The sequence below is a fragment of the Oncorhynchus mykiss genome, chromosome 17 (assembly GCF_013265735.2).
Source record: "Oncorhynchus mykiss isolate Arlee chromosome 17, USDA_OmykA_1.1, whole genome shotgun sequence".
Classification (NCBI taxonomy): Eukaryota; Metazoa; Chordata; class Actinopteri; order Salmoniformes; family Salmonidae; genus Oncorhynchus; species Oncorhynchus mykiss.
In genome coordinates, this window is record NC_048581.1 from 45,078,812 (window position 1) to 45,222,990 (window position 144,179).

The following is a 144,179-nucleotide window of genomic DNA, read 5'->3' on the forward strand; positions in this document are numbered from 1 at the left end:
AATCACAGTGGTGTTTTTTTTAAGCTTGTGTGAGCTGTCTTGGTGAAATGTCTATTTAGGTATTTTTGTAAACAGAAACGCAAGATCACTGTTTGTGAAAATCCGTCTAAAGATATTAATCCACATGTTATTTTCCCCGACTGGCACTGAGGAGTGACCCTTGGCTCGAGGGATGTGTTTTTATAGTATCATGTGATAGATATTAACTATGGCACACAAATATTAGGGAGATCACTTTGACACACTTAATAAATAATAAACACTTAATCCTATATCTTTATATAGAAAACTGTGGTCCTTGAGATATCATGCATTAAATGTTTTCAGTGTAAACTTAGTTTTAGGTATTACATCGACTTAATCTTCACATACCAAAGCATTCACATGTCAGCATATTCATGCAGTACTAACACAATGGCTTTTATCATCCCCCTTAATCAACAAAGAAAATGTTTCATGTCTTAGAAGTTGAAGTGCATCACAGACCTATGAGTCTCAAAGCATGTAATTAATTGATGAGAAGAGAGACAAGGGACAAACAGACAAGCGGGTGCAGGAGAAAGCCAGGAGTGCTCCAGACGCAGAAATCTGGAACCTATAAAGACGTGGACAACTTCAGCAGCTTTTAACAAGGCCTCTCGCAATTGGCTGAGAAGGCTACTTACCCCCTTTTAAGCCATCCACCAACCTCAAGCTCACTTCCTGCTTCCAAACCACACCCAAAGAAGCCGGTGCTGTCCAATCGCAGCTGCCCGCAGGCCCAGAGTATGCGGGCGAGTATAAAGGGACAGGAGTTAGCCCAGCAAAGCAGATGGTTTGTTGTTGTTCTGCATGCAGGTTGAGGAGATGGGAAACTGTAGGTGAGGAATTCAGCAAAGAGACACAGGGAGAGACAGAAGTTTTGACTGGGAGTAAAGCCAAAACCTATGGATCTTCAACAGATTGCAGATTAGAAGCGTGAAGTGTATCGGCCTCATTCTTCTTGGTTTCACTGGAGGAAGAAGACTTCTAGGCCTTTGACTCTCTATCAGAACTTCCTGGGATAACGGTTGTCCCACACGGCTATCTGAAGAAGAGAAAAGACAGGGAAAGAGAGAAATAAAGTGCAAAAACCACCCTGCCTCGGAAGGGGAAGAAGGACGGTGGTCCTAAGAGGGAGGAGGAGATGCGCGAGGAGGTGTCCTGCACCAACTCCCCCGAGGGGGGGCTGGGGGCCAGCGAGGAGGAGCTGGAGAGGGGCTCCAAGAAGAGCGGGCAAACAGGGGGCCGAAAGCGGGTGCCGTACCACAAGAAAGACAATCTGGGTCGGGCCGAGGAGAGGGCCATTGTCAGCGGGAGCCCCAACAGCCTGGTTCCGTCGGGGCCCAAGCGGCAGAAGAAGCAACAGAACTCCCCCATGGCGGTGGTATGTGTGGCCCCTTCCTCGCTGGGCTCCAGCGGCCTCGGCTTAGGTTCGGGCGGCGAGCCCTTCGAGGACCTGCACACGCAGCGAGTGATCGCCAACGTGCGCGAGCGCCAGCGTACGCAGTCGCTGAACGACGCCTTCGCCTCGCTGCGTAAGATCATTCCCACGCTGCCATCGGACAAGCTGAGCAAGATTCAGATCCTGAAGCTAGCGTCGCGCTACATCGACTTCCTCTACCAGGTACTGCAGAGTGATGAGATGGACGCCAAGCTGGCCAGCTGCAACTACTTGGCCCACGAACGGCTCAGCTATGCCTTTTCCGTCTGGAGGATGGAGGGCGCCTGGGCCATGTCAGCCAGCCACTAGTGTCCCCTATCTGTCCTGCTCTACCCGTCCTGTTCTGTCCTAACCCCACTATCTCTGTCCTCCACCTAAGCCACTATCTCTGCCCCCTCTTGTAACCCCTAACCCACTATCAATGTAACCCCTAAAGCCACCATCTCTGTCCTCCTTTAAGCCATTATTTCTGCCCCTCCTTCTAACCACAACCCAGAGTCACTGTTCACTCCCCAACCTTTTTACCCATTCTGTCCCAATGTGTCACTCACCTATCCACTGCCCCATCACTCCCACCATACCCGTTCACCATTCGACCTTGCCCCTCCCCTTCCGGCTCAAATGCCCCCTGACAATGTAGCCCCTAACTCCACAAGCGTCTACGGTGCACCCCTGCAGGTATGTATAAAAACACACACACACACACACACACACACACACACACACACACACACACACACACACACACACACACACACACACACACACACACACACACACACACACACACACACACACACACACACACAGTGTCACATATGGCCAAACAGCCAGGTCTGTGGTTTCCCAAAAGTATCTTAAGTATATTGTTAAAACCTTGGCAGGAGCATCGTTGAATCTGTACGCTGTTATTCTTTTCAGATTTACCATGAGGTTATACCTTGATGTTTTTTTTTTAATGAACATGAATGACAGCAATGATGAGAGCATGTGTTATCATTCAATACACAGGTTAGAAAAGTGGACACATCTGACATATTTGTGCATCGAAGTAATGTAAATATGCCTTTTCTAATTACATTTAACCAACCAAGTGGCCCTTGGGGTGATTCACAATGCAGGATCGTTAGCAAGCTAACCTTAGTAAACATTGCCAAACAAATGAGGATTTCCGACTCCAGCATGTTTAGAAAAGCGAGTTTTCTGTAATGTTCAGGTATTGATTTGCATCTTCCTCTAAGGAAGGCTGTTTTTATGTGTTTTGATTCAAGTTTAGTTACATTAAGTGGTAAGTGGGAATGAGTAGGAAATAGTGCATGTTGTTTTTAATTTAATATGGCAAAATGTGCGCAATAGGTAAAAAGGTACAGCCTAATCCTAATCGATCAGTGGGTAAATGTATTTGATAAATGTCACATGTCCACTGCAGTTGTGCGTGAGTGCATGCACATCTCTGTGTGTTGGTAACTATTGTATAACTTTTACAAAATGTATACATTTTTTTAACATCATAAAAATTAACATCATAGTTGTTAAACAAAATGACAAATTATGAAATAAGAGTATTTGCATACTAGTCTAAATGACAAATTATAACACCTAGTAATGTGGGATCACAATTACAATATAGAATATTACATTTGCGTTCTAATTTTTATTTCAACATATGGTGTGCAGTTTGACAATTTTGACAAGATGACAAACATTTTAAAAATAACTATTTTATCAAATGATCAAATATCAAATTATTTATATACAGTAATTATAGTATAATAATTGTCTCCTTTTATCATTGATAATACATTCTATCAAATTGGCTAAACATTAAAACAATAATATTTAAGTTACACAAATATTGTTGCTACGAAATGTCGTATTTCATGAAAAAAGCATTTTAATGAAAGATGTTACTGTAATATGCAACAGATTAGCATAACACTGAATCATTTTACACTTTTGACATAAATATTTAGCTATCTGTCTTGGTGTACTCTTAAGATAAGAAAAGAGAATGCCTGACTATAATTTTCTGTTTTACATAATAAATACCAGTAGCCCACTAACTGAAAATCAAATTATTGTTATAGTGACAATATAACACTTTAATTGCGCAAATATATATATATATATATAATATCATATAACATTTTCAACTACGAAAAATGGTTAAGTACATCAATGATCATTGAATGTGTTCATTTTTTTTTTTTTTTACCATGGACTCAGTCTTAACAAAATTGTTGTACTTTTTAAGTATTTCTATCCAGAGCCTTATCTAACATACCTCAGGCAGACTAGACCAGAGGAAACAGAAACCGGGATCCTGCACAGGTATATCAGGCGAAATAAAGAGAGGGAAAGGGAAGGAAAGAGAAAAAGCAGATCTCCCTCCCTCTCTCTCTCTCCTTTTCTCCCCTGCAGCCTTGCCCTTTCTCCTCCAGGATCTTGTATCCAGTGTCGTGCAATCAGGCCCTGCCGGGTCCCAGACAAGCAGGAACCTTTAGATTGGAAACAGTTGTGAGGCATTAGGAAGGTGTATGTGCCAAGGGAGAGTTTGATGGTGTGTGTGCGCGCGAGCCAATGTATATATGGTGTATGTGTGTGTGTGTGCGCGCGTGTGTGCTTGTTTACGATGAGTTTTGGTGTGTTTGTGTATCACTGTGTGTAGCCTATACACTGGTATGTGTGTACTTGTGTGTTTACATGTGCATGTGTGTGTGTGTGTGTGTGTATACATACATACATGTGCGTGAGTGCATGCCATTTCTTCGATATTATCTGACTTTGTTATCTGCCTTTCCTCTCAGTCTCTTGAAAAATCACAAAGTAAACTTTGCGGAATTGGCGGACACTCACTCTTCTGAACGGAGATAAGAAGCTACAAGATAAGCGTTAATTAAAAGATAAAAGATGAGTGTGGGCTAACTGAAAAGCATATCAGATAACCAGGAAGACAGGATGAAAAGGGAGAGGTAGGAAAGAATGGCGAGCCAAAGAAAGGATGATGCGGTGCAGAGAGCAGAGGTAATCCATCAGAAGCCAAACTGTTGGTAATCCGTCAAAAACCAAACTCATGTAAACCTGGACTAGGCTGTCAAGGGAGAGCAGCACAGGAAAGGCAAAGATTTAGAGCAAGAACCCTAAATGTAACCCCTAACCCTAACCCAGCGTTTCCCAAACTTGGTCCTGGGGACCCTAAGGGGTGCATGCTTTGGTTGTTGCCCTCACACTACACAGCTGATTCACATAATCCAAGCTTGATGATGAGTTCATTATTTGAATCAGTTGTGTAATAGTGCCCTAACTCCTAACCCTAACCTTAATTAATTATAACTCTAACCTTAATTGTAACCCTAACCCCCAACCCTAAAATAGCCGTTTTCCTTGTGGGGACCAGCGAAATGTCCCCACTTTTCAGAATTGTCCTTGTTTTACTATCCTTGTGAGGACTTCTGGTCCATGTGCAGTCTCCAGGTGTTCCCCTTACATTACTATAAAATCCTCAACGGCCTCAAACGCCAGACTTTGAGAGTTCAACCACTGTGGTTGGAACCCCGAACCCGACACGTGGATGAGAATGTCCTTGAAGAGAAGCATAGTCATTACCTACTGTTCTGCATTCTAACATTATCCACTCACCTGTGGACAGTTAAATGAACTGAAATGGACAGCGTCAGTATAAGGAAGACCTAAAATGGTTGTAATTGATTCTGCTTTTAACATATCGGGGAAAAAAATAGAAATTCCTTCCTAAACGAAACGTGCGTGTGCGTATTTGTGTACGTTCACAGTATGCTCCCAGTGTGTGCACGAAGCATATTTTTTTTGTGTGCAACAAGTGTTCGGATAAGCTGTGTGTTTATGTGAGTGGTGCATCTTGGGTGCATTTGTGTGGCTGTTTTATGAGGATGTGCGTGTTGTTGGTTGCATGTGTGTGTAGCATGTGGTGTGTATTTAAGCGGATATGCGTGTTACTGGCTGTATGCATGTGTGTATATGTGTGTAAAAATGTGGATCTGTGTTTTTCTGGGTGTGTGTGTGTGCGTGTGTGTGTGTGTGTGTGTGTGTAGCTGTGATTTAGAATAGACTGCTGTGTTTAACCTGGCAACAACACGCAGTGCTCCACTCTGTTTATCCTCCAATTAAAGGGCTGTCACTGTTCTTCCCTCTGCCAGAACCTCTGGCTCTGCATGTGTTTGAGTTGGTTGCAGTTCCTTTGGACTGATCTTGGACCAGTCCAAAGTAACATGTGCATGTGTTTTGGGGTTTCCATTTTCACGTTGGATCTGATCTCAAACCAGCTGTTATAGGTCCTCTGCGGCACATCTGCTTTTTTTAAAGAGCTTCAGAGCCTTGCAAACAGGCCGGTGGTTCCAAGAGTTGTGGGCTTCTGATACTCATCTTTATTTTTAGGGGTTTGAACTTTGAGCTGATGCTAGAGCAGGTGCTGTGTGGATGGATGGATGTGTGTGCATGGGCTGGGCTGTTCCAACTGTAGCTGTAGTGCTTATGTAGTGTACGTAGTGCGCCCCTGAGTTATACACTTTGGGTTTGACACGTATGCAGGAGCAGAGCACAAACCAAGTGGGAGTGTGTAGAAACAACAGGCCGTGTTAAGATATTGGTCTAATGCAAAGGGAGGTATGATATAGCGCTCAATCTATTATCAATACAGTGTTACAGTCCGTGTCAGGCAATAGGCAACAAAACAATATACATCATCCATGTGTTAAAGGTATAGCTCAGCGAAATTGCTTATTTAGATAGGAAACACATATCTAAATGATGCAATATCACCCAACTATCCCTTTTAAGTTGTTGTACACTCAGGTTTAACATGAGTAGGCCTCTGCCTTAGAGGCGTTGCAGATGAGGTCAATGCGTCGTAGGAAGACTAAAATGCTCCCATGCAAAGTGTGTGTGCATGTTGGTGCCTAAAACTGCATCAGTTGCTCCTTTGTAAATCAGCCGCACTTAACTTTTCATTTTGGGAGAACGGGAGATACACAAATGCCAAGGAGGCTCGACAGGATAGCTATTGTTACTCTGCCCAAATGCAGGCAGACGAATGGGATCTACTGTACCTTTGTTCAAAGTGACGCTAAGATCACACAACTTGTTGTTTGCTGCTGTAGCGTACCCCCATTTGGTATACCGAGAAAACAAGTCATTCCTGGCAATTAGTGCATTAGGACGTAAGCACAGCCATCTGAAAGAGGACACCCACAAACACACATGCTTACTGGACAGCTTTCTCTCTCTTGTCTTTGTCCCCCTTCCCTTTCTCTCTTATCTTTCTCTCTCAGCATGAAAATAAACACTGTAATTACAGACAATTGGGAACACTCCAGATGGAATATTTGCTTGTTAAACAAGAGAAATAGCAGAAGTTTAGCGATGTTGGCTTTTTTTTTACACTATGTGAGAAGAATTAGCTTTGTTTGCCGGTTTATGTGTTTGTTTGGGACAACGACTTGCACGCACGACACATTAACGACTTCTCTGCGGATTTTCGCTCTCAGATATTATTTTCCTATACTGACAAAATGTACACATCCATGTCGGTTTCTTCAGTAAAACATTTTTTTTTTTTAAAGAAGCTTTTTACATCAGGTTGTGTGGTTGAATTAGGCTGAAATATGAGGTATAAAACTCTAAAACCAAGATAGAAACTGTTGCTGACGCAGTCTATTTTTCTTTCCCTTTTTTTTTAGGAAGGACGCCAAATGGATGGACTCATCTCCCTCTCTTTAAAAGGTCTGTTCCTGTCGAACCAGTAGTTCCCCCCGCTATACCCTTATCTCCCGTTCTTTGGAAGCCCTGCCCCACAGACATGGGCATTGGACCGGACACATGCTTCGGTTTAAGGACAGATATCCAGTCGACTCTCCTTGTGCAGCCTGACAGACAGTATGATAATGCCAACATACAGTATGTGACAAACTTCGGAACTGAAGTGAGGAGGATACTTAAGGGTCACATGATGAACTTTCTGGACGTTAAAAACGTCCAACGCATCGGCCCTGTCCCTGTCCCTTTATGCCACTTCAAAAGACTCTTTAAAAGAGGAAGATTCTTTGACCACTGAGATGACTTATGATCGTGATAATTGCAGTGATGATCGTCATAAGGATGCCAGAGTAATCGATAGCTGGTGGTCCCAGCCCAACGAATGTTTACAGCAAAGATGCTTATAAGCTTTAGGCTTTTCAACCTCAGATGTATAGGTAGGAAAAGCCAAAGAAGCCTGACGCACATTTTCAGCAGTTGTATAAACTAAATCGGCTTGATTTCTGTTGCCTTGTACATGTTTTTCTCTGTGTTGCATTATTTCCCTTCACAGCGAATGGATTTAGCATGTGCATATGCATATTACATTATAATGACTTTATATTAGAGTAATTAAGCAATAATCTATGCAGGCAACCTGTAATACATGAGTAATGCACACAGTTTTGTAGCATGCACAGATTATGGATAGATTAGACATAGACATAGTGGATAGATTCCACTAATGTCTTTCTGATATATATATACTTGTCTGTAGGATTTAAGTATGAAAAACATAATATGCAAAACAACAATGAAATAGTACATTACATAAAGAGTAACAGATAACATTTTGTTGTACTTTGTGCAAGTGACGGTCTAGTAGTTTTAAATGCAAGTTTAGTAATTCCTCAGGATTTCTCTTTAACATAGTACTATGCACATACTGCAATACCCTATCAGTAAATGTATTAAGAATGGAAAATAGTGCCATGTACTTTTTAAAAACATTTGATAAATTCACATTTTGTGCTACTGGGTATTGTTAGGTCACGGCAATGTTATCTGATATACTGTCGCCAGAAAATGTAGTTTGTCAATATTTTTTCATCCTAATGCTCAGCTGTGGTTCTCTTAGATTTTTTTTGTCTCCAGCTTTTCATTACATGAGCTCCTGTGGAAAATAATAATAAATGCTGTTTTAATAAAAATACCACTGAAATAGTCTGGAAAAAGCCCATTTTCAAAAACACGTTGCATCTTTCTGTCTCATAGAAACTTGTCTAACACCTGTGCACATATTGAGAGTGTAGTATGCATAACAAAGAGTACATGGATAGACAAGACAATGTCTTATATGTTATATCTTATAAAACAAGATACAAAATAAGTGGATAGCAATAGCCTTTGTATTTGGACACAGCAAGGCAGGATCCAAGATTTTTGTCAAAATGTGTTACATTACAAAGTCATGTGTTTTTACATTACCGAAATAGCTGAGTGCTTGGTGCAAGTAAAATATTGCCCAATATTTCAAACATTATTGAAAGGATACAAAATATACACTTCAGAAAAAAACTATGTTGAGAACTTTAATTACCCTTTTATTGAGGAAAACAGTTTATAGAAAAAAATATAGAAAAAAAAACAAAACAACATTATTTTTTACAAAGTACAAACCAATAAAGACAAACAGTGAGAAACAAATACATATCTAATCTCTACTTGGCTTGTTTTCTAAATTAAGATTCAGTTCAATAAAGCTTCCTTTCTATAGGTTTGTCAGTATAATTCAAAGCACAGGATGTCTGTATTTTGGTCTCAGTAGCTATCGACAACATCAATAACCAACCACTCAGAGGAAGAGCAATAATTCATGTTTAGACAATTAAAGGGATTGTTGATTCTCAAAAAATAGATTTACATTTACAGAACACAAATATTCTCAGAAGAATTGAATTAAACCGGAAATAAACCACAATAAAATATGAAATAGGACCTTTCTGAAAAAAGATATCAAGAATGTATTTGTGGTGGCCATTTTGTTCTACTTGATCATAGGTAAATGTATTATTTCATTCTCAATGATGTCATTTTCACATTGTCAATGTCATTAATATCATACATATATTGCAGGGTCTTGTCAAGTACACTCTTTAAAAAAAGGTCCTATCTAGAACCTAAAAGGCTGTCCCCATAGGAGAAGTCTTTGAAGAAACCTTTTTGGTTTCAGGTAGAACCTTTCTGGGTTCCATGTAGAACCATTTCCACAGAGGGTCCTACATTGAACCCAAAAGGGTTCTACCTGGAACCAAAAAGGGTTCTATCTGGAATCCAAAATAGTTATCCTATGGGGACAACATAATAACCCTTTTGGAACCCTTTTTCTAAGAGTGTAAGGTCTTGGTTGTATAATGTATATTATACAGCACCATTATAAACTATAACATGATAGTTCAAATTAACCTGTAGCACCATCAGATTTTCAAAAACACAATACATAAGCACAGCACTGCAAAGGAATTAAAAGGACAACATGGAAATCTATTACATCATTATCTCATGGAAAGGGCCAACAAGAAATGTAAGCAGTTTTTAATCCTTCTTTGGTGATATTTAGCTGCAAAATCTCTGTTTAGATACAATTACTATCAGGGATTCACAAGAATCTTTGAAGTTATGCTCAGAGGCCCTACCAGTCCACGACTGGCATATTGTTCCCATAAGACTTTTAGGCTTTTATTTCTCTCAACCTGTGTCCAATTGTTCTACATGGAAAGTCAACTAGCTCAACAAGCTAACTCCGACGGCTAAATGCTAACTGTCCAACAGCACTTTGGTCCAGGAACAAAAATCATTGACTGTTTTTGTAAATAGAGTGGTTTCAGATGTGAACAAATCCTAGTTCACCTGTCTTTTAGATTTGTAGAAAAGCAAGTATCAAGAAATACAGCCTATAGATCTATAAAATAGAGCAGGCATGTCAATCAATCCACATGTTAAAATACTGGTCTTTGTGAAATCCAACAGAACAACAATATAAAAAAAACAATCAATCAACATGTTAAAACACTGGTCTTTGTGAAATCACAACAGAACAACAATAAAAAAAGGCCTCGCCAGAGTGGAATACACGTAAAAAATAGGCCATTTTACTAAAGCACAATTCCAATACTTAAGACATCGTAAGTGCATTTCTTTTTTGTGAGTCCGGTGTTGTCTACATACAACTTTTAAGTGCCATCCATAGTTAAACAACTAATTCATAGTAACTGATCTGAAGTCCATTCAACTGTTTTAATAATCTGCGTTAAACCCAGCACCATTATTATAATATATATTTTAAAACTTTATGTTAACCCTCGCAAGCTGCCAGCCCAGACAGCATACCAATCTGTGTCCTCAGTGCATGCACAGACCAGCTGGCTGGAGTGTTTACAGACATATTCAGCCACTCGCTATCCAAGTCTGTTGTCCCCACTTGCTTCAAGATGTCCACCATTGTTCCTGTACCCAAGCAAGCTAGGATAACTGAACTAAATGACTATCGCCCCATAGCTCTCACCTCTGTCATCAAGAAGTATTTTGAGAGTCTCGTCAAGGACCATATCACTTCCACCTTATCCGACACCCGAGACCAATTAGAATTTGCATACCACCCTAAAAAGATCCACGGATGATGCGATCGCCGTTGCACTGCACACCGCCCTATCCCACGTGAACAAGAGGAATACATATGTGAGAATGTTGTTTATCGACTACAGCTCTGCTTTCAACACCATAGTGCCCTCCAAGCTTGTCACTAAGCTCATTGCCCTGGGTCTGAACTCCTCCCTGTGCAACTGGGTCCTAGACTTCCTGACGGGCCGACCCCAGATGGAGAGGGTAGGCAACAACACCACTGCCACGTTGATCCTCAACAGGGGCCCCCCAGGGATGTGTGCTCAGCCCCCTCCTGTATTCTCTGTTCACCTATGACTGTGTCTATACACAACTCCAACAATCATCGAGTTTCCTGAAAACACGACAGTGGTAGGACTGATTACCAACAATGACAAGACAGCCTACAGAAAAGAGGTTAGAGTCCTGGTGGAGTGGTGCCAGGAAAATAACCTCTCTCTCAATGTAAAAAAACAAAGGAGCTGATTGTGGACTATAAGAGACAGAAGAGGGAGCACAGCTCCATCCACATCGACGGGGCTGCATTTGAGAGGGTCAAAAGCTTTGAGAGGGTCAAACGTTTTTTGGCATGCACATCACTGAGGACCTGAAATGGTCCCTCCACACCGACAAAATAGTGAAGAAGGCGCAACTGCGCCTCTTCAATCTCAGGCGGCTGAAGAAAATCAGCACTTCTACAGATACACCATTGAGAGCATTCTGTCGGGCTGCATAACCGCCTGGTATGGCACCTGCACCGCCCTCAACTCCATGGCTCTCCAGAGGTTGATGCAGTCAGCTCAACGCATAACCAGAGCCTGTACTCCAGGACATTTACAACACTCAGTATCAAAGGAAGGCCAAAGAGATCATCAAGGACTTCAGCCACCTGAGTCACAGTCTGTTCACTCTGCTACCATCTAACAGACAGAGACAGTACCGAGAGTCTGAAAAACAGCTTCTCTCACCAGGCCATCAGACTGTTGAACAGCCATCACTAGCCGGCTACCTGCCCGGTACTCTACCCTGCACCTTGAGACTAATGCCCCATGTACAGTGCATTCGGAAACTATTTAGACCCCTCGACTTTTTCCACATTTTATTGTGTTACAGCCTTATCCTAAAATGGATTAAATAAAACATTTTCCTCATCAATCTACACACAATACCCCATTATGACAAAGCGGGAAAAAAAGTTGTTTATCATTTTTTGCAAATGTATTAAAACAACAACAAAAAATACCTTATTTACATAATTATTCAGACCCTTTGCTATGAGACTCGAAATTGAGCCCTGTTTCCATTGATCATCCTTGATGTTTCTACTTGTTCGGGTTCCACCTGTGGTAAATTCAATTGGAGCTCTGACAGAGCTCCAGAGTTCCTCTGTGGAGATGGGAGAACCTTCCAGAAAGACAACCATCTCTGCAACACTCCACCAATCAGGCCTTTATGGTAGATTGGCCAGACGAAAGCTACTCCTCAGTAAAAGGCACATGACAGCCTGCTTGGAGTTTGCCAAAAGGCACCTAAAGGACTCTCAGACCATGAGAAACAAGATCCTCTGGTCTGACTAAACAAAGATTGAACTCTTTGACCTGAATGCCAATTGTCAAGTCTGGAGGAAACCTGGCATCATCCCTACAGTAAAGAATGGTGGTGGCAGTATCATGCTGGGGGGGGGGGGGTGCTCAGGACCTCAGACTGGGGTGAAGGTTCACCTTCTAACAGGACAGCGACCCTAAGCACACAGCCAAGACAACGAAGCAGTGGCTTCGTGACAAGTCTCTGAATGTCTTTGAGTGGCCGGACTTGAACCCAATCGAACATCTCTGGAGAGACCTGAAGATAGCTGTGCAGTGACGCTTTCCATCCAACTTGACAGAGCTTGAGAGGATCTGCAGAGAAGAATGGGAGAAACTCCCAAAATACAGGTGTGGCAAGCTTGTAGTGTCATACCCAAGAAGACTCAAGGATTTAATCACTGCCAAATGTGCTTCAACAAAGTACTGAGTAAAGGGTCTGAAAACGAATTTAAATGTGATATTTCAGTTCGTTTTTTTTTTATACATTTGCAAAAATGTATAAATAACTGTTTTTGCTTCGTCATTATGGGATATTGTGTGTTCTCGTTCTGTCATTTCTTTATTTCTCGTTTTGATTATTTGTATATTTGTATTGTATTTGTATGACATTCTACTGCACTGTTGGAGCTAGTCAAATCAAATGTTATTGGTCACATACACATATTTAGAAGATGTTATTGTGGCTGTAGTGAATAAGCATTTCGCTGCACCTGTCATAACACCTGCAAATCTGTGTACGTGACCAATACATTTTGATTTGATTTTGACTTGACATTCATAAACATTTCTTTTGTGTGTGGTCAAGCATTGAGTAGGACTTCTCCGTACAGTATGGCGGTGTGTGTAATTGGCTGAAACAGCTTTGGAACGTTTGAGCCGACTGTCTGTGTTTCCTGATTGAATTGTCCCACTGATCATATGATTCATTCCTAATAACTTTTATCACTCGAATGATAAAGAATGTGAAGATGCCCTCAACTGCTGTCTGAAAGGGAGTGTTAAAAAAGTCTTACCTTCACTTTGCACGTTTTTTTCTCCTATAGAAGGAAAACAACTATAAAAACCTATCAGGGCCATGCTCAGACCTTTCAGGGGGGGCAGGTGCTCCCCCCTCCCAAAAATGGCACCCCCCCACCCAAAAAAATACTAATAATTCATATCTTGAAATTCCTAACATATCAAATGCCTCTGTTGTGAAAACGTTTACATTTTTGAGCATAGTAGGGCCAGAAGTATTGTTAAATCTCTGTACATGGCAGACTGGGAAACTGGCACAACCGGGCGTGTGGGTTGACACAACCAATGGACGGGCGTGTGGGTTGACACAACCAATGGACGGGCGTGTGGGTTGACACAACCAATGGACGGGCGTGTGGGTTGATACAACCAATGGACGGGCGTGTGGGTTGACACAACCAATGGACGGGGGTGTGGGTTGACACAACCAATGGACGGGCGTGTGGGTTGACACAACCAATGGACTGGGGTGTGGGTTGACACAACCAATGGACGGGGGTGTGGGTTGACACAACCAATGGACGGGCGCGTGGGTTGACACAACCAATGGACGGGCGCGTGGGTTGACACAACCAATGGACGGGCGTGTGGGTTGACACAACCAATGGACGGGGGTGTGGGTTGACACAACCAATGGACGGGGGTGTGGGTTGACACAACCAATGGACGGGGGTGTGGGGTGGCGAACTTGACATCGTCACGAAGGTTCTGAACCACAATGTTTTTTTTTTTTTTTTTTTGGGGGGGGGGGGGGGGGGGGGGGGGGATTATACCACCACCCAAAAGGCCACTTTGGAGACTGGAAGGGAAAAGGGGCATATGCTTTGCACAGGTATCCGTGCACGTGAATCATAGGGTTCGTTATGTGATGATAAAAAATATGACCATTATCTATTGACATTTGCCATACAATATGCAATCGATAAAACTTACAATAATTCAATCAGCTTAAAAAACACAAGTATGATCATTCATATGTTTTTATCACCAATCCCAGGAGAGCTTCAATGGGGTCTATACTGTCATTCTCTCCTTGGTTCACATGACAAAATGCACAGTGCAAAAAAAGTCTGAACAAAATTCTCAGTCTCTTTTTCTTCATTTTGTTGGCGACGCATAAATACGAATGACATCATCGGAACGAGATGCGTTTTAGGTGTCCCCTGGTGAGTGTCCAATGTCTGTTTTCCTTCATAGGGACTTCCTGTGGGGACGTGGGACAACTTCCTACTTCCTTTTGTAATTCGGCCTGGCGATGCTCCGCGGTAACCTGTGACCAAGGCAACAAAAAGTTGTCCTCTTCCCCAGAGAGACTCTGTTTACAGCCAGCTGTCTAGCTGGTCTTTGTCAAGTCACTTCATGATACAAGTCAAGTCGTAACCTCCCCAGTGGTGTTTGAAAGCGGTTTGGAGTAAGGGTGTATATATATAAATATACACCCTTCCAGTTTCTGCTCAGGTCTGGTGCTCCTCTCCTTCTGTGTCCTCACAATTCGCAATGTTACATGGTAATGGAGGAGTAACACACCCGGAAAGGCACGAAGTGGCATGCCAAGAACACAAGTGTTCCTTGTCCTTCCTCTTGGTCCTCCTTCACCCTGTTAATGGGATGTCTTCTCAGTGTGTGGTTAAGTTGCGGTCGAAGCAGGCGAGTGGTCTTAGTAAGGCCAGTAGTACTGTGTTCCGATGAGGTGTAGGAGTGTGTGAGGTGTACACTAGTCACTTTGACTATTGAGGTCAGAATGTGGCCTGTATAGTGACAACTGGAGGCAGTGGATTGTGCGCCGAGTGAAGCAGCGCCGAGTGGATGACAGTGGATGACAGTGGATGACAGTGGATGACAGTGGATGACAGTGGATGACAGTGTGTTTGTCTGTGTGATAGGTTTATCAGAAAGTGCACTTGTCTACATGGAGTCACAGTCCCCCTCCATGAGTTCATCTCTGTGTGTCCTGAATAGCAGGGAGAGAGGAGAGAATAGATTTATATAGCATGCTGGTGTATAGCCTGTTGCAGTAGTACAGCGTTAATGTTGTATATTTCCACAGGATACAGACGTGGCAAATAGTTCTAGAGAATACAGATGCAAGTACCTTTAAGCAAATAGATGTGATGCATATGTTTGAAGACAACACCTGTTTGAATCGGGTTTTAAAAAAGGGAGAGAGGTGGCGGTGTCAATGTTGTGTCTTTTGTCAGGGCGTGGTATAGCTCGTGGGCAAACGGAATGCTATACCTTGAGAAATATGAATGTGTTTTTGTTTTCTCACACTCTCTTCCATGGAAATTAGAACACTAATTGATTTATCTTCTGGTTCAAAAGCCATAGGGATTAGTGTTGGAAAATAGCACTAATCAAAAGCAGTATGGTGATATGCAGCTGACAGCTGAGGGCCTAATATTTGAAATGTAGTAAGGCGATGTTTTAATTGAATACATATTTTTAAAAAAAGGGGTGGTTCACTGATGATTTTCCTTTCAGTCCAGGAAAGACAATGCTAGGCAGAGGCTGCTGAGGCTGCTGAAAGTAACTAAATAACCTACATTTGCACTTAGGTCGAAAAAACAAGCCCACATTTGAATTTGGATTGAACCATCCCTTTAACTATAATTTCATGTATCAATATTTCATGATATTATATTGATATCATATGTGACTACAGTGTGTCAGTGATGTTACCTGTCTGTTTGGACGTCTTGAGTGAACCATCCCTTTTAATATAATTTCACGTTATCACTTCACATGATATTATATTATCTTGAAATTATATGAGATGACATTGTGTCAGTGCTGTTACTACATGGTGTCAGTGCTGTTACTACATGGTGTCAGTGCTGTTACTACATGGTGTCAGTGCTGTTACTACATGGTGTCAGTGCTGTTACTACATGGTGTCAGTGCTGTTACTACATGGTGTCAGTGCTGTTACTACATGGTGTCAGTGCTTTTGTTGGCATGGTCTTGTTTGATGTTTTTAGAATGCAGAGTTTTTAAAAACACCATTATGATTATTATTTTGGTGAGATCGATGCGCAGTTTCTCTAGTGATAAATCAGAACAAAACCGAACTGTGTGATGTAGTAGGGAGTTCTAGTTTCTAAGAGGCCAATATTCTACAGCATTTCGAAAGTGTGGCAAGTAACTACAATGACCATAATCCATTGCGCACCTACTTGTCCGGTCTGTGTGGCACACGGAGAAGGAGAGAAGAACGCGCGACCGAGAGGGATAGAAAGCATTTGCCTCACAAGGTATCTCTACCTAAAACGACATGATCTAAGTGACTTATAGTTGGTATTCAGCAGTCATTAAAGTATGCCTTATTAACCTTGAAGAACTACTAAAATAGTGATTTTGTCAGACAGCATAGGCAGCAGCTCGATGGAGATGAGATGATGACTTGGAATTAAATAGTAAAGTCCTCAAATAAAACAAATGTAATTTTACACAACAACTGAAATATTTGACTCCAGTAAAGTCATATGAATAAAGGATGGTTAATAAGCGGTAACGAGCAGTCACTGTCATCATCGGACTGTTATTGTTTTATTCTGTGTTCAGAACCACATAATGCACAGTGCATTTAATGTCCACTTTAATTAATGTTTTTTATTTTTTACAAAATCGACAACCCTGACTATTTCAAATAAATGATCAAACTGAAGACAAACCGAGCTCAAAAAAAAAAAGCACAAATCGCTCAGCACTAGTACTGTTACCTGTCTGTGGTGAGGCTAGCCATGGAGAGGGAGGCCATGGCGGACACAGTGTTGTTGTGGTCCTCTGAGTTCCGTCTCAGACTCTGTCCCTGGGCTTGCAGGTAGGACTGATCCACTGTGTGGGCCACTGCCCTCAATGACCGCCAGTACTCACCTGGATAGAGAGGGAGAGAAATAGAGAGCAAGAGTGAGAGAAATGGAGAGAGAGAGAGGGCAAGAGAGAGTGAGAGACATTTTTTTGGGGGGGGGGGGGGGGTTCATGTTGCCTCCGTGGCGAGTACTGTCTTTGAAATGTGTGAACTGTATTCTATTAAGCAATATTGCAGCTACAGTAATACTTGTCTGTGTGTGGTTGGAATAAAGGATCAATACGGCCATTTTAATTCAGCATGTCACAAAAACACACATTATGCCACATTCACATGCCATCAATCCCATCTTCAGAACAAGCTTGATTTATACAATATTTTGAGTTGCATGTGTGATTCTGACATTAGCATAAATCAATATGGGTTCATACTTCTCATCTTCTCAAGCTCTTTTCGTTTAGGACATGCGTGTGTCTCTTGACACATGGCGGAAGGAAAATAAATCATTGGATACTTGTGTGTTGAAGAGCCTTGGTGTGTGTGATGTGTGTGTAAGAGAGAGAGAGGGGGCCATAGTGTGTTTGTGTGTGTGCACGCATGTGTGTGTTCCCAGTATTCACCACACATATATTTCACCCTCTGCCTAAATGAAGGGGCTTAACATTCTTGTGGCTTTGCAAATATTTTGTATTAATCTAATTGGATTGGGATAACATTTGTGCGCAATCAAGAGGGGATGTTGTGAAGGTCGTGTGCCAAAGAAGTGTTTGAAGTTAATTGGAGCCAGGAAGGCTCTCTCTCTGTGTGTGTGTGTGTGTGTGTGTGTGTGTGTGTGTGTGTGTGTGTGTGTGTGTGTGTGTGTGTCTGAGAGAGAGAGAGAGAGAGAGAGAAGAGAGAGAGAGACAGAGAGAAGAGAAGAGAAGAGAAGAGAGGGAAGGAAAGAATGAGAAGGAAGGAGGGATGAAGGCAGGAGAAAGGGATGGATGGAGAGTGAGGTGGTCAGAGAGAGAAATGACAGCAAGATAGATGGGGAGAGGAGGTACTACAGATAGAGGGATAAAATAAATAGAATGACCGAGGCTGGAGTGGCAGAGATGGAAGAGATGTGGGAAAGAGTGGACGGAACAAGAGAGGTGTACAGGGAGGGCTTGAAGAAAAACAACGAGAGAGAGGGACGTGCAGAGTAAGAGAAGTAAAGGAAGACAGCGAGAAAAGAAGATGGGGAGAGAGGGAGAGAAAGAGAAGTGAAAATAAAAAGACAGCAAGCGAGAGACTGAGATGGTGTAAGAAAGAGAGAGAGACTGAGATAGAGGGAAGATACTCTAGAGTGAAAGACAGATTGGTAGAGGGAAGAGTGATGAAGACAGTAAGACAATGATCATGAGAGAGAAAGTAGATAGTGTTTATCATCAGATGTTTACCCTGGGCCTGTATGACTCGCTGTAGAGAGAGGACAGCGTTGCGACAGGGTCTCCTCTCCAGAACAGCTTGAGACAGGGGCTCCACCTGGAAGGGAACACACACAGAGGAAGACAGGGGGGACGTCAAACATTGGAGTAAAACATCACACACACAGAGACAGGCACTCAAACACACATACGCGTTGCACGCACAAACATAGCACGCGACACGCACACACATACACACACACACAAAAGCGGTGGGTGTGATGTACTAAAGTGAAAGACCTTATATCCCTCTAAGGACACATTATGCCTCCCCTGCCAACAGGTGTGTTCCTGGCACTGCATGGCTAGAGCAAAAGCCTGAACCCACAACAGGGTAAGACTACCCAACACTCCCCTAGACAACAATATAAGGTCAGCAGTGTTCTGTTTCCCCTAATGGTTATGGTTAGGATTTAGGGAGGGGTAAGATCTGCCTAAGGGGCAACATCCTCCCGCAGGGTAAAGGCATCAGCACCTTTCAGTTCAGCTGGCAGCTAGCCAAAGTTGGCTAGACGAACCGAAAGAGTGTGCTCGCATACTGCCCTTAATTGACATTCGCTTGAAAAACAAGAAAAAAATGGCAATTAGTACTCTTTGGCCATTTTGAGAAGCTGTAGCCACTTTCTCAAAATAGTCAGAACTAATCTACGATAACTCAAGGTATCTATTATTAATATTGATGATTTTTGCAGACGAGATCTTAGTCGCACGATTTTACATCTGACTAAGATTGGTGCAGCATTTCTCAATGAAAACGTGCATAAAAACGAGTCGAATAAAAACTTTGAATGAAAACAAAGACTTTATTGAAGAATCCCTACTGTTGACCAATCACAGACGAAAGGGCGTACACTTCGACTCTTGAACTTTAGCTGGCCTCGAGAAAAAATGTGGTGTCCCCGAACAGCCAAAAACAACCTTACTACCCGAAGTCCAAAACTAACAGAAACGTCACAAAATGTCATCACAATGTATGCACAAACTCTTCTGAACTGTTTCGGCTGGGAAGCACATGAATGCCTCAAGACTACCCATCACTGTCCTAGATGCTGATCGAAGGTCAGCATTGTGTTTTCCCCCCTTATGGCTCGGGTTAGAATTTACAGAGGGTTAAGCTGGTCTTAGATCTGTGTCTACTGACCTGAGTGCCCAGCAGGATGCGGACGCAGGCCTCCGACGCATCGCAGATGGCCGTGAGGTCGTGACCCCCCTCCAGGGCCATGACAACCCGGCCCCCCGCCAGCCCCATCAGCTGATGTGTCAGGAAGCCAAAACCTGAGGGAGAGATACATTTATACACTTTATTAGAATTCACACATTAAAATGAAAAGGATTAAAACATTCCAAAGGTCACAGATGCATGGATAAAATTGTTGATACAAAAAGCCCCTTCTCCATTTTGCCAAGCACACACACAGGATGTGTGAGAACCCTGAGGAAAAAAGCTGTAATGCTGAAATGTGCTATTTTTTTTTTAAAGGTACAGTGCCTTCAGAAAGTTCTGTATTCACACCCCTTGACTTTTTCCACATTTTGTTGTGTTACAGCCTGAATTTAAAATGTATTCCATTGAGATTGTATGTCACTGGCCTACACACAATACCACATAAGTGGAGTTATGTTTTTACACATTTTTACGAATTAATAAAAAATGAAAAGCTGAAATGTCTTGAGTCAATAAGCATTCAACCCCTTTGCTATGTCAAGCCTAAATAAGTTATGGAGTAAAAAGGTGCTTAACAAGTCACATAATAAGTTGCATGGACTCTGTGCAACAATAGTGTTTAACATGATTTTTTGAATAACTAGGTCATCTACAGTATGTACCCCACACATACAATTATCTGTACGGTCCCTCGGTCGAGCAGTGAATTTCAAACACAGATTCAACCACAAAGACCAGGGCAGTTTTCCAATGCCTCTCAAAGAAGGGCACCTATTGGTAGATGGGTAAAAAAAAAAAAAAAAGAGAAATGTAATAGTCCTTTGAGCATGGTGAAGTTATTGATTACACTTTGATGGTGTATCAATACAACCAGTCACTACAAAGTAACAGGGGTCCTTCCTAACGCCTTTGCCGGAAAAGAAAGGAAACCGCTCAGTGATTTCATCAAAACAGTTACAGTATAAAGGCTGTGATAGGAGAAAACTGAGGATGGATCAACAACATTGTAGTTACTCCACAATACTAACCTAATTGACAGAGTGAAACGAAGGATGCCTGAACACAATAAAAAGTATTCTTAAACATGTGTCCTGTTTCCGACAAGGCACTAAAGTAATATTGCAAAAAATGTGGCAAAGCAAATTAACTTTTTGTCCTGAATACAAAGTGTTATGTTTGGGGCAAATCCAATACAACACATTACTGAGTACCACTCTCCATATTTTCAAGCATTGTGGTGGCTGCATCAAGTTATGGATAGGCTTGTAATCATTAAGGACTGGGGAGTTTTTCAGGATAAAAAAGAAACGGAATGAAGATAAGCACAGGCAAATTCCTAAAGGAAAACCTGGTTCATTCTGCTTTCCACCATACACTGGGAAATTAATTCAATTTTCAGCAGGACAATAACCTAAAACACAAGGCCAAATCTACACTGGAGTTGCTTACCAAGAAGCGTGAATGTTTCTGAGTGGCCTAGTTACAGTTTTGACTTAAATCTGATTAAAAATCTATGGCAAGACTTTAAAATGGCTGTCTAGCAATGATTAACAATCAATTTGACAGAACTTTAAGAATTTTGAAAAGAATGGGCAAAAATTGTACAATCCAGGTGTGCAAAGCTTTTCAGTGACTTACCCATAAAGATGCACAGCTGTAATTGCTGCCAAAGGTGATTCTAACATGTATTGACTCAGAGGTGTGAATAATTATGTAAATTAGATATTTCTGTATTTCATTTTCTATAAATTTGCTCAAATTTCTAAAGCAAGTTTTCACTTTGTCATTAAGGGGTATTGTGTGAGAAAAAAACTATTTTATACATGTTTTATTCATTTTGAACGTGGAATAAGTCAAGGGGTATGAATACTTTCTGAAGACACTCTATACCACTTGATTTATTCCACCTTTTGTGTTAGAGCTTGAATTCAAAATGGATAAAATATATATATTTTTCCCACCCATCTACACACAATGCCCCATAATGACAAAGTGAAAACTTGTTTTTACAAAGTAGACTCAACGATATGACATCATCATACACAGTGGGGTGGCTTCCTGCTCACAGACATAAACATCAAATCAGCCAAGACTGACACTGTTTGCTCTTTGTCAGGAACAAATACAGACGAAACTAATGAATAAACCCTGTGAAATAAAGAACTGTCTGATCGACGAAGTAGAACTCTTAAGATAGTGAGGATGAGGTAGAAATAGGTTGCTCTTAGAACAGTTTAGAAGGTTAATTTCAACCTGTAAGATCCATAGAAGGTAAAGTAAGGTATTAATTTACCTTCACAATCACATTTTAACTGTATTTTATATCTATTTGAATCAAGCCGTTTTGGATTGGCTGAGCTAAAACCAATGGTGAACCAGTAAAGCCAGCTAGCTTGATTCTTATTGTGCCAGCTAAAAGGGAAAAGTTTGAAAATAAACCATCTGAATGATTGGTATTTAAATTCCCACAGGTGATAAAACTCATTTGAATAAAAGCAATAATAGAGAACAATTTGAGTACTTTGCTACATCAATCCTTTTGATTTGCTTTGACATGGGAAAACACCAAGGAATCAAAGGTGGCTGCCAACATGTGATTATTGAACACTACTTTAAACAAACTGTAGCATAGGCTACTCAATTTGGGCAAGTTTATTTTACCACGGTTACATTTCTGACTCCCCTAACTCTCTAGCTATAAATATACTGTATGTACTGTAAAAAAATAAATAAAGCATTGTTATAAAGTAGTTAGATATTAGGAGAGGATTAGTATTTACAAAAACACTTCCATTAAGTCTCAACTATGCTTGTCAACTACAAGAAAAATGTCATAATGTGTGATCGCATGAACTTTTGAATGTGTGTGTGCGTACGCTCCAACGTCTATTTGCATGCGTGTCCCTGCATGTGATTCAGTGAGGAACTGACGAGGTGTTTCGTGAGCTTACACTTGGCCGACACTTTGTAGCCCCCCAGCGGCGCCGGATGTCCCTTGACGGCATCGAAACCAGATGAGACCAGCACCATGTCAGGAGAGAACTCGTGGGCAATCGGCATCACCACAGTCCTGGAGACATACAGGAGAGAGAAATCAGACCATTAAACCCCATTGACAAGAAAGAGTCGTTCAAGTCTTCAACGCTGTTGTAGGTCAAGCACTCAAAACTAGTACGTTTTCCTAAATCGTCTCAAAATCATTTAAAACAGGAGGGAGGGGTAAGATCTGCCTAAGGGGCAACATCCTCCCGCAGGGTAAAGGCATCAGCACCTTTCAGTTCAGCTGGCAAAGTAGACTCAACGATATGACATCATCATACACAGTGGGGTGGCTTCCTGCTCACAGACATAAACATCAAATCAGCCAAGACTGACACTGTTTGCTCTTTGTCAGGAACAAATACAGACGAAACTAATGAATAAACCCTGTGAAATAAAGAACTGTCTGATCGACGAAGTAGAACTCTTAAGATAGTGAGGATGAGGTAGAAATAGGTTGCTCTTAGAACAGTTTAGAAGGTTAATTTCAACCTGTAAGATCCATAGAAGGTAAAGTAAGGTATTAATTTACCTTCACAATCACATTTTAACTGTATTTTATATCTATTTGAATCAAGCCGTTTTGGATTGGCTGAGCTAAAACCAATGGTGAACCAGTAAAGCCAGCTAGCTTGATTCTTATTGTGCCAGCTAAAAGGGAAAAGTTTTGTTTAGGCGTAGTAAATTCATTAGGCGTAGTAAATTCCTAGAAAGTGTCACACAAATAGTAGTTAGATATTAGGAGAGGATGTATCCACGTGAGAAAGTAATTTCTGAGCCTGTGTGACAGACGAATGTAGTTGCTAGCAAGAGCTTAACACGATTCTTCAGGGTCACAAGAGAATAGCATACTATATGTGACTTTGACCCTTTAACTGACTGTACATTTCACACCAGGCTTGGGCGGTATACAGTTGAAGTCGGAAGTTTACATACACTTAGGTTGGAGTCACTAAAGCTAATTTTTCAACCACAATTTTCAAAACTATAGTTTTGGCAAGTCGGTTAGGGCATCTACTTTGTGCAGGACACAAGTAATTTTCCAAAAAGTGTTAACAGACATTATTTAATCACAATTCCAGTGGGTCAGAAGTTTACATGCACTAAGTTGAATGTGCCTTTAAACAGCTTGGAAAATTCCAGAACATTATGGCATGGCTTTAGAAGCTTCTGATAGGCTAATTGATATAATTTGAGTCAATTGGAGGTGTATCTGTGCATGTACTTCAAGGCCTACCTTCAAACTCAGTGCCTCTATGCTTGACATCATAGGAAAATCAAAAGAAATCAGCCAAGACATAAGAAAAAAAATTGTAGACCTCCACAAGTCTGAAGGTACCACGTTCATCTGTACAAACAATAGTACGCAAGTATAAACACCATGGGACCACGCAGCCGTCATACCGCTCAGAATGGAGACGTGATCTGTCTCCTAGAGATGAACATACTTTGGAGTGAAAAGTGTAAATCAATCACAGAACAACAGTAAACGACCTTGTGAAGATGCTGGAGGAAACAGGTACAAAATTATCTATATCCACAGTGGTCTGTCTTCTGGTCTGATGAAACAAAAATAGAACTGTTTGGCCATAATGACCATCGTTCTGTTTGGAGGAAAAAGGGGGAGGCTTGCAAGCAGAAGAACACCATCCCAACCGTGAAGCACGGGGGCGGCAGCATCATGTTGTGGGGGTGCTTTACTGCAGGAGGGACTGGTGCACTTCACAAAATAGATGGCTTCATGAGGAAGGAAAAGTATGTGGATATATTGAAGCAACATAAAGACATCAGTCAGGAAGTTAAAGCTTGGTCGCAAATGGGTCTTCCAAATGGACAATGACCCCAAGCAGACTTCCAAAGTTGTTTGACCCAAATTAAACAATTTATAAAGGCAATGCTACCAAATACTAATTGAGTTTATGTAAACTTCTGACCCACTGTGAATGTGATGAAAGAAAGAAAAGCTGAAATAAATCATTTTCTCTACTATTATTTTGATACTTCACATTCTTAAAATAAAGTGGTAATCCTAACTGACCGAAAACAGAGAATTTTTACTAGGATTAAATGTCAGGAATTATGAAAAACTGAGTTTAACCGTATTTGGCTAAGGTGTATGCAAACGTCCGACTTCAACTGTACCATATATACTCTATACCGGGGTATTTGGAAATAGCCACGGGACAGTTTTTCAATATCGTCAATACCGTTGTAACTATTTCTTTGAAGTTTTTCAATATATTTGAATATTTGTAGCTATTTTTTAAGTAAATACCTGCAGTCAACTTGTGCAATTCATTAGGAGATGAAGCAGATCGCGTTCTTATTTCTCCTGTCACATTATTATTAGTATTATTCATTTACGTTATGAAGCGTACTTAGTTCCCCAGAACAGTTGAGCCAGTCACGTGTTTGTTTGTAAATAGCACAATGGGAGAAAGCGGGAGCAGATGAGTAAAGCTGTGTCACATGGGGTCATGTTTTAAATTGAAAGTCAATCGTGTTTTTCTGCTTCAATAGAGTGATCAGGGACGTGCGACTATAGTCTATAGTTTTACTTCACAGAAAATATGTTACATAATATATCTTCATTTTCATCAGCTGACAAAAGAAGTGCAATGCTATTTGGCTGGCAACCACACAAGTAGATGAGCTTACAATGAAAAAGCAAGGTCTTTTTTTTTGTCAAAAACTATGCATGGCCTTCATATGTCTAATGTTTAAGCTTTTCATAGAAATAATGTAGCCAGCTACATTTCCTAATGTTTTGCGTACATTTTATTTAGCATTTTACCAGAGAAAAATAGGCTGGCTACACTGAGAAAAGTACAGGAGAAAAGTAGCTACACATCAGTCTGAGCTCTGTCTGCTGATAGAAAGCCAGTTGTGAATTCTCATCCGAGTTTAGAAGTGCAGCTGAAGCACAAAATGAGTCTGATGCCGAGCAGAAATGACAATAAGAAGCATTTTAGATCTGTGTTTACAAAACACAGCAAACTATTTCTTATGCGTTTTATATATTTTTCTGGCGTGAAAAACGCAGAACGTGTTATGTGTTAACATGACCCCTAGTTTCACTTGCTATCTAGGTACATAGCTGAGTTAATACGGTGACGGGGCATCCTATTGTGTTAGTTTCTGACGTGTTTGAGAAGGCAAAGTTGCTATCTTGATTGCCTTGACTTTTATCCTCCTCTCCGTTCTCTGCCTGTCTGTTCGTTTCTCTGGTGCCCCCTTGTGTACTAAACCGGTAATACCATAAATCCCGAGATGAAAGAAGGACGGTATGACGATATGAAAATCTGGATACCGCCCAACCCTATTTCACACCCTAGCCTCTCATGACACACAAAAACACGCTGTGCTTTATTGCTTACTGTATATGACATGCTCTTGAAGAGTAAAGCGGGATGTAAAATTTTTTGGTTGGGAGAGATGTACAGTATGTGTATGACCACATGACAAGGCAATTCACAAATAAATCACTGACTACCAAGTCACATTTGGGTAACATTTTGAAGAGACATGGTCAAATTAAACCCCATGTTCCACAGATCTAACTAAGTTTGTGCGGTCTTGCCAACACCTATGGTCATTGAGAAACAGCACAAATAAATCCAGAACCAGGCTACCATTGATCATTCCAACTGTCTGAACCGTTTCAACAAACTCCTAGGTAACATACCCATTGTGACACAATGTCCCGAGTGGTGCAGCGGTCTAAAGCACTGCATCTCAGTGCTAGAGGCGTCCCTACCGATACCCTGGTTTGAATCCAGGCTGTGTCCAAACTGGCTATGATTGGGAGTCCCCTAGGGCAGCGCACAATTGGCCCAGCGTCGGCAGGGGTAGGCTGTCATTGTTTTAAAGAATTTGTTCTTAACTGATTTGCGTAGTTAAATAAAGTTTAATATATATATATTAAATTTTTTTATTAAAAGTAGATGAAATTTGAAATGCTAACCACATGGTGCTCTAACTCCAGCCTCACATAATAGATGTACAAACATTACATCAAGTTGCACAGATACCATGTAGCCCAACGATCGTTACACATCATTTACATATCTCTGTTTGATAACATTTCGTGTGAAAACACAGTCACTAAACTTCATTAAAAAGAACATTTGGCCTCTTCCTTGAAATGTAATAATTGTTTTATGTATCTTATATGCAGTTGCAAGTAATACTTGAGTACCTACTAGGATACATTCTGGTTACCGTGGTTACCAAAGTAGTTTGCCCTTGCTGGCATGTAGTTTATGTAAAGTGCTACCAAACAGATGAAAACCATCAGGACCAAGAGAGAGTGATGTCCAGAGGGGAGTATTTGTTGATGATGCCAGCACAGACTCTCTATTTTCATCTTCTGGGACCGCTTCCCTTGTTCTTCTCCTCCTCCTCCTCTTCCCTTCTTCCTTTTCCTCCCATTGCTGCTGCCGCTAGTGATTTAAGCTAGCACACACGGCCCATGCTGTGATTCCTCTCGCTACCTCTTTCTCTCCCCCGCCATCTCCTTCTCTCTTTCTCTCTCCATCCCCCCCTCTGTCAACCCCTCTGTCCCTGCCTCCTCCTCTCTCCTTCCACCTTCTCTCTTCCTCTCTCTTTCTGTCCCTCCCCTCCTCCCCCCCTCTCTCTTTCCCTCCCTCCTTCTCTCTCCTCTCTCTTTCCCTCTCTCTCCGGCCGCCAGTTCAAAGCGTTTCGGCGGGCGGCTGGTTCCCATTAGGGGCTCGTCCCTCTTCTCACGTCACTGACAGCCAGCCATCTGGTATCCATTGGGCTTAATTACGCCGTCTTTGGATTCCCTAACAATGCACCCCTCCCACGCCACCCCCCCCCCCCCCCCCCCTCCATTTTTCCCCGCCATGCACTACCAGACCCTGCAGCCCGTGTTGTGGGGGTGCACCTCCTCATACACACACATGAATGTACATGCACGTGTACACGCACAAATACATACAGACGTGCACGCACACATATACACGCAGATACACATGGTTGTGCACACCCGCACACAACCACACCAACAAACACACACACTTCCTCTTCAATGCACACTCACAAGTACGACCCCCCTCCCACCAAGCTTAACAAAAAATCCACCAGGCTATATCAACCTCCACCCATAAAAAAACACTACCTCATCAGATTCTAACCCCTGCCACTGACCCCCTACGCCCCCACATACAGCCCCTTTACCTGACCCTCCTGCCTAGTACCACATACACACAGCACGTTTTACCCCCAACTCCAAAGGAATCCACCAGATTATACCGAAATCCCCCCAAACCACTTCAAATCCTTTTCAACCAGAATCTACCCCTTCCCCTTTGACACACGCTATTTACCCCACCCCCCTCACACACACACACACACACACACACACACACACACACACACACACACACACACACACACACACACACACACACACACACACACACACACACACACACACACACACACACACACACACACACACACACACACACACACAATATACAGAAGAGGTTGCCATTTTGGAGGCAACCCAAGATCCCTCAGCCTCTGAATGGCAAGATGTGAAATAAACAGAACCGGTCCATGTCTATGCACCAATACATATGCTTATAACTGGGAGATTGAAATCTCAATCATGAATATGAATCAAATTAGAAAGATGGCAGGAAGAATGGAACCAGTCACTGTACTTATTACATTTACGGCCATTGCAGAAACTCTTCAAATTGGGTGCATCTTGTCTGGCTGTACAGGAAGTCTAGTTGAAAAGTGGCTCAGTCACAGAGATCTTTCTTGCACCGAGTCGACAATATATTGCTTTACAGTGTTTGTTGGTGGATTACGGTGGGGGGAACGCTGTGAAATCATTTTCACATGTAAATACGTGTTTTAAAGGTGAACTCCTGGGATTTTACATTAGGATTTTCCAATTCCACACCAGGATATAGCCTATAGGCATAGAAGAAACAGTTGCTAGGTAACATCTACATGTAGGCTACTGGAAACTACGTGATAGTTGCTAGGTAACATCTACATGTATTGAGAGATACTGTTAAAAAAAGAAAAAAAAAGAAGGTTGTTGGTAACATACACCTGTACTGAGAGCTAAGAAAACATTACAGTCGAAAAAGTTACTAAGTTAAGAGGTAACATCTGTCGTAGGTAACATCTAGGTAACAAACACCTGTATTGATAACTACGTGAGATATGCTAGATTACTGGGAACTACCTGTACACAAAACGAAGGTAGAGTTGCTAGTTAACATACACTTGAACTAAGGAACATTTTCCAGTTTAATTTTTCCTTTTATACATCCAGTGAACCAACACAGACTATACTGCCTAAGTGGTTCTCAGATAGTTAGCAAATAGCATAGTATGCTAAGGGCAAACATTGGGCCTAGCGTCTGCCTGTTGAAACCGATAGCTTGTAACCGTACAGCACGGCTTTACCCGTTAGCATCGTGAGTTTGACGAGCTTGGCCCACCCACGGTGTGTGTATGCACCATACAGACCTCACATACTGTTTAACGGCCTGGTGGCGAGCCAACACCGCTGACAGGAACGCTCAAAGTTCATTATGCTGCAAACCGAGCAGCTATTCATTCAGGGGCTGTGGCTTGAATGAAGTGGAAAGTGCGGTGCACAGAAAAAAAGACATTGGGACGCACTTCCATACAGTGGCATGGATTTACACCATGGGCTCTATTTCCGGCAGCCGTTAAGCCAGCGCCATTGTCCAACACAAAATGCGAGCGGACAAATTATTTTAGCCAGATACTGTTATTATTTTGGATATGCGCAAAACCCCACATGTAGGCTACATGTCCATAAGCCCATCATGGTATGAAAGATGACTGATACCGCTGACCCTATTTAGAAACATTTAAGTTGTTTTTCTGTTACAATTGCTTGTTTTCTGTTTAATGTGATTAAAAAACACGTTGTCAGTAGGCTACCCGTGCCCTAGGCCTATTACAGCGAAAGCTGTTTCAACAGCAACAAGTTGCGTGCATTTCTTAACCTGGCCATGCATTAGCCAAGGAGCCTATCTATAAAATATTTCTAGGTCACACTTTATTTGGATAGTCCGGATAGTTTGTTGATAGTATGACTATCCGTTAATAAGAAACTGCTTGCTAAGGTTAGGGTTAGGTTTAGAATAAGGGTTAATGTTAGGGCTAGGGTTGAATTTAGGATTAGGATAAGGGTTCAGGTTAGGGCTAGGGTTAGTAGATAGTTAGCTGAAATGTTACTGATAGTCTGTAGAGCATCTACAGATGGACTATTTAAACAAAGTGTTACCGGTTTCTAAATGGTCTACTCGTGAGGATTTTGCCATCATTCTTTGGCATTATTCATAATGAAAATAGGCCTACCTGCAGTACATACTCCATTCGGCTCGTATCCATCCCTATTTCCAAAAAGTGTCTCTTGTCCATTTACCTAAGAAACATTCAATTGAAAATATCGAAATGATTCAGTCCTACTGTATAAGGCCATATCAACTGTAGGACTAGGCTATATCATGCTAATTGAGAATGTGCCTCACACATGCAATACAATTTAGTATCCTAGGCTCCTGTCAACAATGTTGACTGTCAACACTCCACCGCTTACTGCTCGTTACTGTAGCCTGTGCTATTAAATAAACTGTAGCATCAATTCACAATGGACTAGGACGAGAATATTCTGTGCCCCCCCTTACAGAAAATAACTATGGTATTCCTATAGGATATTATAGGCTTATAGCGTCCTATAATATCTCTCTCCCTATATAATATTCTTACAAGATTTCCTGCCAGATGTTTTCTGTAATAATACTCAATAGTACTTGTATAGTATTATCATTAATCAAAATCTCTATAGTATTCATATAGTGAGTTTTTAGTAGCTCTCTTGCATACCTAGCATAAATGTGCTTTTTTCAATGAAGAACAATGTGGTTCACTGTCATCATTGCTGTTCAGCTTCTTTGCCTTTTTCTGCTTATTATACAGCATCTGTTATTTAAATATTTCCTAAATTAAATAAATTGCATAACATTGCCCGTGTCTCAAAACATGTGTAGATCCAACATGTCTCAACTCAAATTGAATGGATTGAAGAGCTACTTTTTATATGACTTATTTTGAAGTTACGCAAATCCTTAAAAAAATGTACTCATACACTACATGACCAAAAGTATATGGACACCTGTTCGTCAAACATCTCGTTCCAGAATCATGGGCATTAATATGGAGTTGTTCTCCCCTTTGCTGCTATAACAGCCTCCCCTTTTCTGGGAAGGATTTCCCCCTAGGACCAAAAGGCTCCTCAACAGCTTCTACCCACAAGTAATTTGACTGCTGAACAATTCATCAATATCGCCACCGGACAATTTACATTGAGCCCCTCCCTCCCTCTTGTACACTGCTGCTACTCTCTGTTTGTGTGTGACCTATGCATAGTCACTTCGCCCCAACCTACATGTACAGATTACCTCAACAAGCATGTACCCCTGCACACTGACTCAGTACCGGCACCCCCTGTATAAAGCCTATTTATTGTTATTCTTATTGTGTTACTTTTATTATTACTTTTTTTATTTTAGCTTAGTTGGTAAATATTTTCTTCTTCTTGAACTGCACCGTTGGTTAAGGGCTTGTAAGTAAGCATTTCACGGTAAAGTCTACACTTGTTGTATTCGGAGCATGTGGCAAATAAGTTTGATTTGATTTAGATCTTGTCATTTGCTTCCATTCAGCCACGAGCATCAGTGAGGTCAGGCAATGATGTTGGGCTATTACAACTGGCTCACAGTCGGCGTTCCAATTTATCCCAAAGGTGTTCAGGGCTCTGTTCAGACAAGTCAAGTTCTTCCACACTGACCTCGAAAAAAACATGTCTGTATGGACCTCGCTTTATGCACGGGGGCATTGTCACGCTAAAACAGAAAAGGGCCTTCTCTAAACTGTTGCCACAAAGTTGGAAGCACAGAATCACCTAGAATGCCATTGTATGCTGTAGTGTTAAGATTTCCCTTCACTGGAACTAAGGGACCATTATTCCTCCTCCACCAAACTTTACAGTTGACGCTATGCATTGGGGCAGTTCTCCCGGCATCCGCCAAACCCAGATTAGTCCGTCGGACTTCCAAATGTTGAAGCGTGATTCATCACTCCAGAGAACGCGTTTCCACTGCTCCAGAGTCCAATGGCGGCGAGCTTCACACCACTCCAGCCGATGCTAGGTATTGCGCATGGTGATCTTAGGCTTGTGTGCGGCTGCTCGGCCATGGAAACCCATTTTATAGTAATACGTGTACACACTCCCTTACATAAATAGACCCACTGAGGTCAAAAGAGGTTGGCTGGTATTGATGTGTTTATATACATCTGTGAGCAAGTTTCTGATAAAGTCAGGCCTCTATTGTTAGGCTACTATTGTTGGTCCAAGTTTGTCTGTAACATCAGAGAAAAAGGGAAATAGTTGCTGTGAAAAATGGTAATACCGTTTCTTGCTCATGTTTGGGTCCCCTGTGTTGCCAACCAGACATATGGGAGAATGTGAGACTCAGAAAGTATTCACACCCCTTGACGTTTCCCACATTTTGTGTTACAGCCTGAATTTAAAATTGATTAAATGTATATACTTTTTGTCACTAGCCTACACACAATATCCCATAATGTCAAAGTGGAATTATGTTTTTCAAATTTCTTTTAACAAATTAATTAAAAATGAAAAGCTGAAATGTCTTCAGTCAATACGTATTCAACCCTTTTTTAATGGCATGCCTAAATAAGTTCAGGAGTAAACGTTTGCTTAACAAGTCACATAATTAGTTGTATGGACTGACTCGGTGTGCAATAATAGTGTTTAATATGATTTTTGAATGACTACCTCATCTCTGGACCCCTTGCTCTTGTGCTTAGTTGAGCAGTGCATATCAAACACAGATTCAACCACAAAGACTAGGGAGGTTTTCCAATGCCTCACAAATATGGGCACCTATTGAGCAGACATGGAATATCCCTTTGAGCATTGTGAAGTTCTTAATACACCTTGTCACTACAAAGATGCAGGCGTCTTTCCTGACTCAGTTGCCGGAGAGGAAGGACAATGGTGACTTTAAAAGTTACAGTTTAAAAGCTGTGATAGGAACAATCTGAGGATGAATCAACAACATTCTAGTTGCTCCACAATATTAACCTAATTGTGAGAGTGAAAAGAAGAAAGCCTGTACAGAATTTAAAAAACTCCCAAACATGCATCCTGTTTGCAAAAGTAGTATTGCAAAAAATGTGGCAAAGCAATTCACTTTTTGACCTGAATACAAAGTGTTACGTTTGGGGGAAGTCCAATATAACGCATTACTGAGTACCACTCTCCATATTTTCAAGCATAGTGGTAGCTGCATCATGTTATGGGTGTGCTTGTAATTGTAAAGGACTGGCCAGTTTTTCAGGATAAAAAATAAACTGAATGGAGCTAAGTACAGGAAAATCCTAGAAGAAAACCTGGTTCAGTTTGCTTTCCACTAGACATTTTCAGCAGGACAATAACCTAAAACACAAGGCCAAATGTGCACTGGAGTTGTTTACCAAGAAGTCAGTGAATGTTCCTGTGTGGCCAAGTTACAGTTTTGACTGAAATCTACTTGAAAATCTATGACAAGACTTGAAAATGGTTTTCTAGCAATTATCAACAACCAATTTGACAGAGCTTGAAGAATTTTGAAAAGAACAATGGGCAAATTTTGCAAAATCCAGGTGTGGAAAGTTCTTCGAAACTTACCAATAAAGACTCACAGCTGTAATCACTGCCAAATGTGCTTCTACAAAGTATTGACTCAGGGATGTGAATACTTATGTAAAAAAAAAAGTATTTTATTTTCAATACATTTGCAAACATTTCTAAAAACATGTCTCATTTTGTCATTATGGAGTATTGTGTGTACCGTCGAAGGGTGAGACAAAAAATCTATTTAATCCATTTTGAATTCAGGCTGTAACACACAAAATGTGGAGTAGGTTAAGAGGTATAAATATTTTCTGAAGGTACTGTAGATAGTACAGTAGCCTAATATTCTGCACGTATTTATAGTCAAGGGATGTTATGCTTGTTTCGGCCCACAGAGGGAGCAGCTCACTCTAGTACAGTGTTGCCAATTTAGTGACTTTGTCGCTATATTTAACACGTTTTCAAACCCCATCCCTTTACTGGCTACTTTTCAGGCTGCCTTTGGGGAGTTTTGGCACAAAGAGTTTATATGGTTTTAATGGCAGCTGTGCCACAGCAAGTTAAATTGGCTGATGTCATCGCAGCTCTGGCAAAACGTAATCTAGCGACTTCTAGCGACAAAACAAACAGCAAATAGCGATTTTCCATGAAAAATAGTTGACAACACTTGCTTCTTGTGCTCTTGCCAGTTTATTGAAAGAGCCAACTGAAAATTGAAGAGAGAAGCACCAGATAAACACATTTATTTTAAACTATCTTCATGGTGAGTGAGTTATAAAGCATATGATATAAAACACCAAGTTAAGCGGAGTGTAATGATATTATTGTTGTTCTTTTTTATGATGTTTTGAAAGTTTAATTCATTTATAAATCTCTATTGGTATAGAAGCTAACATCGGCTAATGTTAGCTCCAGTCAAGCTAGCCTGTCATAGTCATGGCGACACAGGACTCCAACGAAAAATCACACAGAGAGTGTAAATAAAGGGAAAGATTGTAACTTTGCTATCATTAGAGATATGTTGAGAATGACATGATGGAAATGTACTGATGAGATGCATGTCCTTCATCTTGAATCACTAGGGTGGATAATGAATATAATGTCCTTAAATTCTTTCATTTATGAGGCTGTTTCTCCAAAAAAGCAATGTGTTCCCCAGTTGAAATGGCCTTTCATGTGTATTTATTACTAAATCGAACAATTCTGTTTTGTAGAGCTTCCAATGCTTCTCATAGAAGTGCAGGAGTTTAGGATGGAAAGGAAAAAGCATCCCTCACTTTCTTAACACAGAATTAAATTGTCCTCCTTTGTGAATGACATAAACACATGTTTAAAAACATTAACAAGGATACATTTATCCTCGCATATCACATCTAATGATTGGAAAAGTGACCACAATTGCCTGAACTTATGATGTGCCTTTGTGTTTTCTATAGGTTGAACTGGAAGACTCCAAAATCCAAATTTCGAACCTCTGGGAAAAACTCGTTTTAATGACTCCAACCTAGGTGTATGTAAACTTCCGACTTAAACTGTACAGTGCCTTGCGAAAGTATTCGGCCCCCTTGAACTTTGCGAACTTTTGCCACATTTCAGGCTTCAAACAAAAAGATATAAAACTGTATTTTTTTGTGAAGAATCAACAACAATTGGGACACAATCATGAAGTGTAACAACATTTATTGGATATTTCAAACTTTTTTAACAAATCAAAAACTGAAAAATTGGGCGTGCAAAATTATTCAGCCCCTTTACTTTCAGTGCAGCAAACTCTCTCCAGAAGTTCAGTGAGGATCTCTGAATGATCCAATGTTGACCTAAATGACTAATGATGCTAAATACAATCCACCTGTGTGTAATCAAGTCTCCGTATAAATGCACCTGCACTGTGATAGTCTCAGAGGTCCGTCAAAAGCGCAGAGAGCATCATGAAGAACAAGGAACACACCAGGCAGGTCCGAGATACTGTTGTGAAGAAGTTTAAAGACGGATTTGGATACAAAAAGATTTCTCAAGCTTTAAACATCCCAAGGAGCACTGTGCAAGCGATAATATTGAAATGGAAGGAGTATCAGACCACTGCAAATCTACCAAGACCTGGCCGTCCCTCTAAACTTTCAGCTCATACAAGGAGAAGACTGATCAGAGATGCAGCCAAGAGGCCCATGATCACTCTGGATGAACTGCAGAGATCTACAGCTGAGGTGGGAGACTCTGTCCATAGGACAACAATCAGTCGTATATTGCACAAATCTGGCCTTTATGGAAGAGTGGCAAGAAGAAAGCCATTTCTTAAAGATATCCATAAAAAGTGTTGTTTAAAGTTTGCCACAAGCCACCTGGGAGACACACCAAACATGTGGAAGAAGGTGCTCTGGTCAGATGAAACCAAAATTGAACTTTTTGGCAACAATGCAAAACGTTATGTTTGGCGTAAAAGCAACACAGCTCATCACCCTGAACACACCATCCCCACTGTCAAACATGGTGGTGGCAGCATCATGGTTTGGGCCTGCTTTTCTTCAGCAGGGACAGGGAAGATGGTTAAAATTGATGGGAAGATGGATGGAGCCAAATACAGGACCATTCTGGAAGAAAACCTGATGGAGTCTGCAAAAGACCTGAGACTGGGACGGAGATTTGTCTTCCAACAAGACAATGATCCAAAACATAAAGCAAAATCTACAATGGAATGGTTCAAAAATAAACATATCCAGGTGTTAGAATGGCCAAGTCAAAGTCCAGACCTGAATCCAATCGAGAATCTGTGGAAAGAACTGAAAACTGCTGTTCACAAATGCTCTCCATCCAACCTCACTGAGCTCGAGCTGTTTTGCAAGGAGGAATGGGAAAAAATGTCAGTCTCTCGATGTGCAAAACTGATAGAGACATACCCCAAGCGACTTACAGCTGTAATCGCAGCAAAAGGTGGCGCTACAAAGTATTAACTTAAGGGGGCTGAATAATTTTGCACGCCCAATTTTTCAGTTTTTGATTTGTTAAAAAAGTTTGAAATATCCAATAAATGTCGTTCCACTTCATGATTGTGTCCCACTTGTTGTTGATTCTTCACAAAAAGTGAAGTTTTACAGTTTTTATATCTTTATGTTTGAAGCCTGAAATATGGCAAAAGGTCGCAAAGTTCAAGGGGGCGAATACTTTCGCAAGGCACTGTATATGTGTGTGTGTGTGTGTGTATTTATATGTATGTGTACAGTGTGCATGTGTGTTATATATATATTTACAAAAAAATATGGGGTATTGGAAATAATGCAGACAATTACATTAATGGAAGCTACGATCTATCTGCAATATTAAAGCTGAACTACACCCTACATTTAAAAAAAATACTAATAAATAAATAAAAGACAGTACACAGGCTCTGTCGCAGCCAGCCGCGACCGGGAGGTCCGTGGGACGACGCACAATTGGCCTAGCGTTGTCCGGGTTAGGGAGGGTTTGGCCGGTAGGGATATCCTTGTCTCATCGCGCACCAGCGACTCCTGTGGCAGGCAAGGCGCAGTGCACGCTAACCAAGGTAGCCAGGTGCACGGTGTTTCCTCCGACACATTGGTGCGGCTGGCTTCTGGGTTGGAGGCGCACTGTGTTAAGAAGCAGTGCGGCTTGGTTGGGTTGTGTTTCGGAGGACGCATGGCTTTCGACATTCATTTCTCCCGAGCCCGTACGGGAGTTGTAGCGATGAGACAAGATAGTAATTACTAACAACAATTGGATACCATGAAATTGGGGAGAAAAGGGGCTAAAATAAAAAATATATGCCTTTAAACAGCTTGGCAAATTCCAGAATAATTCCAGAAAATTATGTCATGGCTTTAGAAGATCCTGATAGGATAATTAACATAATTTGAGTCGATTGGAGGTGTACCTGTGGATGTATTTCAAGGACTACCTTGTCTGGTTCATCCTTAGGAGCAATTTCCAAACTCCTGAAGGTACCACGTTCATCTGTACAAACAATAGTATGCAAGTATAAACACCATGGGACCACGCAGCCATCATACCGCTCAGGAAGGAGACGCGTTCTGTCTCCAAGAGATGAATGTACTTTGGAGCAAAAAGTGCAAATCAATCCCAGAACAACAGCAAAGGACCTTGTGAAGATGCTGGAGAAAACAGATGCAAAAGTATCTATATCCACAGTAAAATGAGTCCTATATCGACATAACTTGAAAGGCCGCTCAGCAAGGAAGAAGCCACTGCTCCAAAACCGTCATAAAAAAGCCAGACTACGGTTTGCAAGTGCACATAGGGACAAAGATCGTACTTTTTGGAGAAATGTCCTCTGGTCTGATGAAACTAAAATAGAACTGTTTGGCCATGATGGCCATCGTTATGTTTGGAGGAAAAAGGTGGAGGCTTGCAAGCAGAAGAACACCATCCCGACCGTGAAGCACGGTGGTGGCAGCATCATGTTGTGGGGGTGCTTTGCTGCTGGAGGGACTGGTGCACTTCACAAAATAGATGGCATCATGAGGTAGGAAAATGATGTGGATATATTGAAGCAACATCTCAAGACATCAGTCAAGAAGTTAAAGCTTGGTTGCAATTGGCTCTTTCAAATGGACAATGACCCCAAGTATACTTACAAAGTTGTGGCAAAATGGCTTAATGATAAGAAAGTCAAGTTATTGGAGTGGCCATCACAAAGCTCTGACCTCAATCCCACAGAAAATTTGTGGGCAGAACTGAAAAAGCGTGTGCAAGCAAGGAGGCTTACAAACCTGACTTAGTCACACCAGCTCTGTCAGGACGAATGGGCCAAAATTCACCATACTTATTGTGGGAAGCTTGTGGAAGGCTAGCCGAAATGTTTGACCCAAGTTAAACAATTTAAAGGCAATTCTACCAAATACTAATTAAGTGTATGTAATCTTCTGACCCACTAGGAATGTGATGAAAGAACTAAAAGCTGAAAAAAATAATTCTCTCTACTATTATTCTGACATTTCACATTCTTAAAATAAAGTTGTGATCCTAACTGACCTAAAACAGGGATTTTTTACTAGGATTAAATGCCAGGAATTGTGAAAAACTGAGTTTAAATGCATTTGGCTAAGGTGTATGTAAACATCTGACTTATGTTGGCTGACAATTTGTTAGCTACGTTATCCTTACAAACCGCATAGCATTACTGCAGTATGTTCCAGCATGTTAGCTAGTTACCTAACGTTAGTTGGCTACTAATACATCGAACTTGCCAGGAAGCATATTAACTATCTGCTAACTAACTAAACAACATTTATTGACTTGATTATTCACATCATTCTTAGCTAAGTGGTATAGTCGTTGTGCGTTTCAATGGACATAGTTAATTCTGGCTATCTACTCCGATTTCAGAGCACTCTTGCGCAGAATATGGCCGGTGTCAGTAAACATGGGCAAAAAAAGCGTAATTAAATTGTTGCCAGCAGCACAGTTACAGTCTCCAACACTCTGTATAACATGAAAACAGCCTAACCAGCTCTGCTAGGGGGAGTAAAATGGTCAGAGTGAGGTGTTCTCTCATTTGTGTCTGGAAGTAACTAGCCAACGTTACTCAGATAGCTTGGGTGCTTGACTGCCGTTGAACGCTCGGATCAACCCTACTCCTCGGCCAGAGTGTCCAGTGTGCTCTCTGAATGCTCCGAGAATTGTTTTTACAAAAGGACAATCTGTCCACTCTCTGGATTTACGAACGCCCAGAGCGCACTGTGGCACTCCAGATTGAATTTATGAACACAAACGAAATCGTAAAATGTCTAGCTAGTCATTTGTCATGCTAACAAGCTAGCAAGAGTTTGCATAGCAACAGCATCAACTTCCGGTAGACAGGCGAAGCACTAGTATGCTCAACTGAAACAATACCATTCGTTTACAATATACTAAAATGAACTAATAGTATGTTGTATATACTCATTAAGTATGTAGTATACAGTATGTTAGTATGGGTATTCGAACACAGCTCTAGTCTTCACCCAGTAGCTCAGATTGTAATTTCCCCTTTCTTGCATGCTTTTAATTCTGACTCTTTGTGTATTAGGCTATAGGCCTAGTGGAATGTATATAAGAAGACATTTAAGTTAAAAGCCAATTATTGTTATTATATGCCTTATTTTGTCATTCCAGTTAAATTCTGATTTCAGATTATCAATCAAAGTTTTTCTCTATCTTCATTAGGAATTTGTGTAAATGGCAGCGGTTTGGGAAAAGACACACAAAGATACACATTTTCAAAGGAGTTTTTTCTTGACTGATTACCATTTGATTGATGTGGTGCGATTGCATGTCATATCATTTGAAAGGGCTGTTTCTCAGCTTTCAAAATATGTATTACGTTTTCACATATGGTCTGACACCAGCAAAGTATGTTCATTAATGTACGCTGGTCTCAGTACATTCATGAATTCCCCCATGGATTGGATGGCATCACAAACATCCAACTCGCACCACAATATAACACCTGAACACATGACATACATGTCTGTTATGTCACAGCTGTCTGTTGTTATTTCAAGGATGAGTGAAGAGGTTCGGTAAGACTCCCTATGAATCATTAGCGAGCACCCCTGGCTTTGACTAGAATATAATCTTCTGTGATTTTAGTTTAATGTGAATTGGGCAAAGTGAGGTAGGTTAGGTGTGTGTGTCTCTACTGTACCGGAATGCTGCCAGGTATTCAGCGTCGCCCATGGGAGGGTCCAAGCCTCCCGTCCACGCCACATTGACATTGAAGCCCTCACCTGCTCCTGCTCCAACCTGGACAGAGCGCGAGAAAGAGTTATGTCTCACTTCATGGAAAGTTGTGCTGAGAGTTGAAAGGTCATGAGATATTTTGCATCAAATGTTCACAAACGTATCAGCACGGTTGTTGAAAAATGCGCATTTGTTACAATTGAGGAAAAGCCGCGTCACATTTCAATGACATATGGGAGTGATTACGATTTCCAAATGAAAGACGGCTGGCCATTAATTCAACGCCTCCATCAACTCAACTATTTTGATTTTTGATACAATTTGTCAAATCGGCTTATAAATCCCTCGCAGCAACAACAAAACTACACCCAGATTAAGTCCCAGTTTTAACACACTACAGGGACGTACGTATATTCCTGAGTCGGCACTTGGCGATATTCAGTTTCTAGTTATATTTCACATAATCTCCGCACCCAGAACCAAATGTTAACATCTGTTGCGAGAGACTATATTTCACCGGTGGATGTCTCCCTGATTTGACCTCACGTTCGTGGGGTGGCATACTAACTGATCCCCTGGTCTTAAGAGGAGAGTAAGCCTTAAAAATGTCTGCTAACGGCTATTTAGCTTTTGAAACTCCTCCGCCATCGCTCAATGTCATGGTGAGGAGATAGTGAGGACTCTGAGTGACACACTCTTGGCAACAAATTGCAGCAATTTCCTTTGTGTGTGTGTGTGTGTGTGTGTGTGTGTGTGTGTGTTCGTGTGTGTGAGGATGATGTGCATTGCAGAGTGTCTGACTTGACTCTCTCTCGGTAGACGGGATGTTCACAGGGCAAACTCAAAACACATGAGCTCCGCCATCCACTGCCAACTAGTCACTCTCCCTCTCTTTCTCTTTCTCCATTGTTCTTCTCTACTTCATCCCCTTTCTTCGTCTCCCCCCTTTCTGTTATTCCTTTCATGTTTAAGAGACGCTGGAGCGGATTACGGGTACCCTGATGTTTCTCTGTGGTACCCCTGATGACATCAATGCTACCCCTTAGTGTGTTATATAGGTACACGGGGTTGTGGTCGAGGGACACAGAGACCCCAGAGGTTTACCACACAGCTCAGTGGCGGTCGAGGGGCCATTTAAGGCTAAGCCACATCCAAGCCAGCATAGCATCTAATGGACCATCCTCCCATGATGAAGAATATGGTAAAACATCCCCTTTTTTTTATCCTCCTTATTTGGTGAGAATGGAGTGGGTAGTAACAAACGCTAAAGGGGTTTCAGACTATTGGGCAGACACAATCCGTTCTGTGCTGGCTCAGACGTTTTCTTTTTTTCCCCCACATGAAAAGACCAATCATGCATTTGATGGGGGAGCATGATGTACATGGTGGTGGATCGTCCAACCTAACTTACCTCGGCTGGGTTACCGCTACCGGGGAAGAAGTTGCCATTGTCATAGCGATGCAGGGAGATGTACAGCACGCTGGAGTCGTTGTAGAACACTGACTGGGTACCGTTGCCATGGTGAACATCCTGCACATTGGGGATACAGGTCAAGGGGTCATCATATGTAGTATGCTTGACCAGTCTCATACTTGCTCTGGATGTTTGCATCTTATTTGTCTTTACAAACCAGGTAGTATTTAAGTGTGCATGTGTTCCAACGTGTGTGTGTGTGTGTGTCTGTCTGTGTCTGTGTTAACGCCCAGACTCGTGGCGGGCCCAGACTCATGTGAAAAGCAGAGATCAGTGTGAATGTTGACACCACGCGTATGGTCAATATGTGTGTTGTGTAAGTAAGCAAGTGTTAAGCTCTCATGTGTGGACCAGTGATGGCGGTCATCTCTCACCCAGTCCACAATGAGGATCTTGCTGATGCTGAGTTTGTGCTGGAGCTGCTTGGCTGCGATGGCCACGGAGTTGAAGAAGCAGAAACCCCTTTGGAAAGACACATATGGACTTATGAGGACATAATCAGGACAGGAGGTCATGTCCCCATAACGTGACAAAAGACACCCAATGTAATGTGAGGGCATCTCAGAGAATGTCCTCACAATACACACACTAGGTGATGTGAGGATATTAGTGCCAATGGGTCAAACATGCTTTGTTTCACTGGACATGCACTCATATTTAGGCTTGGTGTGAATGGCGAAGGGGCAATGTATGAATGATGGGAAAAAGACACGGCAAGTAAACATCTGACAATCTCAGACAAAAGAAAACCATAACAGAAACAAAAGCAAAACACAAAGACGAAAATACTCTCCGCATATCCAAATAAGTTCTGGTGAAATAACTTCTCGTGACCTGAAATAATTTCTCGTGACCTCCCTCCTCGAGCATTTCAGAGAGCGTGCTCCGCATAAAACCACTTACAGTAAGCCGGCTCGTACCCAATATCCGTAGGATATTGTGAGACAGGGAAGGTGTGAGAGAAAGAGTTGATGTATGAAAATGAGAAGAGGAATGTTGAAAGCGGTGTTGTCAGCAGGAGCTATAAGCTCGGCGAGTGTGAACTGTAGATCATATCTACCGGCCAACTCCTTTCCTCCAGTAAGTCTTTATCGACACATAAATTACTAGTGACAGGCACTGCTGAGTACACACACTATCGCGCGTGAACCCACTCACGCATGCAAGCACCCACACACACATACGCTGACGTATGCAAGCACACACAGCTGAATGTGGTTAGCCTTCTAATGCATTCTATTTCAGACTGATGCACAGACATGCACCCACACACACACACACACATGCACACAAGCCTTGGGCAGGTAACGCACAGACTCCATACACACACACATTACACACACTTTTGGACAGTGCTTTTGATGTGTAGGGAAAACCCTTTGAAATTATTTTAGAGACCTCCTGGCTCCGTGTGTGTGTGTGTGTGTGTGTGTGTGTGTGTGTGTGTGTGTGTGTGTGTGTGTGTGTGTGTGTGTGTGTGTGTGTGTGTGTCAGTACTTACAAGGGGGTAGAGCGGGCTGCATGGTGTCCAGGGGGCCTCACCACTGCAAAGCCATTCTGTGAGATGTAAATAGAAAGTGTTACACTTTGGCTCTCTCTGAGCACATCTTACAATTTGATGTTCATCAGTTCAGAATACACTGAATGGTACTGATATAGAAAGGCAATTTTTAAATTCCAATTTCATGTGAAGTTCATAAATAATGAACAGAAATGACATTATGCTTCAATATCCAGGTGTATTAATGTATGTTACAGTGTTGACAATTCTGACCAGTTGTGTTACGGCCCTGACATAACTAAGTGGGGGTGTAACTGAGGTGACGATGAACGGTTGGTGGTCTCACCTTCAGCTCTCCCTGTGCTACCCTGAGCGCCAGTTCCGTCACGCTGCCTGCCGCCAAGCGAGACGCCGTCGACGTGTGTGTCTCATTCCAGATCGTATCGTTGTCCACCTGTCAATCATGCAAAACCAGGAATTTACCAGGGGGCGGGATCAAAGTTAAAACCACTAGGAGAAACAAGGGCATCGTTTAGAAACATTATAAGTACATTGGTTGAAATAGGTGTCACTTGATATCAACTATGTGACAGCCCAATGAGGTAAAGAGGAAGTCATGCAGTGGAATTAGGAAACAGAGGTGACGGGTTGTGGTAAGGACTGGATTATTACAGTATTGGATTACAAAGTCTCTACTGTGAACCAACTAAATGAAGAGTAGCATAACTTATTGGGAGTCAGGGGGATAGAAGTGGCAAGGGTAACATTTACCCACACAAATCACCACAACCTTGACTTTAACTGCTGATGATGACAGTAAAGGGGGTAGTAGAGTATTCCTGTTCTCAGATTCTCTCTCTCTCTCTCTCTCCCTCACTTTGTTATTCCATGTTTCAAAACTCCACATTTCTGGCGGTTTGGCACGACAGAACAATGAAATCCTAGGAATTTCTTTTATCACTTTCTTCGCCATCTTGTTTCAATCAGCTCGCCTCACCAGAGGAACCAAAGGCCGGAAATCCAGGCAGATCAGGCGCCTTATCAACACCATGCAAACCCTCCTCTACTCTCCTTTTCACCCTATTGCTCTCATCTTCTTCCTCCTCCACTCATCCCCTTTTCATCCTCTTCTTCAGTGTCCACATAGTTTTTCTTCATCATGACTATACACAGTCTACCTCCTTCTCTTTTACTCTTCAACGCTCCTCTGCCCCTTCTCTTTCATCTTCATCATCCTCCTGCACTCCTCTCTTCTTCAGTGTCTGCATTTTCTCTTTCCTTATCCACACCATATTAGCAGCATTCTTCCTCCTTATCTCTTCTCCCCCTCTCTCCACTCATCCTCTCTTCATCCTCTTCTTTAGTGTCTAGATTCTCTCTTTCCCCACATCCCTTCCTCCTGAATAAATTCCCCTCCACTCAACCACTCAACCACAGTTCCCCAGGCACCCCTCCAAGCGAGCGATTCGGAGTCCACCCCATTTCTTCCTCTCTCTCTTCCTCTCATCTCTCACCTCTTCTTTGCCTTTGATATCTGATTGGCGTTTCGACCGTGTCCCCGCCAGCAACAACAGCCTCCACAATTTGTCGCTCTATTAGCTTAATTGTGTAATGAGGTATAATCAAGCTTGTAATGTTTGCCATTTTGTAATGTGATTAGATAAGTGGACAGATTTCACATGACTCTTTGATTGTTTGTTACAGGGTCTGTTGAGCTGTTTGCCTGTGTACTGTGTGTGTGTGTGTACTGTGTGTGTGTGTGTGTGTGTGTGTGTGTGTGTACTGTGTGTGTGTGTGTGTGTGTGTGTGTGTGTTTCTGAGTAACTCACTCCAACTCCTCCACATGGTAGCATCACAAACATCCTTTGAGATAAGATTCCTGAAAGAGTGAGATAAATCCAATACATTAATCTTACATTCATATATGTGTATAGTTCCATGTGTGTGATTATGAGTGTGAATAAAATACTTGTGTGGCTATTACTAGGGCTGTTGCGGTGACCGTATTACCACCACACCGGCGGTCACGAGTTATGAAGGCAGTCAAATTCCACGTTACCGTTTAGTCACGGTAATTAGGCTTCTCCAAGCTCTGATGCTGCTGCTGGTCATTAGTAGCCTTCCAAACTTGCTAACTGACTGGTACTCAGCACTCTTGTCCCTCTATTCACTCTGGCATCAATGCAAATGCATTCGAAAATCTAATCAAACACTTCATGAGAGTCCATGAGCTCATGTTGCGCAACATCTCTATAGGCTATGCAATAGTGGCCGCTAAATAAAAAGAGGAGGATCCCATCAGCTTTCCACAGGCTAGCCCTACTATATTTATTTCTCAACTTCCTAATATTAAGCACATTGCTTATATTTACATTAGGAGTATAGCCTACCTGGCTGGAATGAAAATAAACCACGGGGAAAAGCGTCCTCCATTCGCTATTTAAGTGCATAGATGACATGTATTTTTTCCCCTCATTCTAAATCAAAACCAATTTCACTCATGTATTATTTAGCATATGTAAAGACAAGATTAAATCAAGAATAGTCGGATGGGTGACAATATTAGCCTATCACTTGTGACTTATATATTATTACTTGTGAATGATGCCCAGCATAAGAAACAAATGGCTTTTTTTGTGTGACTTGTTCAAATCATAGTCGCACACCTCATGTAGCCTAGCCCATAGGCCTATATGTTTTAATAAGGTTTGTATTACAACTAAAGTGGCCAAATAACTTAAACTTAAAATGAAGCACATTAATTCACTTTACAAGGGGTGTAGAGCCTAACTGGCATATATAAGCAGCGTGTGAGTTTCACGTTTGGGGAAGATCCTTTTCACCATAGAAATGCACCTTCATAATAAAAGCATCACACGCATAAACAAATTCCCTTTTGATAAGTGTTTTCCGCTAATGGGACATTCGCGCTTATAACCTACTGCCGTTTGTGCATTGCTGCACTTATAACGTGAAGAAATAGACAAATAGTTTATCAACATTTTAAGCTAAATGTTCTGATCTGTTGCGTCAGTCACATTGCATAAAATAAAAGGTGTTTTGATGCTGATGGTTGTATTAACTTGGGATCTATCTCATCCCACAACTATCTCAGACAATGTTTGGAATATTTATTTCTCGCACAGAATATAATAGGTCGACTGGTGTACTCTGGGGATAGTAGATTGACATAGGCTGGTGCTTTAGCTGTTCGTAAGGCCTACTCATGTCGTCGGCTAACGAAAAGTAAACGTGGGCAGTTCTAATATCTTCAGTATGCACCTCGGAATTGGATGAGGACGCGCGCAGTTGCGTCCCCCAATGTGTCTGTCTTCACTTGTAGCCTGTGAGAAAGACCCGATCACGTGATGGAGAGCAGTGTGAGTGAGAGACACTTCGGATTGGCAGCACACTCAGGGAGAAGGGCACAACAGGCAGCACTCCGGGCCGCAAAAGGCATGGATTTTTTTTTATGGTGCATTACGGCCACAAAGGGGATGCTGCCGTGAAATTCGAGGCGTTAATCAAGTGCTTGGCAAATTGTGAATGAGAGACTATTGGAGTGTGTACAGCCTGCCTTTCAAGCTACTTCTTTGGGGAAATTATCATTAGAGTCTCATCATGCAGCCTTACAATGTACTAAAATCAAAACATAGAGCCCAAAGTATGTAGAACAACTAAAGTTACATCAAAAACTCTAAATGAAGCATATCGGAGTAGCTGTTTCTTTGTTAACCGCTCAACACACAAAATAGCAGCGTGTGCGCACTCCCTCAAATCCTTTGGAGAATAAAAAAATACTAAAATATTCAGCTTTGTTCAATTGTATTCTTCGTACTATAAAATAATATAAAATAATGCCACGGAATTCTAAGCAAATATTGTCTGCTATATGAACTAGTGTAGCCCACAGCCATTTGGCATAGCCAGATCAGGACTAAACATAAGGACAACTCAGATAATGCTATTCTGTTCTTCTGAAATAGACTACATTTTCTTCATATCATGCTTCTTTAGACCGGTCTAAAATAAATAATGGATTTATTGTGAAGGTGTAGGCTATATTTACATGGATTTAGTCAACTTTTTAAAAAAAAATGGCTTGTAGGCTATGTGTGGGAGCCAGGAGATGCTAAATGTGTTAAATGTTAATTAACGGTCAATTACCATGAGACCGACAGTTATTTGCTTGACAGTCATCGACTGACGACATTTTGTAACCGCCACAGCCCTACCTATTACCTATATGCCCAAGTGAGTGTGAGTGTTTGACAATGAGATGTGTCAGAGCGGTGTGTGTGTGTGTGTGTGTGCGCGTGAAGATGAGCGTGCATGTTTGTGTGTCGGTGTATGTGTGAGAGAGAGAGAGAGAGAGAGAGAGAGAGACTGAGTGCGTGTCGCACCAGCCAGCTTGCGGTTGTCCAGTTTGAGGCGGTTGAGTGGGTTGGTGCCGTACAGCAGGACGTGTTTCTCAGAGTGGACAGACTGAAGCTCCTCCAGAGTTGCCTTTCTGCTCCGGATACACTGGAGGAGTGCACACACACACACCATGCCATTTAGAATTAACCAACGCACCACACACACACACACACACACACACACACACACACACACACACACACACACACACACACACACACACACACACACACACACACACGCAGGCAGGCGCATACACACATTGGTCCACATGCATACACTCGCAAACGCACTCGCGAATGCACACATACACCCATGAACGCACACAAATTACAGCATAGGTACACACACAGGCCTCCCTTGGAAAGGAGGTCTTCTGACCTCAATGGGACTGTTTAAAGTGACAAACAAAACAAAGTTTGATCTTGGAAACCAGTGCTGGGGTGTAACCCTAGGTGGCAGCAGTGTTCATAACAGGAGTTTCAACCAACATATTTAGTTCTGTGGTGTGTAGAAATCGAAAGGGAGATACCTAGCCAGTTTTACAACTGAATGCATTTAACTGAAATGTGTCTTCCGCATTTAACCCAAACCCTCTGACTCTAGAATATTGTAGTGTAGTATGTGCTGCTGTGTAGTGCTTTATATTGTACCTACCTCACACTGGTTCCTGAGGCCTCTCTCCTGAAGTCTGGACCAGATGCTTTGGATTCTTCCAGCATGCTCGGGGTGTCGGCTGTTGTCGCCACAGGTGCACTGGTGCTTCAGCATCTGAGAGTCATACACCAGACCTACACACACACCGACACACACTGTAGTTTAGAGACCATACAAAATAGGTAGAAAGCCAGCCAGACAGATAGATAGTAGACGGGACCACAGAGATCCTAATAAATTAAGTGCTAATAACTCTAAGGATGGGACCTACAGCACCTTCTGAATATACAGTATGTTGTACACGAGATACAACAAGATACAACAAGCACGGTGTATCGTACAGCACTCCCCAAGTGTCTCTCACCAGTGGTGAAGCGTAGCTTGGCGGTGGTCTCCGGACCAGGGCCGGCCAGAGACTGTGGAGTGTCCGTGGGCCGTGGAGGAGGGGGTAGAGAGGTGGAGGCGGGGGAGGACTGGGCGCGACCGAGGGGCCGGTGGGCAGGGCCCAGAACCACGGGTACACCCAGGGGGTCCAGGTGGGTCGCTTGTCTACTACGCCTGTCTGTCAGGACCTGGAGGTGCCTGGGCTGCTCCCAACGAAATGACTGGAGGGAGGGGGGAAAAAGTAGGTGAAAAGTTAAAAAACAAACATTTAAAAGGCTAAATGTTTGTTTACTTGTTTACCCAGAAGGTTATTAGGAGTTACTTTAGCAACAACATAAAATAGCCCAACTACAGCACCTTGTAAAAGCCATGACTAAGGGATGACTAACAGAGTGAGCCGTAATGCCATGGCACCCTCTATTGGAGAGCCAGAAAGGTGGCCTGAACTGAAGCTACAAATCAAAACTAATTGTATTGGTCACATACACATATTTAGCAGATGTTATTGCGAGTGTAGCGAAAGGTTTGTGTTCCTAGCTCCAACAGTGCAGTAATATCTAACAATTCACAACAATACAATGGATTTAAGAAATATATAAATTAGGACGAGCAATGTCTAAAAAGACAGTAGAATAGAATACAGTACATACATATAAAATTAGTAAAGCAGTATGTAAACATGATTTAAACATAATTAAAGTGACTTCTGTTCCATTATTAAAATGAACAGTGATTCCATGCCTATGTACACTGTATATAGGACAGCAGCCTCTAAGGTGCAGAATTGAGTAACCGGGTGGTAGCTGGCTAGTGACGGCTATTTAACAGTCTGATGGCCTTGAAATAAAAGCATTTTTTCAGTTTCTCGGTCCCAGCTTTGATGCACAAGTAATGACCTCGCCTTCTGGATGATAGCGGGGTGAACAGGCCGTGGCTATGGTGGTTGATGTCCTTGATGATCTTTTTGGCCTTCCTGTGACATCAGATGTTGTAGGTGTCCTGGAGGGCAGGTAGTGTGCACTCGGTGATGCATTGGGCAGAGCGCACCACCATCTGGAGAGCCCTGCGGTTGTGGGCGGTGCGGTTGCCGTACCAGGCGGTGATTCAGCCCGACAGGATACTTTCAATTGTGCATCTGTAAAAGTTTGTGAGGATCTTCGGGGCCAAGCTGAATTTTTTCAGCCTCCTGAGGTTGAAGAGGCACTGTTGTGCCTTCTTCACTACACTGTCTGTGTGGGTGAACCATTTCAGTTTGTCAGTGATGTGTACACCGGGGAACTTTAAGCTTTTCACCTTCTTCACTGCTGTTCTATCGATGTGGATAGGGGGCTGCTCCCTCTGCTGTTTCCTGAAGTCCACGATCAGCTCCTTTGTTTTGTTGACGTTGAGGGAGAGGTTATTTTCCTGGCATCACTCCCCAGGGCCCTCACCTCCTCCCTGTAGGCTGTCTCGTCATTGTTGGTAATTAGTCCTACTACTGTTGTGTCGTCTGCAAACTTGATGATTGAGTTGGAGACGTGCGTGGCCACGCAGTCATGGGTGAACAGGGAGTACAGGAAGGAGCTGAGCAAGCACCCTTGTGGGGCCCCTGTGTTGAGGATAAGCAAAAATGGAGGTGTTATTTCCTACCTTCACCACCTGGGGGCCCGTCAGTAAGTCCAGGACCCAGTTGCACAGGGCGGGGTTCAGACCCAGGGCCCCAAGCTTAATGATGAGCTTGGAAGGTGCTATGGTGTTGAAGGCTGAGCTGTAGTCAATGAACAGCATTCTTACATAGGTATTCCTCTTGTCCAGATGGGATAGGGCAGTGTGCAGTGCGATGGCGATTGCATCAATTGCGGTTCCATTGTTGGGCGATTAGGCCTGGCTCGAAGTCGGCGTTAAAATCCATCCCAAACGTGCTCAATGGGGTTGATGTCAGGGCTCTGTGCAGGCCAGTCAAGTTTTTCCACACCGATCTCGATAAACCACTTCGGTATGGAACTCGCTTTGTGCACAGGGGCATTGTCATGCTGAAACAGAAAGGGCCTTCCTCAAAATGTTGCCACAAAGTTGAAAGAATTGTCTAGAATGTCATTGTATGCTGTAGCGTAAAAATGTCCCTTCACTGGAACTAAGGGGCCTAGCCCGAACCATGAAAAACAGCCCCAGATCATTATTCCTCCCCCACCAAACCTTACAGTTGGCACTATGCATTGAAGCGTGAATTATCACTCCAGAGAACGCGTTTCCACTGCTCCAGAGTCCAATGGCAGCGAGCTTTACCCAGCTCCAGTCAACGCTTGGCATTGTGCGTGGTGATCTTAGGCTTGTGTGCGGCTACACGGCCATGGAAACCCATTTCATGGAGCTCCCGATGAACAGTTCTTGTGCTGATGTTGCTTCCAGAGGTAGTTTGGAACTCCGTAGTAAGTTAATAATGTCATGGTAATAAGTGTACACACTCCCTTACATAAATAGACCCACCGAGGTCAAAAGAGGTTGGCTGGTATCGCAAATGAGGACAGATGATTTTTACGCACTACACGCTTCACCACTCGGCGGTCCCGTTCTGTAAGCTTGTGTGGCCTACCACTTCGTGGCTGAGCGAGCCATTGTTGCTCCTAGACGTTTCCACTTCACAATAACAGCACTTACAGTTGACTGGGGCAGCTCTAGCAGAAATTTGACGAAATGACTTGTTGGAAAGGTAGCATCCTATGCCAGTCCCATGTTGAAAGTCACTGAGCTCTTCAGTAAGGCCATTCTACTGCCAATGTTTGTCTATGGAGATTGCATGGCTGTGTGCTTGATTTTGTACACCTGTTTGTAACGGGTGTGGCTGAAATAGCCAAATCCACTTCTGTATATAGTGTATATTTGAGAGTGGGACTACTATAATAATTGTGTTTATGTATGACCTATAGGTCTCTTTGTGTGTGTTTATATGTGTGTGTATATCGGTGTTTGTGTGTGCGCACCTACGTGCATATGTTTGTGTCTGAGTACCTGATTCATCAGAGGTGTGTGTTCCATGGTGTGATCTCCTAGGTAATCGCCTGAGGAGGTGGACTCTGTGTCCCACATTGACTCAGTGCTACTGGTCCCACTCTGTCTACTCCTCTGGTAGCCATCCCCAGGCCCGGTCTCCGCCGGGTCCATGTCCTTCGAGGGGATCTGTGTAACACGAGGCTTCTCGCTGGACTTGGTCATGAGCTGATGAGGGAGAGACACAGACACACTCTTAAAGTCAAAGGTCATGCATCAGTCTTCCCTCTTCTTTTTGTGTTGGTGAGCACTATTATGCGGTATCTAGATGTAATTTGTATTGTGCTGTGCTGTGTGTGTGTGTGTTTAAGTCCACACAAGAATAGTAGACAAACAAAAATTTGACCAACTGAGGACATTTGTTCGTCCCATCGAGGTCAAATGCTACTTCTAGGGGGTTTAGGGTTAAGGTTAGAATTAGTGTTAGGGTCAGAATTACTTTAAGAGTAAGGGTTAGATTTATTTATTTTATTTCACCTTTATTTAACCAGGTAGGCAAGTTGAGAACAAGTTCTCATTTACAATTGCGACCTGGCCAAGATAAAGCAAAGCAGTTCGACACATACAACGACACAGAGTTACACATGGAGTAAAACAAACATACAGTCAATAATACAGTATAAACAAGTCTATATACAATGTGAGCAAATGAGGTGAGATAAGGGAGGTAAAGGCAAAAAGGCCATGGTGGCAAAGTAGATACAATATAGCAAGTAAAACACTGGAATGGTAGATTTGCAATGGGAGAATGTGCAAAGTAGAAATAAAAATAATGGGGGTGCAAAGGAGCAAAATAAATAAATACATTAAATACAGTAGGGAAAGAGGTAGTTGTTTGGGCTAAATTATAGGTGGGCTATGTACAGGTGCAGTAATCTGTGAGCTGCTCTGACAGTTGGTGCTTAAAGCTAGTGAGGGAGATAAGTGTTTCCAGTTTCAGAGATTTTTGTAGTTCGTTCCATTTAGGGTTAGGGTTAGGAGCTAGGGTTAGGTTTAGGGTTAAGGTTAGGTTGTTGGGTTATGGTTGGGGTTGGGGTTAAGGTTAGGGTAAGAGTATAGGTTAGGGTTAGGTTTAGGGTTAGGGAAAATAGGATTTTGAATGGGACTGAATTGCTTGTCCCCACAAGGTTAGCTGTACAATAAAGGAAAGAGGAAAGGGGGATACCTAGTCAGTTAACCCTAACCCTAACCCAACCCCTCTGAATCAGACTGTGTGTGTGTGTGTGTGTGTGTGTGTGTGTGAGAGCGTGTGTGGTGTGTGTGTGTGTCTTTGTCTATGCCCCTCTTTAAGATCACCTTGGTTTGTGTGTGCATGTATGTGTGTGTGTTGCTCAACAGTCCCTAAAATGTGTGTGTCCAAAAATGGTGTGTTCTCTCACCTTGCCCAGGTGTGTGTTCTGTTTGAGTCTCTCCAGCAGCAGTGCGTTGTGGTACTGCTGCATTAACTGGTGCTGGTGGTGGTGAGAGTGCAGGGGGGGCTCAGAGCGGGTCCGACCCAGGGGTCTGTGGGGGCCCGGGGGAGCCAGGCATTCCAGTCTGGAGGAGGGGTACTGGAGAGGGCCAGGGCTCAGGCCTCGCACTGAAGGAGAGAGAGGTGGGGAGAAGGGGAGGGAGAAAGAGGCGAGGGGGAGGGAGAGGAAGCAAGGAGGGTGAACATGGAGAGCGATAGGGAGGGGGGAGAAAGAAAGGGTTGAGAGAAATAGAGAGGTCAGGATCATCATGTTTGACTAAAACGTTGTGAGAATGACCAGAGAGGAAGCAGACAGTGTGGTGGAATGTTCTGATTGGCTAGGTCTGTGTAGTCACTCCCAGATCAACCAGATCCATTATAGATTAGGGAAAGTTCCTAGATCAGTTGGATAAGTGGCATTCAGTCAAACGATCAATAGAGGGCAGTGTCGCTCCGAGTGTGTTTCTCTTCGTGTGCAGCCGTCCTGAGGACTCCAGGATGACTGCAGGTGCGGCGTGTGTGTTTGTGTGAGTATGCATACATATCTACACTGTTTGTATTAAACACTAGGAACTACTAATATTGAGTTTCACCCCTTGTTGCCCTCAGAACAGCCTCAATTCGTCTTGGGCATGGACTCTACAAGGTGTCGAAAGCGATCCACAGGGATGCTGGCCCATGTTGACACTAATGCTCCACACAGTCATGTCGGCTGGATGTCCTTTGGGTGGTGGACCATTCTTGATACACATGAGAAACTGTTGAGTGTGCGTTGCAGTTCTTGACACACTCAAACCGGTGCGCCTGGCACCTACTACCAGACCCCATTCAAAGGCACTTAAATCTTTTGTCTTGCCCATTCAAACTGTGAATGGCAAACATACACAATCCATGTCTCAATTGTCTGAAGCATTAAACATCCTTCTTTAACCTGTAACCCTCCCCTTCATCTACACTGAATGAAGTGCATTTCAGTGACATAGCTTTCACCTGGATTCACCGCATTCACCCGGTCAGTCTATGTCATGGAAAGAGAACCTAATGTTTTGTACACTCAGTGTACAGTATATGTACCCTATGAGTGGGAGTGCTTGTGTGTGCGCGCGAGAGTGTGTGTGTGTGTGTGTGTGTGTGTGTGTGTGTGCGTGCATATCTGTGTGTGTTTCTCACCAGTGACTAGCTGTGTGTGCAGCAGCACTGAGGGCTCCAGGATGAGCAGGGGCTGGAGGCGTTGGTGAGCCAGCTGGGCAGCACTGAGGCCCTCCATGGGCAGGTAGACCTGGGGCAGTACCCTGGCCACCCTCTGGTGGCTACCCGACTCCCTGTCACCCTGGGTGGGCAGCCTGGCGCTGTTGGTGGGCAGGGCGGTGGAGCAGGGCAAGGAGAAGTGGGCCAGTGTGCCATCCTGGAGCAGCAACCTCTGAGCCTGATGGAGGGAGGGAGGGAGGGAGGGAGGGAGGGAGGGAGGGAGGGGACACAATAGGTCACGCACACTGTAAAACATAACTGCCAAACCCGCCTGCCTTCATGTACATATCTATAATAGCTTGCACCCCTGCACATTGATCTGGTACTGGTACTCCCTGTATTCTTGTGTGTTTTATCCCTTGTGTTACTATATTTATTTGTATTATCATGTTTTAGCTCTGCATTGTTGGGAAGGGCTCGTAAGCAAGCATTTCACAGTAAAGTCTACACCCATTGCATTCGGCTCATGTGTCAAATACAATTTCATTTGTTTCAATTTAAATAAATTGGTGTTGACTCAAACAACTATAGTCATTGGAACTTGATTCAGTTAAGTAGTATGTCCTCAATGACTAACTGCTGGGGTATCAAACTTCAGTCCTCCGTGATTCAATGTCTGTTAGAATAGTTTGAAACTTTCATTACTGTACAGCAAATTGGCCAGTGTTAATGAATGTTGATTTTTCACTGTAAGTGTTTAATTAACACTCATTGGTGTAAAATAACCCTAGTGTTACCACTACAGTTGAACCAAAACCAAGCCCATCATTATCCTATTTCCCAGCATGCTCTATTGCAGGTTGATTTTTTAGAATGGTTTGTTTCAATATCTATGTTTTCTATGCCTGTACATTGATAAATGAATCTTATGCTACTTAAATATAAATTACATACATTTTCTAAACTTATCCAATATGTTACTTGGACATATTGCATTTGTTACTGAAATGGTTGTTCCAGTTAAGTTGCTTTAGGTAGTTTCATATCATAGTTTTCCCAACCCGTGTAGTTATTCTGAATGTAGATTGCAGTTAGGGCTGGCACAATTACCGTATAACTGTGTAACCTGTGAAAACTGTAATACAAATAAATGAACAGTCATAACCGGCCTTCGTGTGGTTGAGTCCGTTTTTCCTGGTAACATGGACTCTTAAAAACATGCTGAAACTTTGTTGCTCCTTGCTGAAATAAGCAAGGTGTTTTTGCAAAAGACACTCCCTGCAGCAGCACACATAGAAATAGAATGAATATAACGTACTTGGAACCTCTAACCCTGTCAATTTCACTGGTAAACTCATGGGTACAATCGCAACGGTTGCCTGGTATTGTGATGCAATCATTTCCTTGGTAATGTAGAATGTTCATTCAAATTATGTTAACTGATGTGGCTCATGCAATGGAATGTGGCTCAATCAACACTTCCTGTGTCACGCCCTGACCTTAGATATCCTTTTTATGTCTCTATTTTGGTTTGGTCAGGGCATGAGTTGGGGTGGGCATTCTATGTTTTGTGTTCTATGTTTTCTATTTCTTTGTGTTTGGCCGGGTATGGTTCTCAATCAGGGACGGCTGTCTATAGTTGTCTCTGATTGGGAACCATACTTAGGTACCCTTTTTCCCCACCTGTGGGTGTGGGAAGTTGTCTTTGTTTGTAGCATTATAGCCCTTAGGCTTCACGGTCGTTTTTGATTGGTTATTGTTTTTGTCAGCGTCATCCGAAATAAAGGAATATCACCACGCCAGGAAGCTCACCACGCTTTGGTCCTCCTCATTCAACGATCGTGACATCCTGCTTTGCTTCTATGGGTACACTCGCAATAGCCACCAGTCCATCCATTTTATTTATTTATTTTGTATTTTACCTTTATTTAACTAGGCAAGTCAGTTAAGAACAAATTCTTATTTTCAATGACGGCTTAGGAACAGGCCGTCATTGTTCAGGGGCAGAATGACAGATTTGTACCTTGTCAGCTCGGGGGTTTGAACTTGCAACCTTCCGGTTACTAGTCCAACGCTCTAACCACTAGGCTACCCTGCCGCCCCATTATGCCATCATAGACTTGAAATGGGGACGCCCGTTCTATTCATTCTATTTCTATGGCAGCACATGCAGTCAGGTGCAGAGGAGAGGTGAAAATGTGTCTTCAATTTAATTTTTTTGATATTCAAACGTTTATTATGGTGACCGGGGTCATTTGGCTGGCCAATAACCATCATCCAAAATTCCATGACTGTAACAGCCCTAGTTGCAGGTCATTCCAAAGGTTGAATATCCCCACTCTGGCTGGATTCCAATAGGAGTTACACATCACTTTGCAAGCCAGCATAATGGTATACAGGCCTGTTGTGGCCTGTATACAATGAGTATCAGGACAAAAACTAGGCCCTTGAAATAAGGCCTTATGAAATACTGTACGTTTTGTATTGTGTTAAAGAATGTAATTTTAATGTTAACATATTCGCTTTGGATCTCACTTGGTGAACTCCACAGGACTGAAAATGGATGAATGCAACAACCATGTCTTTGTCACTGACAAATACAGTCATTGGTAGTAACTCTACAAATCACTCGAATGGCAAGGCACTATGGGAAATATGCAAATAAGTCTTTACACTAGGCAGTGTGTTAATTTAACACTGTTCCAGTGTCTATACAGGTCCACACTTTTAGTGTTGATTTAACAAGAATTTGCTGTGTGTAGTATAAGTGTAAGCAGAAAAAAATTCAGATTGCTGAAATCTGAGTGATGAAAAATAATTTTACAACATGTTCTTTGGAAACTGAAAAGGGCATGTCATTTGAACATTAATCCAATGTTAATGTGTAATGTGTCATGGTACAGTACAGTCGGGTGGCCAAATGTTTTAAACTGGCCTATTGAAGAGAGAGAATTAATTACTTAAAAATCATACAATGTGATTTTCTGGATTTTTGTTTTAGATTCCGTCTCTCACAGTTGAAGTATACCTATGATACAAATTACAGACCTCTACATGCTTTGTAAGTAGAAAAACCTGCAAAATCAGCAGTGTATCAAATACTTCTCCCACTGTATCTGTTGTAGTAAAGGAATACAATTCCACGGGAGGAAACATGTTGAACGCCATTTATAGCTAATAAAGTTATTTTAAACCTGAACACACACACCTCACTAATCTTCGTGGGAATCCATAACCAATTCTGGCCCTGACACTCATGTTGTTCTTATACTGAGATTCTGAAGCAACTGTGATACTGTATCTAGTGTGTGTTCTAATATGGTAGTGAATGTGACATCGTGTGACATTGTGTGTGGTGGTACGAAATGGCTCAATCAGGTATGGAAGTGTTAATTCTGTTGATGCTTGTTGGATAGAGGGGGAGTTGAGCAGAACAGGCACATACTATACTGCAGAGGTAGGCAACTAGATTCAGTCGCGGGCCAATTATTGTTGGAGCGGATGGTCGTGCGTCCGGAACATAATTATACTCATTTGTACACTGCAAATTGACCACAACTAAGCCCAAAAATAAATTGTATTTGAAAATAACAATTATTTCATATCTTGATTACGTCGAGATACGATCACTTACAGTGCCTTGCGAAAGTATTCGGCCCCCTTGAACTTTGCGACCTTTTGCCACATTTCAGGCTTCAAACATAAAGATATAAAACTGTATTTTTTTGTGAGAAATCAACAACAAGTGGGACACAATCATGAAGTGGAACAACATTTATTGGATATTTCAAACTTTTTTAACAAATCAAAACTGAAAAATTGGGCGTGCAAAATTATTCAGCCCCTTTACTTTCAGTGCAGCAAACTCTCTCCAGAAGTTCAGTGAGGATCTCTGAATGATCCAATGTTGACCTAAATGACTAATGATGATAAATACAATCCACCTGTGTGTAATCAAGTCTCCGTATAAATGCACCTGCACTGTGATAGTCTCAGAGGTCCGTTAAAAGCGCAGAGAGCATCATGAAGAACAAGGAACACACCAGGCAGGTCCGAGATACTGTTGTGAAGAAGTTTAAAGACGGATTTGGATACAAAAAGATTTCCCAAGCTTTAAACATCCCAAGGAGCACTGTGCAAGCGGTAATATTGAAATGGAAGGAGTATCAGACCACTGCAAATCTACCAAGACCTGGCCGTCCCTCTAAACTTTCAGCTCATGCAAGGACAAGACTGATCAGAGATGCAGCCAAGAGGCCCATGATCACTCTGGATGAACTGCAGAGATCTACAGCTGAGGTGGGAGACTCTGTCCATAGGACAACAATCAGTCGTATATTGCACACATCTGGCCTTTATGGAAGAGTGGCAAGAAGAAAGCCATTTCTTAAAGATATCCATAAAAAGTGTCGTTTAAAGTTTGCCACAAGCCACCTGGGAGACACACCAAACATGTGGAAGAAGGTGCTCTGGTCAGATGAAACCAAAATTGAACTTTTTGGTAACAATGCAAAACGTTATGTTTGGCGTAAAAGCAACACAGCTGAACACACCATCCCACCATGATGGGAAGATGGATGGAGCCAAATACAGGATCATTCTGGAAGAAAACCTGATGGAGTCTGCAAAAGACCTGAGACTGGGACGGAGATTTGTCTTCCAACAAGACAATGATCCAAAACATAAAGCAAAATCTACAATGGAATGGTTCAAAAATAAACATATCCAGGTGTTAGAATGGCCAAGTCAAAGTCCAGACCTGAATCCAATCGAGAATCTGTGGAAAGAACTGAAAACTGCTGTTCACAAATGCTCTCCATCCAACCTCACTGAGCTCGAGCTGTTTTGCAAGGAGGAATGGGAAAAAAATTCAGTCTCTCGATGTGCAAAACTGATAGAGACATACCCCAAGCGACTTACAGCTGTAATCGCAGCAAAAGGTGGCGCTACAAAGTATTAACTTAAAGGGGCTGAATAATTTTGCACGCCCAATTTTTCAGTTTTTGAATTGTTAAAAAAGTTTGAAATATCCAATAAATGTCGTTCCACTTCATGATTGTGTCCCACTTGTTGTTGATTCTTCACAAAAAAATACAGTTTTATATCTTTATGTTTGAAGCCTGAAATGTGGCAAAAGGTCGCAAAGTTCAAGGGGGCCGAATACTTTCGCAAGGCACTGTATGTCTCGTTTTTTATTCATGGGAATGCTTTGGAACAGATTTCATGAATTAAAATCAGTTTTAGCTTCTTTTTTTAAAAATTACAATAACTTTTGTATACATAAACTGGGTCACACTTAACATTAGTGTGATCATTTTTACTGTGAAATTATTCTTATAGTTACCAGTATTGTAATTACTCATTGTTACAATATACTTATATTGTACTTGGGAGTACAGTGGGGTTGGAGGAGAGAGGTGCGAAGGGTGGAGGGGGGTTGAGTGGGGCTCACCTCGTGGGCCAGTCCGGTTGTAAGTGGGCTATCCGAGAGGAGGCTGTCATTGGGCGAGCTGCACCCCGACACTGGAGTGCTACTGCTGCTGGGGGAATAGTCTGCAGGATGGAAGGGAGGGATAGCCAATCAGCTAAAGAGATACTGACATATAGGATAACAGATGTGTGTGTGTGTGTGTGTGTGTTAGTGGCGGTACACAAACACTAGTCCGCCCAGCACTAACACACCTGATTCAACTAATCACTTCATCAACAAGACCCTGGCCATATTCATTTGGCACCAAAGGGATGTAAACTCACTGAAATTGTCCAATAGGAAATGCTTGTTTACATTTACCGCTGAGAAAAAATATATATTCTACTTTGTGCCCTAATGAATACGACCCAGGAATGTTAGTGTTAGGCCGAGGCCAAAGTGCTCAGACACTGTGGCTACAGCACCAGGAAGAGATAGAGGTTGGTTTGATAGACGGTGTACACAACGAGGCAGGAAGAACTACGTTACCCTGAGTGTCCGGTGTTCTGTGCTTGACAGTAGGGGGAGCACTGGTTTTGCGTTGGAGAGGGTTCTGTCTGGAGTTGATGTGCTTCTTCAGTTTACTCTTCACCTTCAGGATGGGCTCCGAGGCTGAACACACACACACACACGAGCAAACATGCGCAGACGCACACAAACACGCATTAATTAACGCACACACACGTACATGCAAATACACACACACACACACACACACAAAAAACAAAAAAAAGTAGTTTGTGCCAAATATCTGAATTCCTCCTTCGCCATTCCATAACCGACCCCAACAGTATTAAACTGAAAATGGCTACAAATCCATAATGTGCTATGTCAGCATAAAGCAATAACCTTTTACATAACAAAACCCAAAACCTCTTCTACACCTCAGCTGAACAAATAACAAAAGAGTTGACAGCAGTGCCAAAAGTTTCATGTTTACTTTGGCAATGACCACAATAGGCCTAACCAAACGATCAATCAGCGAGTGGCTTAGCACAGACAAAAGACACCCATGACAGTATGGTATTGTTGTTGGATTTTAATACAGAGGTAGAGGGGTGTGTAGCCGCAAATGTCCAATGCTGCTACGGTAACACAGGTAATTAATGGCATTGCAATAGTCCTCCAGGTGACATAGTTTAGTAGGGACCACTCCTTAGTAGTACTTATGCATATAATGGAAAGAGGCCACACCTTTGCAATTGTTCAACTCTGTGACCATGGCATTGAGGACTATCTCTATCCTATTAGTTAATTTGTGCATGGTGGAAAGTTTGGCCTCTATGTCCGCACGTCATTCACACGCCCAGTCAGACAGACATGTCTGACATTCTCACACGTGGTTCATTTTACACATACTTTAGTTACGTAATCTCTCTCTCTCTCTCTCTCTCTCTCTCATTTTTCCTTCCTTGTAGGCTTGGTGACTCCCACTTTGTCTCTGTCTCTTTCTGTCTCTGTCTCTCTCTACATCAATGTTCGGTATATGTGTGTTAACATGCATCGAACTGCATAACTCACCAGACAACTACAAATGGAAGTAATGTGATATGGCTCCTTTTAAAATGAATCTGTATTGCCTTCTCAAGCATTACCTACTCTGTGTTAAAAGGCATGTAGTACCTTCATTTGCTCTGGAATACCTGGGCCGGTATTCATAAAGTGAGTATAAGTGCTAGGATCAGGTCCACCCCCCCTGTCCATGTATCTTATTCATGACGTACTCAAAGGCAAAACTGATCTTAGATCAGCACTCCTGTGCTCCAGTTTAGCCCGCCATTGATGGCAGACCCCCAAACCATTGTCAGGAGTCAACTGCATGACACCATAGTGTCACCTCATGACACCATAGTGAGAACAGGAAAGGATCTTGTTCTAACTGTACTGTACAAAGTACAAATGTCTCTACAAAGAAAGTACAAACTACATAAAAAAAATGACTCACCTGTTCTTCTGAGGGGCATGTCCTTGCGTTGGTCACATAGTGGGTGATGGACATCAGGGGTCACCATGTGAGGCTTTGGGGTCATGTCAGGATCTGGGGCCAATTCCCTAAACAGCCAGTTGAGAGTCATCCACCAAAACCATGAACAATCATTGTTAAGTGTTTGTTGTATTGTGCTGTATTGTGCTGTATCAATTTTGTGTATGTCCTGGTGACCTCACAACAATAATTTTGATGAAAATGGACAGTAAAATATTGTATTGTGAAATAATGCTTCACCTGTGGCACAACCATTGATAGAAGTTAGTGAGTCAGTCAGCCAGGCTTATTTAACCTATCACCTAATCTAATGAGTCACTCGGGCTTATCCAAATTGTCTTAGAGGTAAATCTTCCTTACTTCCATCTCTTATGAGGATCATTTGTGGGACAAGATTGGAAAGGTGAAAAGAACAAGATGGTACTCCCACCAAAGCCACGCGAGTCTAATAACAGTGTATTTTCACGAGTGGACACAGCTCTCTCGCGGTCACTTAAAAAAAAAAAATATTTCCGTAGAAACTTTAATCAAAGTCTTTCCTGGCTTGTTTCTCACCTGTAACCCCTGGGCGTGGTGCTGCCGAAGAGGTTGGAGGCGGTCCTCTCCAGGGCGGCCTGCTCCTTCCTCTTCAGGATTTGGCTTCTGAGTTTCTGTTTCACCAGGGGACTGGCCACAGCACCTGTCCGTCAACAGAGTCACCCAATCAGAGACAAGAACCTGGAAATGAACCAAAGCTAGGCGCAGCATTCTAAATGGACTGAATCTTAATCTATTTGGGTTAGCGGAGGGACACAAACAATATATTCCAATATACCGATTTTATCTGTATTGTATAATAGCTGACAAGCAGTTTCACTCTGAGTCAAATATCTATAATCTACTAAACTAAGTACTCAATGTGCCTACCTACGATTTCAACATTAGATAAAGAGGAAAGATGCTAGGCATTTCCCTTGTAATTACTAGTCAGATCTGACTGCTATGACTTGGATAATGCAAGTTATTCAAGGACAATTTATTGAAGCTGAACTTTGAAGGGCGGGTTCTTAGGAATTTGGTGACTGACAGATAGCTAGGTCGCATTCTTTAGTAGGCACTTCCTTCCCGAAAGTAAAAGACAACAAACAACATGACATTTACAATTATTAAGTGACTTGCTTCCTTTTTCTGACTTAGGTTTCATGTGAAAATAGACTGTGACTAATTTCAAGGAACTCCCTCTGTTACAGACAACCACATTCTGAGGATCATAGTGGGGCCTCAAAAATAAACAACCGAAAACCATGTGCACAAACACCTAAACTACCTACAAGATTGCACTGCTGTCATCATACATTGCATTTCTAAAAAGACATTCATGGTCATCATAGTTTACATGGTACTGTAAGCGATCCTTATACATAACATACTGATAATGTTGCACTCATTTCTATTGCATGCCATTTTTCCTCCACACAGCTATGGGGCGCTGTAACTTACTCTGCTCGCTCTTATCCTTGTGCATCAGCTGCTGCAGCTCCTGTCTCTTCTCCTGCTCTTTCTCCTGCCGACTCTGCTCCCTGTCAAACTCGTACTGAAACGAGACCATTAACATTCCCATTCATTTGGGTGCAGTGAAGACTATATTCAGGAAGTGATATCAGTCAATGGAAAGAGAGGGATTATATGGAAAGAGGGCACACCTATCTTTGCCATTGATTTCTTTTGTGGCCGCTTTGGCAGCGCAGTTGAGGATTATTTACATTTTAAAGCAGGCTATGTTGGAAGTGTGCTCTCTATCCATCTCTATGGAAGGGATGCTCACCTGGATGTGCTGTGGCAGGAGCTGCTGGGAGTACTTGGCACAGTGCTGGGCTGAGAAGGCCCCCAGGAATGGGGGGAGGTGGGGGGCCAGCATGGCTGAGTCCGGCCCGGGTCGCACCAGCCCCTGGGTACGCAGGTCCATGGGCCGCACCGGCCGGAGTGGTGACGAAGCCTCGCGAGGGATTAGCCCATCCACTATGGAGAGAGGGAGGCAGGGAGGAAGAGAGGAGGTAAAAGAAAGAGGGAGATTATTAGTGATGAAGATCCAAGGCTTTCTTTGTTAGATTGGACAATTAGACTGGAGAATGGGTAAACTAGGAATGAACCGAAGCTGAGGTGCTGCATTCTAAGCACCAGACTGAACCACGTCATTGGTCTCCGGACTGTCCCTGCTATTGGGACAAAATCCCCCAAATAGAAAACCCTGCCATGACTCTCAAGCTCTCCCTTTCTGTCCTCTCTTTTTCTCTCTCATTCCTTTGTGTTGTTTCTTGTCACCGCCTAGTCAAGGCCCCCATGCTGATGTCCGTACCGGGCCACACTTGAAAAAGGATGACTGACCTCATGGAATAGTCTAGACTTGTGTGATGAAAACATACCAATGATGGTATGTGCACACACGCACACACACACACACACACACACACACACACACACACACACACACACACACACACACACACACACACACACACACACACACACACACACACACACACACACACACACACACACACACACACACACACACACACACACACACACACACACACACACCATAGCAACAACCATAACCCTATCCAACACCTGGTCTTTGTCCAAGTATTTAGATGATCCAGGGCAATGAACAACTAGCTTAGAGCAAAACAAAACATGGGCTGATGATCAAGTGTAAGAGAGTATCTACTAGCTAGGCATTGCACGGCATGTCCAGTCCTTACAACAGGCCAGTCATCGTTGGATAACGTGAGTCAGTGTATGTAAAGTGTGTGTGTTGAGAGTCTGTCCATGTGTGTGTGCATTATGTACTTGACTTTAGAATAACAGTCGTACTTCATTCACGTCAGCCTGCTCTAAGGGACTTGGCCACTGACCCAAAATTGCATTCAGTGAAAGGAGAGGAAAGAGAGAAAGTGAAGAAAGAAAGGTTGCCACAAAATAACGAAAGAACTAAGGAAGTGAGGGGGAGAAGAGGGGATTAGAACAATGTGTGGCAAAGGCATTTGAGTCATATGCATGCATTTGTCACCTCTATTGAGCTTTTACCAGAAACAAGGCTAAATTTAGCCAGAGAGTGCGAGACAATAAAACCAAACTCAGTGTCATGACCCGCAACAATCGTCCCAGAAATCTTTCAGACTTATTTTGAGTCACGGGTCACTGAATGAACATTTAGTGGGCATCAAGGTTAACTACTTGTCGAATCATGAACCGTTCATGAACTGTTGTTCCTTTATTTTAGTCAGGAATTGGCCCCAGATCCTGACATGACCCCAAAGCCTCACATGGTGACCCCTGATGTCCATCATCCACTATGTGACCAACGCAAGTATATACCCATCAGAAGCACAGGTGTGTAATTTTTGTTATGTAGTGACACGTTTGTGTGTAGTTAGTGTAGGCATATAAATAATGTAAATCAACCATATAATGTGTATAGTGCAATGATGGAAGAGAACCTGACTGACAAATCATAACAAATATTGCGCATGATGGTAGCTAAATTCACGGGACAAAAAGGGGCCATATTATACTCAATAAAAATATCAACACAACATGTAAAGTGTTAGTCCCATGTTTCATCAGCTGAAATAAAAGATCCCCTACATTTTCCAAGCGCACAAAAAGCTTACTTCTCTAAAATGTTGTGCACAAATTTGTTGACATCCTTGTTAGTGAGCATTTCTCCTGTGCCAAGAAAATCCATCGAGCTGATAGGTGTGACATATCAAGAAGCTGATTAAAAGGCATGATTTTCACACATGTACACCTTGTGCTGGGGACAATGAAAGATCACTCTAAAATGTCCAGTTTTGTCACATAACACTTCACATACATACACTACCCTTCAAAAGTTTGGGGTCACTTAGAAATGTCCTTGTTTTTTAAAGAAAAGCAATTTTTTTGTCCATTTAAAATAACATAAAATTGATCAGAAATACAGTGTAGACATTTTTAATGTTGCAAATGACTATTGTAGCTGGAAACGGCTGAATTTTTATGGAATATCTACATAGGCGTACAGAGGCCCATTATCAGCAACCATCACTCCTGTGTTCCAATGGCACGTTGTGTTAGCTAATCCAAGTTTATAGTTTTAAAAGGCTAATTGATCATTAGAAAACAATTTTGCAATTATGTTACCACAGCTGAAAACTGTTGTTCTGATTAAAAAAGAAATAAAACTGGCCTTCTTTAGACTAGTTGAGTATCTTAAGCATCAGCATTTGGGGGTTTGATTATAGGCTCAAAATGGCCAGAAACAAAGAACTTTCTTCTGAAACTTGTCAGTCTATTCTTGTTCTGAGAAATGATGGCTATGCCATGCGAGAAATTGCCAACAAACTGCAGCTCTCGTACAGCGCTGCGTACCATTCCCTTCACAGTACAGCGCAAACTGTCCCTAACCAGAATAGAAAGAGCAATGGGAGGCCCCGGTGCACAGCTGATCAAGAGGACAAGTACATTAGAGTGTCTAGTTTGAGAAACAGACGCCTCACAAGTCCTCAACTGGCAACTTCATTAAATAGTACCCGCAAAACACCCGTCTCAATGTCAACAGTGAAGAGGCGACTCCGGGAGTTGCAAAGAAAAAGCCATATCTCTGGCCAATAAAAAGAAAAGTACACAGACATTGGACAGAGGAACTCTGCCTAGAAGGCCAGCATCCCGGAGTCTTCACTGTTGACGTTGAGACTGGTGTTTTGCGGGTACTATTTAATGAAGTTTTGAGGGAGCGTGCAATTGACATGCTGACTGCACGAATGTCCACCAGAGCTGTTGCCAGAGAATTTAATGTTCTTTCTCTACCATTTCTTGTTTTAGATAATTTGGCAGTACATCCAACCGGCCTTACACCACGTACGTGTAAGTAAGCCAGCACAGGACCTCCACATCTGGCTTCTTCACCTGTGAGATCGTCTGAGACCAGCCACCCGGACAGCTGATGAAACTGTGGGTTTGCACAACCGAAGAATTTCTGCACAAGCTGTCAGAAACAGTTTTAGGGAAGCTCATCTGTATGCTCCTTGTCCTCACCAGGGTCTTGACCTTAACCAGGGTCTTGACCTTGGATACAACGCAGTTCGGCATTGTATCCAACTTCAGTGGGTAAATGCTCACCTTCGATGGCCATTGGCACACTGGAGAAATGCGCTCTTCGCGGATGAATCCTGGTTTCAACTGCCCCGGACAGATGGCAGATACCGTGTATGGCGTCGTGTGAGTGAACGGTTTGCTGATGTCAGCGTTGTGACCGGAGTGCCCCAAGGTGGCGGTAGGGTTATGGTATGGGCAGGCATAAATTACGGACAACGAAACCAATTGCATTTTATCTATGGCAATTTGAATGCAGATACCATGACGAGATCCTGAAAATGTCCCAGTTCTTCCATGGCCTGCATACTCACCAGACATGCCACCCATTGACCATATTTGGGATGCTCTGGATTGACGTGTACGACAGTGTGCTCCAGTTCCCGCCAATATCCAGCAACTTCTCACAGCCATTGAAGATGAGTGGGACAACATCTACAGGCTACAATCAACAGCCTGATTCAACTCTATGCGAGGGAGATGTGTTGCTCTGCATGAGGAAAATGGTGGTCACACCAGATGCTGACTGGTTTTCTGATCCACGCCCCTAGCTTTTTTGTTAAGGTATCTTTGACCAACAGATGCACATCTGTATTCCCAGTCATGTGAAATCCCTAGATTAGGACATCATTTCAATTGACTGATTTTCTTATATGAACCGTAACTCAGTAACATTTTTGAAGTTGTTGCATGTTGCGTATATATTTTTGTTCAGTGTAGATTCGTTTATTGATTCAACTTACACCAAGCCATGTTTAGGTGTCGAAAGGATTGAGACATTGGCTCTTCCTCCAAGCAGTTTCTATGTCCTTGTATGGAAGGCTTCATTAAAAATACTACAGATAGAAAGAAAGGACAGAAATGGAGGGTGGAGACACCTTTCCCCTCAGGGTGGGAGCGGAGGAATATGATGGAAATGTACCACAGTTTCTGAATGCCATGACAAACATTAGTCAGCAGCATTACTCACATACTTCCCGTAGGGGGCCCGTGTCCTAACACTGGCATACCCCGTTCAGCTAGGTAGGACAGGTAAGGATTAAGGGGCTCACTGTCAAAACAAATGGAAATCCTCCATCATCAAACCTTAGTGAACTATCTGTATAGCTTGCTACACAATGTCCAGCACTCTTTACCGTGACACAAGTCCACGAGTCATCTTCATAACACTTACACTACCATTTATGACCTGGTGAACAGTAGGAGTTCATTAAGACAGTATTAGTGAATAGTAGGAGTAAACAATGTTCCTATAATGTATCATTTTCTATGAGCCACCAGTTTATAATGTATGAATACACTTATAAATACCTATTAATAAGATTTGTGGTGCGTTATAATACTGGGTAGAAGAGTTACCCAAATAGCATTGGTCCAAAATGACAGTATGCAATCGTCAATGGAATTGTATTCATTATGATCGGAAAGGAAAAACTGATCCAAGATCAGCACTCCTACTCTGAGACAATTTATGAATATGTACCCCGAGTGGAGAAATGACTAAGAGAGAGACGTCTGCGAGACGGTTCAGTCAAACAGTACTTTCAGAGGGAAAACACACCCACACACGTATTACTGCAGGTCAAATATGCATGACACACAGCCCCATCACCAAACAACAGATTCCAGTACATCTGGAAAACTCTTGAAATGGGGTGTGGGGCAAGTAAGATTGAAACACCTGGAATAACTATTACATTTTAGTATAATAAACCCTCATTACGTCGCCATAATAACTAATAAGAGCCATGAGCTACGGTGTGGAGTGTCTTAAGTGTGAGTAACATTGGTTCTGTGTCTGTATGTGTGTTTACATGCATGTGCGTGTTTTTTACAGACAGACAGAATGAAAGAGAGAGAGAGGATCCAGGTTGAAATTGAAAGCGGTAAGAGTGTACTGAATCTCGAGTGCATGTCTCATTCTCTCTCTCCGTCTATCACCCCATTTTATTCAAATGTGTTTAATAAGAAATATGAATGTGTTGAAAATCCATTGCATTGTCAACTTACACACAGCTCTGACAATCACACTTACTCCACCAGACATGCCACCAGGGGACTTTTCACAGTCCCCAAATCCAGAACAAATTCAAGAAAACGTAAAGTATTATATAGAGCCATTATTGCATTGGAACTCCGTTGCGTCACATTATTGCTCAAATGAACAGAAAACCTGGTTTCAAAAAACAGATAAACCAACACCTCACGGCACAACGCCTCTCCCCTATTTGACCTAGATAGTTTGTGTGTATGTACAGTGGTTCCTCCTTTAGAAGTTGTGAGCTTACACCTTGGGACTTAGAGGTAATTTGTGGTTTTGTATGGTACCCTGTGTCACCGCTTCATTGCTCCAGACCAGCGCAAGGCGGAGTTAGAGCACTGATTATTCTTTTGGGTCCTACTGTGTCTCTAACTGACAATAAATGGGCGACATAAACCTAAATAGAAACTGATTGTGCACGACTTCAGTATTACTTACTAACACTGTAGTTACACTAAGGTTTTTCTTATTTGATTTTGTTAGGATTATTTTGCTCTTACTGTTGTACCCACTCCCAACCGGTCACATTGTACAGTGCCTGAGTGGTGCAATGGTCTAAGACACTGCATAGCAGTGCAAGCTGTGTTGCTACATAGTCTGGTTCAATACCCGTGCCATCCTCGACTGGAAGACCCAAGAGATGACTGTAGGTTTTTCGATTTTCTCCCTCCAAAAACAGAAATCATTCTAAATAACAAACTGGTTTTTATTTACAAATTAGTAACAATGTCTCACCCCATGTTCAAGAATGGCCTTTTTCTCACTCATTTTACATTATTTGAAAACAAAATGATCTCCAAAATATTTAAGGGGCTTTGCACTAATAATAGCGCCAACTAGGGAAATATTCCTGCTGTTCTGTTCTTAGTGCAAGTCTCCACATTCAAACTAAAACAATGTAACTAATAATGGCATCTTTATGCTTCATTAATAAAATAATGATAAAAATACTCTTTCAAAATGCTGATGTTTATTTAGTTATGGATACATAACGAATTACTATGGGAACAAATATCCCTGAATTACAGAAATATCCTCCAATCCTCTGTATGTAATTATTGGTTTAGAGTCATGCCATATTTCTTCGAAATTACGTGACTCTCCACCAATAACATGAGTCTCACTAGTGTTGAGTAATATGCTGTTAAAAGTTGTGTAGGTCATATTTATTAAAAGAGCATTTTGGAAGTTAGAAGCAATAGCCTACTTTTTCAGCACCGTTTCGAGCTGCTCTGAGACAAGCATGGTAACTGGTCTTGATAAATCAATGCTATTTTTATTTTCACTGAATCTCCGTTTGGGTATTGGTTAGATTAGGGTGTAGAAATGTTATGCTCTTAGTGTAACCTTTATTTAACAAGGCAAGTCAGTTAAGAACACATTCTTATTTACAGTGCCTTGCGAAAGTATTCGGCCCCCTTGAACTTTGCAACCTTTTGCCACATTTCAGGCTTCAAACATAAAGATATAAAACTGTATTTTTTTGTGAAGAATCAACAACAAGTGGGACACAATCATGAAGTGGAACGACATTTATTGGATATTTCAAACTTTTTTAACAAATCAAAAACTGAAAAATTGGGCGTGCAAAATTATTCAGCCCCCTTAAGTTAATACTTTGTAGCACCACCTTTTGCTGCGATTACAGCTGTAAGTCGCTTGGGGTATGTCTCTATCAGTTTTGCACATCGAGAGACTGACATTTTTCCCCATTTCTCCTTGCAAAACAGCTCGAGCTCAGTGAGACTGGATGGAGAGCATTTGTGAACAGCAGTTTTCAGTTCTTTCCACAGATTCTCGATTGGATTCAGGTCTGGACTTTGACTTGGCCATTCTAACACCTGGATATGTTTATTTTTGAACCATTCCATTGTAGATTTTGCTTTATGTTTTGGATCATTGTCTTGTTGGAAGACAAATCTCCGTCCCAGTCTCAGGTCTTTTGCAGACTCCATCAGGTTTTCTTCCAGAATGGTCCTGTATTTGGCTCCATCCATCTTCCCATCAATTTTAACCATCTTCCCTGTCCCTGCTGAAGAAAAGCAGGCCCAAACCATGATGCTGCCACCACCATGTTTGACAGTGGGGATGGTGTGTTCAGCTGTGTTGCTTTTACGCCAAACATAACGTTTTGCATTGTTGCCAAAAAGTTCCATTTTGGTTTCATCTGACCAGAGCACCTTCTTCCACATGTTTGGTGTGTCTCCCAGGTGGCTTGTGGCAAACTTTAAACGACACTTTTTATGGATATCTTTAAGAAATGGCTTTCTTCTTGCCACTCTTCCATAAAGGCCAGATTTGTGCAATATACGACTGATTGTTGTCCTATGGACAGAGTCTCCCACCTCAGCTGTAGATCTCTGCAGTTCATCCAGAGTGATCATGGGCCTCTTGGCTGCATCTCTGATCAGTCTTCTCCTTGTATGAGCTGAAAGTTTAGAGGGACGGCCAGGTCTTGGTAGATTTGCAGTGGTCTGATACTCCTTCCATTTCAATATTATCGCTTGCACAGTGCTCCTTGGGATGTTTAAAGCTTGGGAAATCTTTTTGTATCCAAATCCGTCTTTAAACTTCTTCACAACAGTATCTCGGACCTGCCTGGTGTGTTCCTTGTTCTTCATGATGCTCTCTGTGCTTTTAACGGACCTCTGAGACTATCACAGTGCAGGTGCATTTATACGGAGACTTGATTACACACAGGTGGATTGTATTTATCATCATTAGTCATTTAGGTCAACATTGGATCATTCAGAGATCCTCACTGAACTTCTGGAGAGAGTTTGCTGCACTGAAAGTAAAGGGGCTGAATAATTTTGCACACCCAATTTTTCAGTTTTTGATTTGTTAAAAAAGTTTGAAATATCCAATAAATGTCGTTCCACTTCATGATTGTGTCCCACTTGTTGTTGATTCTTCACAAAAAAATACAGTTTTATATCTTTATGTTTGAAGCCTGAAATGTGGCAAAAGGTCGCAAAGTTCAAGGGGGCCGAATACTTTCGCAAGGCACTGTACAAGGACAGCCCACTCTGTCGGGAAATTGAACCCAGGTCTCCTGCGTGCTCGCAGGACACTGGATTCTTTAGCTAAATAGCCCAGTACTGTACTCCCAACCATCACGTTGTACAGCACCATATTTTCCATTCCACCCTGACAGAAACCCAGAGGGGTTTCCATCATTACAGTAGTAATGGACAGCTGGTGGCATTTTGAAAACAGGTTTTCAAACACTAAATTAGCAGAACAATAGACTCTTTATAGCCCGGCTACTGTCGATGTGAACATCCCCCTACCTGCGATGTATTCGATGCTTAAGTACTCTGAAGTGTTGCATTTCTAACTCAAAACAGCAGTACAGTATTTCTTCATCAACATCTTTATGCTTTCGTTAATAAAATAATGATAAAAATACGCTTTCAAAATGCTGATGTTTATTTAATTATGGATACATTTACTATGGGAATAAATCAGTGAATTACAGAAATATTGTAACAAAGTTGTCTAATGAAGGTAAACAAATGGTTGCTTATTGGAAAATACTCTTTCAAACACATGGTCACGTTGTACAGCACCATTATGGCTATTAGCAGGACTATATTTTGGCCTTTATGGGTGGCGCACAATTCTCCCAGCGTTTCTCTCCCTCTAAAAACAGAAATACATGTTTTGGCCTTTACAAATATTATTTTGGCCTTTATTCAGATTACAATCGCTCTCTTTCGAAATAACCTCCAAAATATCGTTATATATTATCAAGCTGATGACAGGCACCTACATAAAGCTGAGTGACTCACCCAGTCATGGCTCGATGACTCACTCATTCAACATTCTTTCGTACAGTCTTTAATAAAGAAATGTTTTGGTTATTCTGACCTGGACACCATGTACAGTATTATAATAGCCCGTTATGGGCTATTAGCAGGACAATACTGTATACCTTTACCAACACCTCTCTGTATTTTGATACTTTGTGGATAGGGGCTCCGGAGTGGATGGGGGTTCCTGCAGTGCAAAATGGGTTGCTACAGGTTCGATACCTGTGCCGGCCGCCACCGGGAGACCCATGAGGTGGCTTTTGATTTTAATTTAGAATCCTCCAATCCTCTATATGTAATTATTGGTGGAGAGTCACGTCATGTTTTTCGATATACTGTAGGTCTACCGTAGGCGACATGGAATCATGTAGTAGCCAAAAAAGTGAACATATATTTTAGATGTTAGATTCTTCAAAGTAGCCACCCTTTGCCTTGATGACAGCTTTGCACACTCTTGACATTCTCTCAACCAGCTTCATGAGGAATGCTTATCCAACAGTCTTGAAAGAGTTCCCACATATGCTGAGCACTCGTTGCCTGCTTTTCCTTCACTCTGCGGTCCAACTCATTCCAATCTCATTCCAATCTCAATTAGGTTGAGGTCAGGTGATTCTGGAGGCCGGGTCATCTGATGCAAAACTCCATCACTCTCCTTGGTCAAATAGCCCTTACACAGCCTGGAGGTGTCTCACTGGTGTTGAGTAATGTGCTGTTAAAAGTGGTGTAGGTCTTATTTATTTAAAGAGCATATTGAAGTTAGAAGCAATAGGATTTGAAGCAAAAGCCTACAACTATTTCAGCACCGATTCGAGCTGCTCTGAGACAAGCAAGGGAACTGGTCTTGATAAATCAATTAGATTTTTATTTTCACTTAATCTCCATTTGGATATTGGTTAGACTAGAATTAGAAAATGATGGTGCAGAAAAGTTATGCTCTTAGTGTAACCTTTATTTAACTCAGCAAGTCAAATTCTTATTAACAAGGACAGCCTACTCCTTCCTTCCCATCGGGGAATTGAACTCTGGTCTCCCGCGTGTCCGCATTCTCTAGTACAGTCATTATTGAAGGCTATCAAATACTTCTCAAATATGGCCTCTGGTGGTCAAACTAGCGCCAACTAGCATTAATGGCACCAACTTACCATAGAATTCTGCGGCAACATGCAAGCTGCGCCGCAGTACGCTGCAACTTTTAGGAGGAAGGAGGAACCACTGTATAGATATGTAGGCTACGTAGTTCTGTTCTTGTCTATTAATGTTCTGTATTATGTAATGTTTCATGTTTTGTGTGGACCCCAGGAAGAGTATCTGCTGCTTTTGCAACAGCTAATGGGGATCCTAATAAAATTCCCCAAAAACCAAATACCCCTCTCTCTGGGCTGTCACTTGCACCCTGCCTTAAATATCAGTGAGGTAAGACTCAACCAGGATGCCAGACGAGGATGCCCAGGTGTGACCAGCATCACCTGATCTTATTCCATCCAGACACATTGGTATTTCTGTGAACTCACATCAGTGTGTGCATGAGTGAGTGTGTGTGTTTATGTGTGTGTGTACAGCTACAGTACATGTTTGTTTTCCATCTCGATTTGGGTATTTGAAGAAGTAGGCACTTCAAGATTCAGTGTGGTACTTCAGTATGGATACATTTATTGACGTTGCCATTTCTCTTCATGCTTGAGAACAAAAACAGCTACTACAGGAATTACCCAAAGGCATGAGAACACTGTGTATTACCAGCATAAAGAGATGTGTGTTTTCAGAGGAAATGGTCGGACACACACACACACACACACACACACACACACACACACACAGCAGACGAATATAAACAAAGCGTGAGCCCACTGATTTATGCTAGGGCTGGGCGGTATACTATATACCGGTATTAATTCACAGACCGGCTTGAATTTGACTTTACCTTCTACAACGGTATTTCAATGTTTGGTTTGTTAAATGTGATACGCAACTCTGTCCGTTTTTATAGTTTACTCGTGTGCTACTTGAGTAATCTCTCTCCTTCTCATGCTGCTCTATGTCGCTAACCATGCCAAGCCCTGCCCCCTGTCACTCAAGGAGAGAGCAGTTGCTCAACCACGGAGTCACTGAGAAATGTCTTGCCTTTCATTTTGCCTGGTCAGATGGATGCAACAATGTTGGTGACATGCTGCTTTCCACAAGCGTTCTATAATTACACTATTAGTTTGTGTATCTCACTGTCTGAAACTACTGCTTGTTAGTTTGTCTTTTCTTAGCAAGGTGTTGTCTCCCAGCTCTAAATTATGCCCTGATAGGAAACGATCAGGAAGTCTCTAGTGAACAACAAACAACCACCAGCTGTGTTCTTACCACAGCCATGATGTCGCTCAGAAACACTACACCAACTATCAACAGTATACTTTGTGTAATGTATGCTACATTTTGCATTCAACATGAAAATGCCAACCACAGAAATGAAATACAGCCAATCATATTTATAAATCAGAGAACTTGTGAGTTTTTGTAGAACTTGGCTGTCTGTGTAAAGTATACCTGTTTTGCACTACTTTGAAGTGATTAAGGACACTTTATGACTGCATTGTTATGAAGTGCTTTTTGCTTCAAGTGTAGGCTACCCTTATGACCACATAAAGTAGCGTGCTCAGTCAGTGAAATGTTGTCGTAGTCCTATTTGAAGCACAGAGCACAAATTTGGTCACACCCTGTGTGCAACACCAAATTGTTTTTCTCCCTGGTGTGGTAAATGGAACACATAAGATTTAATCATAAGGTGTCAAAAATAGGGGGAAAGACGATGATAATATTAACACAATTAACAGTTATCACTTCCGTTTTTCTGTTGCTAAAAATAGACACAAGGCAAACTTCTGGTCTATGTTGACATCTTAGCTTTCACAACCATCGTTTTTCTCTCTCGGGTGCTGCTGCAACAGCCTACCACCACACACAGACACACACACACAAACACACACAGACACGCACAGACAGACATACTCATACATGCATACAAACACACACTCACAGACACACACACACAGAAACTGAAACAGTGACATCCTGTTGCTAAAGTTAGTCTGCACCATTGACATCCTCTTTTTCATTTAGGCAAGCAGACGCTGCTATTTTGGATGAATGTGTGTATGCGTTCCTGTTATTTTTAACAACTCAACCTCACAATCAAGATATTGTTTATTGTTGGGTGAAGGTGAACGGAAAGTAGCATAGTGGAGTTGCTAGTGGAGTTGTATTCTGCCATCACAGAATACATACATACAGTGGGGCAAAAAAGTATTTTTGAGGAGGACAGAGGAGCCTCTTAAAGAAGAAGTTACAGGTCTGTGAGAGCCAGAAATCTTGCTTGTTTGTAGGTGACCAAATACTTATTTTCCACCATCATTTGCAAATAAATTCATGAAAAATTCTACAATGTGATTTTCTGGATTTTTTTTCTCATTTTGTCTGTCATGGTTGAAGTGTACCTATGATGAAAATTACAGGCCTCTCTCATCTTTTTAAGTGGGAGAACTTGCACAATTGGTGGCTGACTAAATACTTTTTTTGCCCCACTGTAAAGGGCTGGAATTGTTGTTCTTTTATTAGGATCCCCATTAGCTGTTGCAAAAGTAGCAGCTACTCTTCCTGGGGTCCACAAGAAACATGAAACATGACATAATAGACAAGAACAGCTAAAAAAAAATGTTTTTACTTCGTTTATGGAATTGTAAGTTATTTGGTAGTAATATAAAACAACACATAAAAGACAACAATACAGCAAAACAGAGAGCGAGACAGACATAAAAAAGGGCATAAAGGACAATAATTTATTTATTTTTTGATACAGTTGTTTTACGTCAACAAGCACAGATAATACAGTCATTAACACCCGAGATGTCATGTTTGCACATACCAGGCCTCTTACATCACCAATATATAAATATATATCACTCTGGAACTGCAGGGAAATCTAGTCATTTAACATAAGAAAAAAAGGGAGCCCACATTTCAAAGAATTTGTCTACAGGCCCATTGAGTGTGTTTAATATTTTCCAAATTTATGCAATTCAAAATTGATTTAATCCAAAGAGCATGAGAAGGGGGTGCAGAGGATTTCCATCTAAGTAAAATTAATTGTCTCGCTAACAAAGTGACAAAGGTAATTACATCCTTATTCATTTTGGTCAATTGTATAGTGGGTAAGGAAACCCCAAATAGTGCAGTAAAAGGGTCTGGCTCAATCTGTGTGCAGCTGAATTCTGAGAGTGTGTTAAAGATGGCTTTACAGAAACCAACAAGAGATGGGCAACACCAAAACATGTGTATATGATTAGCAGGACACTGATTACATCGTAAACAATTAGGGTTCACATCCTTGTAAATTTTGGATAATCTTGCTTTGGTCCAGTGGGCCCTATGAATGAGTTTGCATTGAATGAAACCGTGTCGAGCGCAAATAGAAGAGCTATGCATCTTTTTGAGTGCCCCTTCCCATAGTTCATCAGATATTTCTTCACCCAGTTCCTCCTCCCATGAGGATTTAATATTGTTTAATGAGATGGTTTATGGTGAGCAAATTTGACTATAGATTATTGACACGGTGCCTTTCTGAGTAGAAAGTGGGATACGAAATGTGTCGAACTGCGTTTCACCAGGAAGGGTGGGGAATCCTGGATCTATGCTGTGGACGTAACTCGGGACTTGTAAGAACCTAAAGAAATTATGTCTGGGGAGACCAAATTTAGCTGATAATTGTTCAAACGTACTAAAATGTATTGTTAATATACAGATCCCTGAATCTTTTAATACCGAGACTAGACCAAGTTGAGAAAGCAACCATCAACCATAGATGGGTTTGAGGCAACCAAATAAGAGGTTGTCTGAAACCCAAAGTGGCGCCTAAATTGATTCCAGATCTTCAATGTTGTTTTGACAGATATATTGATGGTGAAGGAGGAGTAAGGGCCTGTAACGGAGGAGTGAGCGAGGGAAGACAATGATGCCGGTGTAGATGAGATGGCCTCCATCTCTAGCCAAATTGGGGGTGGTAATATCTCTCTGCTCTGCAAACGGTACTGAATGATCCTAAGGTTAGCGGCCCAATAATATAATCTGAAATCCTGTAGAGCTAGACCGCCGACTGGTTTGGGCCTCTGCAAAAGTTGTTTTCGTATCCTAGGGGGCTTTTTGTCCCATATAAAGGGTAGTATTAGGCCATCGATCGTTTTGAAAAATGTATTGGGAAGGCACAATCGGAAGGCACTGATGGAGATATAAGAATTTATGGTGAGCATTCATTTTAATTTAATAAATTATTGCGACTAAGTAGAGGTGTAACAAAGACCAGCGTTCCAAATCATCCTTAGTACAGGTTAAAAGAGGAGCAAAGTTGTCTTGAAAAAGGTTTTCAAATCTGATTGTGACATGTTCCCATATTGTGGCCATATTAAGCGGCATCAATTGGCTTTTACTGAGATTCAGTTTATACCCTGATAAGTGACCGAAGGATGCAAAAGTGGCAAGGGCAGCAGGAACAGAGACAGAAAGGTTGGATGTGTATAATAATAAATCATCTGCATATAAAGACAGTTTGTGTTCGTGTCCGTATCGGACTATACCTTTGATAAGGGGGTTGGAGTGAAGTGCTATTGCAAGTGGATCTATGGCGAGGGCAAACAGTAAGGGACTTAAAGGGCAACCCTGGCATGTCGATCGTTGCAAAGGGAAGCAAACTGATTGAGTGTTATTAGTCCTGACAGAGGCTTGAGGGGATGAATACAGAAGTCTCATCCCCTCAATTTGGAGCCAAAGCCGAATTTATTTAGAGTGTAAAAAATGTATTTCCATTCCACCCAGTCAAACGCTTTCTCCGCATCCAGGGATATAATGGCTTCAGAGGTATTGGTGACAGAAGGATTATATATAATATTAAATAATCATTGAATATTGACGTCTATTTTTAATAAATCCTGTTTGATATACGGAGAGATAATTGATGGGATGACTGTTCCAGACGCGTTGCCAGAAGTTTGGCTAGAATTTTATTGTCAACATTTAGCAGGCTAATTGGACGGTATGATACACAGTCAAGAGGGTCTTTGATTTTTTTTAAGAATAAGACAAATGGTTGCCTGAGTGAGAGTCTGTGGGAGAACACCATTTACAAATGTTTCATTGTACATTTCAATTAGAATAGGAGCTATTTTGTAAAGAGACTTTTAATAAAACTCTGCCGAGTAGCCATCAGGCCCTGAGCTTCTCCCAGATTGAAGGCATTTGACAGCATTAGATAATTCTTCAACAGTGATCGGCTGCTCTAATATTTTTTTACCAAATCCCGGCTGACCGAAGGCACAGCAAGTAAGTGGAAGAAATCATCCAATTTCAATGTATCCGCTTTACTTTCAGAAGTATATAGAGACTGGTACAATCTCTTGAACTCATCATTGATCCCTCTATGGTCTAATGATATCCCAAACGATGTACAAATATTAGGAATCTGAAATGACGATGATAGTTGACGTAACATATGAGCTAATAATTGGATTTATATACTGGCTTTATATCCTTGTTCATAGTAAGTGCTCCTAGACTTGACAAGCAGTTCAGTAACCTGGTCTGTTAATAATGTGTCAAACTCTGCTTGCAAAGTTAAACGTCCCTTATAAATAGCCGGAGATGGTGAAACGGCATAAATGTCATCTAATTGGGCAATACAGCGTGTTAGCCTATCCCTTTTCAGTTTGTTCTCATGTGCGGTGTAGGGAATCATTTCACCTCTGATGTAAGCTTTCAAAGTTTCCCAAAGAGTAGACACAGAGATGTTTGGGGTTCTATTTGTAATCATGAAAAAGTTGATTTGACTTTAAACAAAATTGACAAAGTGTTCATTTACTGAGCAGTTGAGTATTTAGCCGCCAAGGCGGTCGCAGATTGTCAACAGTTTGAATGACTGCTTTCATGGCAACAGGGGCGTGGTCAGATACAACAATTGGATCATATGAACATGAAGATATGGAATGGAGAAGCCTGTCATCTACAAGGAAGTAGTCTATGCGTGTAAAAGTGTGGTGAACCGGTGAGAAAAAAAAGAGTATTCTTTTCCAGATGGATTAAACATTCTCCAGGGACATGAGACTTCGAATTCAGACATAATGGTTCGGACAACTCTAGCTGAGGTTGATAAGGTGGTAGATTTAGTGGCGTATCGCTCCAAATGTGGGTCTAACCAACAGTTAAAGTCCCCGCCTAAGATCAACATATGGGAAGACATATGTGGAATTGTATAGAAAACCATTGCCCCAATTAGGAGCATAAATATTAACAAGAAGTGCATTCGTATTGAGCAGCTTATCATGGGGATCTGAAATCACATATATGTGAAATATGTGAAAGGTACCGATCTGTGAAGTAAAATAGCTACCCCTCTTGCCTTACTCTGAAATGAGGAATGGAACACCTGACCCACCCACCCGACTTGAGTGTTGTGATACCTTAAAATTAGTTTCTTGGAGAAAGATGACGTGAGCTTTAAATTGATGAAGGTGGTGTAGCACCTTACTACGTTTAACTGGGTTATTTATGCCCCTGCTGTTCCAAGTAAGAAAATTAAAGCCATTCCCTCCAGCAGGATGGGCTACACTAGGCTGAGTCATGTCTTAAGAGAGAGAGGATGTGTAAAGGACAAGGTACAATGTAAACTAAAGATCTTAGTTGAACCTAAAAATGCAAATTTAAAAAACAAAGACAAGCGACGAAGCACAAAAACATAGAAAAACTATATACAAATAAAGAGGGAAAACCCCCTTCCCTCACACCCTCCCTTGCTGAAGCATCTCACCAACTGAGATGCAAGCAAAACCCTAAATACAAAAAAAGTTTAGTGCAAAGCATGACAACTCTTACTCTGTGCTACCTGAAATGGGTGACCATTTAACCAGAGTAAGCCAAATATACATATATTGGTCCCCAGCAGAGTCTATGGGGGAAAATCTGGTTAAGAGAGGTTTAACAGCAATACAGATAGTAAAACTACAACTGAACCATGAAAACAGCCAGATATTAGCATTAGAGGCTGCAACCTGGGTTGGAATTTTTTTTTTTTTATTAAAAAGAGAATGACATTCAAATGTCAATGAACCCGGCAAAGTTGGCTTCGCTAGCCAACCAGTCTGCTGGCCGGCCTGCTAACTAGCCTCCTTCGAAGACCAACTAACCAACCATTTGTTCCACACCGTGCAGTACAACAGCCACTTTCACGTTATTGTTGATGAAATTGGCCGCTAAAGCCGGGTCCTCAAATCTGTGCGCGGAGCTGTCCGGTAAAGTCAGTCTCAAAACCGCAAGGTAGATGAGGCCGAACTTCACGCCCGTGCAGGCGCGTCGCTTCACAGCTCCAAAGCTAGCCCGCTTCTTAGCCACAGCTGTGGTGTAGTTCGCAAATATCGAGACTCTTTTACCCTTATAGAGGAGAGAGGATGCTTCTCCCAATCTCCTCAGTATGTCATTGTGGACGTGAAAGAAATGCACCCTGATGACAAATGGTCGCGGGGGTTCTCCATCCTGGGGTCGGCTACGCAGAGTGCGGTGGGCACGATCTATCAGTGGTTTCTCCTCCATCCGGGCAGCTCCTGAAGCAGCTGGGCCATGAACTCTGTGGGTCTTGTGCCCTCCACTCCCTCCACTATTCCCAATAGACGAATGTTGTTCCTCCGCATTCTACTTTCCATATCTTCGCATCTATTGTCGAGGTATGCCACCCTAGTTGCTAATGAGCCAACGTTAGCTTCTAGCTCACTAATGCGAGTTATGTGGTCTATATCACCTCGCTCCAGCTCCGACAAGGCCACTCCGTGTGTGTCGGGGTTATTCTGTATACTCTCGATAGATTATTTTAAGCTTGTCTTTGACCATTGATATCTCTGACTTGAGATTGGTAGAGAGAGAGAGTCAATTTTGCCAAAAATATCGGTTTTGAGGGTGCCTATCACGGATTGTAGCATCTCCACAGTCAGAGTTCCCGTGGGGCCGGCATTAGCAGCATCCAGTGGCGGGGGTGAATCAGGAGAGAGCGCGGGCTTGCTGCGGCCTGCTCTTTGCAGACTCCATTACAAACTTACATTTCTCAAATTTGATCTGAATTGTTTAGGGGTCCCTTCAGACGCCTGGCCAAACAGAAATAACACAGGAGCGATAGGGAAAGGCGTTCTACATCCTTGGCTTCCAACAGCGCCCCCAGAACTACATCAATTTAAAAAAGGCACACGTATCATACATATCAATATATTCAGACAAACTATCTACGTCAAATAGGGGTGAGGCGTTGTGCCGTGAGGTATTGCTTTATCTGTTTTTTTTAAACCAGGTTTGCTGTTAATTTGAGCAATAGGAGATGGAACAGAGTTCCATGCAATAATGGCTCTATATAATACTGTACCCTTTCTTGAATTTGGTGGCATGTCTGGTGGCGCAAGTGCAAACATTTTAGGATTTCCAACACATTAATGTTTCTTATAAAAGGAAGAAGTGATGCAGTCAGTCTCTCCTCAACTCTTAGCCAAGAGAGATTGGCATATTTATTTTAATCCTCTGATTACAATGAAAAGCAAGACGTGCCACTCTGTTCTGGGTCACCTGCAGCTTAACTAGGTCTTTCCTTGCAACACTCGACCACATGACTGGACAATAATCAAGATAAGACAAAACTAGAGACTGCAGGACTTGCTTTTTGGAGTGTGGTGTCAAAATGCAGAGCATTTCTTTATTATGGACAGACCTCTCTCCATCTTTACAACCATTGAATCTATATATTTTGAACATGACAGTTTACAATCTAAGGTAACACCAAGTAATTTAGTCTCCTCAACTTGTTCAACATCCACACCATTCATTACCAGATTCAGCTGATGTCTAGAAGGAATTATTTGTACCAAATACAATGCTCTTAGTTTTAGAGTCGTTCAGGACCAGGTTATTACTGGCCACCCATTCCAAAACAGACTCCAACTCTTTAAGGGTTTCAGTGACTTCATTAGCTGTGGCTGCGGATGCATATATAGTTGAATCATCAGCATACATGGAGACACATGCTTTGTTTAATGCCAGTGGCAGGTCATTGGTAAAATAGAATAGAGTAAAGGGCCTAGAGAGCTGCCCTGTGGCACACCACACATTACATGTTTGACAATAGAGAAGCTTCCAATAAAGAAAATCCTCTGAGTTCTATTAGATATATAGCTCTGAAACCACGATATGGCAGAGGTCGAAAAGCCATGTTTTCTCAACAACAGGTTATGGTCAATAATATCAAAGGCTGCACTGAAATCAATTTATTTCAACCAACCATCAGTCATTTCTGTCAGTGCAGTACATGTTGAGCATACTGAATGTGTGTTGTTCATTTGGTTACAGAGAAATAGCATTCTATTTGGTCAAACACAGATTTTTCCAACAGTTTGCTAAGAGCTGACAGCAAGCTGATTGGTCTGCTGTTAGAACCAGTAAAGGACCCTTTGCCACTCTTGGGTAGCAGAATGAATTTGGCTTCCCTCCAGGTCTGAGGACAAAGATTTTCCTCTAGGATCAGATTAAAGATATGACAGATAGGAGTGGCTATGGAGTCAGCTACCATCCTCAGTAGCTTTCCATCTAAGTTGTTAATGCCAAGAGGTTTGTCATTATTGATCGATAACAATACGTTTTCCACCTCTCCCAATTTCATAAATTCATCAAGTGCAGTATCTAGATGCTCCTTATTAATCACATCAGGCCAACAAATATTTGTAATATTATCCACATAAATGTAACAGCAAAATCTTTTGTTTGGTCTCTTAAACATACCACCATATTGCTAACACCTATCTGACCATTTCGGGTTCATCGAGTGGCCATTTTGGATTGAGCGGTTGTGGTTGCCAAGGCTCAGTCTTTAATACAGCCCAGCAGCTGCCTTCCCCACAGTGCCCCCTACTCAGTGCCCCAGTCATGAATTTACAGCAGGTACAACCAACTGGGGGGGGGGGGTTGTACCCGCTGTACAGTAACAGTAGGATCTTGATCACCCTGTGGCAAGAGAACTTTCCTGCAACGCATGAAATGTAAATCTTGTAGTCTATTTGAGGTTTGAAAAGGCTTCTACAGTCTGACATTTCTAAGTCGAAATTATAAACTTCAGAAGACTTTTTAAGCCTCAAATAGAATACAAGTATTACATTTATTGGATGGAACGTTCTCCTGCAACAGGGTGATCAAGATCCTACTGTACATCTGTATAAGATCAATTGCAGATATAACAACAGTCTAACTTGGCATTCTGATGGAATTAGTTGGAACACATTGAGCCAAACTAAGCTGAACCAAGCTGTAAATATCAGAGTCAGCACTGTTTGGCATGGTAGTGTGAAAATGGTAAGCAGCCACTGTCCTAGGACCCCTCCCTCCATCTCTCCCTCCCTCCATCCCTTCCTCCCTACATCCTTCCATCCTTCTCCTTCACTACTGGAGGAATCCACAGCTGTTGGGGACATTCTGTCCCCCTGCTTGCAAGCAGCTGGAGAATCCATCCCCTTCCTTACTGTGTGTGTGTGTGTGTGTGTGTGTGTGTGTGTGTGTGAGAAAAAGTGTGTGGGTGTGTGTGTCTAAGTACGCCTATGTATGCCTGTGTGTGTCATGTGTGTGTCAGTCGAGTGTGTTTATGAATGTCCGTGTGTGTGCCAGTGTATTAATAGTGCACATTTGTCTCTTTACGGCACACAGCACGTCTTTGTGTGGGTTGAAGTAGTATACGTAGGTAACTAGGCGTGCTAGTTTATTTATAGTGTCACCTGTTGGGTAACACTTGTGTCACTGTGAATATTCCTGCAAAGCACGTGTGTGCATATGTTCAAGTGTATGTGTGTGTGTGTATATACTGTTTATATATATATTTATAGCATCACCCCGCTTGCCACACATTTGTCTCTTTGTGAGTGTATGGCGTGTTTGTGTGTGCATGTGTGGTATATATGCATGTCAATGTATTAATAGTGTCATGAATTGCATGCACACACTCGTGTCCTTGTGTGTGTATGTGTATGTGTATGTGTATGGTGTGTGTGTGTGTGTGTGTGTGTGTGTGTGTGTGTGTGTGTGTGTGTGTGTGTGTGTGTGCTTGTCAATATGTTCAGCCTCGTATGGAGTCCTATGGAGGGTGTGTGGAAGAGAATGTTTACTTACACAAACCATGCGATTGGCATTGCTCTTCCATGCAATGTAATGCATACAAAGCAGCATAGAGTGGATGCATATTTATGCTGCTTTGTATGCATTAGATTGCATGGACATATTATGCTGTACTAACATACCCAGCTAACAAATCTAAGTAAAGAGAACATTTTTGTACTGTTGCCCGTAATGTTCCCCAGATGTTTGAGTGTCCAGTTTTCCGGCACAGCGTTGTCCAGGTTAGGGTTTGGCCGGGTTAGGCCGCCATTGTAAATAAGAATTAGTTCTTAACTGACTTGCCTAGTTAAATAAAGGTTCAATTTAAAAAATGAAGATAAAAAAATATATTGTATACTGAAAACATGACAACCATATTCTGTGTATGTTTGGTGGGACATTGATGGAATATTCTCTTAACCCTTAGAAACCTGGACACAGGAATGTTCTTAAAACATTCCCATGAAATGAGTCTAGAAAATGAATATAGAATATTCAGAGAATATGGTAACCACGTTCTGGGTAAGTTCTGTTTGACAGTAAAGGAATGGTCTCTTGGAAACAGTCCTTGCACGTCACTGGAACATTCCTATGAAAACATTAGGTAATGACCAGTGTTGGGGAAGCTACTCTGAAAATATAGTTACCAAGCTACCAATGAATTCAACCTGGAAGAAGTTAAGCTACACTAAAGCTACCCTTAATACAAATACTAAAGTTACTTTCAAAACGTAGTTCACTACAGATATTTTCAAAAGCCAGCATGATGAAGTAACAACTAACTTTGCCACCACAAAAGTAACACTTCCTCTTACGTGACCATACCAATTTAACTGGGTGGCACAAAAAGACACTTTGTGCAAAAGAGGCACTTTCTCACTCACTCACTCACTCACTCAGTCACTCACTCACTCACTCACTCACTCACTCACTCACTCACTCACTCACTCACTCACTCATTCACTCACTCACTCACTCACTCACTCACTGTCTTGCACTCTCATTTCAAGCAGTCTTCCTCTCTTTTCCTCTCTCTCTCTCTCTCTCTTTCACTTTATCTCTCTTTCTCTCTCTTTGTTAATTTTGTACTTCATCCTTCCCAATGGCTCCACTCCACTGTAACTGTGTTGGAACAATGGCCGATCAATCAAAAGGTCAGAGGTCAAAGTCATGGGTGTGTCAAGTCCTTTCACAAAGCCGAACCCCTCAGGGCTAAGGTGAGGGGTCGCTGACTCATAGTTGAGAGACGAGAGAGACATTAGATAGAGAAAAGGAGAAAGATGTGTGAGAAAAAGAAAGAGAGAGTCACAAGCCCACCAGTTCCTAAGCATGCTGCTCAACATTTCTCACGGCTAAAACAGACTCACAATTGTTAAACGCAGTTCAAAGGGTCAAGAGAGCCAGGTTTTGGGCTATGAAAAACAAGTGTAAAAAAGTGTAAAGTGTAAAAAACGGAGGTAACATTCTCAGAAGTAGAGGCTCATAACAATGTCATGAGATTGACTTGATGCCTGTGCTAACTTGACAATAGATACGGTATAACACTGGTATAACATGGTATAAATATATTAAATAATTTATTAAAACACACTGTTTTGCAATGAAAGACTTTAACAGGGTTGCACCATGGTGTAGACCGAGGACAGCTAGTTTCTGTACATTGACTTCAATACAAAACCTAGGAGGCTCGTGGTTATCACCCCATACCTTAGACTTACACAGCAACTATGACAACTTTGGAGGACATCCTCCAACCTATCAGAACTCTTGCAGCATTAACTGACATGTGGTCCACCCAATCAAAGGATAAGAGAATGAATTGGATACTGAAAGCATAAGCTACAGCCAGCTAGTACTGCAGTGCATAACATGTGGTGAGCAGTTGACTCAAAGAGAGAAAGTCAGCAGTTTAACAGTTTTGAACAAATGTATTTATTTAAAAATAAAGGAGAATCAAGAGAGCGAGAGATAGCTATATTTTGTTGAATTATTTTTTACCTTCACTTACTTAGCCAGTGATTGCAGCTAGCTAGTTTACCCTACTCAAACACCCGGCTCAAACAGAGAGGGATGCTATGTTTGCTAGCTGGCTATGACTATCCCATAATGGAACTTTTTCAAGTCAAGATATTAGTTTGGTTTTATTAATTTATTGCCACCGGGGCCCACCGGTATAACTGCTAAACTGCTTGCTGCCGACTGTACTGCGTGATTGTAGGGGGTTTACTAACATGTTAGTTCTAGTAGCTATGTTGACTATGATGTTAATATGAATGGCGACAGAGGGAGATGGCTGCCGTTTTATGATCCCAGAATCAATTGAGCTATTGTGTATGTTTTTGCATTATTTTTAACTTATTTTGTACATAATGTTTCTGCCATGGTGTCTTATGACCGAAAAGAGCTTCTAGATATCAGCACAGTGATTACTCACTCCATACTGGAGGAATACTTTTTCTTCAACGAGTCAGACGGGAAGGATTTACTTTACGCCCGACAAGGCTCTCATCACTGTCATTCGCAGGAGAAAGAGACTTAGGTATTGGGGACGAAGGTCCAGGTGCATTGTAAGGATCCGATACCGAGAGGGTAATCTAACTTTACCATCGGTCCTATTAGCCAACGTACAATCAATCGGTAATAAAATAGACAATTTACAATCACGTATATCCTACCAACGGGACATGGTACATACAGCTGGTGGGTTTTAAGCTTTTTGGTAGGCCTCTGGTAAGACAAGGGGTGGCGGTCTATGTATATTTGTAAACAACAGCTGGTCCACAAAATCTAAGAAAGTCTCTAAGTTTTGCTCGCCTGAGGTAGAGTATCTCATGATAAGATGTAGACCACACTATTTACAAAGATAATTTTCATCTGTATTTTTCGTAGCTGTCTATATACCACCACAAACCAATGCTGGCTCTAAGACCGCACTCAATGAGCTGTATGCGGCCATAAGCAAACAGGAAAACGCTCATCCAGAGGCGGTGCTCCTAGCGGCCGGGGACTTTAATGCAGGGAAACAAATCCGTTTTACCTAAATTCTACCAGGTATTTTCATCAATAAGTTTGTCATCCCCAAAGTGACCGTAAGTACATACCCCAACCAGAAGCCATGGATTACAGGCAACATCCGCACTGCGCTAAAAGGTAGAGCTGACGCTTTCAATGAGTGGGAATCTAAACCGGAAGCTTATAAGAAATCCCGCTATTCCCTCCGACGAACCATCAAACAGGCAGAGCGTCAATACAGGACTAAGATTGAATCGTACTACACTGGCACCGACACTCGTCACATGTGGCTGGGTTTGCAAACTATTACAGACTACAAAGGGAAGCACAGCCGTGAGCTGCCTAGTGACACGAGCCTACCAGATGAGCTAAATAACTTCTATGCTCGCTTCGAGGAAAGTAACACTGAAGCATGCATGAGAGCAATCACTGTTCCGGATGACTGTGTGATCATGCTCTCCGTAGCCGATGTGAGTAAGACCTTTAAACAGGTCAACATTCACAAGGCCAGACGGAGTACCAGGATGTGTACTCTGAGCATGCGCTGACCAACTGGCAAGTGTCTTCACTGACATTTTCAACCTGTCCTTTATTGAGTCTGTAATACCCACATGTTTCAAGCAGACCACCATAGTCCCTGTGTCCAAGAACAGTAAAATAAACTGCCTAAATGACTACTGACCCGTAGCACTCATGTCTGTAGCCATGAAGTGCTTTGAAAGGCTGGTAATGGCTCACATCAACACCATTCTCCCAGAAACCCTAGACCCACTTCAATTTGCATACCGCCCCAAACAGATCCACAGATGATAAAATCTCTACTGCACTCAACACTGCCCTTTCCCACCTGGATAAAAGGAACACCTATGTGAAAATGCTATTCATTGACTACAGCTCAAAATTCAACAGCATAGTGCTCTCAAAGCTCATCACTAAACTAAGGACCCTGGGACTAAACACCTCCCTCTGCAACTGGATCCTGGACTTCCTGAAGGGCCGCCCCCAGGTGGTAAGGGTAGGTAATAACACATCTGCCACGCTGATCCTCAACGGGGGCCCCTCAGGGGTGCCTGCTAAGTCCCTTCCTGTAATCCCTGTTCACTCATGACTGCATGGCGAGGCACGACTCCAACACCATCATGTGTTGGAGTCACACAACAGTGGTAGGCCTGATCACTGACAACGACGAGACCGCCTTATAGGGAGGAGGTCAGAGACCTGGACGTGTGGTGCCAGGACAACAACCTCTCCCTCAACGTGATCAAGATAAAGGAGATGATTGTGGACTACAGGAAAAGTAGAACCGAGCACTCTCCATTCTCGTCGATGGAGCTGCAGTGGAGCAGATTTGAGAGCGTCAAGTTCCTTGGTGTCCACATCACCAACAAACTATCATGGTCCAAACACACTAAGACAGTTGTGAAGAAGGCACAATAAAGTATATTCCCCCTCAGGAGATTGAAAAGATTTGGCATGGGTCCTCAGATCCTCAAAAGGTTCTACAACAGCACCATCGAGAGCATCACTGCCTGGTATGGCAACTGCTCGGCCTCCGACCACAAGGCACTACAGAGGGTAGTGCATACAGCCCAGTACTCGGGCCAACCTTCCTGCCATCCAGGACCTCTATACCAGGAGGTGTCAGCGGAAGGCCCTAAAAATTGTCAAAGACTCCAGCCACCCAAGTCATAGACTGTTCTCTCTGCCACCGCACGGCAAGCGGTACCGGAGCGGCAAGTCTAGGTCCAAGAGGCTTCTTAACAGCTTTTACCACCAAGCTATCTGACTCCGGAACAGCTAATCAAAGGGCTACCCGCTCCTTTACTCTGCTGCTACTGTCTGTTTATTATCTATGCATAGTCACTTTAATAACTCCACCTACATGTACTGATTACCTCAATTACCTCGACTAACCGGTGCCCCCGCACTTTGACTCTGTACCGGTACACCCTGCATACAGCCCCGCTATTGTTATTTTACTGCTGCTGTTTAATTAATTATTAGTAACTTTTATTTTCTACACTTTTTTTTCTAAAAGCATTGTTGGTTAAGGGCTTGTAAGTAAGCATTTCCCTACACCTGTTGTATTCAGAGCATGTAACACATTTGATTTGATTCAGATATGGTGACAACAATGTAGGCTGTGTTTAGGCTGTGTGTATCTGTCACCTTGATTACTCAAATTTCTCTCAACCTGTGCAACTATGTTGTAAACTTTAATTCATAGGCTAGGTTGTAGCAACCTTATGATGGATATAGGGAATAGAGAAAAATTTGAGTATCATCATCAAACCTATCAATGTGACAGTCATCCAATATGCTGTAATAGAAATAAGGCCATGCTCATACAAAAATAATCATCCTCCCTCATCTTAAATGGCACCGACCGCCACTGGTGTGATATGCAGAAATCACTCCTCCATTTCCTGGATGCTAAAATTCTAATAGTTTGCCAAAATTGAGATTTCGTGAAAAAACAAGGTCCCTTGTTATTGTACCACCTAAACTGCTGTAAAATGTTTTCAATAACCAAAAAATATAGTATTTTCAGCAGTTTGAAGCTGGTGTACAAAACCAAACGTAACATACACAAAAAAATTTAACTTTAGGATGGGAAGCCTAGAAATAGTATACATAGAACAGATCTACCGCGTCGTAGACTTGGTTTCAATGAGAATGACAGATCTATAACTCACATTTCTATGTGAATTTCGTCACCCCAAAAGTTACATATTGCAGCTTTCAATGGCTATAAGGTTACAGCTGAAGTCGGAAGTTTACCTATACTAGGTTGGAGTCATTAAAAATTGTTTTTCAACCACTCCACAAGTTGCTTGTTAACAAACTATAGTTTTGGCAAGTCGTTTAGGACATCTACTTTATGCATGACACAAGTCATTTTTCCAAAAATTGTTTACGGACAGATCATTTCACCTAGAATACACTGTATCGCAATTCCAGTGGGTCAGAAGTTAACATACACTAAGTTGACTGTGCCTTTAAACAGCTTGAAAAATCCAGAACATTATGTCATGGCTTTAGAAGCTTCTGATAGGCTAATTGACATCATTTGAGTCAATTGGAGGTGTACCTGTGGATGTACTTCAAGGCCTACCTTCAAACTCTGTGCCTCTTTGCTTGACATCATGGGAAAATCAAAAGCAATCAGCCAAGACATTAGAAAGAAAATTGTAGACCTCCACAAGTCTGATTCATCCTTGGGAGCAATTTCCAAACGCCTGAAAGTACCACGTTCAGCTGTACAAACAATAGTACTCAAGTATAAACACCATGGGACCACGCAGTCGTCATACCGCTCTCCAAGAGATGAACGTACTTTGGAGCGAAAAGTGCAAATCAATCCCAGAACAAAAACAAAGGACCTTGTGAAGATGCTGGAGGAAACAGGTACAAAAGTATCTATATCCACAGTAAAATTAGTCCTATATCGACATAACCTGAAACACCGCTCAGCAAGGATGAAGCCACTGCTCCAAAACCACCATAAAAAAGACAAACTACGGTTAGTAACTGTACATGGGGACAAATATCGTACTTTTTGGAGAAATGGCCTCTGGTCTGATGAAACAAAAATATAACTGTTTGGCCATAATGACCATCGTTATGTTTGGAGGAAAAAGGGGGAGGCTTGCAAGCCGAAGAACACCATCCCAACCGTGAAATGCAGGAGTCGCAGCACTTGTTGTGGGGATGCTTTGCTGCAGGAGGGATTGTGCACTTCACAAAATAGATGGCATCATGAGGTAGGAAAAGGTAGGGCAGAACTGAAAAAGCGTGTGCGAGCAAGGAGGCCTACAAACCTGACTCAGTCACACTCTCAGTTACACTCAGTCAGGAGGAATGGGCTAAAATTCACCCAACTTATTGTGGGAAGCTTGTGGAAGGCTACCCGAAACGTTTGACCCAAGTTAATCAATTTAAAGGCAATGCTACCAAATACTAATTGAGTGTATGTTGACTTCTGACCCACTGGGAATGTGATGAAAGAAATAAAAGCTGAAATAAATAATTCTCTCTACTACTATTCTGACATTTCACATTCTTAAAATAAAGTGGTGATCCAAACTGACCTAAGACAGGGGATTTTTACTCAGCTTTAATGTCAGGAATTGTGAAAAACTAAGTTTAAATGTATTTGGCTAAGGTGTATGCAAACTCCCGACTTCAACTGTATGTGTGCACATATCATGTTTTTTTGTTTCAAATGCGATCTGTGTAGACAAATGTGATGTTAGTTTGGTAGCTCACACATGCATGTATGCAAACACACACACACACACTGCTGTACTGCTATATTTTGAGGGAGTGCGTGTGCGGTCAGCTGAGCTGGTTTAAAACCAGGAAGAGGCAACAACGTGATCTTCACGTCTAGTCCTGTCCAGCCACAACACTATCTATATTGTCAGCACTGCTCTCTCACACTTGGGTTTTTTAAAGTGGTTTTTCAGTAGAAAATAAAAAATACACAGAGGTAGAGCAGCCAATTCCCTGTCCAGAACATCCAGTTAACCCAAGGACCAACCAAGTTATATTACTTTCTTCGCTTACCTCAAAGAGTCTGCTAAGATATAGTCATGTTAACACACTCTGTTCACATTTGACATTTTTGTCACTTAGCAGACGCTCTTATCCAGAGTGCATACATTTTCATACTTTCCCCCCCCCCAGTACTGTGCCCCGTGGGACTCGAACCCACAACCTTGATGTTACGAGCACCATGCTCTACCAACTGAGCACACACAAAAATAGCAACAAGCATATTATTGAGTGAACAATTACTTCATTGATAAATATCAAATTACTAGCAACCAGTGTTTCAGCAGGGTCTTCTTGTTAAGGGGAAGAGGTAATGGCTAGCCTTTTGATAAGCATGAAAAATGCATTGTTTGGCCAAATGAGCAACTTGGCACGATGCATGTCACATGGATTATGTTGTCATTCTGTCAGACTTTCCCCAAGTTATAGCACATACTATGTTACATAAAGCAAGTTCCTAAAGGACTATGGGCTGGTGTCCCAGACTGAGATTAAACCCAGACCTGGTCTAAAAATATTTTTAAATGGAGATTTCCCATCGAGCATGCTCTTAAATCCAGAACTAGGCTTAATCTGTGTCCAGGAAACCACCCCCAAGAGTTTAGTCTGCATCGTGTTTTCCTTCTTGCTATGGAAAATGTAGTATCGTGATACCACCCCATGAGTAAAAGTGTAGTTCAAACCCTGCACACATGGCAGTGGCACATAACAGAAACCTCCAAGGTAAGGTTATAACATTTCACTTGAACCCGCAATCACAGTCTCCTTTGCACTGTGTCTGTTATAACACTTGCAACAACTAAACAAATGGCAGTCACAACAACTGGAGTCAGCCTGAGGCTGTGACTATCCCTGTGTAATGACACTTTCAGGTAAAGTGATACTAAAAATGTTTTTAGCGCATCTATGCAGGCACGCACGCGCACACACACACAGGCATGCAGACAGACATGAGAGGCAGGTAGGCTCGTACACTCACACAATGAACTAAATTGGTTATCGGAGAGGGATGGAGAGAAAGAGGGAAAGAGGAGAACAAGACGGAGAGAAAGAGATCTAAAAGGCTATACAAACGGAGAGTGGTGTCGATTCCTCTGGCGTGGCACACGTGAAACTGGCGTAACTATATCCTCACATTACTATGACCATGACCTCATCCTGACTAGTGTGTGTGTGTGTGTGTGTGTGTGTGTGAGCTAGTCTCATGTGTCCAGGTTTTTTCCTTTTCTCATACACACACACATGCACACACACACACATGCACACACACACACACACACACACACACACAAACACAGCTGCTCTCCCATTGCTACAAAACATCAGCCATACTCATAAACTACTGTAGCCTACAGTACATCAAAGAACCAAGTGTTTTGCCCATTGCATGAGTCAAACTTTTCAATGACTTTATAGGTCGTATTTGAGCCTCTTGTAAATGTAATACCTTCACTGACAATAAGGCTATTCTGTCCAAGCGTATGCCTTAGTTGCACAATTACACGATTACCAATGATCTATATCACATTTTCTAGTAATTGAGGCAACCTTAACCTACAATAAATACATGGTGTAGAATACAACCACACCACCATGCAGTTAGCGCACTCCTTTCAACAGGAAATGTAGCCTTCATTAGTTTACAGACGCACCTGAATCTACCTAAGGTTACACTACACCTGGATTCCAGACAACCTTGATATGAGTGAAATATGGAATCCTACCCGTCACCGTCGAAACGCGTCTTTCCAGTCCGCCTGTCTCTATTTGAGGTCAAGATTCTATCTGTCCATCTGTTAGGAAGTAAAGGAAAACAATCGTGAGTACAACATACATTCAGCACTGAGTGAGTTTTGAGGTGCACCATTTAAGTGCATCATCACTTTCTGATGGGCAACCAGATGACGCGAGAGAATTGATTGTTTCAATAAATATCTAATCAAATACGTGGGTAAATGCAACAGCGTGATGACCTTTCACACGCGCTAAACTCTGCCTCAATTCTCCCAACATAATGCAAACGAAGAATTGAATATTATCTTTTACGTTTAAATTGTACAGACTATTCAAGAGTAGACCAAATAATAAGTAGCCTACCTCCGTGGTTACTATTTGACACATTAATTTGAGAACAGTTTTCTAATTTATTGACGTCTTCAACGCTGATATTAATTAGCGAATGAAATTCAACAGGGGAGCAACATGTGGTCCAATTTTGCGATACATGTAGGCCGTCTGTAATATGAGGCTACTGTAAATGTAGCGAATGAAATATCTTGACAACTCCAAAAGAAATTGACGAGCCTACTTCCTTTCGTCAAACGCGCAACAAAAAACTAAGCGAGAGGTGTTGACATAATCTGTCTAATTTTCGCATTGTAGAAGCTATCATATCTGCGACGTTACTGTTGAGTTGATCTGTTAGTCTAACGTTCATCTCCTTTGAGGAACAGTAAAATGAGCCAGTTCGGTCTCAGGGCTCCACCTGCTGAACTCAAAATACTCTTTGCGTGTGAGAGGGCGCGCACCCATTTTATCAGCCTGTCTGAATCATGTCCATTTGAGCTAAAAGTGGAGACCACACAATCGCACAATAACATTGAAACAGCTCACTCGAAATGCAGGGCTTTATTCAATCTGTAACGGTGAGGCGTTATGGGCCTACAGATTCTGCCCAAGAAATGTAAAGGGGATTTCAGATTGAGCCGAAATTTGCAGCATTGACCGCTCGGCTGACAGGAATATTGCCTTTAACTTTCAATCGCGCTGTAATGTTGAATTTCTCTATAGAGATTGCTGCAAGGATAATAACGAGTAAAGAAAGGATGTGGTATATTGTGTTGTTATAGAGGATTTCGAGTTCACACACACAAACAGAAAGGCATATGCAAGTGCCCGATGAAAAACTACAAATAGCAAGAGACATGTAGAAAATACATGCAAAGGCATTGTAATAAATAATATGGTGTTATTGTACAATTAACAATATGGTGTTAATTGTACTGTATGTATGTGTATGAATGTAGAGAAGCAATTAGCAAATTAACACAAATAAACAAACAGACAGAAACCCACAAACAAACACAGACAATACTAGTGCACTGCCCTGATGTTCACATCCAGTAGTGTCCATAGACAGACTCTTCAGAGTGTGAGGGTAAGATAAGGAACATGGCAGGGAGGGAGAGACGAGATGAGTGCAGACAATGTACAGTGCCAGCCTCACTCTGCCGGAGTAGACAAAAACATGAGGTGCCAAACACACATACAACACACTCCAACAAAACTTTATTGAAAATAGGTAATGACCTTGTCACTGCAAATTCAAAACTGGACAAAAAAAAATTATCTGTTGAGCAAAGAAGAGGGATAACTCCTTCTATTCAGCTTACAGTTGTACAACATTGTGGTGTGAAATAATAGGAAAAAAATGGCAATTACTTTTAGTGTTCGGCAGGTATGCCAAAAGGATTTTCCCTTTTCAGTCTGTGTGTGTGCCTCTGTGAAGTCAAACATCAGAAGGGAAGTGGCTGTATAGCAGTTTACCTCAACAGCATTTGCTTTGAAATCATGTACGGCTTAATGTAAAATTATGTGTTCCTAACATATTTTCAAAGAATCAAACATGAATCTAAATTTTGAGAGTACAAATTGGGGCCACAATTAATCAAGGATGGACCGCAAACGGTCCCCGGGCCACAACATTAATATAAATTGTGTATTGATCCATGGGAGTGCCAAGTTTAAATTCAAGCTACAAGCACGTATCCCAAGTTAGGATTGGGTCCACCCCACAGTCATACCCATGACTTGTTGGCTGATTACTCTTGCCATAAGTACCAAAGGAGAGACACTAGCTGTGTTGTATTATGGTTCTGATAAACTTGTTGATATCAGTTTGTTTTGAGTGGAATTGTAATTTCACCTTAAATGAACTGAAGAGAGCCAAAGTGTAAACAGTGCCAGGCTGGTTCAGACAATTCCAAAAGATGAACTGACTGAATCTATTTGACCATCCCAAATCAGGTTAGAGTTATCTCCATGGGCCGTGCTCAATGACATATTGTAGACATAGGGTGGATTTGGCCGAATGGAGAACGTTTAGTCTCATTTAAAAGGGAATAATCCTATTATCTAGGAGAGTGAGTTGAGGAGTGGCTGCTTATCTGACCCAGAATGACCAGGATTGTGAGAACTAAGAGTTCAGCTGTGACTGTGGCAAATGGGCCAGACTGCTACTGCTGTTGTGTCTTACAGAATGTTGTCACCATACAGATGGAGTTCAGTAGATTTTACATTCCTTCCAATATAATAAATATACAGCATAAAAATAATAGGCCCTAAAACTGAACCCTGGAGGACCCCCTTCGTAAGCCGTCAAAACTCACATTTCCGTGCCCTCCTGTACCACACATTGTGTTCTGTCAGAGAGATAAATGCTGAGGTGTCTGTGGGTGAGGACGGGTAGAGCTGAGAGAGATGGGGAGGAGGACAAGTGAGGTGTAGAAGTACAGAGAGAAACAGAGAGGGAGAGAGAGATACCATGCACACATGCCTCAGTAATACTGAAATGTACAGCTCTGAGCTCTATGACCAGTGGGGTGCCAGCTCCGCTCCCAGGCACAGGAAGCCAATAGGAATGAAAGGAATGCAGTCAGGCAATGCAGTGATGGAGGGAACAGAAGTTACCATACACACAGGGCAGATTACCAAAAAGAAAAAAAAACAGAAAGAAAGATAGATAGATACATACTGCACCTATCACAGTGTTCAACATGTACATGTATATGGCATAATTAAATATTAGATGTAGAATATTTGATAGAGATTATTATTATTATGAGGAGTCCTACTGTAGCTTCATGCAGTGTTATGATTCCTGGAATATGTCATATTATCTCAGTCACAGATTTCCTGGTACTGGGTGGAGGCCTGAGGGTATATCCCTGGGCAAACACTCATCTGTTATTCAATCTCTGGGGGGGGGCACAGGGTGTGTTCACCACCCTCCATCTATTTATTTCAGTCTCTCTGTTCTGTGGCTCTGCTCTGTTCTGTCTGTCTGTCTGACGGTCTCTTTCTCTGATAGTGAGACACACCGGCTGAGCTATGACTGCTGTGTGTCACTGAGCAAAACTGTCCTTTCCACTGGCAAGGCAGAGCAGGAAGCGTGAAAGAACTGAGAGAATGAATGTGATGGATCATTGTTGTGTTCCAGCCTTTCCCATGCACATGTGAAAGATGTGGTGACATTTATCTTTGACACTTGGAAGGTCTTATCTTTTTTGGGGGTGTATAGTTATGGTATAATCCATTTACTGATATTCTATTTACTGTCTCTCTCTGCCATTACATCAATTCCCTTTCATATCAGGGTAGTGTGTTATCAGAGACCACTCTAGTCAACGTCCTGTAACAAACCTCAGACTCGACTGTCTCTAGCTAGCAGTGGTGTGGTGACTGTGAAGGTGTTGAGATGCTAGCGAAAATGGGTTGCCTTTCAGCCTTTCCATTCCTGGTAGAGATGCTATGTTACGCTAAGCCACAGAGAAGACAGATAAAACACACTCACTTCGTTTCACTGGAAACAGAGATGCTGGAAAGCGCAGTGATATGACGCCCTCACACACTCCTCTGTGTGTGTGTGTGTGTGTGTGTGTTTGTGTGCGCGCGCGTGTGTGTGCGCGCACGCGTGCGTGTGTGTGTGTGTGTGTGCGCGCGCGTATCTGTGTATGTGTGTGTGTGTTTGCGCATGTACTGTAACCTCAAAGGATTTGTCTTATGTCTTGCTCTCTGCAGGCAACAACTTGAAATTAATGACATCAAATGTAGGTTTCATTTAAACCCTGCGCCTGACTCCTTTGAGACCACGGGAACGAGTTGAAACTTCGTAAGCTAGTATCATGTACGTTTCAAATCTAAAATGCTCGACAAAGTTCATTCACATGGAACACACCTCGTTGATGACAACAAATTGAAAAGACGAGGGAGGCCATGAATAATAAACAGTACAGCATTTTTCCTTTCTGTCTATGTTGCTATTAGTGGGTTTTCCTTCCACCCCCAAGTGAGAATTGAGAAAAGTTGTTAGTCATCATACATCCAGCATCACCTTTTACTGCAGTGGGCTAAATCAGGGTCGAACAGAGTGTTTCTTGGGAGTCTTAAACAAATCTATTTAGAAACAAAAGTATACACCTCACACGCATGGTTATTGGTTTAAAACAATAAGACACCTGTACCATGTCAGATATAGAGTTGAAATGTATTTCATTTTTAGTTTGCATCCCAATATTGCACTATATACATCAGAGAAGACTGAAATATAACAAAACCGTATAAAAACATGTTTTTTTTATGTATTAATGATGCAATTATGAAAAATATGAAGAACATTCCATCCATGAGGCTAAAGAGGGTGCTTTTGGTCACTGACTGCTGAAAAAGGCTACCACTTCTCCTTTTGCACATACCTGCAAATCTCCCTTTCCATCACCCAGTGTCTGTGCCCCTTTCAAAAGCTACCTTTCAAAGTGACAACAACAACTAGTGATTGTTGGTCATTATATGGTATATAGTTTTGCAGTTATAATTTTGAGCAGCAGGTAGCCTAGCGGTTAGAGCGTTGGGCCAGTAACCCGAAAGGTCGCTGTTGCATAATACCAGAGCCGACAAGGTGAAAAATCGTCCGATGTGCCTCTGTGCAAGGCACTTAACGCTAATTTACTCCAGGGGTGCAGTACTACTATGTCTGATCCTGTAAAAACAGCACGTTTCACTGCACCTATCTGGTGTATGTGATAATAAAACATCAATTTTTGTTGTGTTGTTACAGAAATATACTGAGAGTCATGCAATGACTCAACTTTTCCAGCAGGGGGTGGCAGTTAACGAACCATTTGACCACCCTGAGGCTACAGTACTTCTCATTGAATCTCAACATTGGCTAAAGCCCAAGGGAGTCTTACCATGACAAAAATCACCCATCACACATCCTCTTTACCCATTATGCACAATAATTCCCTCTCTGCACTTGACCTATGGTCTCGGTCACTCCTCTACTAAGACTGAGAGTCAACTACTGTCCCAGAGAGAGTGTTATGTCCCAATGGGCTACTTCTGTCTGACAGTGACCTTTTGACGTCTTGACCTAGTGACCTCCACAGGCTAAACACAGTCTGTGCTGGAAGATTTATCACCGCAACAGAAATACTGGCCATAAGTAATTAAACGGAGTCGAATTTCACAGAGAGAGTTTCTGTTCCGCTAAAATGAAATTAATTTGATTGAATTTCAAATTCATGTAATAATCAGAGAACTCATACTAGTCCAATAAGCATAACACAGGGTGCAATCATAGTGGTTACTATGCAAATATGACCAATTTGAACTTTTCATAACTAGGTACCGAGGGCATTTTGTGAAATATCACTGTTTTGCACACTGTAACTCTAAACAAGAGTTGGTCTGGAGTGAGATACCATCTCTAGTATGGAAATACTTAATTTGTGTGTTATTTACAACACATACTCTCATCTACGTCTCGTATAACTTCAATGGTGAGCAGTGAGCATCTATGAAACAGTGCACATCTACAATATGAATTCATCGAATTGTTCTGCTTAACAGTAGAGATTTATTTAGGTGTAGATGACATCAGTCCTAAACCTCTATATGAAGTGCTTTCAACTCTCAAACCAACAAGAACTCCTTGGACTGTAATTTGAGTTTGTCACCTCCAAGTGACCTCCACAAATAGCTTGTGAATGTCCTCATTATGGACCATTATTGTCAAAAAGGGCATAAAACTCCTGATTTAGGAGCTCAACAAACCACACATACACAACTATATATATATGGAGTAGCCCTGGGAAGATTAAAAATAGAGAGGAACTTTAGTGTTTTGGGCAAGAGAGTGAGCAAAAGGCTGAGCCATGAGTTCAGTCGTGTTTTTTTTTTTATCAACCTAGATTTAAGTGTGGTGCACTGTAAGTTCAAGATGAGGAGGATCAAGAAATCAAGAGCTGGGAATGCTCTGTACTCTGTTTTTTGTGTCTTATGATGACTAGTTTTGATCTAGTCTCTGATAATGACTTTATGTTTTCAACTTTTGGTTGCCTGAAGATTGTCCCACGCCGTAGAAATACAATCAGTGGTAAAGTACACAAATGTCGAACTCTACAGCTAGGACAGCTTTTGTAGCCATACAACTAAGAAAATATTTGTATGTTGCAATTTCAAATTGCGCTATCGCTATCATAAAGGCGGTTTTTCAAAGGAATAAGAAGACGTGTGCCAATGGACAGGAAGGGAGAGAGGGGGGAAATGAGATGGACAAATTGCAAGCACATTTAGTTGATTTGTTCTTTTTCCCTGCTTAGGGACCCGTAGGGCAGTGATCAGTGCTGTGGGACACATGGAAATACATTGGTCAGATTATGAAAGCAGGCCAATTCACTCTCAATGCTCCTAGCTATCTCTCCTCCTTCTCACTCTGAAAGCTTTATTAACCGTATGGGGAGAAAGTAACACATCAGATCGATCAAAACAAAATGAACCATTAGGAAATTTCCCCTTACCCTGTCTACTCTCTCTGTTTCTGTGTGTGTCTCTCTCTACACACACACACACACACACACACACACACACACTTGCACGCACAAACACACACACATGCACACACACACACCCTGACACTGGTGGTGGGACTGTTGTTTTGTGTTCCCTTCTTCTGAGCGGACTGACTAAGTCTCAGGGGTGGGTGGGGTCTGTTTCCAATTTTCGACCCTCTCCCCGTCCCGAGTCCCAAGCAACATCACCTCCGAATTCTACGACAAAAGGAAAAACCTACTGTAGGTACAATAATCATATTTTCCTCCGAATGCCCAGAGTTTTTCCGCCTGTGATATTAGTGTGGTATCATTGAACATGAACAACAAAGCGAGTGTGGGAAGCTACATCACAAAGTGAGGAAGAACCAAAGCTAAAGCTGTTCTCCAGAAACGCACAATGAGAGACTTGACACATGAACATCTGCCGGGGAGTTTGACTCAAACAAGATGACAACAACAATGAATCAACAAAACCCCGTCTTTACCAACTTGAGTAAACAACATATCTCCTCATCTGCACACGTGTTACCCTTACTCTCTAACGTGAGCATGTCAAGTACACTGGAGTTGAAGTGAAGTGAAGTGTAAAGTGACATCTCATTCTCTTGTCAGCCCATCTCTAATCGCATAGAACCCCTGAGAAACCAGATTGCAGAGTGATACAAAAGTACCCATCTGATACAGAACAGTAAAACTATTTTTTTCTTACCAGTATTAGATTTGGACAGCCAGTGTTAGGTGCTTTCTTGTCCCTCATACAGCAGTCAGCAAGCAGGTCAATCTCAGAGGGCCGGGTTGAAGTGGGTGGGTGGGTTAGATACTTGCTGGACAGCGGGGTGGGTAGAGAGCAAGTGTGTACGTTCAAGGAGAGAGAGAGAGAAGAAGTGCTTGAGACAAGGGGCTTGCTCTGCCTTTTGAGCCACTCTCACTTCCGTTCTCTCTCTCTCTCTCTCTCTCGCTCTCTCTCTCTCTCTCTCTCTCTCTCTCTCTCTCTCTCCCTCTCTCTGACTCACACAGTTGCTCAGCTCTATCAGTGTGATGTAGGTTTTGTCAGTGCAACCCCCGAACCAGAAGCTACGGGGAGAGTAAGAGAAAAAAAATGGAAAGTGTGTGTGAGCAGTGGTGTAAAGTACTTAAAGTAAAAATACTTTAAAGTACTACTTAAGTCGTTTTTTGGGGTATCTGTACTTTACTTTACTATTTCTATATTTTTGACTACTTTTACTTTTACTACACTACATTCCTAAAGAAAATAATGTACTTTTACTCCATATAATTTCCCTGACACCCTTAATACCCTTTATACATTTCAAATGCTTAGCATGGCAGGAAAATAATCGATTTCACGCATTTATCAAGAGAACATCCCTGGTCATGCATTCTTCCTCTGATCTGGCGGACTCACTAAACACAAATGCTTTGTTTGTAAATGATGTCTGAGTGTTGGAGTGTGCCCCTGGCTATCCATACATTAAAATAACAAGAAAATGGCACTGTAAGGTTTGATTACAGTTTTTTCCAACTGCTTACACACGTTTTCAAAACTGTCTCCTTTTTTCAAAACTCTACACACAATTCCCAAAACTGCACACACAAAATGCAAAATGTCTCACATCTCCTTCAAAATGTAACACTGCATTCAAAAGGCCATAAACACATGTCAGAATGAAGCATTTGCATCGAATGGCAAACACTGCTTTCATAATAGTACATTTTTGGATATACCCTGTAAACACTGTTGTTCTAAATCTAGAGCTCTTTGGTCTTTCATAGGCTTATATCTACATTTCAATACAATGTTCTACAGTGAAAGTAATCTGCTGAGAGGGGTAACAAGTACACTGTAAACACCAATGCAATGTAGAAACAGAAAAGATTTATTAGGCCAAACATTACTGTTGTATAAAGTAGCATACAACAAAACCATAAACATATGTAAACCAATATTATATTCTTTAGAATACAGTAAAGAACACAATTGTGTGTGTGGGGTCCCGGGGGGTCAGTCCAGGAATTGGTAGGGGGGGGGCTTCATCTCTTCTCCGGCCTCTTCTCCGGCCTGGGTCTGGCCACAATACTTCATCCACATCACAAGATACGTTTTCTCTTGCCAAACATGAGGGGAGTATCTCCTAGCATGACGTATCCAACCTTGGACAGAGGCAACCTCTATGTCCCCACATGCGTCCTCCATTGGCTGGAGAAGCGGCATGCGGGCATATGGTTGGCGATCAACCATATGCCCGCATGCAACTACAAATTGTGGATGGGTGGCAAACCAGTTTTGGACCAGAACAGCCCGGTGAAAACTAACATTGGTGCCGTTGGAGGATGCGTTGTATGGTCGACAGGCTTACAGCATTGATGTTGTTAAATATGGTGTCATTATTCAAGATATGCTCTCTTATCTCTCTTGCATTGTTGGCCAAAACCATATTTATAATTGCAGTCTCTTGTACATCTGTAAACAAGCGTCCTCGTCCTCCATGATGTCTTTGCCTTTCCACTCTGTACAGAATTCAAACACAGTATGTGTTCAGCATAGGAACTGTAAACAATGTACAAAATGTTTTACTTTTTCCAACACTGTGTGTGTGTGTGTGTGTGTGTGTGTGTGTCAGAGAGAAAGTAAGAGCGAGAGAGAGAGAGTGTGAGAGAGCGAGAGTGAGAAAGAGAGAGAGAAAGAGAGAGAGAGAGAGAGAGAAAGAGAGAGAGAGAAAGAGAGAGAGAGAGAGAGAGAGTGTGTGTGTGTGTGTCAGAGAGAAAGTAAGAGCGAGAGAGAGAGAGCAAGAGTGTGAGAGAGAGAGCGAGAGTGTGAGAGAGAGAGCGAGAGTGTGAGAGAGAGCTGAGAGAGAGAGAGAGAGAGAGAGAGAGAGAGACTGTGGCAGACATTGACAATGGCAGGAAATGTTGTATCAGGATGCACTGTATGAAAATACAAACAGTAAAATCAAATAACACCCATAAAAACAACTTAAAAACACATTGTACTCAAAATATCCTTTAGGAAGGTAGTGTTTTGACAGTTACTGTACGTTTTTAACCTGGCAATGCAATATCCCTCGGGCCATAACAATGTATCTTGTAGAGGGCTTTTACTGCAGATTATTATTTATTGATAGTCACTGGTTCAGGGAGGTATCTCACAAACCATGATCAATAAGTTGAATGTGTTATTAGTCATATATACGGGATACGCATGGAATACATTTTCCAACAAAATTCTTACTCGCAGGTTCCTTCTCAACAATGCAACAACAATAATAAATAAGAAAATAAAAGAATATGAACAAAGTAAATGGCAGTAGAATAATACATTTTAGTATAAGTATAATACAGGAAGGCACAATTTATAGTCCAATATTTACACCTGCATTGGGGAAGGGGGGGGGGGGGGGGGGGCAAGTGTACAAATATGTGTGTGTGTGTGTGTGTGTGTGTACTGTATGTCTGTTTGGATGTGTGCACGAGTGAGTGAATGTGTGGTAAGGTGCGGACATACAGAGCAGGTGGTCTGTCCAGTTCAAATGTTTAGCAGTCTGATGGCTTGCAGATAGAAACTGTCTCGGAGAGGGTTGGTATCAGACCTCATGCTTTGATGCCGTCTACCCGACGGTAAGTGAAGGAACAGCTCGTGGCCTGGGGGGTGTGGGTTTCCTTGATGAAGCTGCGTTCCTTCCTCGGGCCCCATTTCGAGTAGATGTCCTGGATGGGTAACCGTTGTGTATTTATTGGCTGCAATGACTGCCAATTTACCAATATTAACTGGAAGAACAGAGTCATCTCCAAAAATAATAAGGGAAAGATCTAGTGGTAGTCATACTAGTGACCTGTGATAAGATCTGAATAATGTCTTCCCAATAATTGCCTAGATCAGGGCAGGACAAAAAAAACATATGCAGAAGTGTGCCCACACCCGATTTACATCTTGGGCAAAATGTTGAATATTTCAAATGTATCTTTATACAGTCTCTCAGGTGTAGTAGACCCTATGTAAAAGATTCAATTGCATCAACTTGTGCCTTGTGTTAAATGAAAGTTGCTGGGCATCTAAAAATCGTTTTCTCCATTTTTCGTCCTCAAAAATGAGACCAAGATCATCATGCCACTGCATGCAAGCCTTCAGGGCTTCATCATTCCCTAACAGAGCTTGAAGACTAGAGGACTAGAGGACTAGACTAGAGGACTAGACTAGAGGACTAAGAAATTAAACCTTTTTTACCCTTTCCTCTACAGTCACAATGTATCAGTTGTAGATTTTACTCATGGGCTGAGTCCTACCTCCCTGTTGAGTGGCAATATAATGCCTAACCTGTAGGTACTTGAAGAAATCAGTTTGAGATAACTGAAAATGAGATGCCAGTTGTTCAAAGGACAGCGGTTCACCTTCTCTATACAGATGACCAAATGTTTTTAATTCCTTTGTTGAACCAAGAAAATGTAATACCATCTCTCAGGGCTTTGGGTAAGATGAGGTTAGTTCATATATAGAGCTATGCCCTTCTGTTTGTTTACAGACTTCAATCAATATGTTTTGGAGTGTTTTCAAATAAAATGTTGTTTATCAGACCTAGCAAAGCTTTAGGTGGGCTAATATAAGGTATAGATGCCAATGAAACAGGGGAAAGACTATTCCTCTATCTGTCTCCAAGAGGGTGAACATGTTGTATCTTGCCATAGCCACAGCCTTTAACTGAGATTCCCAGTAATACAACTGGAAGTCAGGTAGAGTAAGACCTCCTTCCGAGTATGGTTTGCATAAAGCTGTGTGTTTCAGAGACTATTAAGTTGTTTGTAGAAAACTTTGGGAATAGGAAAGGCCAAGGTTTGAAAAAGGTACAGAAATTGTGGTACTATATTAATCTTTACAGAATTGACCCGCCCAATAAGAGAAATGGGTAAATCTTGTCATCTATCCAATTCTTCCCCAACCTTTTTGAGAAGTGGAGTTGATTTGTCTTAATATTTTCAGAAGGAATTTGCAATCCCAGATATGTCATTTTCGGATGTCTCCAAGGAAACGGCTGGTCTAGAATTGGGTTCTGCCCTGTTAAAAGGCATGATTATACTCTTTCATATGTTTATTTTATATCCTGAAAAGGTCCCGTACTCTTTCAGGAGGTCAACTAATGCTCAGAGTGAAATTTCTGGTTTAGTGAGGTAAAGCAAAATGTCATCGGCGTAGAGCCAGACCAGATGTTTGCGCCCACCTATACGAGCACCATGGATGAATGGATGAGCTCTAAAATCTTCCGCCAATGGCTCGATAGCCAAAGAAAAAAAGAGAGGACTAGCGGGACAACCCTGTCTTGTGCCACGTGATAGAGAGAACTGGGAGGAAACGTTTCCATTAGTCAGGATCTGAGCTACCGGACATTTGTACAGTAATCTAATCAGACCTACATACTTAGGTCCAATATTCATCATCTGTAAAACTTCAAACAGGCAGTTCCATTCTATGCGGTCAAAAGCTTTTTCCGCATCAAATGAGGCCGCCACCACACATTCTTGGTCATTCTCTACATAATGCATACGATTAAATAATATTCTGATATTATCAGGAGATGAGTGGTTTCTTACAAAGCCTGTTTGGTCCATACCAACCAAATCAGGATGAAACTTGTCTAGTCAAAGAGCTATGAGTTTCGCAAGAATCTTATATGTTCAATAAAGATATTGGTCTATTCAACCCACAAAGCAGAGGATCTTTCCCAGGTTTTTAACAAACAACTGTGACCAGTGCTTGTTCAAGTGTGCCTGGGAGTTTTTCTGTGTCTATGGCATGAATAGACATATTGCAAAGAGCCTCAATTAGTTTGGGTAAAAATGATCTATAGAATGCAATAGGGAATCCATCTAACCCTGGTGATTTTCCCCCAACAGTGTTGAAAATTGAATCTCTAACTTCCTCAGATGTAATCTCTTTCTCCAAGTACTGTCTATCGTCATCAGTTAAAGCTTGTAAATTGAGTTTGTTCAAAAACTCATGCATTGTGGCAGGGGCATCCCCTTCAGACTTGTACAATGTTTCATGAAACTCCCTAAAGACTAGATTAATTTCCTCAAGGCCCTGAACAACTGTGTTATTGGGCAGCTTTAATAGAACGAATAGACTTCTTAGCTTCATCTCGCCTTATCTTCCAAGCAAGCAACTTTCCTGCTGTATCTCCATGTTCATAGTAGTTTTGTTTTGTCCTCCTAAGTGCATGTTATATTCCAATTGTTTTGAGTCAAATTTTTGGTAGAGTTGAGTTGTCAAATGTTTTACTATGTTAATTTTCCAGATCTCAAATGTCTTTCTCCAACAAATCTACTTGAGCCTTACACCTACTTTACATCTTACACCTACTTTAGGGGGGGGGGGGGGGGGCAGAGTTGTTATTGGTGCTAAAAAAAGATGTTGATATGAGTGTTCAGAGATGTTACAAATGTGAGATTATTTAGTATGTGCCAAACCTCCACCTTCTTGAGGGTGTTTAAAAAAAAAATCACCTTTATTTAACCAGGTAGTCTAGTTGAGAACAAGTTCTCATTTGCAACTGCGACCTGGCCAAGATAAAGCATAGCAGAGTTACACATGGAATAAACAAAACGTACACTCAATAATAAAGTAGAACAAAAGAAAACAAACGTCTATATACAGTGAGTGCAAATGAGGTAAGTTAAGGCAATAAATAGGCCATTGTGGCGAAATAATTACAATAAAGCAATTAAACACTGGAATGGTAGATGTGCAGAAGATGAATGTGCAAGTACAGGTACTGGGGTGCAAAGGAGCAAGATAAATAAATAAATACAGTATGGGGATGAGGTAGGTAGGTAGATGGGCTGTTTACAGATGGGCTACGTACAGGTGCAGTGATCTGTGAGCTGCTCTGACAGCTGGTGCTTAAAGCTAGTGAGGGAGATGTGAGTCTCCAGCATCAGAGATTTTTGCAGTTCGTTCCAGTCATTGGCATCATAGAACTGGAAGGAAAGACGACCAAAGGAGGAATTGGCTTTGGGGGTGACCAGTGAGATATACCTGCTGGAGCGCGTGCTACGAGTGGGTGCTGCTATGGTGACCAGTGACCTGAGATAAGGCGGAGCTTTACCTAGCAGAGACTTGTAGATAACCTATAGCCAGTGGGTTTGGCGACGAGTATGAAGTGAGGCCAACCAACGAGAGCGTACAGGTCACAACAAGAGCATACAGGTGGCAGTGGTGGGTAGCATATGGGGCTTTGGTGACAAAACGGATGGCACTGTGATAGACTGCATCCAGTTTGTTGAGTAGAGTGTTGGATGCTATTTTATAGATGACATCACCGAAGTCGAGGGTCGGTAGGATGGTCAGTTTTACGAGGGTATGTTTGGCAGCATGAGTGAAGGATGCTTTGTTGCGATATAGGAAGCCGATTCTAGATTTAATTATGGATTGGAGATGCTTAATGTGACTCTGGAAGGAGAGTTTACAGTCTAACCAGGTATTTGTATTCTACGTCAGAGCCGTCCAGAGTAGTGATGCTGGACGGGCGAGCAGGTGCAGGCAGTGATCGATTGAATAGCATGCATTTAGTTTTACTTGCGTTTAAGAGCAGTTGGAGGCCACGGGAGTAGAGTTGTATGGCATTGAAGCTCGTCCGGAGGTTAGTTAACTGACTGGTAATGAAGCCGGCAGGGCAGAATTATCTGATATTAGTTTTGGTAAGTACTTACACCCCGTAGTTAAACTTCCCTTGTCTGGAGGAATAAGAAATAAGTCAATTCTTGTAAGGGCGTTCGTCTGTAGGAGGAAGAGAAGCGGACCAAAGCGCAGCGTGGTGGTTATTCATGTTTTAATAAATCACTACACATGAACAAACTAACAAAAACAAGAAATGTGAAAACGCAAAACAGTCCTATCCTGTGACACCAAACACAGTGACAGGAACAATCACCCACAAACACAGTGAAACCCAGGCTACCTAAGTATGATTCTCAATCAGAGACAACTAATGACACCTGCCTCTGATTGAGAACCATACTAGGCCGAAAACATAGAAATGCCCCAAAACATAGAAAAACAAACATAGACTGCCCACCCAACTCACGCCCTGACCATACTAAATAAATACAAAACAACAGAAATAGAGGTCAGAACGTGACAGTACCCCCCCCCAAAGGTGCGGACTCCGGCCGCAAAACCTTGACCTATAGGGGAGGGTCTGGGTGGGCGTCTGTCCGCGGTGGCGGCTCTGGCTCGGGACGCGGACCCCACTTCACCATTGTCTTAGTCCGCCTTATTGTCCGCCTCCCTGGCTTACTCACCATGGCCACCCCTCTCAATGACCCCACTGGACAGAGGGGCTGCTCGGGACAGAGGGGCAGCTCGGGACAGAGGTGAAGCAGCTGCTCGGGACAGAGGGACAACTGCTCGGGACAGAGGGGCAGCAGCTCGGGACAGAGGGGCGATAGCAGCTCGGGACAGAGGGGCGATAGCTGCTCGGGACAGAGGGGCGGCAGCTGCTCGGGACAGAGGGGCGGCAGCTGCTCGGGACAGAGGGGCGGCAGCTGCTCGGGACAGAGGGGCGGCAGCTGCTCGGGACAGAGGGGCGGCAGCTGCTCGGGACAGAGGGGCGGCAGCTGCTCGGGACAGAGGGGCAGCTGCTCGGGACAGAGGGACAGCTGCTCGGGACAGAGGGACAGCTGCTCTGGACAGAGGGGCGGCAGCAGCTCGGGACAGAGGGGCGACAGCTGCTCTGGACAGAGGGGCAGCTGCTCGGGCGGCCCCTGGCTGACTGACGGCACTGGCGGCCCCTGGCTTACTGGCGGCCCCTGGCTGACTGGCGGCACTGGCGGCCCCTGGCTGACTGGTGGCCCCTGGCTGACTGGCGGCACTGGCGGCCCCTGGCTGACTGGCGGCACTGGCGGCCCCTGGCTGACTGGCGGCACTGGCGGCCCCTGGCTGACTGGCGGCACTGGCGGCCCCTGGCTGACTGGCGGCCCCTGGCTTACTGGCGGCACTGGCGGCCCCTGGCTTACTGGCGGCACTGGCGGCCCCTGGCTGACTGGCGGCACTGGCGGCCCCTGGCTGACTGGCGGCACTGGCGGCCCCTGGCTGACTGGCGGCCCCTGGCTGACTGGCGGCACTGGCGGCCCCTGGCTGACGGGCGGCACTGGCGGCTCCTGGCTGACTGGCGGCACTGGCGGCGCTGGGCAGACGGACGGCGCTGGCGGCGCTGGGCAGACAGACGGCGCTGGCGCCGCTGGGCAGACGGGAGGCTCAGCTGGTGCTGGGCAGACGGGAAGCTCAGCTGGCGCTGGGCAGACGGGAAGCTCAGCTGGCGCTGGGCAGACGGGAAGCTCCGGCAATGCTGGAGAAGAGGAAGGCCCTGGTAGCGCCGGAGAGGCGGGAGACTCCGGCAGCGGCGCCGGACAGGCGGGAGGCTCCGGCAGAGGCGCCGGACAGGCGGGAGGCTCCGGCAGAGGCGCCGGACAGGCGGGAGGCTCCGGCAGAGGCGCCGGACAGGCGGGAGGCTCCGGCAGAGGCGCCGGACAGGCGGGAGGCTCCGGCAGAGGCGCCGGACAGGCGGGAGGCTCCGGACAGGCGGGAGACTCCGGCAGCGCTGGACAGGAGGAAGCCCCTGTAAGGATGGGCCGGAGAGACAGCCTGGTACGGGGGGCTGCCACCGGAGGGCTGGTGCGTGGAGGTGGTGACGGATAGACCGGACCGTGAAGGCGTACTGGAGATCTTGAGAGCAGGGCTGGCACCAACCGCCCTGGCTGGATCTTCACCCTAGCCCGGCAGATGTGGGGAGCTGGGATGTAGCGCACCGGGCTAAGCACGCGTACTGGGGACACCGTGCGCACAACTGCATAACACGGTGCCTGACCAGCACCACGCCCGCCACAGTTAGCACTGCTAGGAGCACTGTAGTGCTGAGATGGCACAGGACGTGCAAGGCTAGGGAGATGCACAGGAGGCCTGGTGCGTGAGGCTGGCACAGTCTTCACCAGACCCCTCGCTCGTACCTCAGGATGAGTATGGAGAGCTGACCCCGGTGCCATTAAATCCCTGACACGCTCCGTCGGGCGAATGTCGTGCCTCATGCACCAAACCAGCAAGTCCCTCATATCACTCTCCTCCAATTTCCGCATTAACTCCTTCACAGTCTCTGCTTCGCTCACCTCCAACACCAGCTCTGGTTCTGAGCTCCTCCTTGGCTCCTCACGATAAACGGGGGGAGTTGGCTCAGGTCTGACTCCTGACTCTGCCACACTCCCCCTGTGCCCCCCCCAAGAAATTTTTGGGGGTGACTCTCGAGCTTCCGTCTGCGCCGCCGTGCTTGCTTCGCCAACCTCTCTGCTTTTGCTGCCTCCAGCTCGGCCTTGGGGCGGCAATATTCTCCTGGCTTAGCCCAGGGTCCTCTCCCGTCGAGGATTTCCTCCCATGTCCAGAATTCCTTACTACGTATCTCCTGCTGCCGCTGTTGCTTCTCCTGCTGCTCCTGCCTGTTGACACGCTGCTTGGTCCTGTTGTGGTGGGTGATTCTGTAAGGGCGTTCGTCTGTAGGAGGAAGAGAAGCGGACCAAAGCGCAGCGTGGTGGTTATTCATGTTTTAATAAATCACTACACATGAACAAACTAACAAAAACAAGAAATGTGAAAACGCAAAACAGTCCTATCCTGTGACACCAAACACAGTGACAGGAACAATCACCCACAAACACAGTGAAACCCAGGCTACCTAAGTATGATTCTCAATCAGAGAAAACTAATGACACCTGCCTCTGATTGAGAACCATACTAGGCCGAAAACATAGAAATGCCCCAAAACATAGAAAAACAAACATAGACTGCCCACCCAACTCACGCCCTGACCATACTAAATAAATACAAAACAACAGAAATAGAGGTCAGAACGTGACAATTCTAGAGTAACTGTTATGGACTGAGGAGTAAAATTAGTATTCTTTAACTTTTTGGTTGTGAAATCTCCATATGTCTTCAAGTCCAAAATCTTTTAACATTTTAGCTACTTGTGTGAGGTTGATACTATTAGAGGAAGATATATCATTGGAAGAGTCCAGTACCAAGTTAAAACCCCCTGCCATTATTATCTCTGATGAGGGGCACGTTAACTTCAGTAAGATGTGTTGGTCAAATGTAGGATCATGGATAGGCCCCATACACATTCACAATGGTAATGGGCTCAATGTTAATGAAACCTTGAATGATCACAAACCTTCCCCCCCTTGTCTTTAATCTGAGATTGTATCTGAAAGGGGCAATGCTTATTATTGAGAATGGCCACCCCTCTTGCCCGAGAGGTGATAGATGAACAGTACACTTCACCCACCCACTCTCTCTTCAGTTTATCAGGCTCAGAGTCAGTCGGGTGTGTCTCCTGAAAAAGAGCTATATCAACCTTATGCTGCTTTAGATGAATCAGAATGCACTTGCACTTGACTGGGAATTTAGTACCCCTAATGTTAAGTGTCATAAATGTATAGTTATTACAGTTAAAAAAAACATACCATTAGATGCCAGTCTTTAAGCTACATGTACTTGTTATGCATAGCATCACCCAAATTAGGTTAATTCTAAATGATACGTATAGTGCATAAAAGTGCATTGACTGTTCCCTATAACATGAAAATGTTGTCAGTCGAGTCACAAAATAAAATGTGAATCAAAGCGACAAACATTGGAAACAAAAATGGAAACAAAAATGGAAACAAAAATGGAAACAAAAATGGAAACAAAACAGCGACAAACATTGGAAACAAAAATGACCGGACTATTTATCCCCACATGAGCATGTCTCCATCAAAACCCCCCAAAAACACAGAGGATGCGTTCATGGTCACCAGCCGCGCCTACCCGCATACTCAAATGTCAACCAAACGACATTCCCCAAGGCGCTCTGAAACGTGTGCCATGCAAGTAACAAAAGTGATGACCACAAACGCACCCAAGCGGCACAGGAAAAAAGATATCAAGCTGCGATGAATAAATGGAAACCTTTTCCAGACAATAACTATCATCCCTCAAATTTGAAATAGGGACAATAAGTTAAACAATCAGCATCGTCCTGAGTTCACCCTCAAATGTGCACTCACCATTCTTGATTTCGATCCACAAAGTCGCTGGCTAGCGCAGACCTTGTGAAGTATGGATGAAAGACCCGGAAAGGTCATGATTCTGGCATCTCCGTACTTGAACTCTCCCTTTGCTCGGGCAGCAGATAGGATGCGGACAGTGTCCTGGGACCGTAGCAATTTAATGACAATTGCCCTGGGTGCAACCTGGCCAGGCAGCCGCCTCCGTGGTGTGTGATTGGCCCTCTCAATTTCCAGTGGGTGCGCGGAAGGGGTAGATCCAGGATTTTGGGAATCCATTCCTGTACAAAGGCGCTCAAATTCGAGAGCCTTTGGAAATGTTTATAAGATTCTAATTGCTCCTCGAGTTTATAAATGGCATCTTCCAACATCTTGTACTTTTGATCCACATCCTCGTGGACGTCCAGGATGGCAGCATGGTGGTCAGCATGGTATTTTTCTAACTTTGTGTAACTCGTCCCTTTGTGACTTTCTGGTCTTCGTGGAGTTTATCGACCAGAACATACATTTTGATGAGGCGTTGAGAAAGTGTCTCTTCAATGTTTTTTATACCCTTGTCCATCTCCATTCTGAACCATGCTGGTGCTTCTTCCGAGCTAGAATCCACTGAGGCTGATGAAGGGCGGACAGAGGGGGAACCTTTCCATGCCTTTCCATGCCTTTTGTTTTGGTGATAAAAGAGACGTATTAACTTCCAACTCACTATTAACAAACAGGACAACCCTGTCAAAATGCCTTAAAAAATGTCAAAAGTTTGAGGACGATATGCAGACGCGTCTTGTTAGAGCTTTGCTATTGCCGGAAGTCCAAGTATTCACTCTTTTGAGAGTTATCCTCACATCAGCCTCAGAGTGCGAAAGCACCTGGTCGCCCGGAGCAGCAAGATTCTTCCTGGATTGCTCAGTATTGTCTGCCTCGAAGCGAACATAGAATGTGTCTGGGAGGGAGGCTTTGGTGGGCAATGCACAGCTGGATTTGCCAATAGGTTAACCAGATCATTACTGAAAAGCCTGATCTGTCCTAGTTAACAGAGAAATATTAAATTAATATGGACATGGCATGGCCTAACTGACTCTGTATAACCCACGTTCAACTTTAGTTTAATTTAAGTGTTTATCAAAGTTAGCTGGCTAGCTTATTGATCCTGCTTTCTGAAATGCAATGTTACTATGGTAACAACGTACAGTGGCAGTGTAAAGACACAAATGGGCCATTCTCTGTAATCACAAACACAAACCGAAATTTTTCACTGATTCGATTTCAGCTTGAGTGAAAGTTAATGATAGGAAAATGGGGAGGATGTGGGTGATATGGAAAAAACAATTGAGGCAGGAGGAGATTCAGAGCTTTAAGTAGTGGTTGGACCTGGAATTGCTGAAATTATTGGTTTATAAATAAATCTTTGCTTCAAACTGAGAGTAAAAATACTTTCAGAGAGGCAACTGAGGAAATGTAGGAAGTTAATGTAGGAATATGAATACTACTGTAGATGATCCTCAGTGGTGCTCTGGTTATGGATTACGAAGGATAAAGCTTGACTTGGTCGCACACACATGCACCCACACAAGCACATTAATACATCTCTGCATGCACACACTTCAGAAGCAGTGCACACCAAGGACATGTAGGCTACAACACCATGGAAGTAAACACTTGACCGCCTTAATTTTTCCTTTTCTTTAATGAATCAACATTATGCTTTCATTTCACCTATCAAAACAACTCTAGCCCCACCAGACAGAACTCAAGGACAGAACGAACCAGACAAAACAAGTCAACAACAACTGCCGTGTTAAGGCTAGGTGACACTAGACTATGCTTGGTTAATTAACACCAGGTACCGTGCTAATGCTAACATTAGCAATGTTATTGTGGATTCATGTGTTTGTTTGAAGGTGGCACATGACCTTAGACTTCCTCTGTCAGTCGACTGAAACAGCCACTGTTCCCTTGGAGGGATAATAGGAGAAGTGGCAAAGGTTGAGAACTCGCGTGACCTGGGCCTGTGGTCTGGCTCTCTGCGCTACGGCGCTAGCCACCATGGATTAGCTAGCCGTCCAACTGTAACTCCATCCTTTGGGAAAACACACTGACCAAAGGGGACGCGTGTTTGTGGGTTCTGACATTTTGTTTTCTTGGCGAAGCAAAATGATTCTTGGTTAGGCTTCCCCCCTGGTTTCAAATCCTCTCCAAACAAATAAGTTCCATGAGCAGAATGTTGACTAGAATCTTGTCCATTTGCTCTGTGTACAGTATTGTCATAATTACAGGGTCAAGAAGGTGAGCTACAAAAATACATTTAAGCTCTAATTGCATGAACAGAACAAGTAATGTAAAACTATAGCCTACAACATATGCAAATCATAATAAGGAGTGACCTTATGAAAAATATGTTTATTATGGTATACTGTTATTAATCTAAAGGAATACTCGTGAAGAAGCGTGGGAGGTTTACAAAGGGGAAAATCCTCCTCCTATTATCGTTTACAGTGCCTTCGTAAAGTATTCAGACCCCTTTACCTTATCACATTTTGTTACGTTACAGCTTTATCCTAAAATTGATTAAATAAATAAAACATCCTCAGCAATCTACACAGAATACCCCATAATGACAAAGCAAAAACAGGTTTTTAGAACTGTTTGCAAACGTATAAAAAAATTAAAAACAGAAATACTTTATTTACAAAACTATTCAGATCTTTTGCTATAAGGCTCTAAATTGAGCTCAGGTACATCCTGTTTACATTGATCATAATTGAGATGTTTCTACAACTTGATTGGAGTCCACCTGTGGTAAATTCAATTGATTGGAAATTGTTTATAAAGGCACACACCTGTCTATGTAAGGTCCCACAGTTGACAGTGCATGTCAGAGCAAAAACGAAGCCATGAGGTCAAAGGAATTTTCCGTAGAGCTCCGAGACAGGATTGTGTCGAGGCACAGATCTGGGGAAGTGTACCCAAAAATATCTGCACCGTTGAAGGTCCCCAAGAACACCTTGGCCTCCATTATTCTTAAATGGAAGACGTTTGGAGCCACCAAGTCTCTTCATAGAGCTGGCCGCCCAGCCAAACAGAACAATCGGAGGAGAATGGTCTTGGGAGGTGACCAAGAAACCGATTGTCACTCTGACAGAGCTCTAGAGTTCCTCTGTGGAGATTGGAGAACCTTCCAGAATGACAACCATCTCTGCAGCACTCCGCCAATCAGGCCTTTATTGTAGAGTGGCCAGACGGAAGCCACTGCTCAGTAAAAGGCACATGACAGCCCGCTTGGAGTTTGCCAAAAGGCACCTAAAGACTCTCAGACCATGAGAAACAAGATTCTCAGGTCTGATGAAACCAAGATTGAACTCTTTGGCCCGAATGCGAAGCATCACTTCTGGAGGAAACCTGGCACCATCCCTACAGTGAAGCATGGTGGTGGCATCATGCTATGCAAATGTTTTTCAGCGGCAGGGACTGGGAGACTAGTCAAGATCGAGGGCAAGATGAACAGAGCAAAGTATAGAGAGATCCTTGATGAAAACCTGCTCCAGAGCACTCAGGACCTAAGACTGGGGCAAAGGTTCACCTTCCAACATAACAACAACCCTAAGCACACAGCCAAGATAATGTAGGAGTGGCTTCGGGACAAGTCTCTGAATGTCCTTGAGTGGCCCAGCCAGAGCCCGGACTTGAACCCAATTGAACATCTCTGGAGAGACCTGAAAATAGGTGTGCAGCAACGCTCCCCATTCAACCTGACAGCGCTTGAGAGGATCTGCAGAGAAGAATGGGAAGAAGGTGTACCAAGCTTGAAGCGTCATACCCAAGATGACTCAAGGTTATAATCGCTGCTTCAACAAACTACCGAATAAAGGGTTTGAATACTTATGTAAATGTTATATTTTTTAAATTTTATTTTGAATAAATTAGCAAAATGTCTAATATCCTATTTTTGCTTTGTCGTTATGGGGTATTGTGTGTAGACTGATGAGGGGGAAAAAACCAATATAATCCATTTTAGAATAAGGCTGTAACCTACCAAAATGTGGGAAAAGGCAAAAGGGTCTGAATACTTTCCGAAGGCACTGTAAGTGTGCGAAGATTGGTGGGGACATGGTTCATGTGGCCAGTTGAGTTACAGCAGCTGTGTTCTGAATACCCATCACCACATTTACCAAGTGTACTGTTAGTGTGCTAACATTGTGAAATGAACTACACCATTCTTCGCCTGCTTATGACAGGCTTCCTTCAACTCCTCAAAAGCTTGACTGGAGACTATGATTAGTTGATGAGGAGAATAAGTTGTGCTACTGCCTGGCCGGAACAAAACCCGGACCAATGTTTTGCAAGGTTTTGCCAAACCCTGCCCTAAATCATGGACAAAATAAACAAAGTCAAATTGCCTCACTAAAGTTCGGGTTACAAAGGGAAAAATCTATCAAGGCCTAATGTAAAAATAATTATGTTGCTTTACAGATATATTTAGATGTACAAAGGGGTTCACTACTGGATGTGTTTTGTCCATTGTGTGTCCCAACTGTTAGCAATTTGTTGCGTGCATATGTGTCTGTTACCATGAGCAAGAGAAGGCGTCTGCAACTGATACAACCTCTTTGCAAATGCACTGGTTGTACCCCCGACACAATGTAACGCATTCACTGCGATCTGGAAACCCTGAGGGCTATGGTTAAGTTATTACAAATGGCTAAATTATTCATTTTCCAATAGAGAGAGAAAAGAAGGCGAAAAATACGTCAATGCTGACAGGAAGCAGGTTAAGGAGTCCTTGAGGAGTACAGTGGGATCTGCATCATCTGGAAACATGAGGCACGCGTAGGCCGATACAAGACCCTAAAGATCAGTAGGATGAGGAGGATGAGGAGAGGATACAGTTGAGATATATCCATGTTGGATGATAACTGTAAATGATACATGGCATGAAACTGGAAATTTACTATATTCTATTCCTGAAAAAAACACAACTCTGTGATCCGCATCATCTGGAAATATGAGGCACGCGTGGTGGTAACAACACCGTGAAGATCAGTGGGAGGAGGAGGATTAGGAGGAGATGATGGCGACTTCATCTGGAGAACTAGTTTAGATTCACGGTAGATGAAAACTCTATGAAAACATGACTTTGTGTTATCATGATTCAGTAAAAGGTCCACTACTCAAGTAAAAGATGTACACTGTGAATAAACATACACACATGCGCGCCCACACACACACACACACACACACACACACACACACACACACTTACACACACACACACGCACACACACACACACACACACACACACACACTTTCAGGAATTTTCTGAGTGTTTTTTAGCTTTCAATCAGCCGCCCGGCCCGGCGAGCCAACCTTTCCAGCGACGACGGGACATACAGGAAGTGAGTGTTTCCTGAAAGGTCAGGGGCCGTCCAGCCAGACCAAACAAAAAGCTAATTGCGTTATTTGTCGGACTGCTTTCTATGTTAGCACTTTTTTTTCCTTTGTTTATAATTCCCAGTCTATTACCTGAAGACTATGTCTGTAATAGGAGTTTGGAGGAGGTAGGCTAGTGGCAAGGCCCCATAAATGAGATAACCTTACCCTAGATGTAACGAAACACAACCTGACAAAAATGGATACAGTAAAACTTAGTTTTTTTTAATGTTGTGGCTATTGTGGCTATTGTAATCGGCTCTAAGGGAAACAATTGGTGTCAGACATAGAAATTACATTTTTGGGCATCCAAGATTCCTTAAATGATTTTGTATCATTAGGCTCTAGTCTTGCAATTACGTAATTTGCCTCAAATCCAATATGGTGGCCAAAATCTAATAGAAGTTAAAACACCAGTAAATATTAATTTTGTAAATGAGAGTCATGCCTATAAAGACCCTTTGGCCAACATAATTTACATTCAAACACCTTCGACTGCATATAAGTAGCCCTTATTCATTTTGTATTATGTTATTCCTTCTTTAAGATGGTTTCATAAGGCTTTTGGTATATCTAGGACTATGAGTGGCACTGCCATGCCTCTGTTGTGTTTGAATAATTGAAGCAAACTAGTTGTTCAATGTGTGTTCATGTTTTAATCTTATTCACACACTTACAGCATTTTAACAATGGGCAATTCCACAAAATATAATAACAAACACACAGTAGTGTAACCAAGTTACAGGAAAGCAACCGTAGCATGCTGACCACACATTTCCCATCTCCTCATTGGTTTTTAGGAGCATATACCCACGTGCCAGCTCCTCATTGGTTTTTAGGAGCAAATACCTACGTGGGTGATTGAAAGATGAACTGAGGTCCACACTCCAGTCCAGTCGGTAGTGGTAATGCACATTAAAGTTGGTTGCCAACCTCCATATAAAGTCTGAAGAAGAAGAAGCCTGAAGCAGGAGAGATTACTAGAAACAAACGTTTTCCATGTTATCTGTGGATTAATTGTTGGAGTAGAGGACCTTGTGCATTTCAGGTAAAATAACAATGTTTATATCCCAGGCCAAATTTGATAGCAAAAGCAAGCTAGATAGTTAAATAGCCATAAATGTTTAATGTGTTTCGACCTGTCCCCAAATTAATATAGTTGGTTCAGAGTTTGTTTTGATATTTCAACATGCGTGTTCTGATCACATCTGGTGAGGGTTGACAAAATCAACATGCGCACGATGGCGCACGTGGATGCACGCACACGTGTGGTCTGGTAAGCATGTAATACAACAGTCAGCTACTTTAGTACAGCCCTTTTATCCCACTAAAACTAAGTGTGCAAGGTTGATTCAAAGTCTCGAGGTGTCCAGGACATGAGTGAGTCCTAAAGGGTGAGGAGACAAAGTAGCCAGTGGTGGTTGTAGTTATGGGGTCTGACCAGCTTGCACAGCTGGTTGTGAAGGAAAGTTTGTGAATAGGCTGTCACAAAAAGACTTGCTAATGCGATCTTTCTAATGCCTAATTGGCCCGTGGGTGGATTTTTTTAATGTTGAATGTGGCAAAAGGTCTTGAAGGTCACATCCAACATATTTCTTTATATTCCTTTGGAAGTCAGGTAGGATGATACTTTGGCCTATATTAACTGTGGGTGGTTGGCATTGATTACGGACTACTGGGGCATGTCCAGCAGGAGATGTGGAGAGTGACAGAACCTCTGAGGGTGACCTCAGGTTACTTAGAGTGTAGCTAGGTCATAGACCAGTGTTGTAGTACTCCAGTCCGGTCTCAAGATCACATATTGAGTGTCTCGTCTTATATTGGTGTCGGATACATTTGTACTCGGTCTTGACCCGGTCTCGGACAGTAAGGACTCGCAAATTCTTCCTGAGACCAGCAGACCAGCGGAGTAAAAAACTCATAATTATCAGCTTCCATTCAGTCAGCGGAATAAACCGCTTCACCAGGCCAAATATGTCAATGTCAATCCGATCAAATTAGCAAGGGCAATGATCACAAGTCAGTCATAATGTGGCTAATAGGCTAGCATATATATTTATATAGCAAGCTAAAAACACAGAGCCTGATGTTAGCTAGATAGCTAGCTAGCTGCTAGGAGGATGTCATTGATTTTCCCTTCAGCCTCGGTGGTCAGCTGGGTGCCAAAACAGAAGAGTTGAAATGTTAACTGACAGTAGTCAGTGGGGCGGCAGGGTAGCCTAATGGTTAGAGCGTTGGACTAGTAACCGGAAGGTTGCGAGTTCAAACCCCCGAGCTGACAAGGTACAAATCTGTCGTTCTGCCCCTGAACAGGCAGTTAACCCACTGTTCCCAGGCCGTCATTGAAAATAAGAATTTGTTCTTAACTGACTTGCCTGGTTAAATAAAGGTAAAATAGCTAGCAAGAACTTGAATGACTGTTATCCAGTTAGCATATCACTTGGGTTCGCAAATTCGCTCTGGCTATCTACTCCGATTTCAGGGCACCCTCGCCTGAGTGTGCCAGAGCGCAGAACCACTGATGAATTTACGAATGCTCAACTCCCGCTGAATATGACCGGTGTCTGTAAATGTGGGGGGGAAAAGTAATAGAAAGTCAAGAACGCTCTAGATAACATGTAAACAGCCTAACCAGCTCAGCCTAACCAGCTCATATGTGTCTGGAAGTAGCTAGCCAGCAAGCTAGCTAACTTTAGCCAGTTAGCTTGGGTGCTTGGTTGGGACAAGCATGCATTAGCAGGCAAGCTGCAGAAGAATGGGGAGGCTAAAATTCCCTATCATTTATCAGTGCAATTTTGACGGCCAACTAGCTGAAAAAGTATGAGAAGGTTTATCTAATGTTCCTTCGTTAGATTTTTAGCTCATCTTGCTCTGGTTAGCATTAGTTGTTGTTGATGTGCATTACTGAGAGAGAGACTACATTTTCATGGTTGTTTGATCAATGGAACTGTAAAGTTCCCAAATGTAATTACATATTTTTAGAAATCTATTCAGGTGTATTTTGTGGCTTTTGGCAAATGCGTTCTAATGATCTAAAGTCACACTGTTGCAACTGCCTGTAAATACACAGTACGATTCAAAGAAAATGATAGCAGGCTCGTGTGGCAAATGGCTTCTTTGTATACAGGCTTATGATGGCTCTGATTGGCTATAGCGCACCGGGCTGTGTAGAGTCCGGTCCTGAACAAGACAGATGTTTTTTTTCTTCTGTTTTATTTACTGCAGTGACTATTAATTGTCCAAACACATGGCTGCTTTCCCACTCTACTGTATATTGTTATAGAATTTTCACAAAGGCCTTAAGTATACTAAATTCCAAAGCATTCTAAGAATTTATGAAAACGTGGAAAGGACTTTATCTACATCGTTGCTTGTCAGAAAATGTTGCTAAAATTGTGACGATCCTCCCACTCTGTCTGCTGAATTCTTTCTCTTTGCTCTTGTTTTCCTTAACAGGATGTCGGTGAGCAGAGCTGGGAGGGTCGCCAGCGACATGGGACACACCTGGGCCTGGGTGTGTCCCGGGATAAATACACCTCTTCCCCATTCATCGAGGAGACTCTCTCCATGCAGACACAATGATAGATTTTGGTTGTGGCATTTTTGTGGCCGCTTTGTTTGTTTGCTTTGGCACCTTTCAACACCACTCATTATCACATCTATGCACGCATCCACTCACTTACACTGCTGATTACTGACTACACACACCATTGTTGATTGTATTAGGTTACTTCAGTTAAGAAAATATATTTTTGTTATTCCTTACCTCCACGTTGTCTCCCTTTTTGTTACGGACTTCGAGCCGTAACAAAAAAAGTTACACTTTAAAGGCAACAATGTTTTTTTCAATGATAAAAAACACAGTTCCACTCACCAGATGATAATCATTTGAAACGTGTCATCTTGTTGAAAGTTATACTTGATAAGGGAGAAGCTAACAAATTAGCAATAACATCCTCTTTGATAACACCTGCTGCAGCCGCTGAAAACTAGCCAACAACAAAAACTAGCTAGCCACCTAGACCGTGGGAAAACTACTGCTTGTTATTGTGCAGTGACCTGTTGGCCTTCGAGAAGGCAGAAGTTCCCATACATTTTTGTAAAAATGGTCCCATCCATTAATTCAAAATGTGATTGGTAGATTCCACTGTTACTCCAAAATTTTGCCTTAATACAGTTGAATGGCAGATGGCTTTATCTAGCTTCTGATGGCCTAGCCAATGGCTGACTTGGCTAGCTAGGTTTATCTCCCCAGAGACCAGCAAAGAAAAATCCTGTTTGGATATGTTTTTCTCTTCAGTGTTAACTCTTACCTTTCCAACAAAACTGAAGAGCCAAGAAACACGAGCAATGGACATTAGGCTCGTGGAAATCTGTCCTTCGGTCTGATGAGTCCATATTTTTGGTTCCAACCGCCGTGTCTTTGTGAGATGCAGAGTAGGTGAACAGAGGATCTCCGTATGTGTGGTTCCCACCGTGAAGTATTTGTCTCCTTCATTTGTTTTTCAACAGGACAATGACCCAACACACCTCCTGGCTGTGTAAGGGCTATTTGACCAAGAAGGAGCGGGATGAAGTGCTGCATCAGATGACCTGGCCTCAGCAATTACCCGACCTCAACCCAATCGAGATGGTTTGGGATGAGTTGGACTGCAGAGTGAAGGAAAAGCCTTCAACAAGTGCTCAGAATATGTGGGAACTCCTTCAAAACTGTTGGAAAATCATTCCTCATGAAGCTGGTTGAGAGAATGCCAGGAGTGTGCAAATCAGTCATTAATGCAAAGGGTGGCTACTTTGAAGGATCTAAAATCTAAAATGTTGATTTGTTTAACATATTTTTGGTTACTACATGATTCCATATGTGTTATTTAATAGTTTTGATGTCAACTACTTTTCTACAATGTAGAAAACAGTACAAATGAAGAAAAACCCTTGAATGAGTCGATGTGTCCGAATATTTGACTGGTACTGTACATATACATGTGACTACACCACTATTTAATCTTAATGTGGCAGCCATATTTGATTTTGGACGCAATATTGGATTTGGATTTAAATCTAGCGGGGCCCCTAATTGCAAGAGTAGGTGCTAAACATATCAAATCCACAGTGTAACCTTTGACTGGAAGAAAAATCACAGTTTTTAGTGTCTGAGACCACTTCTGTATTTACCTAGGCAAGTCAGTTAAGAACACATTATTATATACAATGACGGCCAAACCCTAACACGGACGACACTGGGCCAATTGTGCACCACCCAATGGGACTCCCAATCACTGCTGGTTGTGATACTGCCTGGAATTGAACCAGGGTCTGTAGTGACGCCTCTAACACTGAGATGCAATGCCTTAGACCGTTGTGCCACTCTGAAGCCTACTTACTTAAGAGCTGATGTACAATAGCCACAACATTTTTTTTAAACATGTGTAACTGTATGCATTTTTGTCAGGCAGGACCATACAGCACTGAATGAGAGCAAATTTTACTTGGAAGTTGCCTATTGAACAGCTACCAAACAGTGAAATTTGCATTCATCATAAATATTCATAGTGGATACTTCCGATTGTATCAAAATCAAATCCAATTGTATTTGTTATATGCACCAAAGGTGTAGACCTTACAGTGAAAGTGTTTACTTGCAAAGCCCTTAACCAACAATGTAGTTTTAAGAAAAATACCTAAAAAATAAGAAATAAAGTAACAAATAATTAAAGAGCAGCAGTAAAATAACAATAGCAAGACTATATACAGGGGGGTACCGGTACAGAGCCAATGTGCGGGGGCACCGGCCAGTCGAGGCAATTGAGGTAATATATACATGTAGGTAGAGTTATTAAAGTGACTTATGCATAGATAATAACAGAGAGTAGCAGCAGCGCAAAAGATAGGGGGGGGTAACCAAATGACTAGATGTTCAGCAGTCTTATGGCTTGGGGGGTAGAAGCTGTTCAAATGGCTCCCGGACTTAGACTTGGAGCTCCGGTACCACTTGCCGTGCGGTAGCAGAGAAAACAGTCTATGACTAGGGTGGCTGGAGTCTTTGACATGCTCTCGATTGTGCAGCTGTAGAACCTTTTGAGGATCTGAGGACCCATGCCAAATCTTTTCAGTCTCCTGAGGGGGAATAGGTTTTGTCATGCCCTCTTCACGACTGTCTTGGTGTGCTTGGACCATGTTAGTTTGTTGGTCATGTGAACACCAAGGAACTTGAAGCTCTTAACCTGCTCCCCTACAGCCCCGTCGATGAGAAAGGGGGTGTGCTCGGTCCTCCTTTTCCTGTAGTTCACAATCATCTCCTTAGTCATGATCACGTTGAGGGAGAGGTTGTTGTCCTGGCACCACACTGCCAGGTCTCTGACCTTCTCTCTATAAGCTGTCTCATCATTGTTGGTGATCAGGCCTACCTCTGTTGTGTCATCAGCGAACTTAATGAAGGTGTTGGTGTCGTGCCTGGCCTGGCCATGCAGTCATGAGTGAACAGGGAGTACAGGAGGAGACTGATTACGTATTCCTGAGGGGCCCCCGTGTTGAGGATCAGCATTGCGGATGTGTTGTTACCTACCCTTACCACTTGGGGGCTGCCCGTCAGGAAGTCCAGGATCCAGTTGCAGAGGGAGTTGTTCAGTCCCAGGGTCTTTAGCATAGTGATGAGCTTTGAGGGCTCTATGGTGTTGAACGCTGAGTTGTAGTCAATGACTAGCATTCTCACATAGGTGTTATTTTTGTCCAGGTGTGAAAGGGCGTGTGGAGTGCAATAGAGATTGCATCATCTGTGGATATGTTGGGAATGCAAATTGGAGTGGGTCTAGAGTTTCTGGGGTAATGGTGTTGATGTGAGCCATGACCAGCCTTTCAAAGCACTTCATGGCTACAGACCTGAATGCTATGGGTCAGTAGTCATTTAGGCAGGTTAGCTTAGTGTTCTTGGGCACAGGGACTATGGTGGTCTGCTTGAATGTTGGTCTGCTTACATGTTGGTATTACAGACTCAGACAGGGAGAGGTTAAAAATGTCAGTGAATACACTTGCCAGTTGGTCAGCACATGCTCGGAGTACACGTCCTGGTAATCCGTCTGGCCCTGCGGCCTTGTGAATGTTGACCTGTCTTACTCACATTGTCTGCAAAGAACGTGATCACACAGTCGTCCCCGAGGTGGCATACAAGTACATATTTCCAAGATGCATTAAGATATCCTAATGATGTTTGTTTGTTTATGTACAGTAGGGCAGACAACTGACTACTTGTATTCCACATTTTTCAATATCAGAGCTTGCAGTTTTGGGTTACATGAGCTTAGGTGCATTCTTCTGCACTGTTTGAGTTAATGGTGTGTGTCACACTATCTATCAATTTACTTTGGCTGTAAAACATTTTTATACAAGCATCAATTTCATATATGGGAAACCTTAGAGATACGGAAAAACATGGCTGTGCTTTGTCATATCTCAGGTAGGGATATAACAACGGGGCAGCAGGTATACTTCTAGATCCTAAAAGGGTTATTCGGCTGAACCCTTTGAAGAACCCTTTTAGGTTCCAGGTCGAACCCTTTCCCTTTTGGTTCCAAGTAGAACTATTTTGGGTTCCATGTTGAACCCTTTCCACAGAGGGTTCTACAGGAATCCAAAAAGGGTTATCCTATGGGGACGGCCAAAGAAACCTTTTGGAACCTTTTTTTTCTAAGAGTGTAGCCAAGCGGTTAAGAGGGTTGAGCCAGTAATCGAAAGGTTGCTGGTTTGAATCCCCGAGCCGACTAGGCGAAAAATCTCCCGATGTGCCCTTGAGCAAGGCACTTAACCCTAATTGGTCATATACAGTAAGTTGCTCTGGATAAGAGTGTCCGCTAAAGGACAAACATTTTGAAATGGGTATCTCAGAAACTAAAGCCCTTTTTAAAGATTGGCCATTAGCCTAAGGGTGGGGGAGAAGGAGTGAGAAGAGGGAAGGGAGGAAGGAAAGCCGAAGGAAGGCATTGACTGAGAATTTGCGACCAGTGGTTGTCGTGATTGGCCCTAATGGGGTGTCTCTCCCACTCTTTTTCTCCTTATTTCCCTCTCTCCCTACCCATCTCTCTCCCACATCTTGTCTGGATATATCTAAAAATAGACGGAGCAGGAAGGTGCTTATAGGATACAGGGGAGGGATAAGGGGGCAAAAGGAGCGGCATTGAAGTAATTAGCCAGAGACAAACAGCTGGGGAACACACGGTGTGTGTGTATGTGTTGGGGGTTGACTCCATGCAGCTGTGGGTTGTCTGTCAGAGTCTACGTCCCTCTCAGACTGTTACATAGCCCGAAAACACACACACACACACACACACACACACACACACACACACACACACACAAATACACACACACACACACACACACACACACACAAATACACACACACACACACACACACACACACACACACACACACACACACACACACACAGCAGGAAAGCGAGTAATGGGTCCCTGACAGCCAGAGCCCTAAAGAATGAAAGAATGTGCAACATGAGGCAAAGGAACAGCTGTATAGGGAAGTGGGTTTAAAGTTTTGGCTTTTTTGGCGGGTATTGGGATACGGCCTGAATTGAAGGATAGAGAGAGAGAGAAAGAGAGAAAACAAAAATAGAGAGAGAGGGATGGGAAGGAAGATTGAGAGGGCGTGATGGGGAGTTTACGAACATTGTTTGACAGAGGTAAATACGACGAGAGGTAATTATATAAAAAGCAGTTTAATTCATTGATTCATTGATTCAGTCATTTCATTCGAGCTTCAAATGAGAATTTCCTGCCTCAGAAATAATAGCTCCACCTATGTCTCGATCAGCTGAAGTATTTGGACTTAGGTCATCAGGTTAACTAAAGCCGGATATCTTTGTCCCTGGTGTGTTAAGCCTTTTTAAAACTACCTGGAGAAAAGTAGTGGATAAAAAACAAACACTCGCTCAAGGGTACGCATACGCGCGAAGCACACAGGCATGTACACGACAGACCACAGTGCCCTGTGTGGGTGGGCTGGAAATAAAATAATGTCATCATCGTTAGGTGGGATACAAGCATGTGTTCATACTGTACCTGGAAATACTGATTCAAAGCCATACATTGTGTGCACACATAACACTCGCTAAGTCACGCAGTATGCACACACACATGAACACACATACACACACCTCTAACAATACTATCATGTGTCAGAGGAATACATCTGTTGACGCCTTTTCCGCAACACTTAGAGATTAGGACAATCTTGGCTAAGTGCATGCAGTTATGCAATACTCATCCCTTTGTCTTCACTTGGACAACAGATTTAGCAGTAGTTACGATTTTAGCTAGATGTACTAATATACTGTCCTATTACATCAGTTGTTCTGTTACAGTTACCCTTACAGTTACCCTGGCATAATGCCTATTTCCTTTTAGCTATTTTCCATTACTTCTTTGTGTGTCGGTGTCTGTGTTTTGCCTTGTCTCTTCCTCTCTTGGAGATAAGAGCAGTAGACAGCACCTGGATGTCTGTGGTTGACAGTGTAACTCTTAGACCCTTCAGAAAAAAACAAACCACACTAACTCTAAAACACACTAAGACAATATTACCAAGAAAGCAGCAGGAAATAACTTTTGAGCAGCTACAAAGGATTTTTAGACACAAATCATTATTATGCATGCACAAAATTACCTAACCCTAACTCCAAACCCTAAATCTAACCATATTAACAAAATGTCTCCACTTGTTCAAATTCTCCTCCTTATACTATCCTCGTGAGGACTTTGTGTACCCGCACGGATAGTTAAACAAACACACACACACAGTTTTGTACAGCTAACCTTGTGGGGACACACAATTTGGTCCCATTCAAAATCCTATTTTCCCTAACCCCTAACCCTAAACCTAACCCTAAACCTAACACACTGTACACCCTAACCCTAACCCTAACCTTAACCCAAAAACCTAACCTTAAACCTAGCCCTAAACAGAACCCTAGCTCCTAACCATAACCTTAAAACTAACCTTAGCTCCTAACCCTAAACCTAATTCTAACCCTAACACGAATTCTAACCTTGACCCTAAACCCCCTAGAAGTAGCATTTGACTTTGCGGGGGCCAACAAAATGTCCCCAGTTGGTCAAATTTTTGTTTGTTTACTATTCACACACACACACACACACACACACACACACACACACACACACACACACACACACACACACAAAACACTTTGAGTAGGTCAATGCCGATCATCATTACATGTGCACGTTCAAGAGCCTTTGGTTTTGAGGCCTCCTCTTGTGAAATTCCCCTTACAGTGGTTCTACTGAAAGCTTGACTGTCACCGTAGTAGTAGATGTGACTTCATCAGAGCAAGTGTGTGGTGTGTGTGTGTGGTTGATTGGGAACAGGGGCGACATATTGACACACCTGCATACTGCCGGAAATGCACCCGGCAACTCACCGCACACACACACTGTAACACTATTCTGTCTCTCCAAACGTTAGTCTCTGATATACAGCATGACCATAGTCTCTAATTATGTCATTCAAACAATGGTCATACAGAACTAATTAACGTCCTAAGTCCTAAAAAAAAATTATGGGCCCTGATGGGCAGGGCTCATTTTAGTGTGGACAAAGAGGGTTAGGTACAACAACACACGTGCTTTTACCTCATTAGGACTCGAGGGACAGTGATTGTGTGTGTGTGTGTGTGTGTGTGTGTGTGTGTGTGTGTGTGGGTGGAGAGAGACAACTCTCTCTCACTCTTGTCTGTGCAAGAGATAAGTTACAGGCGGCGTAGGAGAAGTAGGAGGAAAAGTCTTTACTATCCATATCTGCTCCCACACACTTCCTTCACTTAGTGCCTCGTCCCGCTGCGATTAATAGGGAAGAAAGGGAGAGGAATTAGGGAACCTCCCTGTTATGTTACAAACCTTTGTGCCATTGACAGACATACACACGCACACACACACACGCACACAGGCATGCCTTACACACTGTACACATACAGGCACACACACAAGCTTGCACACCAACACTGCATGCACACACACACACACACACACACACACACACACACACATCAGAATAATAGAGATAAATGTGTCAGGCAAGTAGATCTAATGTCTAAAAACAACATTTTCTACAACCCCCGATCTACCCCAAAGTCTCATGGAAGGTCACACTGTCTTTTTGATGTATCCAAGTATCCCTTCTCCCCTATAGACATAAACATAAACAAAGTTATAATCAAAATCCACAAGCTTAAATAGAGGCACTGACACACTTCTTTTTTAAATAGCCTCAAGGTGATTGAGTGTGTGTGTGTATGTGTGTGGGTGGGTGGGATGGTATAGAAAGTTTAGAGGAAAGACGAATACACTGCGAAAGGAAGAATAAAGAGAAGGCACATGTTTAGGGCTCAATTCTTCCCAGAAAGAGGAGCCTGGGTGGAATCAAGTACCCTTTACTTTAAATGTAGTCAACTGAAATACAAAAATTTTGCATGGAAAGGAAGAGTTGACAAAAAGCTGTCTCATCTGGGTTGCGTTCAGCAGGGCATAACGCAACAAAATGTTTAAAAAGGAAAATGAAACATTTGACATGGCAATGAAGAGTTGACAAAATCTGTCTCCTCTGGGTTGTGTTCAATACAGCATAACGTAGCAAAGCTTTAAAAAGGAAGAGGAAACATTTTAATTCAGGTTGGACAAGTTCAGATACTATCTCCATTTCACTGTTTCTCCTGTATTGTGCCTAAAAAATCGAACAAAATCAAATCAAATGTATTTGTCACATACACATGGTTAGCAGATGTTAATGCGAGTGTAGCGAAATGCTTGTGTTTCTAGTTCCGACAATGCAGTAATAACCAACGAGTAATCTAACTAACAATTCCAAAACTACAACCTTATACACACAAGTGTAAAGGGATAAAGAATATGTACATAAAGATATATGAATGAGTGATGGTACAGAGCGGCATAGGCAAGATGCAGTAGATGGTATCGAGTAAAGTATATACATATTAGATGAGTAATGTAGGGTATGTAAACAAAGTGGCATAGTTTAAAGTGGCTAGTGATACATGTATTACATAAAGATGCAGTAGATGATATAGAGTACAGTATATACGTATACATATGAGATGAATAATGTAGGGTATGTAAACATTATATTAAGTAGAATTGTTTAAAGTGGCTAGTTATATATTTTACATCAATTTCCATCAATTCCCATTATTAAAGTGGCTGGAGTTGAGTCAGTGTGTTGGCAGCAGCCACTCAATGTTAGTGGTGGCTGTTTAACAGTCTGATGGCCTTGAGATAGAAGCTGTTTTTCAGTCTCTCGGTCCCAGCTTTGATGCACCTGTACTGACCTCGCCTTCTGGATGATAGCGGGGTGAACAGGCAGTGGCTCGGGTGGTTGTTGTCCTTGATGATCTTTATGGCCTTCCTGTGACATCGGGTGGTGTAGGTGTCCTGGAGGGCAGGTAGTTTGCCCCCGGTGATGCGTTGTGCAGACCTCACTACCCTCTGGAGAGCCTTACGGTTGTGGGCGGAGCAGTTGCCGTACCAGGCGGTGATACAGCCCGACAGGATGCGATTGTGCATCTGTAGAAGTTTGTGAGTGCTTTTGGTGACAAGCCGAATTTCTTCAGCCTCCTGAGGTTGAAGAGGCGCTGCTGCACCTTCTTCACGATGCTGTCTGTGTGGGTGGACCAATTCAGTTTGTCTGTGATGTGTACGCCGAGGAACTTAAAACTACCCTCTCCACTACTGTCCCATCGATGTGGATAGGGGGGTGTTCCCTCTGCTGTTTCCTGAAGTCCACAATCATCCTCTTAGTTTTGTTTGACGTTGAGTGTGAGGTTATTTTCCTGACACCACACTCCGAGGGCCCTCACCTCCTCCCTGTAGGCCGTCTCGTCGTTGTTGGTAATCAAACCTACCACTGTTGTGTCGTCTGCAAACTTGATGATTGAGTTGGAGGCGTGCGTGGCCACGCAGTCGTGGGAGTACAGGAGAGGGCTCAGAATGCACCCTTGTGGGGCCCCAGTGTTGAGGATCAGCGGGGAGGAGATGTTGTTGCCTACCCTCACCACCTGGGGGCAGCCCGTCAGGAAGTCCAGTACCCAGTTGCACAGGGCGGGGTCGAGACCCAGGGTCTCGAGCTTGATGACGAGCTTGGAGGGTACTATGGTGTTGAATGCCGAGCTGTAGTCGATGAACAGCATTCTCACATAGGTATTCCTCTTGTCCAGATGGGTTAGGGCAGTGTGCAGTGTGGTTGAGATTGCATCGTCTGTGGACCTATTTGGGCAGTAAGCAAATTGGAGTGGGTCTAGGGTGTCAGGTAGGGTGGAGGTGATATGGTCCTTGACTAGTCTCTCAAAGCATTTCATGATGACGGAAGTGAGTGCTACGGGGCGGTAGTCGTTTAGCTCAGTTACCTTAGCTTTCTTGGGAACAGGAACACTGGTGGCCCTCTTGAAGCATGTGGGAACAGCAGACTGGGATAAGGATTGATTGAATATGTCTGTAAACACACCAGCCAGCTGGTCTGCGCATGCTCTGAGGGTGTGGCTGGGGATGCCGTCTGGGCCTGCAGCCTTGCGAGGGTTAACACGTTTAAATGTTTTACTCACCTTGGCTGCAGTGAAGGAGAGTCCGCATGTTTTGGTTGCCGTGTCAGTGGCACTGTATTGTCCTCAAAGCGGGCAAAAAAGTTATTTAGTCTGCCTGGGAGAAAGACATCCTGGTCCGTGACTGGGCTGGTTTTCTTTTTGTAATCCGTGATTGACTGTAGACCCTGCCACATACCTCTTGTGTCTGAGCCGTTGAATTGCGAGATTCTACTTTGTCTCTATACTGACGCTTAGCTTGTTTGATTGCCTTGCGGAGGGAATAGCTACACTGTTTGTATTTGGTCATGTTTCCGGTCACCTTGCCCTGATTAAAAGCAGTGGTTCACTCTTTCAGTTTCACGTGAATGCTGCCATCAATCCACGGTTTATGGTTTGGGAATGTTTTAATCGTTGCTATGGGAACGACATCTTCAAGCATGTTCTAATGAACTCGCTCACCGAATCAGCGTATTCGTCAATGTTGTTGTTTGACGCAATACGAAACATATCCCAGTCCACGTGATGGAAGCAGTCTTGGAGCGTGGAATCAGATTGGTCGGACCAGCGTTGAACAGACCTCAGCTCGGGGGCTTCTTGTTTTAGCTTCTGTCTGTAGGCTTAACATGACACAGGCCCTACTTAGGTCAGGCATCATGGTAACCATTGGCACTGGCAATCTTTATTTGATTAGTTAAAGGACACCTGTCATAAGCCTTTCTCTCTTTGCATGTCCCTCTCTCACCCTGTACTTTTCTCTTTCTCACTGTTAAGTGTATGTAGGTCAATGTAACCACAGGGCTGAACTGGAGCTCTACAGGTGTCCTGGATCCACAGCTGTGAAGCACAGAGAAGCCTGTGGTTTTTACACAGAAAACACCCTGCTCCTGTATACGGACCTTATCACAGGCTGTGATATGGTCCGTGTAGCAAGATGTTGTCTGTGTATTATGCACAGTGCTCAGCCACAGTCCTGTTGCAGGGGAAATCTCATTACGACTTGGACACACATGCACACAGAGAGAACCAAATACTCATGGCTTACTGTATTGCGCAATGTTTTCTTTGTCCCACCTAGGAGTTTAGAAAACCGCGGAGGTGCAGCTTACGTATTTGACATTTACACGACACAGTAACATTCACAGCCCCGAGTCTTCAATATATGCCAGTTAGCAGACTATTCTATCCAAAGCGACTTACACTCATGCGTGCATACATGTTACATACGGGTGGTCCCAGGAATCAAACACACTATCCTGGTATTTCAAGCCCAGTGCTCGACCAACTGAGCTGCGGAGGACAACAGTCTCACCACTCCGTTTGACACTACATGCCCTTGCTATAGAGCTTTTACATCTTTCTCTCACCTCTAAATCGCATCAGATCCATTTCTGTGGGTATAACTAACAATATGCACTGAGTGTACAAAACATTAAGGACACCTGCTCTTTCCATGACAGACTGACCAGGTAAATCCAGGTGAAAGCTTGGATCCCTTATTGATGCCACTTGTTAAATCCACTTTAATCAGTGTAGATGAAAGGGGAGGAGACAGGTTTAAGAAGGATCTTTAAGCCTTGAGACGTGGATTGTGTATGTGTGCCATTCAGAGGGTGAACGGGCAAGACACAATATTTAAGTGCCTTTATATGGAGTATGGTAGTAGGTGCCAGGCGCACCGGTTTGTGTCAAGAACTGCAACGCTGCTGGGTTTGTCACACTCAACAGTTTCCCCGTGTGTATCAAGAATGGTCCACCACCCAGAGGACATCCAACCAACTTGACACAACTGTGGGAAGCATTGGAGTCAACATGGGCCAGCATCCCTGTGGAACGCTTTTGACACCTTGTAGCATCCATGACCTGATGAATTGAAGCTGTTCTGAGGGCTTAAGTGGAGGGGGCAACTCAATATTAGGAAGTTATCCTTAATGTTTTACAGGCTACTGTGCTTTTAGCCGCATCAATAAAGTGTTACTGTTTCACTATCTCACAATCAGAGACCAACTTCTCTGCCCTTTGGCCTCTGACTCATGATTTCTAACATCGCTTTACAGTTCTAAGGTCAACTTATATGGATTGCAGCATCAACGGTGCTTAATTCTCTTGAATTCATATGAAAAGTCAGTTAAAGCTGTAACACATAGGGTATATCTCGCTTCGGCCTTCGCATCCTAAATTTGACGAAAAAAAGACAATATGATAAGTGAGCGGATCATTTTGCCACAGCTCTTCCACCTTATTTTACAGTCCCAGGTATTTATTAAGAAATGACATGGTAAACGTAGCATTTTACAATAACAACCAATTAACTAGAAAGAGAGACTACTTAATACTGGATTTCCCATCAAGTTGACACAACATGTAGCCAACAGTTAAATCTCGGTGAGGCTTAAATCTCCATCTCTTTACTCTTGCTCAATCACCATCCTGATTGATTTATTTTGTATACGTTTAATTAACCTTGTATAAGTGAAAAGTGATATGACATTTTCCCAGATGCCTATTGTATGTCGCAATCTGTTTGCAGCAAAATGCTACTGTGTGACAGTGCAGTGTGCTTCGTCCAGGGGATAATCTATGGCCCCACATTTGTGGTGGTGGGTCTACCTCTCAACATGGCTGCTCTGTGGCTACTCCTCTTTGGAATCCGTCGATGGACTGAGTCCACAGTGTACCTCAACAGTCTGATCATCAACGACAGCCTGCTCATCTTCTCTCTGCCCTTCAAGAAGTACACCTATGAACACATCATGTGGCTGCGCTGGTCTACTTCCTGGCCAAATAACCGCACGGAGGAGCCGGGCATCATCGACCCCCTCAGAGACTTTGTCCACATCAGTACCTGCGTGAGCAGCGTCAACTGTCTGATGGATGGGGTTTGCTACTATCTCATCCTAAAGGAGCTGACTGCCAGGCAGGAGAGGAGGAGGCTGTCCACTACAGGAAACATAGTGGGGAGGCCCGGGGAAATGAACCAGCTACAGCCGATGGGCAACGTCTAGGCCAATGACCTTTTGCAGAAACCCAAAGAAACAGGCTCAGACATCCAAGTCCATGGATTCAGATAAGGCTTTCTAGACAGATCTTACTTATCACTTCTTAGGGTGTGCAGAGTGAAGAGCAGGGTGGAGACTCATCCCTTAAAGATGGATGGCTATCACCTCTGACAAACAGGAAACTCAGATCCCCACAGCAGAGGAGACAAGTCTCACGATAGACTCTGAATTAATGAATGAAGACGGAAGAAATATGTTTTCAAATGAGTCATCCAACCTTCAGGTTTATGTTTCATTGTATTCTTATTTTCTTTTATTAAATGTAATGTTAAGGGGTGGATCAGCTTTAATATTGTGGATTGATTGTTGCTTCCATCAATGTAATTGTCTGTATTATTTCCAATCCCCCATATATGTTTGGGGTAAATATATATATCCATAAACAGTTGTGGCCAAAAGTTGAGAGAATGACACAAATATAAATGTTCACAAAGGTTGCTGCTTCAGTGTCTTTAGATATTTTTGTTAGATGTTACTATGGAATACTGAAGTATAATTACAAGCATTTTGTAAGTGTCAAAGGCTTTTATTGACAATTACATGAAGTTGATGCAAAGAGTCAATTTTTGTAGTGTTGTGCCTTCTTTTTCAAGACCTCTGCAATCCACCCTGGCATGCTGTCAATTTAACTTCTGGGCCACATCCTGACTGATGGCAGCCCATTCTTGCATAATCAATGCTTGGAGTTTGTCAGAATTTGTGGGTTTTTGTTTGTCCACCCGCCTCTTGAGGATTAACCACAAGTTCTCAATGGGATTAAGGTCTGAGGAGTTTCCTGGCCATGGACCCAAAATATCAATGTTTTGTTCCGCGAGCCACTTAGTTATCACTTTTGCCTTATGGCAAGGTGCTTCATCATGCTGGAAAAGGCATTGTTCATCACCAAACTGTTCCTGGATGGTTGGGAGATGTTGCTCTCGGAGGATGTGTTGGTACCAATCTTTATTCATGGCTGTGTTCTTAGGCAAAATTGTGAGTGAGCCCACTCCCTTGGCTGAGAAGCAACCCCACACATGAATGGTCTCAGGATGCTTCACTGTTGGCAAGACACAGGACTGATGGTAGCGCTCACCTTGTCTTCTCCGGACAAGTTTTTTTCCAGATGCCCCAAACAATCGGAAAGGGGATTCATCAGAGAAAATGACTTTACCCCAGTCCTCAGCAGTCCAATCCCTGTACCTTTTGCAGAATATCAGTCTGTTCCTGATGTTTTTCCTGGAGAGAAGTGACTTCTTTGCTGCCCTTCTTGACACCAGGCCATCCTCCAAAAGTCTTCGCCTCACTGTGCGTGCTCACACCTGCCTTCTGCCATTCCTGAGCAAGCTCTGTACTGGTGGTGCCCCGATCCCGCAACTGAATCAACTTTAGGAGACGGTCCTGGCGCTTGCTGGTCTTTCTTGGGCGCCCTGAAGCCTTCTTCACAACAATTGAACCGCTCTCCTTGAAGTTCTTGATGATCCTATAAATGGTTGATTTAGGTGCAATCTTACTGGCAGCAATATCCTTGCCTGTGAAGTCATTTTTGTACAAAGCAATGAGGACAGCACGTGTTTCCTTGCAGGTAACCATGTTTGACAGAGGAAGAACAATGATTCCAAGCACCACCCTACTTTTGAAGCTTCCAGTCTGTTATAGTAAAAATTACTTGTCTTAAGATCACCACTTTATTTTAAGAACGTGAAATGCCAGAATAATAGTAGAGAGAATGATTTATTTCAGATTTTCTGTCTTTAATCACATTCCCAACGGGTCAGTAGTTTACATACACTCAATTAGCATTTGGGAGCATTGCCTTTAAATTGTTTAACTTGGGTCAAATGTTTTGGCTTGCCTTCCACAAGCTTCCCACAATAAGTTGGGTGAATTTTGGCCCATTCCTCCTGACAGAGCTGGTGTAACTGAGTCAGGTTTGTAGGCCTCTTTGCTCGCACACTCTTTTTCAGTTCTGCCCACAAATTTTCTATGGGATTGAGGTCAGGCCTTTGTGATGGCCACTCCAATACCTTGACTTTGTTGTCCTTAAGCCATTTTGCCACAACTTAGGAAGTATGCTTGGGGTCATTGTCCATTTGGAAGACCCATTTGCGATCAAGCTTTAACTTTCTGACTGATGTCTCTAGATGTTGCTTCAATATATCCACATAATTTTCCTCCCTCATGAGACCATGTATTTTGTAAAGTGCACCCGATCGATCCTCCTGCAGCAAAGTACACCCACAACATGATGCTGCTTCCTCTGTGCTTCACGGTTGGGATGGTGTTCTTTGGCTTGCAAGCCTCCCCTTTTTCCTCCAAACATAATGATGGTCATTAGGGCCAAACAGTTCTATTTTTGTTTCATCAGACCAGAGGACATTTCTCCCTAAAGTACGATCTTTGATCTTTGGAAATTACTCCCAAGGATGAACCAGACTTGTGGAGGTCTGCAATTTTGGCTGATTTATTTTGATTTTCCCATGATGTCACTGAAAGAGGCACTGAGTTTGAAGGTAGGCCTTGAAATACATCCACAGGTAGACCTCCAATTGACTCAAATGATGTCAATTAGCCTAATAGAAGCACCTAAAGCCATGACATAATTTTCTGGAATTTTCCAAGCTGTTTAAAGGCACAGTCAACTTAGTGTATGTAAACTTCTGACCTACTGGAATTGTGATACAGTGAATTATAAGTGAAATAATATGTCTGTTAACAATTGTTGGAAAAATTACTTGTGTCATACACAAAGTAGATATCCTAACCAGCTTGCCAAAACTATAGTTTGTTAACAAAACATTTGTGGAGTGTTTGAAAAACGAGTTTTAATGACTCCAACCTAAGTGTATGTAAACTTCCGACTTCAACTGTACATACATACATACATACATACATACATACATACATACATACATACTGTGGCTTGTGAAAGTATTCACCCCCTTGGCCATTTTTCCTATTCTGTTGCCTTACAACCTCGAATTAAAATTGATTTTTTTGGGGGGGTTGTATAATTTGATTTACACAACATGCATACCACTTTGAAGATGCTAAATATTTTTTATTGTGAAACAAACAAGAAATAAGACAAAAAAACGGAAAACTTGAGCGTGCCTAACTATTCACCAAAATCAATACTTTGTAGAGCCACCTTTTGAAGAAATTACAGCTGCAAGTCTCTTGGGGTATGTCTCTATAAGCTTGGCACATCTAGCCCCTTTTCACCAATTTGGACTATTTTGTAGAATGTCCAAATAAAAATAAATTTAAATTACATGTTGTAATGCAAAAAAAAATAGAAAAAATGCCAAGGGGGTGAATACTTTCGCAAGCCATCATATACACACTTTTTCCAGAATATACCTTTATTATTCCCCTCAAACCCCACCATCCCTCCCCCAATTGGAGCAAACTAACAAACAAGAACACTCAGGCTTCAGCTCATGCGTATTATACACATTTTACAGACACAATCTAATTTACAATAGCTATATTTTGTCCGTTTTTAGTCCTTCCTCTATTTCTGATGTCCATCCAGTTTGATTTCTATTTGTGTTATTTCACAAAATTTCTGAACCTATATATACATATATTTCACAGACCCTGTATGTTTTACATTGGTTATCTTGTTGTTATTAGTCTCACCCTTCAGCTCCATTCAACCACGCCCATCTATCTCTTAAAACCATCCATTTTAGATTTCTATTTGCCAAATATTTTTCAACTGTGCTGTGACGCTTCACAAAAGTATTGAACCTTTCTATTCTCATAGCTTCTACAGATTGTAAATTAAAGATAAACATTTTTGCTAAAATAATAATGATATTATTGATTGATTGACCTTGAATTTCCAAATCACCCAGTATTGCTATCTGCAGCGTTAGTTCTCGGTAAATGTTGCAATTCTTCAGCCATTCCTGGACCTGTGACCAAAAACGACATATGGACAGTACCAAAATAAGACAGACAGACAGACACGCTAAGCTCACACACCAGAACCTGAATATCCAAGGCTTACTGTATTGCTCTATCTTTTGTTCTGCCTAGAGCTTTAGAAAACCACAACAGGTGTATTTTTTTATTTGGATCCCCATCAGCTTTTGCAGAACCTTTTTTAAAAGGTTATTTTGCTGTTTGGAGATGGAAGGGAGTTCCATGCGATCATGGCTCTGTATAAAATTGCATGGCCATGTATTCATTTTGGACTTGGGGACTGTGAAGAGACCCCTGGTGGCATGTCTTGTGGGGCATGTATGGGTGTCTGAGCTGAATGTTATTTGATTATGCAGACAATCTATTTTGTCAATACTTCTCAGAAAAACAATGAGAAGCAGTTATTATCTCATCAACCAGGAAAGACTGGCATGCATTTTGTTGATGTTAGTTCTGAATGTGCAGTTAGGGTTAGGGTAAGGCATGCTGCACTGTTTTGAGCCAGCTGCATTTTTGCTAGATCTTTTTTTGCCATATTACTGGACAGTAATCAATATGGGACAAGACCAGAGCCTGAACAATAAGAACAGTTGATTTTTGTGTAAAAAACACAAAACATATTTCTATAACGGACATACATACCCCTTGCCATCTTCACAACAACTCTCTCAATATGACTTGCCCATGATAATTGACCATTCAATATTAAACCTAGGAGTGGAGCTTCCTCAACTTGCTTACTTAGAAGCCCTTTCCCAACAATGCAGAGTTAAAAAGTAAGAAAAATGTACAGGAAAAAAATGATGTAGTAACACAATAAAATAATAACGAGACTATATACAATGGGTTCTGGTACTGAGTCAATGTGCAGGGGTATGAGGTAGTTGAGGTAATTGAGGAAATACAGTGAATTCAGAAAGTATTCAGACCCCTTTCCTTTTTCAACATTTTGTGACGTTACAGCCTTATTCTAAAATTGATTAAATTATTTTTTTTCCTCATCAATCTACACACAGTACCCCATAATGAGGAAATGAAAACATGTTTAGATTTTTTTTTAAACATTTCTAAAAATACAAAAACCAAAATACCTTATTTACGTAAGTATTCAGATTTCTTGCTATGAGACTCAAAATTGAGCTCAGGTGCATCCTCTTTCCATGGATCATTCTTGAGATGTTTTTACAACTTGGTGTCCACCTGTGGTAAATTCAATTGTTTGGACATGATTTGGAAAGGTCCCACAATTGACAGTGCATGTTAGAGTAAAAACCAAGCCATGAGGTAAAAGGAATTATCCGTAGAAAAATAGGATAACCTAAATAGGATAACCTACCAGAAGGACAACCATCTCTGCAGCACTCAACCAATCAGTGGCCAGACAGAAGCAACTCATTAGTAAAAGGCACGTGACAGAGCGATTGGAGTTTGCCAAAAGGCACATAAAGACTCTTAGACCATGAGAAACAAGATTCTCTGGTCTGATGATACCAAGACTGAACTCTTTGGCCTGAATGCCAAGCGTCACATCTGAAGGAAACCTGACACCATCCCTACAGTGAAGCATGGTGGTGGTAGCATCATGCTGTGGGAATGTTTTTCAGCGGCAGGGACTCGGAGACTAGTCAGGATTGAGGGAAAGATGAATGGAGCAATGTACAGAGAGATCCTTGATGACAACCTGCTCCAGAGCGCTCAGGACCTGAGACTGGGGCAAAGGTTTACCTTCCAACTGGACACAGACCCTAAGCACACAGCCAATACAATGCAGGAGTGGCTTGGGGACATGTCTCTGAATGTCCAAACATCTCTGGAGAGACCTGAAAACAGCTGTGCAGAGAAGAATGGGAGAAACTCACCAAATACAGGTGTGCCAAGCTTGTATGCCCAAAAAGACTCAAGGCTGTAATTACTGCCTAATGTGCTTCAACAAAGTACTAAGTAAAGGGTCTGAATAATTATGTAAATGTGATATTTTCATTTTTTTTATTTGCAAGAAAAAACACGTTTTTGCTTTGTCATTATGGGGTATGGATTTAATCAATTTTAAAGTAAGGCTGTAACATGACAAAATATGGAAAAGGTTAAGGGGTCTGAATACTTTCCGAATGCACTGTAGGCTACATCATGGTTCAGAATGGTGTGAATAAAGAGTGAAACTTGAAAGTAGGGGGATTGTGAGCTGCAGCACATTAGAAAAAACGAATGTGGGTAAAAAAAACAAACATGCGCAGAATGTGATCCGGATACTTAGCTTTAAGTAAGAGGTTTCTGGAGGGGTGGGTGGGTGGGAGGGGGCAAGGCATGGGCGATAACTCTGAATCCTTAGCCATGGCCTACAATTTATCCTAACATTTTTACCGATCTGCATGCCAGTTATGATTTTCATATGTGCATTTACGTGGAACAGTTTCATTTCAACAATACAGCTTTTGTTTCTCAAAATCATTGTCACCTGGTTAATCATAAAATTAATGTGAGAACACCAGCCTCTGCCATATGGACATATTGATACACCGTGATCCATTGGTGGAAATGAGCTCATGGAACTAAGAGATGGCCTATATGCCAATAGAGCAGAAGGCCTTTAACTTCCATTGTCAAGTAGGAAATATCTGCATGAAAATGCATTCATCTCTCTACTCCACCTGTATGCCTCCCTTTTATCTGTCATCACTTGGCTATCGCTAGGGAAGTGCAACAATGTATCAAATCAATCAACTGGGTCTAACCCAAAGCTATTGCGTGCGAACTTGCAACATTGTATCAATAGTTATTCCGTGCCAGTGGCGTAGTGCAGTTTCACGAAGTCCCGCAAGGTCCGATCAATTTCATTAAATGCAACTAACTGGATTGATGTAAACCTTGTCAGACACCATAAAAGCCATTTCATTTGTACAATTATTGTCCACCAAGTGTTTACAGGCCTTGATTGTTTAATTCAAACATTAGATTACTTAAATATGTAATAGAAATCTACAAACTTTTTATTTTTGTTTTATAGCTAATCTCTTTAGCATTTTGGCATGTTTTTCTAGATTTAGAACATAAAACAACAGTTATAAAGCAAATATCATCCCTTAGCTATAGCACAGCAAATACTCCAATTGTTCAAGCATATGTTGCAGAACAGTGATTACATTTCTTTTCAGACCCCCCAAAATATCTTAGGGGTTAGCTATCATTGACGGAATTGGCAAACCACTGACAGAGTTGACAACAGATACTCAAAACAGACATATTTTTGCCTCTAAAACTAAAGGTTCAATGCAAATGTTTGTAAAATATGGAAAATTATGAATGTGAAAATCCCCAATAAAAATATAACCATTCTATAAGAGTGTATAGCGCTCTGACGGAGTTGAGGTTAGACAAAAGTCTGACAGAGTTAACAAAAATTGTTTACAAAAATAGAATTGTTCTTCATTATTCAAGTGTTAGACACAGTAGCAATTTAGTTTTTGCTTTATGACTCTAAAACCTAATTAAATGTAACATATTTGGACCAAAATCAGGTTGACAGTTTAAGGTTGTGACCAAGGTGATTCCGATATTGTTTGTTTAAATCTATCAAAAGTAGAGAAATTTACAGACCATGAGTGGTCTTGTTGCACTACATCTAATGAGGACATGAAGAAGGGGTACTTACCGTAAAGCTAACCTTGATCATTCCTGATTAATTTAGCATTTTAGACATATCTGACGGAGTTGACCAGATCTCTAAACAAATCTTTAAGGAAAAATATTATTTAAGTCACAGAGGTAGACATTGTGAGTTAAGACAATCAGAACTCAGACATCCCCAAATGGGCAATTGCCTACATTTGTGCACAGCTGGCCAGGTACTGTGTGCTCAGGCGTGAATGCTCCCACAACATTATCAGGACACATGGAGCAAAGACAATGAAAATTCGCAGCCTCTTTAAGAGGTTATGGCAGTTGAGTTGCATGTTCAGTTGTGCGTCAAGAATTCGGCATAGCAAGTTTGTATGAAGGTCTGGTTATTAAATGGGTACATAGTTCAATCGTAATATCCTCTAAAATGCTCTGGTGACAAACAAACTTTGCTGCCCTGTTTCCAGTTGTCCACATGGCTGGGAGAGTATATTCAAGTAAGTAAATACATTTCGAAAATGTAAAAAAAACATATATTATTAGCTAACTAGCTACAGTTCAGGCTAACTCAAATGAGCTGCTAAATGAGCTAGCTAGTTGGCTAGCTAGCAATCTAACCAACTTCACATACTGCATAGATAGCTAGCTAAGTGAATGAAATATCACCATCTACGTAACTTCATATTAGTTAGCCATCTTGATGTACACTGCTCAAAAAAATAAAGGGAACACTAAAATAACACATCCTAGATCTGAATGAATGAAATATTCTTATTAAATACTTTTTTCTTTACATAGTTGAATGTGCTGACAACAAAATCACACAAAAATTATCTATGGAAATCAAATTTATCAACCCATGGAGGTCTGGATTTGGAGTCACACACAAAATGAAAGTGGAAAACCACACTACAGGCTGATCCAACTTTGATGTAATGTCCTTAAAACAAGTCAAAATGAGGCTCAGTAGTGTGTGTGGGCTCCACGTGCCTGTATGACCTCCCTACAACGCCTGGGCATGCTCCTGATGAGGTGGCGGATGGTCTCCTGAGGGATCTCCTCCCAGACCTGGACTAAAGCATCCGCCAACTCCTGGACAGTCTGTGGTGCAACGTGGCGTTGGTGGATGGAGCGAGACATGATGTCCCAGATGTGTTCAATTGGATTCAGGTCTGGGGAACGGGCGGGCCAGTCCATAGCATCAATGCC

At 42.5% G+C, this 144,179-nt stretch overlaps 2 protein-coding genes across 4 annotated transcripts; one reads left to right on the top strand and one right to left on the bottom strand.

Annotated features, from left to right (window-relative positions):
* The first annotated feature begins 794 nt into the window (after window positions 1-794).
* Window positions 795-8,938, top strand: LOC110493949 (twist-related protein 2). Its single transcript, XM_036949966.1, has 2 exons — window positions 795-2,140; window positions 7,177-8,938. The coding sequence occupies exon 1, from the start codon at window positions 1,166-1,168 to the stop codon at window positions 1,769-1,771; it is 606 nt and encodes a 201-aa protein (XP_036805861.1). The 5' UTR covers window positions 795-1,165; the 3' UTR covers window positions 1,772-2,140; window positions 7,177-8,938.
* Window positions 8,939-14,246: 5,308 nt separating this feature from the next.
* LOC110493950 (histone deacetylase 7) lies at window positions 14,247-102,141 on the bottom strand. Of its 3 annotated transcripts, none has more exons than XM_021568570.2 (25): window positions 101,981-102,141; window positions 94,384-94,452; window positions 63,729-63,922; window positions 63,404-63,497; window positions 62,480-62,603; window positions 61,886-61,992; window positions 60,430-60,552; window positions 59,923-60,023; window positions 54,453-54,708; window positions 53,212-53,411; window positions 51,794-52,000; window positions 48,786-49,026; window positions 48,422-48,555; window positions 47,749-47,869; window positions 45,175-45,224; window positions 43,692-43,799; window positions 43,346-43,401; window positions 42,219-42,306; window positions 41,782-41,901; window positions 40,336-40,433; window positions 22,867-22,985; window positions 19,892-20,025; window positions 18,724-18,808; window positions 17,214-17,367; window positions 14,247-15,445 (listed from the first exon to the last, which is right to left on the bottom strand). In XM_021568570.2, the coding sequence occupies exons 3-25, from the start codon at window positions 63,867-63,869 to the stop codon at window positions 15,400-15,402; spliced, it is 2,907 nt and encodes a 968-aa protein (XP_021424245.2). In that variant the 5' UTR covers window positions 63,870-63,922; window positions 94,384-94,452; window positions 101,981-102,141; the 3' UTR covers window positions 14,247-15,399. The 3 variants fall into 3 exon arrangements, with proteins under 3 accessions (XP_021424245.2, XP_021424247.2, XP_036805862.1); XM_021568572.2 differs by lacking the exon at window positions 101,981-102,141 and adding an exon at window positions 94,757-95,108; XM_036949967.1 differs by lacking the exon at window positions 94,384-94,452.
* Between the last annotated feature and the right edge of the window lie 42,038 nt (window positions 102,142-144,179).

Bases quoted from the DNA above. Each gene is read 5' to 3' on its own strand.
- LOC110493949 (XM_036949966.1), top strand. From the start codon at position 1,166: ATGCGCGAGGAGGTGTCCTGCACCAACTCCCCCGAGGGGGGGCTGGGG.
- LOC110493950 (XM_036949967.1), bottom strand. From the start codon at position 63,869: ATGGACCTGCGTACCCAGGGGCTGGTGCGACCCGGGCCGGACTCAGCC. The intron at 54,709-59,922 runs GTGAGCCCCACT...TCCCTCCATCAG, and splicing joins CAACCGGACTGGCCCACGAG to GCTCAGAGGTTGCTGCTCCA. The intron at 43,402-43,691 runs GTGAGACCACCA...TACATCTCACAG, and splicing joins TAGCACAGGGAGAGCTGAAG to AATGGCTTTGCAGTGGTGAG.